At 39.0% G+C, this 144,179-nt stretch overlaps 1 non-coding gene across 1 annotated transcript; it reads left to right on the top strand.

Annotated features, from left to right (window-relative positions):
• The first annotated feature begins 25,991 nt into the window (after positions 1-25,991).
• Positions 25,992-26,098, top strand: LOC122049875. The gene has a single exon (XR_006131125.1). It is a non-coding gene; the product is annotated as a small nucleolar RNA R71 (small nucleolar RNA).
• The last annotated feature ends 118,081 nt before the right edge of the window (positions 26,099-144,179 follow it).

Below are 144,179 nucleotides of genomic sequence, written 5' to 3'. Positions count from 1 at the left end.
TACGACTCGAACCTCTGCCTAGCTGTTGGTTCTTGTCCTGGCCGGCGTTGACTACGCGTGCTAGGAATCCTTACATCCCGAATCCAGTAGCTTCGTGCTTTCATAGCCGAGAGAAACTTCTTGGCCCTTCTCTTTGGTTCCCCGTCAGATTCAAATTGCACCGCTTCAGTTGGAAGATGACTTTTCTTACTGCACTCTATGGTAGCACCGTACTTGATCGAAAGTCCATTCCAAAGATAATGTCATAGTCGGTCATCTCTAGCACTATCGGATCACAAAAGAGCTCTCTGTCTGCTATAATGACCGGCACCCGTGCGTGGATTCCATGATCTCTCCTCAAGGTAGTGCCGTCAAAAACCCACCGAGTACTTGAGGGTATTTCTAACTTTTCGGAGAACATCCTCGGCTATGTATGAATGGGTTGCCCCAAGATCAAACAGAACAGAGTATGCATCGAAAAATGCTAATTTGACTGTGACAACCGCCGAGGCATTGGCTACGCCCTCTCCGTGAGTGAGTAGATCCTCGCATTCGCCACACCGAGGGGCTTCTAATCGCCTGGCCGATAAGTGGACCTTCTAGAGCACCAGATCCGATATAATCGAGCCGGCCGGCATCTTGAATCAACTGCGTGGCCGAGGAAGACCGGTCTTGTTCGGCACCGCTGGCCATGTGCCCTTCTTGTCCACATTCAGCATCCTCGTGTGCCCTTGCGACAAACCCCGGTGGAATTTCCCACAATTAGCACACTTTGGATAACTGGGTCGCTTGCTAGATGGTCCTCCTTTGAGTCACTCCCCGATTTGCGCTTGGAGTTCCCTTTCGAGTTAGAGCTATGGCCTTGCTGTTTTTGAGTGTGAGAGGTTCCTTGGCCTTTGGACTCGAGGAGACTTGCTTCTGCTGCTTTATCTTGTTCGGGTAATGCTCTGTGGTCAAGGCACTGCTCACTAACTCCTCCGTGGTTTGTGGCCTATGTATGCCACCACCCACGTTCACTGCTATCCGGCCTCAGCATCTTGAGCATCAACCGGATCCATTCCTTCTCCGGCCGACTAGCTCGCATGACGAGCCAACCTCAATTTCTTCACGGCTTCCTCAATCGAAAGGTTGCCCGACGAAACTCGTGAACTCGCCGAGTGGCGGTTTGTAACCCGTATGTGAAAGAACTCCTCGAAGAATTCCTCAAGTCAGCCCATGACATCCGGTTCACTGGGCGCTTCGTTCGATTCTTTCCCACCACATGCGTGCGTCTCCGTCAGGCTAAGGAGGCACACTTCACCTTCTCATGTTCCGGCCAGTAGCTCCATCGTGCTCTCCATTGTTTTGAACCAAGCTTGTGCATCCCATGGTTCACTAGTGCCCGAGAAGTTCTCTGGCTGACCCACTGCCACTGGATCGGATAGGCTTCCTTTCTTGGCTCAGCTGCTGGGAGGGCGGGCGTTACAGGTCTAGTGGAACCTCTAAGACTACCAGAGTCGTCAAATTCGGTTCCGGGGTGACTGTGGGGGTATTCTGCCGATTAGCCTTTAAGGTGGCTATTTCCTGTTGCTGTTCAGCTAGCTGCGGCTGTAACTGAGCCACCCATGCTGTAAGGTCTGGAGGAGGCACTGAATTGCCTGCCTCTTGCTGGGGCTCAGTAGCTAGTGCCCTTCTAGCTGGGCGTCCTCGTGCCATTTCCAAAGACATAGAGAACATAACATAACTAATGTAATCACAGTTATATAGCTACTGATATCATGTTAAAAAAAACTATCACATGCTAACAAGCAGTAGGCATATAAACATGAACTGTAATAACAAAACAAGGAGCATAAATAAAGTAGAGGTATTCTTACTTGGAAGCTGCAGGTACAATGCTGATGTGTGTGTAGGAAGTATGGAACTTTGCTCTGATACCACTCTGTAACGACCCGCCTTCTACTAGCTAGGCTGTAAGGCCGATCGCTACAGTTATGCTGTGCTAAATTACTATTGCGGAAAAACTGATCTAATTTGAAATTTTACTGAACTAAATGCTGTAAAGTTTAACTTAGTGTTCTGGGTGTACCTAGGAGTTGTACACATGCTAGGAAAGATAATCTATGCCTCTCTGATGTCCTACTAACTGTCATCAGGCATTTCAATCGATCCATGAATCGATTGGGCTGTCGGATCGATCCAGTGATCGATCCAGCTTGATACTGGAACGGAAACAAAACCCTGGATCGGTCGGCTGACCGATCCATGAGCTGAGATGCTTCTGTATGCGACTGGATCGATCTACCGACCGATCCAGGAGCACACTGATCGGTCGGTAGGACCGATCAGTGGCTCACTGATCGGTCGGTAGGACCGATCAGTGGCTCACTGATCGGTCGGCTGACCGATCAGTGAGCTTCGGTGCTCACTGTTCACATATGGATCGGTCGGCTGACCGATCCTTAAACAGATGCCAACTGCACGGATCAGTCAGCTGACCGATCCAACGGCACAACCTACACTCTGATCGGTCTGTAGACCAATCAGAGTTCTGATTTCAGCCCTGAACTCTGATTTCAGCACTTGGGCGTGCCAAAATTTCACATATGAGTTATACACTACATGAGGAACATTCTAATGACATAAAACTAGTATTCTAACATAATTACTAACAACTTAAACCAATCTTCCATGAGTTAAACAGTCTAACGTTTAAAAGTGCATAAAACACGAAAACTAAAACTAATGAACTGTAAAATGGTATAGTAGGTGCTAAATCCCTAGAGGATCTTTTATTCCAGTTCCTGCCACACACACCATCCTTTGCATTGTCCTCCAGCTCCCTCTGCTAGTCCATCTTTCCTTTACCTTTATCTGCAGTATAAGGAAAAATAGTATCTGTAAGCTTAAAGCTTAGTAAGAAACCATCTACCTCACAAAATATGCAAGCGATGCAATTATGCTTTAGAAATCATGCTATTTGAAAACATGCATTGAACTCATTAAAGCATGGCATACTGAAACATGGTATAAACACTGAAACATGGCATGCATCATAAACTAAGCATATAATCATATCATAGCATCAACTAGAATAAACTATGTTGAAAACTGAACTGAAACTGAACTATAATTGAGCTAACTAGTGCTGTTCTGATGCTATAGTCACATATCTGAATAAACTTTGAAAGCTAATAGATATAAGTGAAAATACATAATCATGCTGTTTGGGCCCAGCAACTGTACTTGCTGTGCGCGCATCCCTAACTAGACCCGGGTTTGCAAGTTCCGAATTTAGTAGGGTTAACTAGGTTATCTAAACCTAGGGACGACTGTGGGAGTCCAACCCATGGATATCTGATCCGGTACAGTGCCACTGAAAATAAAATACCGAAATAGCTAATACTTACTTATTTGGTTGTTTCTAGGTTATCTGAACCTAGAGCTAGGTTATCTAAACCTAGAGGCGACTGTGGGAGCCCACCCATTGGATATCTAATCCATATAAGCTGTAGTAAACTGAAAGTACTGAAGAAATGCTTCTAACGCACCTAACTGAGCCGTTAAAAATGCCGAAGGTGCATTTTCGCTAAACTAGCTATTTTATTGAACACCTAGCGTGCCCGAACTCTCCTCTCTATTAGGGAGACCACTTCTAGGCACCCGACAACGTCTAAAACCCCAACTGAAAAGGGAATACGTGTCCGGCCCATCTAGAAGTGCTCACTAAACCCCTAAATCTACGAGGAGGGTCGAATTCACCCTATGCGTCGATAAAAATCTGCAATATAACTAATCTAATGCGTATAAAATCAAACGGAGCTACTTATACTGCAGGTGAGGGGTTTCTTACCTTGTGCGCTAGATTTCTTACAAATCTAATCGCTAGCAATTCCGGTGGAGACGACTTCTCGACGATTCGCTCGCGTCCACGTGCTCTACCCGCGGAGGGAAACGTCCTTGTGTCGAAATCGTCGCCGGAAAGTGACCTTGGGACCCTAGGGAAAGAACCCTAGGTATGCTGTTGGTTGGCGCTGAGAGAAGAAGAGGAAGGGAGAGGTGTTCGGCGTGAGGGTTTGGAGGGGAGGAGCTTGCCGAACCAAAATTCTAAAATAAACCAAACCAACTTAAGTTCTTAATTTATATTAAGTGGATAACTAGACTCAACTTAAATATAAATATGAATATTTCCCTTCTCTTCCAGCATGGCCCTGCTGGGCTCCCCGGTTACTAAGGCTAACTAAAGGTTTAGCGGACCCAAGAGGTTCCGGGTTCGATTCCCGCTTAAGCCTTTTTATTCTTTTAATTAGTTTTGCTACTTCCGCTACTCGTAAAATTCCGGAAAAATATCTGAAAATTCCAGAAAAATCATAGAATAATTCTAATGAAAGTTTGAGAATTTTCGGGCGTTACAGGCCATGACACAATCACAAAATAATTTAATTAATTGCTTATATGTATGTGATGCATGTTTAATTAAGTAGTTAATTAGTGCCTAGCGATTAGATAAGATCTAAATTGTGCACATGATGCACCCCACGATTAGATTAGATCTAAATCAAGTATTTGATACGCATCATCATTTAGATTAGATCTAAATCTTGTCAACTCTAATGTCTACCGTGCCGTGATACCTACTACTACCTCAATCGCATGTAGTTGTTGAATCTGCCAAAGCAGAGCAACACATACTATCTTGGTAGGATACGGAGGGACAATCTTGATCCCGCCTATCAACGCATGGGTGAGTACAACTCAATTAGATTGAGTATTCCTAGTTAACTCGGTTGAATCGAGTATAACTATAGGCATTCTTCCAACGGTTGGAAAGTTAGGTCAAAATCACATATATATTAACTCTCGGGCGTATTAGCCAAAGCTAACTCGAGTTTTAATATAAATGCGGATTTTGATTCTATAAACAAGAGTTGCATAGAGATGTAATTGGTAATCGTTACCTACCGATCATACTAAGTCTTGGGCGTATTAGCCAAAGCTAACTCAAGGGTTAGTATGATGTGGATCTTGTCCCACATGAATTATAGAATTCAGTGGGAGCATCATTTAGTTAAAGGCCTAATTAAATGATTAAGAATATGATACTTATTTCTGCATTTATTTCTGTTGTAGAATTGCCATGACGTCGAACACGAACACCTTCTCCCTGCGATCTGTCCTTGAGAAGGACAAGCTCAACGGAGCAAACTTCCTGGACTGGTACAGGAACCTGAGAATAGTTCTCACCCAAGAACGTAAACTGTACGTTCTGGAGCAGCCCATTCCGGAGGCTCCTCCTGCCAATGCCCCATGAGCTGACAAAGATGCTTACAAGAAGCATCAAGATGACGCATTAGATGTGTCCTGTCTAATGCTCGCGACCATGAACTCTGAGCTTCAGAAGTAACACGAGTTAATGGGCGCTTATGATATGGTTGAACATCTTCGTCAGCTGTATCAAGGACAAGCGAGGCATGAGAGATTTGAGATCTCAAGGGCACTGTTTCAGTGCAAGATGTCAGACGGGGCTCCCATAGGCCCATATGTACTCAAAATGATTGGGTACATAGAGAACCTACAAAGGTTGGGGTTCCCTCTTGGCCAAGAGCTGGCTACTGACCTGATCTTGCAATCCTTGCCGGATAGCTACAGTCAATTCGTTCTAAACTACAATATGAACGAGATTGACAAGCCACTGCCTGAGCTGCTTAGCATGTTAAGAACTACTGAGCTAAACCTTAAGAAGGCTAAGCCCAACACTATTCTGATGGTTCAGAAACATAAGGGCAAGGGCAAGCCTAAAGGCAAGGGAAAGTCCCAAGCCAAGGGCAAAGGCAAGGCACTGAAGCCCAAAGGAGGGGTCGCCAAGGATGCTACCTTCTTCCACTGCGGTCAGACCGGGCACTGGAAGAGGAACTGCAAGGTATACTTGGAGGATCTTAAGAAGAAGTGAAGTGAGACTTTCACTTCAAGTATATATGTTATAGAAGTCAATCTATCTATTTCTACATCATGGGTATTAGATACTGGATGTGCTTCTCACATTTGTACTGATGTGCAGGCGCTGAGAAATAGCAGGACATTGACAAAGGGCGAGGTGGACCTACGAGTAGGCAATGGAGCACAGGTTGCTGCTGTTGCTGTAGGGACTTACTGTCTATTTCTGCCCTCTGGGCTTGTACTAGAGTTAGTCGATTGTTGTTATGTGCCTGCATTAACTAAGAACATTATATCAGTTTCTTGTTTGGACAAGAAAGGTTTCTCGTTTACTATAAAGATCAAATATTGTTCCGTCTATTTAAATGATATGTTCTATTGTAGTGCACCTCTGATAAACGGACTCTATATTCTAGACCTTGAGAGCCCTATCTATAACGTAAATACCAAGAGGTTCAAGTCAAAAGACATGAACCAAACCTACCTCTGGCACTGTCGCTTAGGTCATATAAATGACAAGTGCTTATCCCAGCTCCATAAGGATGGTTTGTTGGACTCATTTGATTTTGAATCATATGAGATATGCGAGTCATGCCTACGAGGAAAGATAACCAAGACTCCCTTTAGTGGGCACAGCGAGAGCAAGCGATTTGTTAGGACTCATACATAGTGATGTATGTGGCCCTTTCAATGTTGTTGCTAGAGGCGGTTATAGATACTTCATCACATTTCTTATGACTTCAGAGATATGGTTATGTGTACTTGATGACATAAGTCTGAAGCCTTTGAAAAGTTCAAAGAATTCAAGAATGAAGTACAGAACCAGCTTGGCAAGAATATTAAGATACTTCGATCCGATCGAGGTGGAGAATACCTTAGCCATGAGTTTCGTGACTATCTAGCAGAGTGTGGGATCCAATCCCAACTCACTCCTCCTGGAACACCACAGTGGAATGGTGTATCCGAAAGGAGGAATCGTACCCTATTAGATATGGTGCGATCTATGATGAGTCACACAGATCTTCCGACATACCTTTGGAGCTATGCTCTAGACACGGCAGCTTTTATACTCAACCGAGTTCCATCCAAGGCCGTGATAAAGACACCATATAGGATATGGACTGGGAGAGATGCCCAGGTGTCTTTCATGAGGATTTGGGGTTGTGAGGCTTACGTTAGACGTCAAGTCTCAGACAAATTAGGACCCAAATCTAACAAGTGCTACTTTATTGGATATCCCAAGGAAACTAAGGGATATTACTTCTACATTCCCTGTCAGCACAAGGTAGTTGTGGCAAAGACTGGGGTCTTTCTAGAAAGGGACTTTGTTTCTAGAAAGACTAGTGGGAGTGCGTTCGATCTTGAAGAAGTTCAAGATGCGAACAATAGCACTGATGCCTCGATGGAAATTGAACTGGAACCACAAAGTGTTGTGGATGATGTTGTTCCACAAGGAGTTGAGGAACAACAACCAGTTCAAGTAGACATACCTCTTCGCAGGTCTGATAGGGTACGTCATCAGCCTGAGAGATACTCATTTCTCTTGTCTGACCATGATGACATTGTGCGCATAGAGGATGAGCCTGCCACCTATCAAGAAGCTGTGATGAGACCAGATTCTGAGAAATGGCTAGAGGTCATGAGATCCGAAATGGAATCCATGTACACTAACCAAGTATGGACTTTGGTTGATCCACCTGAAGGGGTAAAACCCATTGGGTGTAAGTGGGTCTTTAAGAGAAAGACTGATGATCCGGTGGTAAGAGCCCGGGACCCCCTGACGAGGGGTCAACGTCACGTGAAGGTCAAATGGCCAAGTAGCCCGCCGGAGAAGGGGAGCCGACCGGACTTGGAAGAAATGGATAAGGCCGATCGGCCGACCAAGGGGCATTCGGTAGTAAAAGGCGCCCTGACCGGGTTGGGGTTCCGACGCTCAATGAAACAATGTCTCAGAGCCGGGAGGAAGTCACTCGCCTGGAAGTCTACCCGGCATCTCAGCACAAGCGACAGGCAAGATGTGAGGGGTGTGCCGTCCGGCCAGCGCAGGGGATGAAGGCCGTCCGGACGATGTTCTCCATCCATCCGGCCGGACGTACGTCCCGGCCGGCGGTAAAGGAGAACAGGAACCTCTCCTAATAGCCGTCAAGTCACATGACTAAGCCATACGCCTAGTCTGACAACGGGGTGTCTTGGTGTCCCATCGAAGGCGCGATGGGACTGTTGCAGTATGGCATCAGGTAAGTTTTTTGACAGGACCACACCGAGCCATGGGCTACGGATACACACGTGCCTCGATAAGCGTGTAGGAGCTTTTTCATCGCCCTATATAAGGAACCGTAGACTTCGCCGGAGGTACGCATTCTACAAGCTTGGGAGCTCATTTTTCCACTACTTACCTGACTTGAGCGTCGGAGGGTCATCGCCGGGAACCCCTTCCCGGCCCGACTTCTGTGCAGGATCGCCGGAGCTTCGGAGGCCTGTGCAATCGACTAGGAGAGCGCCGCGTGCCCAGCGTCCCTTGGTTCGGCGATTCGGACAGGATCAACTGACATGGATGGACTTATCTATAATGGTCGCTTGGTAGCTAAAGGTTTCAAGCAGATTCATGGTATTGACTATGATGAAACCTTTTCTCCAGTAGCGATGTTTAAGTCCATTCGGATCATGCTTGCTATTGCAGCCTACCATAAATATGAGATATGGAAGATGGATGTCAAAATCGCGTTTCTGAATGGAAACCTGCTCGAGGATGTGTACATGACACAACCTGAGGGTTTTGAAGATCCACAGCATACTAGCAGAGTATGCAAGCTGCATAGGTCCATTTATGGACTAAAGCAAGCTTCTCGGAGCTGGAATCTTCGATTCGATGATGCAATCAAACAGTTTGGTTTCATCAAGAACGAAGATGAGCCTTGTGTCTACAAGAAGGTTGTAGGGGACTTAGTTGTCTTCCTCATATTGTATGTGGATGACATACTACTCATTGGGAAGGACATCCCTATGCTTCAGTCTGTCAAGACTTGGCTAGGGAGTTGCTTCTCAATGAAGGACTTAGGTGAGGCAACCCGCATTCTAGGGATACAGATCTATAGAGATAGATCTAAGAAATTTCTTGGCCTAAGTCAGAGTACATACATTGACAAGGTACTCCTTCGGTTTGCCATGCAGAACTCCAAGAAGGGATTTCTGCCGATGTCACATGGCGTGAGTCTTTCGAAGACTCAAGGTCCCTCTTCTAGAGAGGAGAGAGACCGCATGGATCAGATCCCTTATGCCTCAGCCATAGGATCGATCATGTACGCCATGCTATGTACTCGACCTGATGTCTCGTATGCTTTGAGCATGACGAGCAGATATCAGTCAGATCCAGGTGAAAGTCACTAGATAGCCAATAAGAATATTCTTAAGTACTTAAGAAGGACTAAAGAATATTTCTTGATATATGGAGGCGATGATGAGCTAGCTGTAAAGGGTTACAGTGATGCTAGCTTCCAGACCGACCAGGATGACTATAGATCGCAGTCGGGGTTCGTATTTTGCATTAATGGTGGTGTCATGAATGGAAGAGTTCAAGGTGATACGAGTCGATTCTACAACGAAGTACATTGCATCGAGGCGAAAGGAGGTAGTTTGGATCCGCAAGTTCATCACTGAACTTGGGGTGGTTCCTAGCATTGCTGACCCCATTGAGCTCTATTGTGACAACAATGGAGCTATAGCACAGGAGAAGGAACCTCGCTCACACCAGCGGACCAAACACATACTACGGCGCTTCCATCTCATTCGAGAGATCATCGAGAGAGGAGATGTGAAGATTTGCAGAGTACCTACAGAGGCTAACATCGCAGATCCCTTGACCAAGGCTTTGGCACAGAGGAAGCATGATGGTCACACTAGGTCATTTGGGCTTAGAGCCTACACTGATTGGCACTAGTACTAGTGGGAGATTGTTAGCTAGAGCCCTAGAGCCAATCATTTGATGATTGTATTATGGACTTATTGTATCATATTTTTATATTAATAAAGGCATTTGTTTGGTTATTATACTTACTTGTATTGGTGCCAAATAAACTAAGTATAATAACGTCCTTGAGTAGAAGGTTCTTACCTATATTAATCGATTGGTTGAATCGATAGTGAGATGATATAGGGAACACTACTCTTAATCATTCCTAGTCGAGTATTAACATTCAGGGACAATGTTAATGCAATAAGACTAGCATGTAAGTCAACTCGATGACTTGATCTCACAAGTCATGGATATAGAGATATCAAGTTGACACATGGGTATACATTAGAGAATGTATACTGAATGACCCGCCATGAGAAAGTATCATGGATCGTTATATGAGTGTCATATACTTTCTCATGTGTCTATTAGTATGACTACTAGTCCTTAGACCTGAAGTCACCATAGATCCCTACATAAGGAGTTATGTACTTTGGTTTCGTCAAACGTCACCCGTAACAAGGTGGATTATAAAGGCGATTACTGGGTATATAACAAATTATGTAGAGGGATGTGAGTGATGTAGATGGGATCTATCCCTCCTATATGACGGGAGAGACATCGGTATTCTTGATAGAGTGAGACCACGAAGTGCATGGTCATGCCCAAATGAGTCAATATAGGATATTGAGCTCATTTGATTTAGTGAGTCTACTTGGAGTTCAAGATTTAGATTGGTTAGAGGATGACACGGTCTATGCCTCACATTGACCAATCTAGATGTCTAGGATAGAAGGACACTTTTCATATATTGTGAGGAGTCACAATTAGTAGTCACAAGGTGATGTTGGATCTCAACATTCTTGTAACTTGGGTAGTAATGATGTGTTGCTAGATACCGCTCATTACTTATGCTCCTAAATGGGTTTAGGGCATTGCCAACGTTACAAGAACCTATAGGGTCACACACTAAGGACAATTAGATGGAGATTAGGTTCATATGATGAACCAAGAGGATTAGATTCATTTGATGAATCAAATTGGATTAAGAGTAATCCTAATTGGGCTAACTTGAGTTCGACCCAAGTTGATTCATGTGTTCAATGAGTCTAATTTAGATTATGACTCATTGAATCAATTTAATTAAATGAATTAGATTCATTATATTAAGTTGGCTTGAATCAAATGGTTGGATTCGATCAACCATGGAAGAGATTTGGTCAAGTTTGACTTGACTTGAGAGGAAGATAAAAGTCAAGTTTGACTTGACTTTATGCCACCTCATTGGTGAGTTGGCATTGATGTGGACCAATGATGTTACTCCACATCATCATGGGTGCCACTTCATGGAAGTTACAAAGTCATTTTCTTTAATAGCTTCACATTAATTGCACTTAATGCAATTTTTTGGGAGTTACACAACTTGAATGTGGCCGGCCACTTTTGAATGGGAATCAAATTGATTTTCCTCATTCAAGTGCATTATTCCTTCTTCTTCCTCTTGGAGCTCTCTTCCTCTCCCTCTCCTCCTCAACTTGGCCGAACCAGACATAGGTGCTAGCACACCTCTTTGTGTGTTTTTCTCCACCTACGAGTCCATGTGGATACTTCTAGAGGAGTATCTATCTTGATACTCTTGAGATCCGGCACCGTTTGGACGAGCGGGAACGCGAAGGGCTTCGCTTCAAAGGTATAACTCGTTTCATGTAGATCTAGGAGTAGATCTAAGTAGAAACTCGTACTCGTAATTTTGTTTTGAAGTCTTTTCTTCGCATGAGATCCGTTGGCTAGGGTGATTCGGGGTTTCCGCGAAGCGAAAAAGCGGTTTTCGCGACGCGAAAAACCCAACAGTTAGATCACAAGACAACCTACCATTTGACATAACTAAAACACAGGTTCGATCGTTGGATATTTCTCGCACCAATAATATCCCCTTTTTTATTATGGCAACATGATTCAAAGTTAAGTAAAATATAACACTAAATAAAGGAATTTAAGTATGAGCATCATGAGCATAATTACAATAATTTGTAAAAAAAAAACTCCCTTATGCTCCCTCTTTCATAAAATTATGTTTAAATTCTTAACTTGTTTAAATTCTTAACTTTTTTCTCCCCATTTGATATAAATCAAAAATAATAATAAGTAGAGAGAAGGTTGTAAAGATAGAAAATTTTTTATTCTTTTAAGCTCCCCCTGAAGGGTAGCACTTAGCAAAATTTATCTTTGAAAATAATTTCTTTGAAAAAAACTTAGCTAAATTAGAGATTCTTTGAAAATACTTAGCTTTTTAACAAAAACTTAGATAAATTTAAGTTTTGAAACTGTCATAGATTTTTCAAAAAAAAACTTAGCTAAATTTTTAGCTTTGAAAATACTTAGATGTTTTCTCACATTTTTTTCCCAACAAAGACTTAGATAAATTTAGTACTTTAGCTTTAAAAATAAAGGTTTTGAAAAAAAAACTTAGCTAGAAGTACTCAACTTAAAAAAGATATTGATGAAAGTTTTAGCTTTAAAAATATTTTGATAAAAACTTAACTTTAAAATATTTTGATAAAAACTTAATTTTTAAAAAATTTTGATAAAACCTTAACTTTTAAAAATATTTTGATAAAACCTTAACTTTTTAAATATTTTGATAAAATTTTAAAATATTTTCTTGTAAAAAAACTTAAAAATACTTTAGCAAATACTTAGTTTTTGTCTTTTCAAAAACATTGAACTTTCTTTTCTAGAATTTTTTTGAACTTTTGAAAAGTTTAACTTTGAAAAACAATGCCTTAAAAAAATAATGTCTTAAATTTCTTTGCACTCCTCCTTAATTAATGCCAAAATAAATTTTCTATTTTTCTAATTTTTCAAGTTAGTTTTCTATTTTCCTGATTTTCCATCTCACCTTTTCTATGTTATCAAACATGTAAAACTTATACGTTTGTGTGAGACGGAGTTAAGTTTATTTTATCAATATTTAAAAATAATAAAATTACGATTTAAAATATAAGTATGAATTTTCATTGAGTTTGAATTTTAAATTTTAAATTATGAGTAAAAATTTTAAAGATTTTGAAAATATATTAAAACTTAATTAAGTTTGAAATTATAATCTTACATATTAAATATGATTTGGAAATTAATTATCATTTAGAAATAATTAAGATTTTGAAAATCTAAGAATTAATAATTTGAAATTTAATTATGATTTGAAAATTAATAATCAAATGATTAGGATTTTTGAAATTCACTATAATTTTAAAATTAATTTTGAGATTAATTATGATTTTGAAATTAATTAAGTAGTATTTTGAAATTAATTATTTTTTTGAGATTAATTATAATTTTGAAATTAATTTCAATTTAAAAATGATTACAACTTAATTATGATTTGAAAATAATTAAAATATTAAAATTAAGATTAACATTTTAAAATTATTTTTTTTAAATTAATTAAGTTAACTTAATTGAATTAATTAATTTGGATTTGGTTAACTATTTTAAACCTAGGTCCATCTCACCCTTTTTTAGATTTTTAATCAGGGAACCTTAATAGTTTTGTGGAATGATTAATTTTAATCTTCAATTTAAATTCCAATCTAAGGATTGATTTACAATTGAGTTAGACTAAGGTTTTACAGTTAGTCAATTAAATATTTATTTCAATGATTGGCTTCGAGGCTGTGGAGAGGCACTAGGCCTTCTTGGGTATGAGATCATCCATCACTTCTGGACAAAGCCTTTCAAAGAAATTGGATATTTAATTTTCTTTCTGAAACCCCTAGGTCTAACTAGTCAAGTGTGAATCAAGCCTAGGTCCTTATATATCCTTGTCTAAGCATGAATAATAAAAAAGCAGTAAATCAAGCATCAAACAATTTTATTTTATGATAAAAATGGTCCTTTTATTGGCTCCCCCTGGATCATAACCTCAATAAGGTCTATCAAGGTAATGAATTTGATCCTTGGGGATTCAATATTGACCAAGTCCAACTTGATTAATCATGTTCGACTTGGGGACCCATACTTGGACTAAATTTCTATTTGGGCATTTTACTAGAGACAAATAAGATCTGAATTTATGTTTAGCCTTAAATCCAAGTACGGATCTATTGTAGATGACTCTTTGTTTTTCAAAAATCAGATCAAGATTCTTGCAACTCAAGGTGAACCGTTCCAACGTGTCTTTAAGTTTTTTTAACTTGAGTTCTCAAATTGGAGTTTCTTCCTCAAGTTGTTGGACTTGGGTTGAACTTTCATTTTGAACTGGCTCAGTCAAAGAACTTAGGTTAGTCTCCTCCTTAAGAATTATTACCTCCTTTTGGAGTGACTTGACTCAGACGTTGGATTTGGTCAATTTCTTTAATAAATATGAAACTAACTTTCTAGATCGTCTACTTGAGTACTGACGAATAGAGAACTTATAGTGGGATTAGGCTCTTTAGAAACGGATACAGATCCATGACTTTGCTCGGACTCAGCTTCCAATTTGCTCTCGATATCAAACTTGGACTCGGACTCAGTTTCAGCGACATACGCTTGACTAGTAGAGCAAGGTAGCTTGCTTGCTTGTGTTCTTCTTCGTCGGACTCTTCTGATGACTCGGACCACGTTGCCTTCAACACCTTCCTTCTTCGTTGCTTTTGTTTTGGACACTTCAGCTTGTAGTGTCCCTTCTGGTTGTAGCTGTAGCATGTAACTCCAGTCTTGACCTTCGTATTCGATTGAGTCACCTTATTCTTTTTTGCACATTTTTCATAATAATTTTAGGAGCTTGGCGGTAATTTCGTCATCTTCTGAGTCTGATTCATCTTTGGACTCGGGTTTGATTCTGGACTTAGCTTTTGATTCCAGCGTTCTGCTCGTACCTGCAATCAAAGCAATACCTTTCTCGGCTGGACGTGCATTAGTCTGTTTGTGCAATTCAAATTCAAAAAATAATTCATCCAATTTAATTAAAGAAAGATCCTTAGATACTTTGTAAGCATCAACCATGGATGCCCACAAAGTGTTCCTCAGAAATGCATTGAGAGCGTACCTGATTACATCACCAATTGACAGCTCTATCGCACTTGAGAATGGGCCGACTCGGTTAAGCTCTTCTTTGATTAGGCTGCATTGAAGAGTGGAGGTTGCTTTGGTGTCGGCTTCAATTTTCTTCATTAACCTAGAGTCCCAGTTCACGCATGATACTGGTTTCCCAACGACGTCTCGTGGAAGCTCGATACCGATTTGGATAATTATCCATATCTTGACTTGCATCTTAAGGTGGTATTCCATCTGGCTCTTCTAGTAGCCCAAGTCCTCGCTGGAGAAAAGATGCGGGCGGGCTGTGCTGTAGCCTTCTTGGTGGGCCATTAAGGATCTAGCACACACAAAAATAAGAAACTTTGTTCTAAGACTTGGTCTTAGATTAGTAGTGTGAGATTAAGAAATTAAATACACAAGCTTGAGTGGTGTGGCACCAGCTTTGAGAAAATTTTGATTGCGATAAAAATAGATCGGAAGGTGGTAATTTTACCGATTCTGATTGACTCTGAAAATTTAAAAATTACCACGAAAAAGAAATGCTTGAATGGTGGTTTCACCGATTCGAAGCGACCCCGATCTGATACCAATTGTAGGATCGAAAGTGCTAGGAGGGGGGTGAATAGCCCTCATGGCTAATTGTTCGTTAGAGTAAAAACACGCAGCAGAAAAATAAAAACAATACTCGAACACCAAGAGTTTTACTTGGTTCGGAGCCTGTGGCGACTCTTACTCCAAGGTCCACACTCGTTAAGTGTTTACTTTAGGAAATCACTATCAATTCAAAATATTACAACTTTAAGTACAGTTAATTAAATGTAGTAAAATATACCAACGACTAAGATCAGTAAACTTGAAGCTTCTGGTCGTTGGAGTCGAGTTACACCTTTTTTGGATCATTCTTTTAGCAGTGAGCAGTAGAAGGATGTCTAAAATTAGGTGTATGTTAGCTGCTGCTCGAACCAGGCTTAAGTAGCCTGTTGAGGGCGCCTCCAACCACATAGAGGGTGCCTCTAAGTCCACCGAAATCGCAGCATCGATAAGCTCTTGGATCTCTGCTGCTTATCCTCCCGAGGGCACCTCCAAGATCCATGGAGGGTGCCCTCGCGCCTTGCTGCGAGGCTATTGACCAAGACACTCGAGGCGCCTCCAAGCTCCATGGAGGGCACCTCGGGACTGTTCATCTGAGGCTTTTCTTGTGCAATTTCCTTCTTGCAAGGCATATTAGTTTACAAATAAAGTATACCCTGTAAAACAAAGTTAGTACAATAAGATAAATAGAAAGTTATTTTGACAGTCTTCGGATTGTCCGGTTCTGACTTCGGATTTCACAAAAATCCTAGGTCAAACCGACGCCTACTATTCCCTCACCAGGGAAAACGTCCTCACCTACTTCTCTCAGGAGAGTTTACCTATTATCAGATTAATCCTCTAAACCAACTAGACTTTTGCTTAGAGTCTGAAGCTTCCGGTCTTCATACTGGATGTCCACTTCATGACTCGTCCAGTCTTCCACCTGGTTCACGACACCAAGATTTTAACCTAGAGTCCCCGACTCTAGGATTTTACCCGAAGCCTTCGACCCGCCAAGACTTTCCGCCTAGGGTTACCGCCCCCTAGGACCTAGCATTACCGCCCCTTAGGACCTAGGGTTACCGCCCCCTAGGGTTTTTCCTTTGCCTAACCGCAGGTAGGACTTTTCTTCACCTAAGGTTACCACCCCCTAGGGTTTTCCACTTGCCTAACCGCAGCTGAGAATTTTACCTAAGTACACTTAAGACTTTCCTGTAAACTCATTCAATCTTATTAGATCACAAGATAACCTAACTTTGAATCCTTTGACATAATCAAAACACAAGTTCAATCGTCGGATGCTTCCGGCACCAACACTCTCTCTACCAGTAACCAAGTATGTCATCAAGTGAAGGAGTAACTTAGAGAGTCTGAGTTTTTAGTAGAGTACCTCCTGTCATAAGGTCTCTCCCGAGTTTATGTCTCTATATTACGTAGGTCACTTGCATAGCATATGATTAGGAAATTAGGTCAAGTGATAGACTCTTTCTTACACAGAATTGTTATCCCTTAAGAGGTTATACTCCATATAGAATGATAGTTACCTTAGATACTTAATGTTAAATAAGTATCCTATAGCTATGCTGAGCTATATCAGAGTATACACTCAAAAGAGGTAACAATCTATACATCTATTCAATGAAAATTCAAGTTCGTGTTTAGAACTAGACACACATCAATGTATCTATTATAGAATTGAGATTTACGCATATAGAAATGCAATCTAGATAGATAAATTGATTCCCATACAAAAAACCTTCTTGCATACATTTCATCAAACAGAACAAGTGCCTACAAGCTTTATCAAACTAAGAATTGACAATTCCATAAAGTTTTATATCATCCACATATTACAATTACTTCCTACATCCTATAACAATAAAGATTTACTCCATAATAGAAAGAGCTACAATCCGAAGACTAAAATTGATAGAAACTTCAAGAACCCAAGAGAAAGGGAAGAAGAAGCTTATTCTTGATGTCGAATGAAGCCTTTGAATGCAGATCTTGGAGTGCCGATGAGGATGGAGTAGTAGAATAACCTCAGATCATCCAGATGGCGTCTCCGGATGCAAGGATTTGACCTAGATGATCTCCTCCCATCTTGGAACCCTCCTCCCTTTTGAAGGGGATGAAGTGCTCATTTTATAGAGGTGAGGCATGGGATGATCGTGCCTTGGGACACGACCCAAAAGCCTTCTTGCTACCTGGCCGTGCCGAATGGCACAACCAGAGCCAAATTAGTTCTAGCTCTGGGCACCTAGTCGTGCCATTTGGCACAACAAGCTTTTTCTAGCTTTTGGTCGTGCCAAATAGCACAACCAAAAGAGAGTCTCTGTTTAGCCCTTCTGGGTCATGCCATTTGGCACGACTTGTTCTTCAAACCTGAGTTTTGGAGGCATGATCGTTCCTCCAAGCACGACCTCAGCCAAACCTGTTCTGGAAAAAGGCATGGGTAGATTTCTGGTTGTGCCATTTGGCATGGCCATACCCATTTATGCTTTGGTTCTTCCTCTTCATCGTGCCATTTGGCATGACCCCTTGTCATTGTTGCTACCTTGGTCATGCCTCCAGGCATGGCCAAGCCCAATTTTCATTTGGAATGACTTGAGCACTCCAATCCATGCTTTTCTCTCCACGGGGTAAACAAGTGCTAGGTCATGGTCTTCTTCATATGATTTTCTTTTTCGTCTTTAGAATCCTTTTCCACTCCAACTACTCTTGAAAGTGAAAACAAACACCGAGCAGACATCTGGACACAAAATAGTAATTATGCTGAAATATGATAGAAATGTTAGAGTGTATACTGAAAGCCTAAGCTTTTGTAAACATTTATTTTGAATAAAGAATCACATTTGGTCAAATTGTCTACATCTAATTGTAGTTGTTCAATTAATTTATATTGTAGATAACATAGTATGTGGTGCCACATACAGAAGATGATGTTATTAGTACCTTATAAATTATAAACAGAAGCTCACGACCAAAATGGAAAGGAACAAACCATTGGAAAGTCATAGTGTAATTAGGAATTAGTTTATCTTAACTATATAATTACACTAGTACACTTAGAGTGTATTGAGTATGACCATTAGAGGTCGTTTCTTTTATACTGACTTTATAAAGGAACAAAGACCTCAGTTATTATGGAAGTGTGTGCTCTTAATCCTAATATAATAACAAGCACATATATTTGATATTTATTTCTTTAATTTATCAATGGGTGAGATTTAGTTCGATAAATCAATAAGCCCGATAAGTTGGGAAATGATATCACTTATAGTGTGTGTTGTTGATCATAGAAGAAAACTGTGTCCTAGTAATCTAGGTTGATAATGTCCCCAAGATGAGCTCATAAGGATTGTCATGTTAAACCCTGCAGGTGGACTTAGTCTGACATGACAATAAGGTTGAGTGGTACTATTCTTGGACTAAGATATTAATTAAATGAGTTGTCAGTAACTCACTTAATTAGTGGACATTCGACATCTTAAACACAGGGAGACTAACACACTCATAATAAGAAGGAGCCCAAAAATGTAATTTAGGATTGGTGCGGTAGTTCAATAATAGTTCTCTAGTGGAATGAATTATTTTTGATAAAATTAAGTTGTGTGTTCGGGGTGAACACGGGATGCTTAATTTTATCGGGAGACCAAAACCAATTCTTCCTCTCGGTCCCTATCGTAGCCTCTTATTTATAGAGTACTATACCCACCTATACCCACCTTCGTACCCATGATATAGGGGTCGGCCAAGCTAGCTTGTGGTTCAAGCTAGGGCCGGCCAAGCCTTGGTTCATGGGTGGCCGACCCTAGCTTGAACCCAAGCTTAGGTGGCCGGCCCCCATTAAATTAAAAAGGATTTTAATTTTAAAATTTTCTTATGTGAAAGATATAATTTATTGGAGAGATTTAAAATTAAAATATCTCTTTTAAAAGGATCTACAAAAGATTAAAGAAAGAGATTAGATCTCTTTCCTTATTTGTAGATTGGAAAGATATTTTATTTTTCTTCTTTATAAATTATTCACATGTAGAAAAATTAAAATTATAGAAATTTCTCTTTATCAACCATGAAGGGATTTTAAAGGGAAATTTTATTTTTTTAAAATTTCTGAAGACAAATAAGGAATTTTAATTGTTGATTGAAATTGCCTTGTTTGCTCCTATTGAGGTGGCCGGCCATGATGAAATTGATAAGGAAATTTTATTTAATTTTTCTTAATTAATTGTTGTCAAGGAAACTTAAGGAAATTTTATTGTAATTAAATTTCCTTATTTACCAAATCTAAGGATTATAAAAGAGGGGGTTGGGGAGCCTTCATGAGACACAACCTCTATTATTCTCTCCCTCTTTTCCTTGGTGTTGTGGCCGACCATCTTCTCTCCCTCTCTTCCTCTTTGTGGTGGCCGAAACTCTACCTTGCTTGGAGCTTTTGTGGTGGCCGGATACTACTTGGAGAAGAAGAAGAAGAAGGAGAGAAAGCTTGCATCCCTTGGAGCTTAGTTGGTGGAAAAAAGTTCTTCATCCTTGGATTTTGGTGCTTGGCCGAAACTTGAAGGAAGAAGAAGAAGGTGCTAGGTGGTTCTCATCTTGGAAGATCGTTGCCCACACAACGTCCGAGGTTAGAAAAGGAATACGGTAGAAGATCAAGAGGTCTTTCTAAAAGGTATAACTAGTATTTTTCCTTTCCGCATCATACTAGTTATTTTTGGAAATAATACCAAATACAAGAGGCTTGCGATTCTAGTATTTCGAAATAGTTTTCGAATTTATGTTTTTTTTGTTTTTCTTATCCTTGTGATTTGATTGTTCTTTTCAGTTGACCTAGAGTTATTTAAGGAAATTAAATATTAGCTTTCCTTAAAAGGCTTTGTCTGGTCGGTGGTGGTTGTTTCCATATCCAAGAATGCCATGTGCCTCGCCACGTCAGTACTGGAAGCCAATTTTGGAAATTAATATTTAATGGAATTAATAACCTAGGTGATTTGGATCGAACGTGTTAAGTTCCGCAGGAGATCCAAGTCTAAACCTAAAAGAACAAATAGATTAAATTTTGGATCAAACGTGTTAAGTTCCGCAGACGATCCAAGTTTAATTTAAAATAACACATGGTAGCTAGGAAACGGTTCAGACCTTTGTACAAAATTTTTGTACAGTGGAACGATTAGATTTTTCGAGTAGCAACCAACAAGAAAGGGGTGTAAAACACATAGATCATAAACATGAAATATAAGTAGATGTGAGTCAAATAGTGCAAAATAACATATATAATCTATGCGCATCACACCCCCATATTTAAACCTTTGCTTGTCCTCAAGCAAACTCTGCAATCTAGATTTATGAGCTAAAAATGTGTATCCCTAGTGATTCTATTTAGTTCTATCAAACTAGTGAAACCAATGAGAATAATCAAGAATGATCTTTAAGAAAGTGTTTGATTGTTATCAAATAAAATTTGGCAGTCTAGAAATATGTATAATAGTAAGTGCATCATAATCCTTGGTGAATCAATTTAACTCTATCAAACAATTTCAATAATGAGCATGATCATAAATGGATTTAACTTTGCCTAAGAATGAGTTCTCCGTACTTAGTGCAAATCGTGGCCTAAATTTCTCAAGTATTAATTCCTTATCCTAGTCAAGTCATCATTGAACCATCTTTTTCTTTTATTCCCAACAGGAAAGACTGCTTGATTCATCTATCTTAAATCTACCTAAGGTCTAAAGAATGTGTTCGATATCAAAAGAAATCTAGTGTTCGTTTCCCCAGTAACCTAACTTGTTTCAAAGGGGCACACAACTAGTTTTCACTCATGACAACAAATTTTTCAATCCCTTATTTCATCTTTTTAATTTTTTTTCTTTAAATTGCACATTTGTAACGATGTAACTAGTGAGATTTCCATTTTTTCCAAATGATCTTTAATGATTCGAGCATCAATCTAGTAACCAAGATGTAGTTAAGAAATCACCATAGGAGTTTAAGTATTCATCAAATCTAATGAATCATGACTATTTTCAGAACCTTCAACTATCAAAAATAAGGCAAAGTGTAGAGAGATCCTCAAGGTAGACTAAAATCAAATCCTTTCAATGAAATACAATTCTCATATCCTGCTATTGAAGATAGAGAAAAGTAGATCACCAAACAGACTAGCACTAATATCCTAACAACATGAATCTAAATGAAACACATGTAAGAAATTTTGCTATCAAACAAATGCTATGCCATTTTAATTCACTAGAGATAGAGAAAAATGAATCACTAAATATATTAGCACTAAAAGGTATAACTCATGCACTCTAGATAGTGATCATGCTAGAAGTTTACTCTTGTACAAGTCAGTAGTAATAGTGTGGATAGTGTGACTCACCTGAGAGAAAACAAAGTACAACTAGATTAAGAAAGCAAAATGCAAAATCAAACTGCAACTATACATAAAAATCCCCAGACTTGGACACTTCATTGTCCTCAATAAAACTAAACCTATGGGGGTGGGCGAGAGAAAGGGTGTGAAAAATGGGTATGTCTACCACTCACTGAAGATTGACCACCCGGAGGAGGTTGGCTCCTCGGTGGAAAGCATGGCCCAGGGAGATATCTAGGGACTTTAGGGAGAGGACCAATATATTCATAATACTGGTATAACGCAACCACTTGCTGACCAGTGATATCCATAGAGTCCATACACTCATTCATCCTCCCTTGGTGAGTGTAGTAGTCTCCCACAAAATATACCCTACTATAAAAACCATCCCTCTTCTAAAATTGGTCTTGTACATTGGAATTAATCATGAGTGAAGTCACAGTGTTCCTCCAACATCTTATGAGAAGTATCTTGCTTCTCATAAAGAGAATCCAATGATGTACAAAACATAGAGAAATCAAAGCTAGAAGGCCCCGTGCTACCGTAAGCAAATGAATGTCTAGCCGGGTCAGAAAATCTGACCAGCGACGGGCCTCTAGGTGAGGGATACTCGTGATGCTCTCTAGGGGATGTGGACGAACTGGGAATTGGATCTTTAATAATCCAATTGTTGGGGTTACAAACTGTTGTACAGTCGGGATTTGATAAAGGGTTAGAAAACTCATCCTTTCTAGGAAAACTGAATCCATTTTCATCCTGACATATCATTTTCATTGCTAAGCATGTATCTATATCTATTTTGATATTTCCATGTATAGCTTCTAGACTTAAGATGTCTAGTTCAAGTTTCCTAGCAATGGTCGTAATGTACCCATCAAACATGATTGTTCCCCAGTTCGCCTTCCCTGCCCTCTACGTAGTTTGTAAAAAGTAGAACCCTCCATCAAATTCAACTTTGTGCATCATGGCCCCAATAGAGTAAAGCTCCACTTTTCTTACCACTCCATCACTCTCACCCCTACCATAGATAGTTTTATTCATAATATGGTGGGTATCGAAAGACGAGGTTCTGCATTTGGGATTAAACTCCAAAAGGAATTAGCATTGTGTTTAGAATCAAACTTGTGAGGCACCCCTGTGGGTAATCTAAAATAATTATTAAATTCATAAAGAGTCAAAAGATAATCATGATTCATTAACCTAAAACTAATTTGTCCATCATGATCATCATCAGAAGTGAAATTAGACTCTAAAGAACTCAAAAATTCTAGAACAAGACGTGGATAGGTCGGTTCACTAGTGTACATCATATCACTCCATTCAAGATTTCCTATCAACCAATCCATATCATCTCTTATTCTAAAGCACCCCATGTTTGTACTATCAATATAACGTGAAAAAACTAATTTACGGCTAAACAAGTTATGAAATCTAGATTTCTTATCATCATTTCTAAGTATAACACCGAATTCATTAGTTTTACCTTCGTCTTGAGCAGGACACTTTCCTTTTCCTTTCACTGGCGTCTTCTCCTTCATGGGTGCGTTGCCTTTCCCTTTACCCTTGTTCGGATCTTGCCCTCCGTTGGATCCACCCAACCTATGAATTCTCTTCATGATGTTAGACATACTTAAATATATCCAAACTGGAAAGATTTATTTGCTACTAAAGAAATTAGATCTAAGTGAGAGAAAGCAAGAAGAAGAGAGAAAAATGGTAGAGATTTAGGTCTTGAGAGAAGAAAAGAAGGATTTATTTAATATCCACTTTTATTGAGAGAAAAAAGGAAATTTTGAGAGTTGGAAAAGTAGATCTCGTGTAAGAAGAAGAGGTTTTGAGATGGGAAAAAGTTTAGAAGAAGAGCTTGGGAGGTATGTTGAGTGGCCGTCGTGCCCTAGGGCATGGCCACGGCTGGGTTTATAACCCAGCCGTGCATCATTGGCACGGCTCATGTCAATTGACACGGGCTATGCCGAATTGACACTGCACTTTTTGCAGATCACCAATGTGGCCGTGCCTTTTGGTATGAGAAGCTCCTTTTATTGCTTTATGCCCATGCCAAATGGGACAGGAAGAGCCAAAATGGCTCTGTTTTATTTTCCAAGCTCGTGCCTTTGGGCACAGCCACTGGTCTAGGCCATGCTCTTTAGCACGACCAGTACCAAATAACCTGAAAAGTAAAAAGACTAAAGTATTAGGCTCCACAAAATAGAAAATAACAAAACAAAATAAGAAAAGAAAAGTCTTGGGGTGCCTACCAAGGAGCACTTGTTTTAGGTCCTAAGCTCGACCATTGACATGGCTCAACTAGGAGCCTTGGCTTTGAAAGGGAGATATTCCCCTCTATGGTCAACTGTGTCATCCCCCTCCATCAACTGAGTTTCTATCGGGACGGTCCATACATCGTGATGAGCATCAGGGCATATGTCCTCCCTCACTAGACTCTACAATTCCGGTGGTCTGGAAGAATGGTGAAACAAACAGGGAGTTTCCCTACCAACATCACATCTTGCTTCCCTGAACTAACTGTTATGTTCAGGGGTTTGAGTCGGATTATACAGAAATCTTTCTTGCTTTTCTTCTCTAAACCTATGATCATCTTCGATAAGCATCAAAGTACTTGGAGAAGAGTTTGAAATTGGATAAGTTAAAAATAAGTTCTTCCTTACCAAATTTTAGTGATAGCTTATGATTCTTCACATCTATATCAGCTCCAACTGTGGCAAGGAAAGGTCTTTCAAGAATTATAGTGATCTTTGGGTCTTCTTCCATATCCAGGATCACAAAATCTGTAGGGATGATAAAAGTCCTTATATCTACTTTCACATCTTCAACTATGCCTAGTGGATATCTGCATGTAGAGTCAGCTAGTTGAAGTGCGATGGTTGTCAACTTCAAATAGCTTAAACCTAGCTTCTTACAAATGGAGAATGACATGAGACTGACACTAGATCCCAAATCACAAAAGACTTTTTCAATAATAGTATCTTTGATTTTGCATGGTATTGAAAAACTACCTAGATCTTGGAGCTTAGGTGGCAATGCATTTAGAAGAAATGCACAAACCTCCTCAGTTAGGGCTACCGTTTCATACTCATCCTTCTTTCTTTTGTTTGAAATTATGTTCCTCATAAATTTGGTGAATTTGGGCATTTGAAGGAGAATGTCCAATAATGGTATATTAATAGAAATCTCTTTGATCTTTTCTAAAAATTTCTCAAGCTCTGCATCTTTCTGTGCTCTGAGCATTCTTTGAGGGAATGAAACTGTTTGAAATTTGGTTGTAGGTGAGAGCTCTCCAACCTCAATGGTAATCTCCTCTTCTATTTCATCACGCTTTGAATGTGGGGAAGAGAAAATGGCTCTTCACTAATGTTAATTCCATCTTCGACTGTAGCAGTCACTCGGGGACTACCCAAGGTTTGTCCTCTTCTTAGCTCAATTGCTTTGCAATGCTCCATGGGGTTCAGTTTAGGTTTACCAGGAAAATTTCCTTGTACTCTTGAGGAAGGATAAGTAGCTATTTGAGCAACTTGATTTTCAAGTATTTTGTTATGTTTGTCCGGGTTGTCCACTCTTACATTTATTTACTTTTCTGAGTTATCCAACCGAATGTTCATTTGCTTGATGTCAAACTTCATTTCATTATGATTAGCTAGTATCTCCTCAAGTAGCTTTTCAAATCAGTTTGGTTGTGGATTTGACTGCTATCCCGATTGTTGCCCAAAGTCTTGATTGTTCTTATATGAGAAGTTGGGATGATTTTTCCACCTGAGTTGTAAGTATTGGAGTAATAGCATCGCATTGTTCTACTTGCATATTGATAGCTCTAAAAGGACAAGAATCTTTAATGTGTTCTCAGGCTCCACATACTTCACAAGCTACAGAGATTGCATTTACAGGGTGTTTATTCATATTCTCAAATTGCTTTGATAACGAATCATGCTTTGCAGTTATTAAGTCAAGGGCATCCACATTATATTTTCTTGGTATTTTAATTGCTCCCGAACTTCTTTCTGAAGACCATTGATGATGGTTCTGAGCCACATCTTAATAATGTCTTTCACCTCATCAAGACCCTTGTTCATTAATCTGTTGTCAGTGACTGAATCCAAGGAAACCTTTGTTTGATAATTAATCCCGTTGTAGAAAGTGTGAATCACAAGCTACTTTTCCAATCCGTGATGTGGGTAGTCTCTTAGCATTCCCTTAAATCTATCCCAAGCTTCATATAGAGATTCAGAGTCTGTTTACTTGAAGCTTGCAATAAGATTTCGGAGATGTGTTGTCTTACTTGGTGGGAAAAATTTATCCAGGAAAGCTTGCTCACATTATGCCCAGGAAGTAATACTGTTTGGAGGCAAGGAATTTAGCCAGGTTTTTGCTCGGTCTCTCAAAGAAAACTTGAATAATAATAATCTGATAGCTTCCGCAGGAACTCCATTAATATGCATTATGCTACATAATTCATTGAAGTTATCAAGATGATGATTAGGATCTTCCATCGGACCCCTGCCATATTGGTGTTGTTGAACCATTGAAATAAAAGTCGACTTTAATTCAAAGTGATTGGCCTCAACTGTAAGTCTAGAGATACTGAATCTTGGCCCTCTTGCATAAGACGTGACATAATCCTTCAAAGGTTTGTTCACCATGATTCTTTGCTCTTGTTCTTGTTGATTCTTTTGGAGATTTAGTCTTTGATGATATGTCCGGTTGATCTCAGGATCAATGGGCAAAAGATTTGCAATATTTCTTCGCATACACAAACAAGAGGAAAATTTGAATTTTTTATTTTTTAATTTTAAAAAAGGAAAATTGTAGAATTAAAATTGTGGAATGAAATGATAACGAATAAAGAATAAAGAAATTAAAGAATTAAAGAACTAAAGAATTAAAGAAATTATAGAATAGTAGAATTGTCTAGACAAACTATAATGCAAACTAACTAAATTTAAAGCTCTCAATTCTCGGTAATGGTGCCAAAATTTTGATGTGTGAAAAACCTGCAACTGCACGAGCATCGTAAAGTAATAAAATTGATAAGTCAATCCCATGAGGAATAAGGATCAAATGCTAATTAGTTTTACACTTCTAATTTAGTTAGACAGAATCGAGAGTGGTTTGATTTGAGATTTTTAACTAAAATATGAAAGAATAGAAGAAAGAATAGTTGAGGAGGCCCTTAATTCAAATAAATGTTCTAGGTCTTGGTTTCATTGTAATGGTGGATGTTGTGCTAAGGATTTGCCCAATCCTAGTTTTCAACTTCTATGTTTGTAGGAAAGCCTAATTTACTACCAACTATCACCCCGTGATGGTGTATCAGAGTACTTTCCTTGCTAGTAACCAAGTATGCCATCAAGTGAAGGAGTAACTTAAAGAGTTCGGATTTTCAGTAGAGTACCTCCTATTATAAGGTCTCCCTTGGGTTTATGTCTCTAAATTACGTAGGTTACTTGCGTAGTTTATGATTAGGGAAAGCTCATTAGGTCAAGTGATAGACTCTTACTTACACAGAATTGTTAACCCTTAAGAGGTTATGATCCATATAGAAGGATAGTTACCTTAGATACTCAATGTTAAACAAGTATCCTAAAGTAATGTCGAGCTATATTGGAGCATACACTCAAAAGAGGTAACAATCTATGCATCTATTCAATGAAAATTCAAGTTTATGTTCAACACACAGCAATGTATCTATTATAGAATTAAGATCTACGCATACAAAAATGTAATCTAGATAGATAAATTTATGCTTAGACAGAAAGCCTTCTTGCATACATTTCATCAAACAGAACAAGTACAAACAAGCTTCATCAAACTAGGAAATTGGAAATTCCATAAAGTTTTACATCATCCACACATTATAATTACTTCCTACATCCTAGAACAATAAAGATCTACTCCATAATAGAAAGAGCTACAATCCAAAGACTAAAATTGATAGAAACACAAGAACCCAAGAGGAAGGGAAGAAGAAGCTTATCCTTGATGTCGAGTGAAGCCTTTGGATGCAGATCTTGGAGTGCCGATGAGGATGAATCAGCAGAATAGCCTCGGATCATCCAGATTATGTCTCTGGATGCAAGGATTTGACCTAGATGATCTCCTCCCGTCTTGGAACCCTCCTCCCTTTTGGAGGGGATGAAGTGCCCCTTTTATAGAGGTGAGGCATGGGGTGGTCGTGCCTTGGGACATGGCCCAAGAACCTTCTGGCTACCTGGTCATGACGAATGGCACGACTAGAGCCAAATTGGTTATGGCTTTGGGCACTTGTCCATGCCATTCGGCACGACCAAAGCTTTCTCTGGCTTCTAGTCGTGCCAAATAGCACGGCCAAAATAGAGTCTTCCCTGTTTGGCCCTTCTGGGTCGTGCCATTTGGCACAGCTTGTTCTTCAAACCTGGGTTTTGGAGGCATGGTCATGCCTCCTGGCACAACCTCAGCAAAACCTGTTCTAGAAAAAAGCATGGGCAGGTCCTAGCCATGCCATTTGGCACGACCATACCCATTTTTGCTCTGGTTCTTCCTCTTGGCCGTGCCATTTGGCACGGTCCCTTATCTTTGCTACTACCTTGGCCAAACCCAATTTGCATCTATAATGACTTGGGCACTCCAATCCTTGCTTTTCTCTCCATAGGGTAAACAAGTGCTAGGTCATGGTCTTCTTCAAATGATCTTCTTTTGTGTCTTTAGAATTCTTTTCCTCTCCAACTGCTCCTGAAAGTAAAAATAAATACCGAGCAGATCTCTAGATGCAAAATGGTAATTATGCTAGACTATGATAGAAAAGGGTGCAATACACATAGATCATAAATATGAAATATAAGTATATGTGCGTCAAATAGTGAAAAATAAAATATATAATCTATGTGCATCATGTGCTCTCTCATCACCTGACGACTCTAAATTCTTTCTTTAACTACTAGAAACTTGATGTTGATGTGCTTGGACTTTGATGAACTATGGTTGTTCTTGGCATAAAATTCTGTGGCTTTATTATCATAATTGATCCTTAATGACCTATCAATGTCGACCATGCCCTGGTCACGCGTGTCGACCGTGCCCTAGCCTTGTGTACCATGGCAACATGTGCCCTGGTCATACATGCCTCGATCGCACTTTACTTGGCCGCAAGTGCCTTGGTCACACCTACCTAGCCGCGCATGTCGGTCGTACCCTGTCGAATGTGTTCTATCATCGACACCAGTATTAAACTGCTTATTATCATACTTTAAATTATAATTAATTCAACTCATCTAATTATCAAATTTATTGGTTCTTTGAGTGTAGAGGCTAGGTCAGCATGACCTCGAAGATGATTCGTTCGGATCCTACATTGGAGGAGTTGAGCATTGGGTAGTCATTAGATCGTGCAACAATGAGGTAACGATTACTACGCTATGGTCATTGGTCTCTCTCCAGTATGTTATTTTAAGTCATTAGGTAATGTGATTGATTTTAACTAATTTTTGTAGCTCTTTATTTTATTTAGGTATACTGCATCAGCTGAGCTCTTATCTCCACCCCGTTGTCATCTTCTGTCTCAGTGCTACTATTCTTTAGAGGTTTAATTTAGTTTAAGTTTAAGTTATTATTCAACTATTTGATTTTAATTATTTAATCCTTATTAAGTTTAAACTATATACAAATTTATTTTTTATTAGGTTACAATGTATATGAATATAGGTTGGATGCACAATAGGTTAGAAAATGGATTTATCACACAAAAATTTTTTCAAGGAGTTGAAGATTTTGTGAACTTTGCTAAAAGTCATCTTGAGTGTATGAATGACGACAAGTTTTGTTGTCTATGTAATCATTGGAAATACAGAAATAAATCTTTCCACGATGCAGATATCTTGAAAATATATCTAGGTAGAAATAGATTTATTCCAAATTACTACAACTGGTATTATCATGGGGAGTCTTATGTGTTTGAGTCAATTGGACATTCTATTACTTGGTCATCTAGACCTGCATTTTTGTAGGAGGAATCATCAGCTAATGATATTACAATACAATCAATGGTTTACAACTTGATAAATGTGGTTGATCATTCAAATATTGATGAAATACCAACGCCTGAAGTCTAGAAACTCTATGATATGTTAAAGTCTAGAGAAAGAGAAGTGTGGGAAGACATTCCTTCTGGTCATTAGTAACTATCAACTACTGCAAGGTTATTAAACATTAAAGCATAACATCATTTCTCAGAATGATGTTATAATGACATTTGTCAATTGATGTCAGTGTTATTCTCCACTGATAACACAATGATTGATATGTTCTACAATACCAAAAATTTGGTTAAGGGTTTAGGTTTGCTTATGGAAAAAATTGATTGTTGTGTAAATAATTGTATGATATTTTGGAATGAAGACAGTGAACTGTTGACTATAGAATGTATAATCACCCTTTTTATAAGCAGTACAATCACATATCAGGGAAGAAGAACAAAAAGTTACCATGGAAAGTTATGTATTATTTCTCATTAACTGCTAAACTACAATGCCTATATGCATTTACCACAACAGCAAGCTACATGAGGTAACATTATGAGCATGTACATAAAGGAGATATAATGTGTCTGTTGGACCCCGTGGTAGTTTTAATGTGATCAACCAAGTTAAGTTAGGTCTTGTAATGTTTTGATCCTTGTGTCTAAGTGTGCAGGAGCTTAGGAACACAAGAAGTCGAGCGAAAGATGCATCTAGCGAGAAGGATGTCACATGAAGGGAGTCGACGGGTTCGGTGCATCCGAGGGACGAGGTGCTGGAGAAGAGTACACTAGTGGACGAGAATGACATGCGCGATGTTCCAAGGGATGAGAAGTCGAAGCGGAAGCTTGCCCAAAGAGAAGGCCGGAAAATGGGTTCGAGTGAGCCCTATTCCGGATAGTCACGATCACCCAGGTGATCGGAGCAGTAGAAGATCAAAAGGTGGTTATAAGTGCTATTGGAGGTGCCTTCAAAGGTAGTTGAAGGCGCCTCCACGCCTTCTGTGGAAGGCACCTTCCATGGCTAGAAAGTGCCTTCAAACGTAGTTGAAGGCGCCTCTGCGCCTTCTGTGGAAGGCACCTTCCATAGCTGGAAGGCGCCTACCAGCCCTATGGAAGGCCCCTTCGACCAGAAAATTAGCCATTGCCAAAGAATAAAACTTTATCCTTTGGTACTTCACTGGAGGCACCTTCCATCCTGTTGGAGGCACCTTCTAGCCCCAGATAAGATTTTCCAGGGGCTATAAAAAGACCCCTGGACCTAGGAAATAAACAACAACTCCTATTATCATTTCCTAGCAACTATTTGAGCAATCAACGAGTGTAAGAGGCTTCTCCATCTTCAATGAAGGATACTTTTTTAGAGCTTTTTCATTTTCTTTGGATTAACAACCACCTAGGTTATAACCAAGTAAATACTAAGCATTTTATTTCAGTTTATATTTGTTTATTTTTTTAATTATACTATTGATACTAATCTAAGTTGAGAGGACAAGAAAGACATTTCTTTTAATAGACAATTCACCTCCTCTTGCCGATTCCGCTGTGCCAACAAGTGACATCAGAGCCCAACCACCTCAGAAGGACTAACCACTGATTGAAGCACCAAAATGATACTGGACCGACAATCTATCCACCAAAGTTTGAGGGAGAATTTGCGTCATGGAAGAAACGCATAGAGGTATTTTTCAAAACTGATTTTGAAATTCTGTTAGTAATTAAATATAGTTTTGTAGCTCCCAAAACCCCCAAGGAGAAGGAAAAGAAGAATATTAATGGACCAAAAAGGAGCAAGCAGACTTTGTAGTCAACGGATGAGCTGAATTCCACCCACTTAGCATGCTGCCACCCTAGAAAGTAAATCGGATCGGATATTACTAATTAGCAAAGGAAATTTTGGAGAAGTTCCTGGAGCTGCAAGAAGGAGCTTCCGAAATAAAGCTTGCGAGACGGGATATGCTCCGGAATCAACTGACGAACCACCAGATGGAAGAAGGAGAGTCAGTAGCACATCTACACGGAAGAATCAAGGAGCTAATCACCGATTAACAAACCTCAGAGCAATTGTAACTAATCGGGATGCACTAAGGTATGCTTTAAATGTGTTCCCAAGAACACCGGAATGAACATCTATAGCAGACTTCTACTATATATCCAAAGATCTCAAGGTGAGTACTTTAGAAAATCTTTTTTCTGTTTTTAAATTACATGAATCTCGATGTACAGGACAAAGGAAGGGATCGAGTTAGAACATTGCCCTAAAGGCAAGAACGGACGATCCAGACTCCGAAGAATTAATCGATGAAACCAAAGCGGCCCTAATGGTAAGAAAATTTAATAAGTTTATTTGAGCTAATAAATTTAAATTACAGATGAAAAAGGATTATCAAAACAAAAGGAAGGTTCGATGCTACAACTGCAACAAAGAAGGGCACATCAAGGATGAATGCCCTAAACTAAAGAAGATGGAGAAAGACAAGGGCAACAGACCAAAGCACAAGAACTTGAAGGCCACATGGGATGAATCATCATCCTCCGAGTTTGAGATTGAGGCCTTCTTTAGATTATCCCTAATGGCAAACCATCAATCAGAAGATGAAAGAAGCTCAGAGATCAACATCGATGAAGGGAGAGAATCATCAGAAGAAAGCTGCGATAAAGGGGGAGCATCAGTTCACAAGGTAAGTGAGGTACACTCTCTTTCACCCGAACAATCTTTTCAGTTTATTAAAGTACTTTCTAAGGATTTAGTAAAACTAGAAAAGGAAAACATTAATATGAAAAGATAATTAGACAAGACATGCCCATTAGATTTGTTTGATAATTTAAAATTAGAAAATGATAAATTAAAAATTCAAATCAAAAGTTTGAACAATAACCATGCATGTTTGAATTTGAATAATTGTCAAAAACTAAAATTTAGAAAGTATGGTAAGCTAAACTGGTATATTAGACATCACCAGGGACAAATTAGGAATATTCCTAAAAATTATGTACCTCCAAAATTTCTGATTAATCTAGTAGGTAAAAACTTATATTGAGTTCCAAGATCATACTTGGACTAAAAATATTTTAATTTTAAAAAGGGTTAAATATCATAAAAGAAATTAAATATTAATTTCTTTAAAAGGCTTTGTCTAATAAAGTGATTTTTGCTCCAATATCCAAGAAGCCTAATGCCTCACCACAGCCTAGAAGTCAATTATTGAAACAAATATTTAATTGATTAACTGTTAAATGATTTACTGTTTTAATCTTTTAACAAGTTAAAAAAATTAAATTAGTCAAATTTTTAGAATTGGAAAAATGTTTTTACCTCTTTTCTTGTCAAATACAAATTATCAATTTATGAAAATTTTAAAACATTGTTAAACATTCTATTTACTACTTTTAAGTACCCCTAAATATTGATTTCAAAAATTTTCTAACTTCTTATGTTATTTTTCTCTATTTTTTTGATGTGATCAAAGGGGGATGAATAAGTACAAGTTTAGGGGGAGTTAGGATTTTTATCAAATTTAAATTTCGTTTGAATTCATTTTCAACATTATATTTAAACATTTATAATGTTATTTTTATAATTTCTTTTATTGCAACTTGTTTGTTTTTTACCCTAACTTGAACTTGGGTTGATGCATATCAAAAAGGGAGATATTGTTGGATCCTGTGGTAGTTTTGATATGATCAACCAAGTTAAGTTAGGTCCTGTTATATTTTGATCCTTGTGTCTAAGTGTGCAGAAGCCTATGAACACAAGAAGTCGAGTGGAAGACGCAGCTAGCGAGAAGGATGTCACGAGAAGGGAGCCAACGAGCTCGGAGCATCCGAGGGATGAGGTGCTACGGAAGAGTACACCGGTGGATGAGAAGGACGTGCATGACATTCCAAGGGATGAGAAACCAGAGCAAAAGCTTGCTCGAGGAGAAGGCTGTAAAATGGGTTACTCTTGTTGGTGCAATCATGCCTTAAAAGTTTCAATGTGCTGACAATTATTTAAGTTTAGGCTAATACTGTTGGGTTTTCGGGCCGCGAAAACCGCTTTTCGCGTCGCGGAAACCCCGAATCACCCAAAGCCGTAGATCCGTGCAAGGAAAAACCGAATGAAATACAAGTACGAGTTTCAAAAACTTTAGATCTACTCCTAGATCTACATGTTAAGAATTTTACCCTTGAAGTGTGCCCTCGCAAATCCTGCTCGTCCAACGGTACGCCGGATCTCGAGAGTGTCAACGTAGACACTCCTCTAATGATATCCACACGAACAAGGAGTGTCTCTCACACTCAAAGGATGGAGAAGAGAGCCCCAAGTGTGCTAGCACTTTCTAGAGCTCTCGGATGGGATTGGAAAGGAAGAAAAGAAGAAGATACAAAAGGAAATCTTATACACTCACTAGTAGTATCATCCTTTGTGCTCTTCACTTTCCTTTATTCTCTTGGAACACAACTCATACACCCTCTCCTCACCATGGAAGTCATGGCAACAGCAAGAGGGAGAGGAGGAAGAAGAAAACATGAAGAAGAATGAAGTGAATGCACCATAATACCACACAACCAAAAAACTCCACCACTAATGTGTGGCCGGCCACATCTTGTAACCTCCCCATTAATGTGGCCGGCCACATTAAAGCCAAGGGGGTAACACCCATGAGGTGGCATGTCTCATGAGGTGGAGGTGATGTGGCAAGGATGAGTCATCCTTATGATGTGGCAATACATCAAGTCAAACTTGATGTTTCAACTTCTACTTGGTCAAGTCAAACTTGACCAATTGTCTTCCTTGTTGAGTTAAATCCAACCTTTGATTCAAGTAAATTTTAATTTAATGAATCTCAATTCATTAATATAAATTGACTCAATGAATCAAATCTAAATTAGACTCATTCAACAATTGAATCTAATTGAGTCTAACTCGATAAGTCTAATTTGAATCCAATTGGTTCATCATATGAACCTAATCCAATTGGTTCATCCTATGAACCTAATCTCCATCCACTTATTCTTTGTGTGTGACCCAATAGGTTCTTGTAACGTTGGCAATGTTTTTAAACTCCTTTAGAAACATAAGCAATGAGTGGCATCTAGCAATACATCATTGCTACCCAAGTTACAAGAAATGTTGAGATCCAACATCACCTTGTGACTACTAATTGTGACTCCTCACAATATATGACATTGTCCTTCTATCCTAGACATCTAGATTAATCAATATGAGGCATAGACCGTGTCATCCTCTAATCAATCTAAATCTTGAACTCCAAGTATACTCACTCGATCAAATGAGCTCAACATCTCATGTTGACTCATTTGGGCATGGCCATGCACTTCGTGGTCTAACTTTATCAAGAATACCGATGTCGCTCCCGTCATATGGGAGGGATAGATCTCATCTACATCACTCACATCCCTCTGCATAATTCGTTATATACCCAGTAATCGCCTTTATAGTCCACCCAGTTACGGGTGACGTTTGACGAAACCAAAGTACATAACTCCTTATGTAGGGATCCATGGTGACTTCAGATCTAAGGACTAATAGTCATACTAATAGCCACATGAGAAAGTATATGACACTCATATAACGATCCATGATACTTTCTCATGGCGGGTCATTCAGTATACATTCTCCAATGCATACCCATGTGTCAACTTGATATCTCCATATCCATGACTTGTGAGATCAAGTCATCGAGTTAACCTACATGCTAGTCTTATTGCATTAACATTGTCCCTGAATGTTAATACTCGACTAGGAATGATTTAGAGTAGTGTTCCCTATATCATCTCACTATCGGTTCAACTAACCGATTGATATAGGTGAGAACCATCTACTCAAGGACATTATTATACTTAGTTTATTTGGCACCAATACAAGTAAGTATAATAACCAAAATCCAAATGCCTTTATTTATATAGAATATGATACAATAAGTCCAAAATACAATCATAAAATGATTGGCTCTAGGGCTCTAGCTAACAATCTCCCACTAGCACTAGTGTCAATCAGTGTAGGCTCTAAGACCAAATGACCTAGTGTGACCATCATGTTTCCTCTGTGCCAAAGCCTTGGTCAAGGGATCTGCGATGTTAGCCTCTGTAGGTACTCTGCAAATCTTCACATCTCATCTCTCGATGATCTCTCGAATGAGATGGAAGCGCCGTAGTATGTGTTTGGTCCGCTGGTGTGAGCGAGGTTCCTTCGCCTGTGCTATAGCTCCATTGTTGTCACAATAGAGCTCAATGGGGTCAGCAATGCTAGGAACCACCCCAAGTTCAGTGATGAACTTGCGGATCCAAACTGCCTCCTTTGCTGCCTCTGATGCAGCAATGTACTCGGCTTCTGTTGTAAAATCAGCTACTGTATCCTGCTTCGAACTCTTCCAGCTGACAGCACCACCATTAATGCAAAATATGAACCCCGACTGCGATCTATAGTCATCCTGATCGGTCTGGAAGCTAGCATCACTGTAACCCTTTATAGCTAGCTCATCATTGCCTCCATATATCAAGAAATATTTTTTAGTCCTTCTTAAGTACTTAAGAATATTCTTGACCGCTATCCAGTGACTTTCACCTGGATCTGACTGGTATCTGCTCGTCATGCTCAAAGCATACGAGACATCAGGTCGAGTACATAGCATGGTGTACATGATCGATCCTATGGCTGAGGCATAAGGGATCTGATCCATGCGGTCTCTCTCCTCTCTAGAAGAGGGACCTTGAGTCTTCGAAAGACTCACGCCATGTGACATCGGCAGAAATCCCTTCTTGGAGTTCTGCATGGCAAACCGAAGGAGTACCTTGTCAATGTATGTACTCTGACTTAGGCCAAGCAATCTCTTAGATCTATCTCTATAGATCTGTATCCCTAGAATGCGGGATGCCTCACCTAAGTCCTTCATTGAGAAGCAACTCCCTAGCCAGGTCTTGACAGACTGAAGCATAGGGATGTCCTTCCCAATGAGTAGTATGTCATCCACATACAATATGAGGAAGACAACTATATCTCCTACAACCTTCTTGTAGACACAAGGTTCATCTTCATTCTTGATGAAACCAAACTGTTTGATTGCATCATCGAATCGAAGATTCCAACTCCGAGAAGCTTGCTTTAGTCCATAAATGGACCTATGCAGCTTGCATACTCTACTAGTATGCTGTGGATCTACAAAACCCTCAGGTTGTGTCATGTACACATCCTCGAGCAGATTTCCATTCAGAAACGTGGTTTTGACATCCATCTTCCATATCTCATAGTCATGGTAGGCTGCAATAGCAAGCATGATCCGAATGAACTTAAACATCGCTACTGGAGAAAAGGTCTCATCATAGTCAATACCATGAATCTTCTTGAAACCTTTAGCTACCAAGCGACCCTTATAAATAAGTCCATCCATGTCAGTCTTTCTCTTAAAGACCCACTTGCACCCTATGGGTTTTACCCCTTCAGGTGGATCAACCAAAGTCCAAACTTGGTTGGTGTACATGGATTCCATCTCGGATCTCATGGCCTCTAGCCATTTCTCGGAATCTGGTCTCATCACAGCTTCCTGATAGGTGGTAGGCTCATCCTCTATGAGCACAACGTCATCATGGTCAGACAAGAGAAATGAGTATCTCTCAGGCTGACGACGTACCCTATCAGACCTGCGAAGAGGAATGTCTACTTGAACTGGTTGTTGTTCCTCAACTCCTTGTGGAACATCATCCACAACACTTTGTGGTTCCAGTTCAATTTCCATTGAGGCATCAGTGCTATTGTTCGCATCTTGAACTTCTTCAAGATCAAACGCGCTCCCACTAGTCTTTCTACAAACAAAGTTCATTTCTAGAAAGACCCCAGTCTTTGCCACAACTACCTTGTGCTGACTGGGAATGTAGAAGTAATATCCCTTAGTTTCCTTGGGATATCCAATGAAATAGCACTTGTCGGATTTGAGTCCTAATTTGTCTGAGACTTGACGTCGTACATAAGCCTCACAGCCCCAAATCCTCATGAAAGACACCTGGGCATCTCTCCCAGTCCATATCCTATATGGTGTCTTTATCACGGCCTTGGATGGAACTTGATTGAGAATGAAAGCTGCCGTGTCTAGAACATAGCCCCAAAGGTATGTCGGAAGATCTGTGTGACTCATCATAGATCGTACCATATCTAATAGGGTACGATTCCTCCTTTCGGATACACCATTCCACTGTGGTGTTCCAGGAGGAGTGAGTTGGGATAGAATCCCACACTCAGCTAAATAGTCACGAAACTCATGGCTTAAGTATTCACCACCTCGATCTGATCGAAGTATTTTAATACTCTTGCCAAGCTGGTTCTGTACTTCATTCTTGAATTCTTTGAACTTTTCAAAGGATTCGGACTTATGTGTCATCAAGTACACATAACCATATCTACTGAAGTCATCAGTAAATGTGATGAAGTATCTATAATCGCCTCTAGCAGCGACATTGAAAGGGCCACATACATCACTATGTATGAGTCCTAACAAATCAGTCGCTCTCTCTGTGCCCACTAAAGGAGTCTTGGTCATCTTGCCTCGTAGGCATGACTCGCATATCTCATATGATTCAAAATCAAATGAGTCCGACAAACCATCCTTATGGAGTTGGGATAAGCGCTTGTCACCTAAGCGACAGTGCCGAGATAGGTGTGGTTCATATCGTTCGATTTGAACCTCTTGGTACTAACGTTATAGATAGAGCTCTCAAGGTCTAGAATATAGAGTCTTTTTCAGAGGTGCACTATAATAGAACATATCGTTTAAATAGACAGAACAACATTTGTTCTTTATTATAACGAGAATCCTTTCTTGTCCAAACAAGAAACGATAATAATGTTCTTAGTTAATGCAGCACATAACAACAATCGTCTAACTCTAGTATAAGCCCGGAGGCGAGATAGAAAATAAGTCCCTACAACGACAACCCGTGCTCCATTGCCTACTCGTAGGTCTATCTCGCCCTTTGTCAATGCTCTGCTATTTCTCAGTGCTTGTACATTAGTACAAATGTGCGAAGCACATCCGGTATCTAATACCCACGACGAAGAAATAGAGAGGTTGACTTCTATAACATTTATACCTGAAGTAGAAATCTTATTTCTCTTCTTGTTAAGATCTTCCAGGTATCCTGTGAAGTTCCTCTTCCAGTGCCCTGCTTGTCCTTGATATAGTTGAAGAAGATGTTCAACCATATCGTAAGCACACATCAACTCATGTTGCTTCTGAAGCTCAGAGTTCATGGTTGCGAGCATTAGACAGGACACATCTAATGCGTCATCTTGATGCTTCTTATAAGCATCCCGGTCAGCTCGCGTGGCAGTGGCAGGAGGAACCTCCGGAATGGGCTTCTCCAGAACGTACAGTTTACGTTCCTGAGTGAGAACTATTCTCAGGTTCCTGTACTAGTCCAGGAAATTTGCTCCGTTGAGCTTTTCCTTCTTAAGGACAGAACGCAGGGAGAAAGAGTTCGTATTCGACGTCATGGTTATCTACAACAGACAATTTGCAGAAATAAATATCATATTCTTTTAAAATCATTTAATTAGGCCTTTAATTAAATGATGCTCCCACTGAATTCTATAATTCTTGTGGGACAAGATCCACATCATACTAACCCTTGAGTTAGCTTTGGCTAATACGCCCAAGGCTTAGTATGATCGGTAGGTAACGATTACCAATTACATCTCTATGCAACTCTTGTTTATAAAATCATTATCTGCATTTATATTAAAACTCGAGTTAGCTTTGGCTATCGAGAGTTAATATAGATGTGATTTTGACCTATCTTTTCCAACCGTTGGAAGAATGCCTATAGTTGACTCGATCTAACCGAGCAACTAGGAATACTCAATCTAATTGAGTTTGTATTTACCCATGCGTTGATAGGAGGGACCAAGATTGTCCCTCCGTACCCTACCAAGATAATATGTATTGCTCTGCTTTGGCAGATTCAACAATACATGTGATCGAGGTAGTGATAGGTATCACGGCACGGTTAGGCATTTAGAGTTGGTTCGATCGAGATCTAATCTAATCGAAAAGGATGCATCTTGTGCACGACTTAGATCTAATCTAATCGCAAGGGTGCATCATGTGCACGACTTAGATCTAATCTAATCGTAAGGCACTAATTAATTAATTACTTATTAAACATGCATCATATACATAAGCAATTAACTAATTAATCTATTTGTGATTTAGTCATGGCCCCACTATGATCTTCTCAAGCCAATGAGAAGATCGAATGGTCAACCTAGGGTCAACAGCTTCTCCAAGCTCCTCCCTTTGACCACCTTGTGTTGCTCGTGCCCGCCTCGGAACTCCGTCTCGTGTGGACCCTCCACCGCTCCAATTTGTACATTACAATTTGAAACTTGAGTTACATTCGAGTCTAAATCTAATTTACAACCAGAATATATGAGAAAGGCACGACGCGCAGGTCGCGGAAAAATAAAAACATACAGCGCAAACACATAACGGCACGCAGGCCGTATTATGAATTACAACACAATCCAATCATATTGGGTTTTTGGGTCATGACTATCATAAAATTAATATATAATTAAAAATTATATATTTTCATAATTTTATATAATTTTAAAAATAATTTTTTACAATTTTTACGAGTAAAATTTCCCGGCGGTCCCGTTTAGCGGTTTCGGGCGCAATCGCGGAACGGATCCCCTTGCGGGGCCAGGGGCAACGCCCCTACCCGCGATCTAACCATCGCGAGGGTTCCTTTGCGATCCAACAGCGCCTAAACTCGCTGTCCCAAAACGATTTGGGTCGAGACATTGCCGTTTCGGAAAAATCTTCCCGGCAGGTTCGTTTTTAGCGATTTCGGGTGCAATCGCGGAGCAAATACCCTTGCGGGGTTAGGGGCAGTACCCCTACCCACGATCTAACCATCGTGAGTTGCTCCTTTGCGATCTAATGGCATCCAAGCCCGCTGTCCCAAATGGATTTGGGGCAAAACGAAGCCGTTTAAGGAAAAACTTCCCGGTAGCCGAAGCCTACAAGTGCCGAGATACTTGTGCTTCGCTTCTACGGAAAAATTACCCATAAAAACATAAAAAACTAAATTTTACAGAAAATCACAGAAGGTTTAGTTTTCATAAAATCAAAAATTAAACTCGTACAAGGCTTCGAAAATCGCTTTTCGCGTCGCGGAAACCCCGAATCACCCAAAGACGTAGATCCGTGCAAGGAAAAACCGAATGAAATACAAGTACAAGTTTCAAAAACTTTAGATCTACTCCTAGATCTACATGTTAAGAATTTTACCCTTGAAGCGTGCCCTCGCAAATCCCGCTCGTCCAACGGTACGCCGGATCTCAAGAGTGTCAACGTAGACACTCCTCTAATGATATCCACACGAACAAGGAGTGTCTCTCACACTCAAAGGATGGAGAAGAGAGCCCCAAGTGTGCTAGCACTTTCTAGAGCTCTCGGATGGGATTGGAAAGGAAGAAAAGAAGAAGATACAAAAGGAAATCTTATACACTCACTAGTAGTATCATCCTTTGTGCTCTTCACTTTCCTTTATTCTCTTGGAACACAACTCATACACCCTCTCCTCACCATGGAAGTCACGGCAACAGCAAGAGGGAGAGGAGGAAGAAGAAAACATGAAGAAGAATGAAGTGAATGCACCATAATACCACACAACCAAAAAACTCCACCACTAATGTGTGGCCGGCCACATCTTGTAACCTCCCCATTAATGTGGCCGGCCACATTAAAGCCAAGGGGAGGGTGTAACCCCCATGAGGTGGCATGTCTCATGAGGTGGAGGTGATGTGGCAAGGATGAGTCATCCTTATGATGTGGCAATACATCAAGTCAAACTTGATGTTTCAACTTCTACTTGGTCAAGTCAAACTTGACCAATTGTCTTCTTTGTTGAGTTAAATCCAACCTTTGATTCAAGTAAATTTTAATTTAATGAATCTCAATTCATTAATATAAATTGACTCAATGAATCAAATCTAAATTAGACTCATTCAACAATTGAATTTAATTGAGTCTAACTCGATAAGTCTAATTTGAATCCAATTGGTTCATCATATGAACCTAATCCAATTGGTTCATCCTATGAACCTAATCTCCATCCACTTGTTCTTTGTGTGTGACCCAATAGGTTCTTGTAACGTTGGCAATGTTTTTAAACTCCTTTAGAAACATAAGCAATGAGCGGCATCTAGCAATACATCATTGCTACCCAAATTACAAGAAATGTTGAGATCCAACATCACCTTGTGACTACTAATTGTGACTCCTCACAATATATGACATTGTCCTTCTATCCTAGACATCTAGATTGATCAATATGAAGCATAGACCGTGTCATCCTCTAATCAATCTAAATCTTGAACTCCAAGTAGACTCACTCGATCAAATGAGCTCAACATCTCATGTTGACTCATTTGGGCATGGCCATGCACTTCGTGGTCTAACTCTATCAAGAATACCGATGTCGCTCCCGTCATATGGGAGGGATAGATTCTATCTACATCACTCACATCCCTCTGCATAATTCGTTATATACCCAGTAATCGCCTTTATAGTCCACCCAGTTACGGGTGACGTTTGACGAAACCAAAGTACATAACTCCTTATGTAGGGATCCATGGTGACTTCAGGTCTAAGGACTAATAGTCATACTAATAGCCACATGAGAAAGTATATGACACTCATATAACGATCCATGATACTTTTTCATGGCGGGTCATTCAGTATACATTCTCCAATGCATACCCATGTGTCAACTTGATATCTCCATATCCATGACTTGTGAGATCAAGTCATCGAGTTAACCTACATGCTAGTCTTATTGCATTAACATTGTCCCTGAATGTTAATACTCGACTAGGAATGATTTAGAGTAGTGTTCCCTATATCATCTCACTATCGGTTCAACTAATCGATTGATATAGGTGAGAACCATCTACTCAAGGACATTATTATACTTAGTTTATTTGGCACCAATACAAGTAAGTATAATAATCAAAATCCAAATGCCTTTATTTATATAGAATATGATACAATAAGTCCAAAATACAATCATCAAATGATTGGCTCTAGGGCTCTAGCTAACAAATACGTTGAATCTAACATGTATTGTGAGTTTACAGGAGAAGTTCTTGCAGGTCAGAAGACCGGATGTAAGGCAATAGAAGTCTAAGAAGGTCAAGGACCAGATTCTTAGCAAAAGAAGTCCTAGCAGGTCAGAAGACCAGATGTAAGGCAATAGAAGTCCAAGAAGGTCAAGGACCAGATTCTTGGCAAGAGAAGCCCTTGCAGGTCAGAAGGCTGGATGCAAGGCAAGAAAGTCCAAGGGAACAGGCGTTCATCTGACATGAGGTATTTATTAAAAGAAATGTGTATTAATCCACTTGCTATTAATTGGGAAACCAGCAACCGATTGGTAAATTGATTGAGACGCACGTCTGTGAAAAAAAGCGTTCCTGGATCGATCAGCCAATCGATTGACTAAGCTTCTGCGCGAAGCATAGAACACTCCTGGATCGATCAGCTGATCGATTGGAGTAAACTAATCGATCGGCCAATCGATTGATGAAGCTTTTGTGCAAAGTATAGAATGCTCCTGGATCGATCAGCTGATCGATTGGAGTAAACTAATCGATTGGCCAATCGATTGATAAAATTTCTGCACAAAGCACAGAATACTCCTAGATCGATCAGCCGATCGATTGGAGGTATCCAATCGATCAGCTAATCGATTCACAAAGTTTCTGCGTTGGAGCATAGTGCGTCTAAATTGATCTATTGATCAATTGATGAATTCAATTGATTGAGAATACTATCCCAATCGATTGAGGTTCGAACCAAATGATCTACACCGTTGATCTTGACGTGATAGCACTCAATGGATACTTTTGAATCAATTGGAGATGAACCTAATCGATTCACAGTGGCGATCATGTGAGAAACGACTATATTTGAAGACGTTTAAAAAGCTGGAAAAGAAGCAACGAAATTCTCTCTGCAGAAACACATTGTTCTATTGCTCTCAAGTTCTCAAGATCTCTCAAGTGCTCAAGATCTCTTGAATGCTCAAGTTCAAGCTCTCCTTCTTTCCATATTTTTAAGTTGCACTCTACAAAGAAGAAGCTATTCCAAGTTTGTAATCATCCTCTTCTTCTTCCTTGTAGTGGCTGTGAGCTTTTTCCTTTGGAGAGAGAGAGCTGTAAATCTTGTAAGGTTTCTCCACCTTCAGTGTAATTCCAAGAAGGAGAATTTCTATAGTGGAAGAGTGACGGTGGCGTGGATCCTTGGACTAGTCACCTCCTTGAGGAGGTTGATATCAAGTAAATACAAGAGTTAGCATTGCTTTCAAGTTTCCACCGCGCAGAATCAAGTCAACGAAGAAATTGAAGTGAGCCATTCACCCCCCTAGCTCAACTAGTCCTAACAAGTGGTATCAGAGCCCGGATTGCTTTGGAGGATTCACTGCCAAGAAAGCATAAGTTAAGAGCTACAAGATGTCATTGAAAGAGAGACATAGTACTTCACGACCACTGTTCTATGAAGGCAAAAACTTTTCTTTCTAGAAGAGCTGCATGGAGCACTATCTCATGACTAAAATTGATATGTGATTCTCAATCATGGAGGGATTCACAGTGCCAACCGAGGATGGAAAAAATGCTTGAATCATCAAGGTGGACTGTTGAACAAACACTACAAGAAAAACCCTCATAGACATCGCTGGAACAACAACGGTTTTAAGCAAAAACCGATGTCTTTGAGTATTTTACACCGATTTTTTCAAAAACCGGTGTCTATGAGCGTAGATTTTCGCTCATAGACATCGGTTTTTTAGCCGATGTCTATGAGCGCCTTTTTTTCGTTAATAGACATCGATTTTAACGACGGATTTTAAAACCGGTGTTAATGAACCAAAATAAAAAAATTTAATTTTCACATCGATACTTAACCAAAATTTACAACACTTCACTCTTCCTCCAAACCTAAACCTATATTGTGCCGTCCACTATATACCGTCCACTATATACCCAGCGGCCTGCGGGAAACCCTTGTACAATCTTCTCGATCTTTCTCAATCTGTTCCTGTCTGCCATGGGCGACGGCGTAAAGGGAACGATCACCCCCCTCAGATCCCTTTTCTCCCACGAGGAGGCGCGGAAGGCCGCACAGCAGGTGGAGGGAGCTGTCGTCCAACGCCGTAGTGAGCTCCGGCGTCTCCAGGGCTTCGTCTCCAAGAATTCCGCCCTTATATCCCTTGTTCGCTCCCTTCCGGATGAGCTCTCTCACGAAATCATGGCAAGAGAAATTCGCTTACCTTTCCTTCTTTTCCTACTATCTAAACCCCCCTCTCTCCCTGCTAAAATTCCAACTCCTATCATTGTCTCCCTTGTAAAATCTGATAGGTTCCTTTTGGAGGTGCGACTTTCTTCTCTGGCCGCCTTATCCATACCAACGAGTTTCTGGTATAAAAATTTCTCATTTCGTTGAGAATACCGTTTGTTTCTAGCACGATTGAATCTTTTTGGCACAGGGAATGATTTCATGGACTTAGGTATTGTTAGGAGATGGATATTATGCAGAGAGGACTGGTAATGAATGAGCTGTGTTGATACCAGCAAAATCATTCTCGAGATTGTTTATAAATCTTATAATTAGCTTCAATCTGAGATCAAAAATTAATGTTGAATTTTTTTTAATTAAAAAAATGGCTTTAGCAACCTTTTTTATCTACCTTAACTAGATTCAAGCTGGTAGTTCTCTTTAAGCTAAATCGCAGCTATATAAAATTTTGATATCTTTTAATATTTCAATGTGTAAATAAATAAATATCTATCAATAAAATATCTTAGTTTATCTGCTTCGTTATAGGCTTTATGTTGGTGAGTAGCTACAAGAGGGGTCATGTGCATGCATTTTATAATGCCCTTGTCACATGGACCAACAACGGCTATAGGTGATATCGATGGAATTATTTTGGTAGAAAGTGGATCTCATTCCATGTATTAGGGTCAGAATCCATTTGGATTCTGATAACCCATAATCCAACTCATGTGTAATTGTTAGTCTATCTTCCAACTCATGTGTAATTGTTAGTCTATCTTTAAGAACTAGTGAGGCCTTGTTAATTGGCAGGATGTAGCATCAAATTTATCTCAACAGTTAGTATACTTTGTAACCTTGACCATTTAACTGAAAACTTTTGCCATTCCTTTCACACATCAAATAATATTGGATGCACAATCTTTGTTAGTATCAAAGAAAGGTTTGTGAATTTAGCCAAAAAATGTTACACGTCTTCTTTAGTACTAGGGTTGTGCCTATAGTTGATCAGCGTCTTCTGTTTTTGCAACATACTATGCCCTTTGTATATTGTTGCTCCCTGCTTTACTGAATTCTTTATCAAACCTTCACTTTCCTTGATGGTTGCTTGCCTCCTAATTGAAGGGGAAGCACTGACAAAATTGTTATTTAAGCTATTGTTTGTAGAACGACTAGAGCTTGTGTTTGGTCTTGAGAAAAGTGAATTTTCCTATCTTGCTACAGGCTGAATTTGTAATTTCCTATACTGCAGAGATGATATTGTTTTTTTTTTCAGTAAATTCTTTGTGGAAGAGTGACATTATATGTTCTTGTATTTATCATATCCCACTATAACTTACCCTTTGCCTTTGTTTTTCTTCCTCGTTTTCCTGCCTCAATAGAATGTACTTTCAAGCATTGCCAATAGAGGGACCTGCATGATTTCAATGATGAATGATAGTGGATGAAATATTGCATATGCCTTAATTTTTGTTATATTATGAGATATGAGTGATGTTCTATTTGAAGGAATGTAATATCTCCTGCCATGAGTTTCATGTTTCTGTCTATTACTCTATGTACCTTACTCAATGTTTCTCACTCTCAGTCCTCTAAAAAAAATTCTAAAACAAATATTTGTCATCATTAATTTATCTTTCCTTGATGACACTTGGTAGTTAAATTGACACACCATTGAATACATTCTTCTTTCTTTCATTAGCCTATAGTGGTTCATAGCACTTCAAATAACAATCAAAGCCTATCTCCCAACTATTTGTGGTCATCTACATGGATTTTAGCTTGTCAGTTAGCTCAAAATAAGATTATATCATTAGTAATTTCTTGGTCATTTTTCCTCTATTTATTATGTTAATTTTCTATATCCTCTATCTACCTTAGCTTTCACACATTTAATTCTATTTGATTGTACTCATCTGACTAAAATCTTTTGGTCATCCTTGAACATATTTGTGCTACCTTTATGTGTGTTTCTGACATTCTATTATCTGTTGGGATTATGTTACACTTATTTATTTGCTAAGAATAACATGCTTTGTTTTATTTCTAATAGCAACCTTACACACATCTAAATACTCCATCTTTATTATATTTTTTTTGTTCTTTATTATCTGCTTAACATTTTGGGCCATAAAGCATGACTAGTCATTCTGTTATCTTATATTTATTTATTTGGTAATTTCAGTGAGCATATGATGAATGCATACAAGTCCAGAAACACTTTTCTATTTAACCATATCAATCAGTATTCTATGGATGAGAATTTATTTTCCTCAATCTATCAGGTTGAGTAATATAGATCTGAAATTTCTAAGTTTGTCTCACCAATTCAAATTTCAAATTTACTTCTGCAGCATGTATAATTCTTTTGTTTTTGTTCTTTGCTGTAGTTAAGTAGACCAAATGATACTTTTGTTTGACAGATTAGAACAGTGGATGTTTTAACTCAGAAAACTAGGCATTTGAAGGTGAAAAGTTGTGAGATTAGGGAAATGAAAGGCGCAAGAAGAATGAAGCAGTATAGCAAGTTGAACAGAATAGCCTCAGCTTGATTTTTGACTCACGATGTTCTACCTTGATGTGTACAGTATCTATTAGCTTTTGATGTAAAAAGAATGTTTGTGTATTTTATGGATAATGTTGTAAGAAAAATATTTATGTAATTTGTGAATATTTGTGTATTTTATGGATACTGTTGAATGAATAATATTTGTGTAATTTGTGAATATTTGTGTATTTTCTTGGATACTGTCAGTTTTTCACTGTTTCGAAAATCGAATTTGTATCGTTAGAAAATACTGATATTACATCGGTTTTCTACTGCTGCAAAATCGGTGTCATTAACTAATATTACATCGGTCATATATCGCTGTCAAAATTGGTGTTATTAACATATAATATTACATCGGTTTTACACCCGATGTCGATAAGTGATACTACACCGGTTATAACCCGATGTCTAAAATGACTGACCTTTTACATCGCCTTCATAGACATCGGTCGAAAATGTAATAGACAGCGGTGGAAAACCGATGTCTATGAGGGTTTTTGTTGTAGTGAAAAGATGAAGGCTCAAGCAAATGCTAAGGTGATTGTGACTCTTTAGTGTGGGTTGAGCTCAGAGCAAGTTAACAAGGTTGGACCTTTCAAGAGTGCCAAGGATTTATGGGATAAGCTCATTGAACTAAATGAAGGCAACAAGGATTCAAGAATTGCAAATAGAGATCTCTTAATAAATCTGTAGGACCGTTGCGGCCGGCTAGGAGGGTTTGTTGGATATCCTGTAAAATCAAAAAATAAAACAACCCTTCCTCGAACTCTTTAAGCTAACACTTGTATATATAAAGTAAGTCAATTAATTAAAAGCATAAAAAAAAAGCAAGACACAAGGATTTACTTGGCTACAACCGATGAGGTTGTTAATCCAAGAAAGATTAAGCTCACTAAAAACTCCTTCAGGCAGAGAAGCCTTGTACAACGTTGAAGCGCAGAAAACAGAAGCTCAATTCTAGACTAAAGCTTACAAGCGTTGGAATTACAATTCAGAGTTCGTTGAAAAGCTTCTGGACCAAGGCTATATTTATAGCCTTGGTCGGGGCGCCTGGAAGGGTTCCGAGCGCTCGGGGGGGATAAACTTTATCCCCCAACGATCAGATCGAGTCAAAACTCGATCTTGGTCAAAAGGCTAGTCCGGGCGCCCGGAAGGGTTCCGGGCACCCCGGAGGGCTCCTGGCGCCCCGGTCAGCTCCGGGCGCCCCGGACCCCGAAAGTCAACTCTAGTTGACTTTTTCGTCCGGGACCTCTGCTCCATTTCAGTCCCGCCTCGGTCCGGGTCTTCCGCTCCAGATCTGCTTACTTAGGTGATCTCTGCCATCTGTAATAGGGCTCACCCGAACCCAACTTCCGGTCTCCTCGAGCAGCCTTCCGCTCGGGCTTTTCGTCCCTCGGAATCACCGCGTGTTCCCTCTCGTCCACCAGCGTACTCATCCACAGTCTTCGTCCCTCGGTCGCACCCCATGCCGACCTTCTCGCTAGCTGCGTCTCTTGCTCCCCGAGCAATCTTCCGCTCCGGCTTTCATCCCTCGGAACCACCGCACGCTTCCTTCTCGTCCACCGGGGTACTCTTCCGCAGCACCTCGTCCCTCGGACGCACCGCGTACCATCCTTCTCGCTAGCTGTGTCTTCCGCTCGAGTACCTGTGTTCCTAAGCTCCTACACACTTAGACACAATGCTAGAAACACACAGGACCTAACTTAACTTGTTGATCATACCAAAACGACCTTGGGGTTCCAAAAATCTCCCTCTTTTTGATGTGATCAACCCAAGTTAAGCTAGGGTCAAGAATAGATATGAAATAAAACAATTTATTACAATAATATGCAACAAGATAGAAAAAATTAAATTTCAAATAAAATTTTAATTTTCAATTTCTACCTCCCCTAGACTTATACTTTTTCTTCTCCCCCTTTGATCACATAAAAAATTGGAGTGTCAAGAAAAAATCTAAGGGTTAAAGACTTAGAAAATTTTGAAAATTTTATCTTTAAAAAAAAATTTAGAATATTTTTTCTAAGTCACAAATATCACAGAACACTTCTAAGTTTTTATAAAGATTTTTTTTGAAGATAAAAAGAAATTTAAGTAGAAATTTCTAACTCCCAAAAAAACTTTTGACTTAGGAGTTATTTTATTTTATTTTAATAACAAAAAATCGTTCTCAAGTTATTGTTGTTTCTTTAACATGATCATGATATATAAATTTTCATTTTAGTTTATCATAATTTCTTAAATCATAATTTTTCAGATTTAAGGTAAATAATATTAAACATGCAGAAAATTCTTTTGACAAAATATTTAGTAAAAGATCTTTTAAACATGTTTCAAGTTTGCAAGATTCGTTTGACAAAGTATTTTGTAATTTACAAAAATATTTTAACATCATTAATTTTAATTTTCAAAATCTGTCGATAATAGATTTTCTAATCTGAAAATCTCTTTCGATAATATCTCTAATTTGCAAAATTCGTTCAAAAAAATATTTCGTAATTTGCAAAATTTATTAGATAGAAATTTTTCTAATCCGAAAAATCTTTCGATAATATCTCTAATTTACAAAATTCGTTCGAAAAAATATTTCGTAATTTACAAAATTCTTTTGATGATTTAATTTTTAATTTACAAGAATCTTCAAGCAACATTTCGATTGAATCATTCAATTGATCAGAGGTTCGAGTCCATACCTGACTTACCTTTTCGGTAGTTGATTCTCCCCCTGTCAAGTTGCTTTCTTCCGAAGTCTCTCCCCCTTCATCGTTGCTCATCTGGCATGAGCTTTCTGTGGCTTCGGGATGGCATTCGACTATTGAGGTTGTTGCAGCACTTGTCTCAGTTTCGGACTCTTCAGATGATGGATCGGTGTTGGATTCAGCCTCGTCTTGTCCTTCGTAGAGTTTTAAGAACTTTTCAAACAGTTCTTTCGCACTTTTGTATTCTCCGACTCTATCGAAATCTTCATTCGGTATTGCGTTTAGAATGTGAAACTCTGCCTGAGCGTTTGCCATAGACTCATCGCGTTGCTTCTCGTTCCAGAGGTATATCTCGAGTTTTTCGCCGTTTGCTTTCTTTGGTGCTTCATAACTAGATTTCATTATTAAAGAAATACCAACATCAGAGTTAAGATATACCTTCATTTTTTTTCTTCCAAGAATCAAGCTCCCCCTCGAATGCTGGTGGGTAGACGCTAGCTTCGGCCATCGTTTTGTTGCTTCATTCTGCGGTTAGTCCTCCTGAAGTGTCTCGGCTCTGATACCACTTGTAGGACCGTTGCGGCCGGCTAGGAGGGTTTGTTGGATATCCTGTAAAATCAAAAAAGAAAATAACCCTTCCTCGAACTCTTTAAGCTAACACTTGTATATATAAAGTAAGCCGATAAATTAAAAGCATAAAGAAAAAGCGAGGCATGAGGATTTACTTGGTTACAACCGATGTGGTTGTTAATCCAATGAAGATTAAGCTCACTAAAAACTCTTTCAGGTGGAAAAGCCTCGTACAACGTTGAAGCGCAGAAAATAGAAGCTCAATTCTAGACTAAAGCTTACAAGCGTTGGAATTACAATTCAAAGTTCGTTGAAAAGATTCTGGACCAAGGCTATATTTATAGCCTTGGTCGGGGTTCCTGGAAGGGTTCCGGGTGCCCTGGGGGGGGCGGGATAAACTTTATCCTCCAACGATCAGATCGAGTCAAAACTTGATCCTGGTCAAAAGGCTGGTCCGGGCGCTCAGAAGGGTTCCGGACGCCCTGGTCAGCTCCGGGCGCCCCAGACTCCGAAAGTCAACTCTGGTTGACTTTTTCGTCTGGGATCTCTACTCCGTTTCAGTCCCGCCTCGATCCGAGTCTTCTTCTCTAGATCCGCTTACTTGGATGATCTCTGCCATCCGGAATAGAGCTCACCCGAACCCAACTTCTTGTTTTCTCGAGTAGCCTTCTGCTCCAGCTTCTCGTCCCTCGGAATCGCCGCGTGTTTTCTTCTCGTCCACAAGCGTACTTATCCATAGTCTTCATCCCTCGGTCGCATCCCATGCCAACCTTCTCGCTAGCTGTGTCTCTTGCTCCCTGAGCAATCTTCCGCTCCAGCTTTCGTCCCTCGGAACCACCACACGCTTCCTTCTCATCCACCGGGGTACTCTTCCGCAGCACCTCGTCCCTCGGACGCACCGCGTGCCGTCCTTCTCGCTAGCTGCGTCTTCCGCTCGAGTACCTGTGTTCCTAAGCTCTTGCACATTTAGACACAAGGTTAGAAACACACAGGACCTAACTTAACTTGTTGATCACTCCAAAACAACCTTAGGGTTTCAACAAAATCAACTTTAGAATTTCACAATGAAGGGTGGAGAAACGGTAAGTTCACTACATGGGAGATTCAAGGAACTCCTAAATGTTCTTCATTCAGTTGGAGAAAGTATGGAGAACTGGGATCTCATAAGGTATGCACTAAAATCCTTCCCAAGAAATTCATTATGGCCATCCATGGCGGATGCCTATAAGGTTTCAAGGGATTTTTCAATAGTAAAATTAGATGAATTATTTTGTGAACTTGAATTAGATGAGAAAGCTAACACAAGCCACAAAGAGAAAGGTATAGCCTTGGCTGCATGTGAAAAGAGCAAAAATAAGCATAAGGAAAAGAACAAGGAGAAGAAGGAGTCATCTTCAGAATCTAAGCAAGTCAGTGATAGAGATAGTGATGAAGAGCTATCATCAAGTGAAATGGTAAATTTTGTTAGAAGAATGATGAGACGTTCAAGGAAGTTTGCAAGAAGGATGTCAAGAAGATCTTCAATGATGACAAGAGAAAAGGTAAATCTCTTGTGGATTCAAAGACTAAGACTGATATAATTTACTATGAATGCAAGAAAAAGGGGCACTACAAAATAGAGTGTCCAAAATTGAAGAAGTAAGAAGAAGATATCAAGAAAAAGAAGAAGTCTTTGAAAGCCACATGGGGTGACTCATCTTCAAGATCATCAGAAGAAGATGAAAGGAAGAGCTCAAAGCACATGACACTCATGTCCTTAAGCCTTATAGAAGATAGTGAAGATGAAGATAGTCATGGGGAGGATGTGGAATCTTCAAGTGAGTCATCATCTAGTGATGATGAGGTAATTTCTCCCAAGCTTGATAAGATGTATGCCACCATTGTATGCTTAACTAATGCACTAGCTAAATCAAAAGGCAAGGTTAAAAAGTTGCAAAATGAATTGAAATCACTTAAGAATGAAATTGTGTCATGTGAAACTTGCATGTTTCATGAAAATGACATGGATGAATTTGATGATCTTAAAAAGGAAAATGCATCTTTGAAATTACAAGTTGATGATCTTAGAGGTGTTTTAGAAACGTTTACTTCAAGCTCTAAATATTTGGACATGATTCTAGGAGCTCAAAGGGATGTGTACAACAAAGTAGGATCAGGGTTTAAATCACAACATAAGGAAATCAAATTCATGTTTCTAATTAGTAAAAATCATGCTTCAAGGGTTAAGTTTGTTCAAGCTTGGGTACCCAAACAATTTGTTGTTGATGCTACCAGACCCAAAGTTTGGGTACCAAAACATTTGGTTTATCATGTTTAAACAGGCATGCGCCAAGGGGGAGCATCCAACAACATGGTTCGTAGATAGTAGATGCTCTAGGCACATAATGGGAGACTCTTCAAAATTCTCATCATTTAGACACAAAAATAAAAGTACCGTTTCTTTTGGTAATAGTGGTGAATTAAAAGTTATGAGAATAAGAGATATTAGAATTTCTAAAAAATTTATGATAAAAAATGTGTTATTAGTGAAAGGCATGGTCATTAATCTTTTAAATGTTAGTCAACTATGTGATTCGAGTTATGGAGTTGAATTTAACTCATCTCAATGCCTAATCAAGTATAGTAAACTAAACACCATTATCCTCATATGCCATAGAAGAGAAAATATTTATCAAGTTGAGTTATTTGGTACTACTAATGTGTTTGCTAAGTGTCTCATGTCTAAAGAAGAGGAGACTTGGCTTTGGCACCGGAGACTTGCTCACATCAACATGAGGAATGTCAAAAGACTTTCAAAGAAAGAGTTGGTGCATGGATTGCCAAAGTTGAAGTTTCAAAAAAAAAAAAAAATGTGTGATGCAGGTCAAATGAGTAAGCAAACCAAAGCTACCCATAAAGGTAAAAATGCTATAAGTACCTCAAATTCTTTGGAGCTCATTCACATGGGTTTGTTTGATAGTGTTAGACCCCGTCGGGCCAGTTAGAAGGGGGTTGAATAGCATGCAAATAATAAAAAGAAACCCTTCTCGACTTTTCAAAAGAACACTTGTATAAATTGTAAAAGCAATTAATTAAAACAAAAAAGAAGAGACACAAGATGTTTACTTGGTTACAACCGGGGAGGTTGTTAATCCATGGAAAGTGTCACACTAGTATCTCCTTCAGGTGGAGAAGCCTCTTACAGCAATGACGTACAAGAAATAGAAGCTCAACTCTAAAAGAAAGCGTACAAGTGTTGGAATGCTAATGCTTGGAATAATTTGAAAAGCTTCTGGACCAAGGCTATATTTATAGCCTTGGTCGGGGGGCCTGAAAGGGTTCCAGGCACCTGGAAGGGGATAAACTTTTATCCCCTTCGTAACGGATCACGGTCAAACGCGATCCGATCAAAAGTTAACTTCCGGGTGCCCAGACCTCAAAGTCAACCCCGTTGAGTTTTTCGGTCCGGGCCCTCTGCTCTGGTTCATCTCGCCTCAGTCTGGGTCTTCCGCTCCGGCTCCACTCACTTGGGTGATCTCTGCCATCCGGAATAGGGCTCACCCGAACCCAACTTCCGGCTTTCTCGAGCAGGATTCCGCTCCGGCTTCTCGTCCCTCGGAATCGTTGTGTGCTTCCTTCTCGTCTGCCAGTGTACTCATCCGCAGCTCTTCGTCCCTCGGTCGCACCCCGTGCCGACCTTCTCGCTAGCTGCATCTCTTGCTCCTCGAGCAGTCTTCCGCTCCGGCTTCTCATCCCTTGGAACCACCGCACGCTTCCTTCTCGTCTACCGATGTACTCTTCTACAGCGCCTCGACCCTCAGATGCACTCTCCTGTGCCGTCCTTCTCGCTAGCTGCGTCTTCCGCTCGACTCCCTGTGCTCCTAAGCTCTTGCACACATAGACACAAAGTTAAAACACCATAGGACCTAACTTAACTTGTTGATCACACCAAAATAACCTTGGGGTTCCAACAATCTCTCCCTTTTTAATGTGAGCAACCCAAGTTAAGCTAGGGTAAATAGACATAAAAATAAAATAACTAATATTGCAATAGAGTGCAAAAAGATAGAAAATTTTGGTCTACCTCCCCCTAGACTTATATTTTTCCTTCTCCCCCTTTGATCACATAAAAAATTGGGGTTCTAAGAAAACTCTAAGGGTAATAATTTTAAAATTTTGAAAAATTATTTTAATTTTACTTAAAATTTTGCAATAATTTTCAACAAAGTTTCTAAGTTTCTTAAAAAAATTCTAAGTTAAAAAAAATTCTAAGTGAGATAATTTGCATAAGAAATATTTTTGAAAAAAAAAATTCTAACTTAAATCTTTGAGAATTTTCTAAGTAAAACTTTAGGTAAGAAAATTTTTGAGTAAAAATAAATTTAAGTAACAATTTTTAATTTTCAGAAGAAATTTTAACTTAGGCAAAAATAATTTTTGACAATTTTTCTAAGTAAAAATTTTACGTAACAAAAATTTTTTTAAGTATAAAAAGTATTTTTGAAAAATTTCCTAAAGAAAAATGTTTGTAAAACTTTTTAAGACATTATTAAATTTCAATCTTAATGCTTTATCAGAAAGTTAATTAAATATTTTATTTCAATATTTTGGCTTCTAGGTAGTGGCGAGACACTAGGCCTTTTTGGTTATTGGAGCAACAACTACTTTCTTAGACAAAGCATCATAAAGAAATTTAATGTCTAATTTTCTTGCTGAAAGCTCTAAATCTAATTAATAGGTCAAGTTAAACAGGACTTTGGAACCCAATATAGGTTCCAACCTACTGGATTTACTAAAAATTTCTTAGGGACATACCTTTTTGAAATATTCCTAATTTGTCCCTTGTGGTATCTAAAATAACAATTTAGATTATTAATTTTTCTAACATTTATATTAGATAAGCATGCACGGTTTTTCAAGTTATTTACTTGTATTTTAAAATTATTATTTTCTAATTTTAATTTGTCTAACTCTTCTAAGGGGCAAGATTTAGCTAGTATTACTTTTAATTTTTTAATTTCTTTTTCTAATTTTCAGCAATCCTTAGTTAACAGTTTAATAAACTTCAATAGTTTATCGGGAGGAAGAGATCATACCTGACTTACCTTGTCGATCTCGTTGTCCGTATCTCCCCCTGAACTGCTGCTATCTTTCGACGTAGCTCCCCCTTCATCGATGCCCTCGATGCTCATTTTAGAAGAGCTTGACTCGTAGTCATTGTCTTTATAATTTGCCATTAGTGTAAGTCCGGAGAAGGCCTCGACTTCTGATTCGGATGACGTATCGTCCCACGTCGCCTTTAAGACCTTGCATTTTTGGACAGACTTCTTACCTTTATCCTTGTCCTTATTCCTCAGCTTGGGGTAGTTGTCCTTGATGTGTTCTTCTTCGTTACAGTGGTAACAGCGGATCGTCCTTTTCTTTCTACCCTGCGGATGGTTAGTATTTTTAGATTTACAAAGTTTCTTGAAACGTCTTACCATCATAACCATTTCCTCATCGTCGAGAGAGGACTCTGACTTAGGTTCGTCACTCGATGCTTTGAAGGAGACGTTGTGCTTGGGCTCCTTTGTACCTGCACATCTTGATTCATGCACTTCAAATGTCGAGAATAATTCTTCTAAAGTAATTTTTTCTAAATCTTTAGAAATATAAAAGGCATCTACTAGTGATGCCCATTTCATATTTCTAGGAAAAGAATTTAGTGCGTACCTTAGTGAATCTCGGTTACTTACCTTTTCTCCGAGATTTAAAAGTTCGGTGATAAGCTCTTTAACTCTCGAGTGTAGATGTGCAGTTGTTTTGTCTTCTCCAAGTCACAGGTTGGTGAGCTGGTTGCGAAGTAGATCCCATCTTGCGAGCTTGGCTTCAGACGTCCCTTCATGTAGCTCAAGGAACTTCTCCCAAAGTTCCTTCACGGAGTCATAGTTACCGATTCGGTTGACTTCTTGTGGCAGAAGAATGTTCAGCAAATGGTACTCTGCTTTACCATTTGCCACGTAGTCAGCCTGCTCCTTTTTCGTCCATTGATATTTTTCTTTGCCCTCCGGTGCTACAAAACCAAATTCCATTATAAGAAGTAATTCAAAGTCGGTTTTGAAAAATACCCGCATTCGCTTTTTCCAGGTAGTGAATTCCCCTTCGAACTTCAGCGGGTATATGCTCGGTCCGGCCATCGTCTTTGATTTGATCGGCAGTTAGTCCTCCTGAACAGTTCTGGCTCTGATACCACTTGTTGGACCACGTCGAGCCGGCTAGAAGGGGAGGGTTGAATAACCTACAAATAATAAAAAGAAACCCTTCTCGACTTTTCAAAAGAACACTTGCATAAATTGTAAAAGTAATAAATTAAAACATAAAAGAAGAGGCACAAGATGTTACTTAGTTACAACCGGGGAGATTGTTAATCCAAGAAAAGTGTCACACTAGTATCTCCTTCAGGCGGAGAAGCCTCTTACAACAATGACGTACATGAAATAGAAGCTCAACTCCAAAAGAAAGCGTACAAGTGTTGGAATGCTAATGTTTGGAATGATTTGAAAAGCTTCTGGACCAAGGCTGTATTTACAGCCTTGGTTGGGGTGCCTGGAAGGGGATAAAGTTTTATCCCCTTCACAACGAATTGCGGTTAAACATGATCCGGTCAAAAGTCAACTTTCGGGCGCCCGGAATGGATCTGGGCGCCCGAACCTCAAAGTCAACCCCATTGACTTTTTTGGTCCGGGCTCTCTGCTCCGATTTAGCTCGCCTCAGTCCGGATCTTCTGCTCCGGCTCTGCTCGCTTAGGTGATCTCTGCCATCCGGAATAGAGTTCACTCGAACCCAAGTTCCGGCCTTCTAGAGCAGGCTTCCAGTCTGGCTTCTCGTCCCTCAGAATCGTCGCGTGCTTCCTTCTCGTCCGCTAGCGTAATCATCCGCAGCTCTTTGTCCCTCGGTCGCACCCCATGCTAACCTTCTCGCTAGCTATGTCTCTTGCTCCTCGAGTAGTCCTCTACTCCGACTTCTCGTCCCTCAGAACCACCGCACACTTCCTTCTCGCCCGCCGGTGTACTCTTCCGTAGCGCCTCGTCCCTCAGACGCACTCTCCCGTGCCATCCATCTCGCTAGCTGCATCTTTCGCTCGACTCCCTGTGCTCTTAAGCTCCTGCACACTTAGACACAAGGTTAAAATACCACATGACCTAACTTAACTTGTTGATCACACCAAAACATCCTTGGGGTTCCAACAGATAGTAGTAGATATATTTCTTTAAATGGTAGTAGATATTGCTTTGTGACTGTGGATAATTACACTAGATATACATGGGTATTCTTCTTGAAACATAAGGATCAAACTCTAGATACCTTGATTGCTTTTTTGTAAAAGGGTAGAAAATAAGAAAAATCATAAGATAAACAAAAAAAAGAAGTGGTCATGGCGGTGAATTTGAAAATGATAGGTTCACAAGTTTTTGTATGGGAAAAAGATATAAACATGAATTTTTCACCCTTAGGACTCCTCAATAAAATGAAGTTGTTGAGAGGAAAAATAGGGTTTTGCAAGAGGCCACTAGGAGCATGTTAAATGAATATTCACTTCATAGTTTCCTATGGGCCAAAGCAATTAATACGGCTTGTTATGTACAAAATCGAACTTTAATACATAGGTTTATAAAAAAAATACTTCATGAGTTGTGGTTTGGTAAACCACCTACAATTAAGCATCTTAGAGCATTTGGATGTAAGGTTTATATTCTAAACACCAAAGATCATTTGGGAAAATTCTCCGCTAAGGTGGATGAGGGGATTCTTGTAGGTTGCTTAAGTCATAGCAAGGTGTATCGAATTTACAACAAAAGATCTAAATTAGTTGAAAAATCATTAAATGTTGTATTTGAAGAAAATCCTCCTTCAAACCCTATAAGAACAAATGTTGAAGAATTACAATTTAAGTTAGAGAAATTAACATTAAACGAAGGAAGTGATCAAGGGGGAGAAAACCAAGAGAGTGCTGGTGAGAAAATTGAAACTTTGCCACTTGAACTCGAAATTGTAACAAATCAAGAATCAAGACCTACTAGGATTCATGTAAATCATCCCTTAGATCAAATAGTAGGAGACATCACTCAAGGAGTGAGAACTCGATCTTACTTTAGAAATGAAGAAAGTCAAGTAGCCTTAATCTCTCAAATAGAACCAAAAACCATTGATGATGCCTTGCTTGATCCGGATTGGATTTTAGCAATGCAAGATGAACTATCTCAATTTGAGAGAAGTCAAGTTTGGGATTTAGTTTCTAGGCCTACCAGTAAATCAATTAATGATACAAAATGAGTCTTTAGAAATAAACTTGATGATAAGGGGATGGTTGTGAGAAACAAAGCTAGATTAGTTGCTAGATGTTTCAATCAAGTATAAGGGTTAGATTATGATGAAACTTATGCACTTATAGCAAGATTGGAGTCTATTAGGATGATGTTGGCCTTTACCGCTCACAAGGGGTTCAAGTTGTACCAAATGGATGTAAAATCAGTATTTTTAAATTGTGTTATAAAAGAAGAGGTGTATGTTGAGCAACCGCCGGGGTTTGGAAATTCGGAGTGTCCAAACCATGTATATAAACTTAAAAAGGCCTAATATGGGTTAAAACAAGTTCCCCGGGCTTGGTATGAATGATTGTCGACATTTCTAGTATCAAAAGGGGTTCATAGAGAGAAAATTGATCCCACATTATTTTTGAAAAATAGTGGTAATGATATGTTTGTGGCTCAAGTATATGTAGATGACATTATTTGCGGTTCCACAAATAAAGATTTTTTAAATGAGTTCATTAATCACATGGAAAATGAGTTTGAAATGAGTTTGGTTGGTGAGTTAATATTTTTCTTAGGTTTACATATTAAGCAAACCAGAGAGGGAATTTACATTCATCAATATAAATATGCCAAAGAGATATTTAAGAAATTTGGAATGGAAAATGCAAAAGGTATATCTACTCCCATGGCCACTAGTACTAAATTAGATAAAGATCTTGAGGGGAAAGATGTTGACTCTAAGGTATATCGTAGTGCTATAGGAAGTCTTCTTTATCTCACGGCTAGTAGACCTGATATACTTTTTGCCGTAGGTATATGTGCAAGGTTTCAATCTTGTTCCAAGGAATCACATTTGGGTGTCGTTAAGCGAATTCTCCGATATCTCAAGGGAATTCAAAATGTTGGCCTTTGGTATCCTTGAACCGAAACTTTTGAACTAATGGGATATACCGATTCTGATTATGCTGGATGTAAATTGGATCATAAAAGTACTAGTGGTGGTTGTCAATGTCTAGGATCCTCTCTAGGAAGTTGGTCAAGTAGGAAACAACATTGTGTAGCTCTCTCCACAACCGAAGCAGAATATATTGCTATGGGAGAGTGCGTGTCACAATTATTATGGATGACCCATACTCTAGAGGACTATAAACTTACCTATAACAATGTTCAAGTTCTTTGTGATAATGTGAGTACAATCAACTTGACAAAAAATCTCATCCATCATTCAAGAAAAAAACACATAGAGGTTAAGCATCATTTTATCCTTGATCATATAACTCGAGGTGACATTGTTCTAAATTATATTGAGTCAAAATCAAACTTAGCCAATATCTTCACTAAACCTCTTCCCAAAGTTGAATTTAGTTTTCTTAGAAGAGAATTGAGAATGTGTTGTATTGATTAAATCACATCCTCCATGATCACTTCAAAGGTAAAGTTCTTGAAGTTCTCTTAACCTTTATTTTACCTCTCACAAAAACATAGGACTGTTCTCTTGATAATGTTTAGATGGGGGTGAGAGGTCAAGAACAATTTTCTTGGTTATAATGCTTGTCATGATGCATTATTTTGGTCAAGAAAATTGGATTTCATATGAAACATTCATTTTCCCAATCATAGGGAAAGCAATTATACAAATCATGTGCATTTAGCCCAAAGATTATGATTGAAATTTTTATTTTGAAATACATATCAAACTCATTTTTGAAAATCCCTGTTGAAGTTTGTGTTTGGATAAGAGTTACTATTGTATAGTTGGATATGAACTTACAAAAATTATTGAAGGTTTAAACTATTTCCAATTACGTGTCAATCTTCAAAAACAAGGACCATTTTTGTCAAAACTTATTTTCCCTAATAATAGAAGACATATGTAGTGTCTACCCAACATTTCATGATTTTTGGATTAGTTTATAATTATTTATGCATTTATGAAACTTGGCTTTGAAAATAATTAGAACTGCAACGTTACCAGAAATCACAATCGATTAGTCAATCGATTGGGAAGCTCGCATCTCACCCATAGAGCGTCGTTGAATCGATCACTGGATCGATTCAGCAAGTATCAATCGATCTGTCGATCGATTGAGATGTCTGTCTGAATTGCACAGAGGCTTCGTGAATCGATCGATCAATCAATTCACTTGCTCTTAATCGATCGTGCAATCGATTGGGGAATTCGAAATCCAACTTAAAGCACTGTTGACCTAAGTCTCCTCTCATTTCACACTTTCTCTTCCTCGACTCATCCCGTGCTCTAATTTGGGTGATTTCCCCGGTGATTCTCCCAACTTCATCAGCCATCTTCTTCGACGGTCTTCTCCAGCACCAAATGCTCTCCTCTGCCTCTCCCACTTCTCTTCTCCTCTCGGTGAACGGGGCTCGCGGTCCACTATCTTCTTCTTCTCCTCGTCGCAACTCACACACCTAGATGTAGAATCCGAATCTTGTAAGGAACTAGGGCCCTAAATACGCGAAAGCGCAGCAGAAAACATCTAGTTCCTTTCCAGAAGATCCATGCGAAAGGAAACAATATACTAAGTACTAATTTTCTACATGAGAAAGTTATACCTTTGTTTCTTGTCCTTCGCAATCCCGACAGCAAAATTTTTTTAGATGCGGATCTTAGCGCGATCAAGTGGTCGCACCTCTATGATATCCACACTAACAAGTCTCGTTTGTCTCACAAACTCACAGAGTGGAGAATGAAACAACCAAAGGTTGTGCTAGCAACCCTTCTTGGAAGTTTCGGCCAAGTGGAAGAGAGGAGGAAGAAGAGCAAGAACACCAAAAATTCATCATGAAAATGAATCTAAAAACTCCCTTTTATATATTCATGAAATTGCCTCATGCCCTAATGTCAATTGCCTTGATTAACATTAATATTTATCTTCATCCAATGAATCTAATGCATCCAATGCATGCAATGCATGAGCAATTCAAATTGTTCACTATTCATCCAATGCATCCAATGCATGAGTAATTCAAGTTGTACACTCCTCTTTCTTCATGAAATCATATAATGAGTCCAACTCATTAATCATCAAATAATTCATGAAATCATATAATGAGTCCAACTCATTAATCATCAATCCAATTGATTCAATGAGTCTAATTTGAATTGGACTCGATCCAATAGTTAGATTTAATTGAGTTTTACTCAATGAGTCCAATTTGAATTAGACTTAATCTAATGATTCATCATATGAATCCATCTCCATTGACTTGTTCTTTGTGTGTGACCTAATAGGTTCTCGTAACATTGGTAATGTATCTAAATCAACATTTAAATACATAAGCAATGAGTGACATCTAGCAAGACATCATTGCTACCCAAGTGACGAGAATGTCGAGATCTGACTTAACCTTTCCGTGGCTATTATCTTGTATAACTCAATCCTTTTATCCTCGATATCTAGATTGATCAATGAGGTATAGACTGTGTCATCCCTTATCAATCATTATGTTTCTTGATCTCTAAGTAGACACACTCAATTAAATAAGCTCAATATCGCATATTGACTTATTTAAGCATGATCATGCATTCTTGTGTCCTACTAATCAAGGGACTCATAGATATCACTTCTGTCATAATGAAGGGATAGATCTCATCTACATCACTCACATCCCTCCGCATAACTTATAGCATACCCAGTGATCGACTTTATGATCCACCCTGTTACGGGTGACGTTTGTCGAACCAAAGTATACAACTCTTTATGTAGAGAACCGTAGTGACTTCAGGTGTAAGGACTATTCATGCTAATAGTCACATGAGAATATTTATGACACTCATATAACGATCTATGAAACATTATCATGGTAGGTCATTCAGTATATATTCTCTAATATATACTCATGTGTCAACCTGATATCTCATATCCATGACTTGTGAGATTAAGTCATTCGTTGACCTACATGCTAGTCTCAACACATTAATATTGTCCTTACATATTAATGCTTGACTAGGAATAGTTAAGAATAGTGTTCTATGTATATCTACAATATCTCACTATCAATTCAACCAATTGATATGTTGTAGATTAGAACCTCCTACTCTAGGACATTATTATACTTATTCATTTAGCACTAAATTAAAGTAAATATAATAATCAACTTTGCCTTTATTAATAATAAATATGATATAAAAGGAGTCCTTTATAATCATCTCATAATTGGTACTTTGGCTAATGCTAACAAATCCTAAGTAACTCCTACACTTTTCTTTTACTTTCTCTCTAGACTTTGCTTCTATAATCTGAGTGTTGCTAATCTTGCTATGTTTTTAGCGCATTTCATTCATGCGTCATATGCACGACATTGCATTCTTTGCATTGTGTTGCCTATGGCCTTGCGCATTTCATTTCATTCCTCATCGTTTAGGAAGAAACAAAAGGTCAGTGAGTCGGGTGAGGGTTCGTCTCGGCTGCAGTCCCGCCCTCAACCTCCCACTAATCAACATTTTCTGAATGCTACCTTGCGGCAAGGTTTTAATTGAAACACCTTCAAACTGATCCCTCCTCGGTCCATCGATCATAAATTTTATCATGATTCCTGCTTTGAAGTGTTCTCTTTAATCGAACATTACCAGCTTTCATCCATTGTCTATTGTGAAAGAAGTGTTAATGCTGGGCGTGTATCTGAGTTCTATAATAACTTGCATACATCCGATGGAGTTCTTTACCGTACTCGTGTCTCCAAGTGCAGCTTGGATTTTTCTTATCAGATCCTTCAATAGTTTTTGGGGTGTCGACTGTCAACGAATGAGTTCATGTTTTACCCTATCTTACCTGATCTCTTGCCTCCACCATTCGAGCATATCACCATTGATTCCATGCATCAGAGTCTCTTTGGTCGTCCCCGTCCAGATGGTCCAAATGTGCATATTACCACCTTCTCCTCCCTTGAATTATCTGCCAGGGACAACATATTATTCAAATAGTTATTAACTGTCTTTTGCCTATTGTCTCCCGTGTCTTAGCCCTCATCAGACCCTCTCACATGTTTTTGTTGTACGTCATACGACATCTCCTTGATGTCAACGTTGCTTTGAACATCTTTCACTGCATTATCCATTTCACTCAGCCAATGCAACAGACAGTCCATATGCCTTTTGGCAACATCATTACCGACTAGTTAGAGTTCATGCACATTGATGTATCTCGAGGGAAGCTAGAACGTATGACCATCTTGTATTCCCGAATCTCTACACAGTCCTTCACTAAGATCGGTATTAAGGCTAGGTCGGATGGCGTATGATGGATTCATCGGTGTGCCCTTGGTGAGGGACCGCGAGATCGACCTCGGGGGGCAGGATAGGCACCAGCTCCGGAGGCTGCTGATCCTGAGGTAGATGTTGAAGCACCTGCTTCTCCTGGTCCCATTGTAGTTACTCAGATTCAGACACTTAAGGAGACCGTGAACACTCACTTTCAGGAGCTATCCATGGATATTGCTAAGTTGCGCACGGAGGTTGCCACTTTGTGGATGAGCATTGATTCTTTGACTGAGCTAGTGCGATCTTAGATATCAGGTCACTCTCCTCAGCCTCCCCCTCCAGCAGGTGATGTGTCACCTATTTTTGATGCTTCCAGAAGTCTTGCTACTCCTGTTGATGCTACTGATCCTCTTGAGGGCAACATGATTGAGTTTTCTATTTCATTATGAGTTATAGTTTCCCCTTCCTGTATGGATAATTTTTTGTTTGGCTTATAGTCTATGCTGTGCATCTTAGACACTATTTCATGAGTTGTATCTATGATATGTCATCTTGTTGGACATATGTTTTGTGGCGCTAGTGTTTTTAGTTCTGTTATCATAGTGTTTGGTTTGCATGATACGTGGGGGGCATACCGTATTGTCTTTTGGTTTAGGGGGAGTACCCCTCAAGTACATTGTGTTTGCTTAATGCACCCATTGAGGGGAAGTGTTTCTAGTTTCTTTTTGATATTTGGCAAAGGGGGAGATATAAGTTGAAGTTTATGCTTAATTAAGATGAAATTCATGCTTAGTTATATATATATTGTTAAGATAAAATTCATGCTTAGTTATATATGTGTTGTTATTACTGCTTATGCTTAATTTAGAAGAATTTCATGCGTAGCTCATGACAATATGTGGTTTTCTATTACTATTTACCATTTCATTATTATTATTATTGTGTGTTAGAAATTAGCTTAAACTTAAATAGATTATCAAACATCAAAAAGGGGGAGATTGTTGGTGCAATCATACCCTGGAAGTTTCAATGTGTTGATAATTATTTAAGTTTAGGTTAATACGTTGAATCTAACATGTATTGTGAGTTTCCAGGAGAAGTCCTTGCAGGTTAGAAGACTGGATGTAAGGCAAGAGAAGTCTAAGAAGGTCAAAGACCATATTCTTGGCAAAAGAAGTCCTAGCAGGTCAGAAGACTGGATTTAAGGCAAGAGAAGTCCAAGAAGGTCAAGGACTGGATTCTTGGCAAGAGAAGCTCTTGCAGGTCAGAAGGCTGGATGCAAGGCAAGAAAGTTCAAGGGAATAGGCGTTCATCTGACATGAGGTATTTATTAAAAGAAATGTGTATTAGTCCACTTGCTATTAATTAGGAAACCGACAATCGATTGGTAAACCGATTGAGACGCACGGTTGTGAAACAGAGCGTTCCTGGATCGATCAGTCGATCGATTGGAGGAAACCAATCAATCGGCCGATCGATTGACCAAGCTTCTATGCGAAACATAGAACACTCCTGGATCGATCAACTGATCCATTGGAGTAAACCAATCGATCAGCTGATCGATTGATGAAGCTTCTGTACGAAGCACAAAATGCTCCTGGATCGATCAGCCGATCGATTGGAGTAAACCAATTGATCGGTCGATCGATTGACGAAGTATTTTGATGGTGCGAACTATAGAGGTTTTCAACAACTGTGTGGAATGATGCAAAATATTTTGATATTTCTGGCAAGACATACAAGTTCTTACCAATTTGTTAGCGTCTTCATGTAGAGTAGGCCAAAAATATCCCGCTAATAAGATTTTACGGGCCAAGGATCTCCCTCCTAGATGACTACCATATGAACCTTGATGAACCTCCTGTAAAATAAATTGTATATCTTCTGTACCAATACACTTGAGCAATGGTCTAGAAAAAGCTGTTTTATATAACTGCTCTCCTACCATAGTGTACTGAGCAGCTCTCTTCTTAAATACCCTTGCCTGTTCTGTATTACTTGGAAGAATACCTTGCTGTAAATACAATATGATTTGAGCCCTCCAGTCACCTTGAATTTCTGCTTCAGCCTGTCTTTCAATATAGGATATTAACAGATATTGTTCTACAGGCCGATCTAAACTCCATGGCACTATAGCAGAGGCCAGCTTAGCCAATTCATCTGCTACCTGATTCTCAGATCGAGGAACCTTTTGTATATTCACTTCTTGAAACTGAGATTTCAACTTATCAAATGCCTCAGCATATAACCGGAGTCTGTCATTATTAATTTCAAAATTACCTGATAATTGTTGGGCTGCCAATTGAGAATCAGAATAGATAAGGACTCCAGCTGCCCCTATATGCCGAGCGGCTTGCAATCCTGCTATCAAGGCTTCATATTCTACTTCATTGTTAGTAGCTCTATAATTTAATCTGATAGAGAGTTGAAGTCTATCTTCCCTTGGAGATATAAGAAGAACACCAATTCCGCTACCTTGTCTAGTTGAGGAGCCATCTACATAAACTTTCTAAATGTTTTCTTCTTCAAGGCCTTGAACTTCTATAATGAAGTCTGCAAAAGCTTGTGCTTTGATGGCCGAGCGAGGTTGATATTGAATGTCATATTCTCCAAGTTCAGTTGCCCATTTGATCAGCTGACCTGATGCCTCTAGGTTGAGTAACATCTGTCCAAGAGTACTGTTGGTTAATACAATAATCTCATGCGCTAAGAAATATGGGTGCAACCTTCGAGCAGTCAAGACTAGTGCATAAGCCAATTTATCTAGTGTAGTCTATCTACACTCAACTCCCTTTAATAAATGGCTAGAAAAATATACAAGTTGTTGCTCTTTTCCTTCTTGTCTAACTAATACAGAGCCTACAGCATTTTCATTAGCAGACAAATATACCCAAAGAGTCTCTCCTACTATAGGCTTAGCTAATACAGGGAGAGTAGACAAATAATCTTTCAACTCTTGGAAAGCCTTATCATATTCCTCATTCCACTGAAATTTATTGGATTTTCTGAGTATTTTAAAGAAATGAAAACTACGATCGACCGATCTGGAAATAAACCTAGACAGGGCTGTAATCCGGTCGGTCAATCTTTGAGCTTCTCTCATGTTATGCGGTGACTCCATGTTCTGAAGTGCCTTGACCTTGCTCGGGTTGGCCTCTATTCCCCGTTCGGACACCATATATCCCAAGAATTTCCCTCCTTTCGCGCCGAATAAATATTTGCTCGGATTTAACTTGAGCCCATATTGTCTCAATGTCTTGCAAGTCTCCTCTACATCCCTGAATAGATCAGCAGCTTGAAGAGACTTAATTAAGATATCATCAACATATACTTCCATATTTCTACCAATCTGCTTCTGGAAGACCTTATTCATAAGCCTTTGATAAGTTGCTCCTGCATTTTTCAGTCCGAAGGGCATAACATTATAACAATAAGTACCTTCAGATGTTATAAAACTAACCTTTTCTTGATCTTCTTTAGCTAAGGGAACCTGATGATAGCCTTGATAAGTGTCTAGCATAGAGATGTACTCATATCCAGCAGTGGAGTCCACCAATTGATCGATCCTGGGTAATGGATAATAATCTTTTGGGCAAGCCTTGTTGAGATCCCGGAAATCAATGCACACTCTCCATTTGTTTCCCGGCTTAGAGACTAACACCACATTAGCTAACCAGCTATGGAATTGTACTTCCCCGATATAACCAGCCTCCATAAGTTTAGTTATTTCTTCTTTGATGATTTGATTCTGTTCTGCGCTAAAATTCCTCTTTCTTTGCATGACCGGGCGGGCATCTGGGAAGACATGTAAAGCATGCTCCATGACTGTAGGAGAAATGCCTGAGACTTCTTTGGGCATCCAGGTAAACACATCATTATTTTTCTTCAGGCATTGTACCAGTTCATCTTTTAGAGTGGGATCAAGATCAGCCGCAATATATGTAGTAGCTTCAGGTCGACCGGTCTGGATCTGAACTTCTTCCTTTTCTTCATAAACCAAAACAGGTTGCTTCTCATGAATGGCGTTAACTTCCATTCTTTGAATCTTTCGGGAAGTGTTAGCTTTAGCCCGAATTATCTCTACATAACATTTTCGGGTTGTCTTCTGATCACCTCACACCTCCCCAACTTGGTCTTCCACAGGAAATTTAATTTTCTGACAAAAAGTAGAAACGACTGCCCTAAACTTGTTTAAGGCAGGTCGACCCAGTATCACATTGTAAGAGGATGGAGCGTCTACTACCATGAAATAAGATCTCCTTGTTCTCATCAGAGACTACTCTCCCAAATATTTGGCCAACTTTATTTAACCTAATGGTTGTACTTCATTGCCTGTGAATCCATATAGAGGAGTGACTATCTGCTGAAGTTCACTTGGGTCAATTTGTAGTTGGTCGAAAGCCTTTTTGAATATAATATTGACAGAACTTCCCGTATCTATGAAGGTACGAGAAATGGTGTAGTTGGCTATCACAGCTTTTATAATTAGGGCGTCGTCATAGGGTATTTCTACCCCCTCGAGATCTCTAGGCCCAACACTTATCTCGGGACCGACCGCTCGTTCCCTGCTGCACCCCACAGCATGAATCTCCAGTCTTCGAGCATGCTCCTTTCTGGCCCTGTTAGAATCCCCATCAGTGGGTCCACCTGCAATCATATTGATGTTGCCCCGAGCGGCATTACTCCTGTTTTCTTCCTGCCGAGTTGTCATAATTTCAGAAGGTGCTTTTTCTGATACTTGGATTGTACCGGCCGGGACTAGCAATGCTGTTGGTGCAGCGGAGGGCGGCAAGAGGGGGGTGAATTACTGAAATCAAAAATAAAAACTACCCTCCTCGGATTTTAACTCAGAATTTAAATCAGCAATAATAATAGCAACTAAATTAACGAAACAGAAAAAGAAACAGGAACAGAAAATAGACTCAGGGATTTAACCTGGTTACAACCAAGGAGGTTGTTAATCCAGGACAGTAGAAAAGAGCGCACTAAGAAAATTCTCCTTCTCTGAAGGCGGAGAAGTCTTTTACACTTTTGAAGCTCACTAGTTGCTTAGGAATTGCTTACAGATTGATTGCTTGAGTTGTTGTTTCATTCCTAGCTCCAGGGGCCTTTATATAGCTCCTGGAAAGTCTATCCCGAGGGTCCAAGGCGCCTCCAGCTCGGTCAGCGGATAAAACTTTATCCGCAACGCAAACGGTCAAATCTGACCTGTTGAAGGCGCCTTCAACAGGGTTGAAGGCGCCTTCATGATGGAGGCGCCTCAAAGCCTGCTGGAGGTGCCTCCAAGCTGGCAGCACACTTTTCAGCCTGGTTTCTTAAGCTTCCGACGCTCCGTTCTTTTGGGTGATTGCGGCCATCCGGAATAGGGCTCACCCGAACCCAATTCCCGGCCTTTTCCTCGAGCAACCTTCCGTCCCGGCTTAACGTCCCTCGAACGCCGTGCACGCTCTTCACGCCCACCGGAGTGTTAGAGTGTATACTAAAAGCCTAGCTTTTGGTATGAACATTTATTTAGAAATAAGAATCACATTGGTCAAATGTCTACATTTATGATAAATGTAGTTGCTCAATTAATTTATATTGTAGATAACATGGTGTGTGGTGTCACACACAGAAGATCATGTTATCGGTTCCTTATAAATTATAAACAGTGGCTCACGACCATGATGGAAAGGAACAAACCATTGGAAGGTCGTAGTGTAATTAGGTGTTAGTTTATCTTAACTATATAATTACACTAGTACACTTAGAGTTTATTGAGTAGGACCATTTGAGGTCGTTTCTTTCATACTGACTTTATAAAGAAACAAAGACCTCGGTTATTATGGAAGTGTGTGCTCTTAATCCTAATATAATAAAAATCACATATATTTGATATTTATTTCTTTAATTTATCAATGGGTGAGATTTAGTTCGATGAATCAATAAGCTCGATAAGTTGGGAAATGATATCACTTATAGTGTGTGTTGTTGATTATAGAAGGAAACTGTGTCCTAGTAATCTAGGTTGAGAATGTCCCCAAGAGGAGCTCATAAGGATTGTCATGTTAAACCCTGCAGGTGGACTTAGTCCGACATGACGATGAAGTTGAGTGGTACTACTCTTGAAGCTATATATTAATTAAGTGAGTTGTCAGTAACTTACTTAATTAGTGGACATTTGTTATCTTAAATACAGGGAGACTAACACACTCATAATAAGAGGAGCCCAAAATGTAATTTGGGATTGGTGCGGTAGTTCAATAATAGTTCTCTAGTGGAATGAATTATTATTGATAAAATTAAGTTGTGTGTTCGGGGCGAGCACGGGATGCTTAATTTTATCGGGAGACCAAAACCAATTCCTCCTCTCGGTCCCTATCGTAGCCTCTTAATTATAGAGTACTATACCCACCTATACCCACCTTCTTACCCATCCTATAGGGGTCGGCCAAGCTAGTTTGGAGACCAAGCTAGGGCCGGCCATGGGTATGTTCATGGGTGAATTCATGTGGCCGTCCCTATTAAAATAAAAAGGAATTTTAGTTTTAAAATTTTTCTTATGTGGATAATATAATTTAAAAGAGAGTTTAAAATTTTAAATCCTTCCTTTTATAAGATTCTACAAAAGATTAAGAGAAGAGTTAAAATCTCTTTCCTTATTTGTAGATTAAAAGGTTGATTTTAATTTTGGTAAAAACTTTCCTTTTAATTATATTCATGATTTAAAAGAAAGTTTAAAAATTAAAAATTCTCTTTTATTAGTTTCTACAAAAGATTAAGAAAAGATTTAATATCTTTCCTTATTTGTAAATTGAAAGGAGATTTTAATTTTTAGAGATAACTTTCCTTTTTGGAAATTATCCACATGTTTAAAAGAAAGATTTTAATTTATAAAATTTCTTTTTATTAACCAATCATGAAGGGATTAAAATTATTGGAGAAATTTTTATAAATTTCTAGAAACAAATTAGGAAGTTTTAATTTTTGTTTTAATTAAAACTCTCCTTGTTTTGGGGAGAAGAGTGGCCGACCATTATAATTTGAAAAGAGAAAATTATTTTAATTAAATAAATTTTCCTTTTCAATGGCAAAAGAATTAAGGAAGTTTTTATTAAATTTTCCTTATTTGCCAAGACCAAGGATTATAAAAGAGGGGGTAGAGGAGGCTTCAAGGCTAACGACTCTATTCTATTTTTCCTCTCTTTTCTCCTTGTGGTGTGGCCCTTTCTTTCCTCTCCTCTCCTTTGTGTGGCCGAAACCTTCTCATGGTGGAGATAGCTTTGGTGGCCGGATCTAAGAAGGAGAAGAAGGAGAGAAAAGAAGCCTCTTTTCTAGCATCCCTTGGAGCATGGTGGTGGTGGCCGAACCTCTTCATCCTAGGAGAAGTTTTGATGGCCGAAACTTGTAAGGAAGAAGAAGGTACTTGGTGGTTCTCATCTCGGAAGATCGTTGCCCACACAACGTCCGAGGTTAGAAGAGAAATACGGTAGAAGATCAAGAGGTCTTTCTAAAAGGTATAACTAGTAATTTTTGTTTCCGCATCATACTAATTATTTTTGAAAATAATACTAAATACAAGAGGCATGCGATTCTAGAGTTTCGAATTTGTTTTCGATATAGTGTTCTTTTGTTTTTCTTTCCCTTGTGATTTGATTGTTCTTTTCGGTTAACCTAAAGTTATTTTAGGAAATTAAATATTAGCTTTCCATAAAAGGTTTTGTCTAGTCGGTGGTGGTTGCTCCCATATCCAAGAAGGCCATGTGTCTCGCCACGTCAGTACTGGGAACCAATTATGGAAATTAATATTTAATGGAATTAATAACTTAAGGTGATTTGGGTCGAACGTGTTAAGTTTCGCAGGAGACCCAAGTCAAAACCTAAAAGAACGAATAGATTAAGTTTTGGATCAAACGTGTTAAGTTCCGCAGGCGATCCAAAATTTAATTTAAAAGAACACATGGTAGCTAGGAAAAGGTTCAAACCTTTGTACAAAATTTTTGTACAGTGGAACCTCTAGGTTTTTCGAGTAGCAACCAACAATTGGCATCAGAGCTAGGGTTTTGTCTCTGTGTATTTGGTATTAGTTTAATTATGCACATGTCATACATAATTTAGGCAGGTTAATAGTAGGATGTGCTAACTTTGTGGATGCAGGATCCAACTATTATGGCTTATAGTTATTATGTGTATGATTGGACCCTTGGACATGTCAAGGGCATTTTATTGTGTGTGCATGATTATATTATAAAATACAGCAGGAGCTGTATTTAGTTTTATTAGGATTTTATTTTTGATCTAGTTACATGTACATTCCTTTTATGGAATATAGGATCGATGGATGTAAATTTTATTTTATGTTCGATCTAGTTTACATGTACATTCCTTCGAGGAATATAGGATCAAAATGTAAAATTCTATTTATGTCGTGGATCGAATCTTGCAAAGCGTGGAACTTTCTAAGGACCAGAGGCGCAGCGGAACTAGGAGCAAGATGGATGCGACAGCTAAACCCGGTGGCAGTGGCCAAATATGGCAGCAGCTTGGGATGACAACACACGGAGGACAACAAGAGATAAAAGCCATAATAGTTGAAAATTAGATTTTCTATTTATTGCTTTTATATTGTGCTGTGTGTGCATGTTAGTTTACATATTTAGTAGGCTAGCATAGTTAAAATTCCTCATTTATAAATAACTATGGGAGAGGGATTTTAAGTAAATCCCATGGTCTCCATTACTGGTTTGTAAGTGATGCAAACAAGCTTGCGCTGGCTCGAGTGCCTTCCTCCATAACGGATGAGCTTGTTTGTGGATCACTAGAACAGACTTCCATTTTTGGATGACTATAGGAAGTTAATTAAGAGCGTGTGATCTTCCCCAATGGAAGGGGCATAATCTTATTAATGGACTTAGTGTCAAGTAATGGTATACACTTAGACACATCTAATAGTATCCTCCCCATCGGAGTCACTGCTATTATTTGTGTGACCAAATGATACCAACTATTAATTTTATTGTCAAAAAGTTAGGTTGACAAGATAATAAAATTAATGGGTTAAAACCCTCCTTTTACAAATGTTGAATTTGTATACATCCACACTAACGTGGCATGCAAAATTCACGGTGTTTGAGGTATTGGTGAATTTAAATAATATTGTTTGAGGAATCAATATTTTTTTAAATTCAAAAGTTTTTGACCAAATATTTGATCAAAGATAGATTAACTATTAATTTTATTCGTCATAAAGTAAAGTTGACGAGATAATAAAATTAATGAATAAAATCTCCTCTTCGATTTTGTATACGTCCACACTATCGTGGCATACAAAATTCATGGGGATTTTTAAGGAGTTGATCTTGACCAAGTATTTTTTGATTCTTAGGATTTAAAATGTTTATCAATCCCCTAGTAGTCATACTATAAGAAAGACTTAGTAATCCCAATTGTAATGATTGGAAATAGGACTTGGACATTAAGGTAGACTGTCTTCTTAGAACTAAGAACAATATAGGTGTATTTAATTCATTAGTTGAAACATGTTTAGTGGTGTTATCTACCAGAACCTGGAGTGTAGATACAGATGCCATTAATCATGTCCGCAATTCATTGCAGGGTTCCAGGAAACCCAGCAACTAAATGAAAATTAAAACATCATCCACATGGGCACTATTGTAAAAATGGTAGCTGTTGCAGTGGGAGATGTTTATCTTTTGATAAGAACAAAACATGGATTTTTGAGTAATTGTCTTTACGCACCAAGTTTAGAAAGAACTAGTTTTCAGTTTCTAAACTATTCAAAGAACTTGATATTCTGCCTCTTTTAATAACAAAGTTGTTATTAAGAAAAAGAGGGAAGTTATCTGTTCTGGTACGTTGGTTGGCAATTTATAAATCCAATAACTCTCACTATGCAACAAATGGAAATTAGTAACACATCTTCTAACTTTAAGAGAAAGTAACTTTCGAAAATGAACCAATTATATCTTTAGCTTCTAAGGCTAGGTTATATTAACTTGAGTAGGATTCATTGGTAGCTGATGAACTTTTGGGTTCATTAGTAGTGGAAATCTTTCCAACCTACGAGTCTTACTTGGAAGGAAAAATAACCAAGAAGCTTTTAAGTCTAAGGGGTATGGAGTCAAAGATATATTGGAATTAGTTCATTCTGATTTGTGTGATCCTATGAGCATCCAGGCAAGAGGTTGTTTCAAATATTTCATCTATTTTATAGACAACTATTTGAGATATGGATATATTTACTTGATGTGCCGCAAGTCTAAGTGCTTTGATTAGTTCAAAGAGTACGAGGCTGATGTGGAGAAACGACAAAGTAAAAGTCACTATGGTGAGAACATAGTGGCAAGTACCTCTTGGGAGAATTTAGGAGTCACTTATCAGAAGTAGGGATTCAATCCCAACTAACTGCACCTGGTACACCCCAACAGAATGGTGAAGAAAAAGGAAGGTATAGGACTCTTATGGAAATAAGTAGATTGATGAGTTATTTAGAATATTACCAAAATTATTTTTAGGATATACTCTGGAGACGGAAGTGAATATAGTACCTTCCAAAGTCAGAACTCTCTACTCATATAGAATTGCTGAATAGGCGTAAGCCTATTTCGAAGCATATTCGGATTCGGGTAATCCAGCACATATGCAGAAGAGAGACAATGATAAGTTGGAAAGGAATTCACTTGTTTGTGGGTTATCCTAGTGAAATGAAAGTAGGTTTATAGTCTTAAAAATCAGAAGGTCATTGTTAGCATCAATGACCGATTTTTAGAAAAGGACTATGTAATAAACCATGTGCCCATAAGAAAATTTGTTCTTAAGGAAATATTAAAAGGCATGTCTAATCTAGTACCAACTGTACAAGATGAGATATCACAAGGAAACTGCAACACATATCACAAATGATACACAATTGCAGAAAGTGCCTTATCGTAGTGGGAGGGTTGTTAAGCAACCTAAAAAGATTCATGTTTTGGGAGAGTTTTTGGACTCGATCCCTGGAGGACATGAACCTGATCTCCGGACATATGACGAAACACTCCAAGATAAAGATGCAATATCTTGGCAAAGAGTAATGAATAATAGAATTAGAATATATGTATTCTAATAAAATCTGGAAGCTTGTAGAACCACCAAATGGTGTAAAAGCCTTTGGGTATAAAAAGGTCTATAATAGGAAAAGAGGGATAGACAGGAAGGTAGAAACTTTCAAAGCAAGGCTAGATGAAAAAGGAAACTTTTTCACTGGTAGCCATGCTTAAGTCTATCCGGATTCTTTTATCTATTTGGTAAGTGGATGTCAAGACAGCATTCCTTAATGGAAGTCTTGAAGAAAGTATCCATATAAAGCAACCAGAAGGGTTCATTGCAAAGGGCTAAGAGCATCTTGTGTGCAAGCTCAATCAATCTATGGACTGATACAAAGCTTCAAGGTCTTGGAACATCCAGTTTATCAAAGTAATCCAGACCTTTGGGTTCATTTAGTAACTGGATAAGTCTTGTGTATACAAAAGGTGTGATGGAAGCGTGGTGGTATTTCTTGTACTATACGTAGATAACATTTTTGATAGTTGGAAACAATATCAAAATGTTGTCAGAAGTAAGGGTATGGTTGTCCAAACAATTCGATATAAAGGACTTGGAAGAATGTATATATTCTTGAGATCAAAGTAATAAGGGATCGCAAGAAAAGAATATTTTACTTATTCCAAGCTTCATACATCAGAAAAATCCTTGCTCGTTTTAAGCATGCAAAACTCCAAGAAAGGTTTCTTACTTTTTAGGATGGAGTAACTTTATCTAAAGATATGTCTCTGTAGACATCAAAGGAGATAAAGGAAATAAAGGCAGTTCTTTATGCTTCGGCTATCGGAAGCCTAATGTATGCTATGCACGAGATCAGAAATCTGTTTTACCAAGGGCATAGTTAGCAGATATCAAAGTAACCCTAGACAAGGACATTGGACTGCAGTAAAGCATATATTAAAGTACCTTAGAGGCGCTAGAGATTATATGCTAGCTTACAAGGCAGTTAATTTGGTCCCTGTGGGTTACACGGATTTTGACTTCCAATCGGATAGGGACAATAATAAGTCGACCTCGGGGTTTTGTGTTTACTTTAGGAGGAAAAGTCATAACTATGGAAGAGTGATAAGCATAGGTGTTTTTCCTGGACTCCACCATAGAAGCTGAGTATATGGCAAGCCTCTGAGGTAGCCATAAAAGCTGAATGACTTAATTACCTCAAGATAGACTTAGATATGATTTCTAGTTTGTCCAAAGATTATTACAATTTATTGTAATAATAATGGTGCAGTAACAAACTCGAAGAAACCATGAGTCTATAAGGCAAGAAAACACAATAGAGCGCAAGTACTACCCAATACAAGAAATTGTATAACGAGGAGAAGTTGTTGCCGCCTAGATTGCATCAGATGATAACCTAAGGTCCTTAAGGCAAGAGCTTTTTGAAAGGCTTGGGAATCAGATGTATGGCAGCAGATATGGCAGCTTAGTCTTTTAGTATAAGTGGGAGATTGTTAGAGTGTATACTAAAAGCCTAGCTTTTGGTATGAACATTTATCTAGAAATAAGAATCACATTGGTCAAATGTCTACATTTATGATAAATGTAGTTGCTCAATTAATTTATATTGTAGATAACATGGTGTGTGGTGTCACACACAGAAGATCATGTTATCGGTTCCTTATAAATTATAAACAGTGGCTCACGACCATGATGGAAAGAAACAAACTATTGGAAGGTCGTAGTGTAATTAGGTGTTAGTCCGACATGACGATGAAGTTGAGTGGTACTACTCTTGGAGCTAGATATTAATTAAGTGAGTTGTCAGTAACTTACTTAATTAGTGGACATTTGTTATCTTAAATACAGGGAGACTAACACACTCATAATAAGAAGGAGCCCAAAATGTAATTTGGGATTGGTGCGGTAGTTCAATAATAGTTCTCTAGTGGAATGAATTATTATTGATAAAATTAAGTTGTGTGTTTGGGGCGAGCACGGGATGCTTAATTTTATCGGGAGACCAAAACCAATTCCTCCTCTCGGTCCCTATCGTAGCCTCTTAATTATAGAGTACTATACTCACCTATACCCACCTTCTTACCCATCCTATAGGGGCCGGCCAAGCTAGCTTGGAGACCAAGCTAGGGCCGGCCATGGGTATGTTCATGGGTGAATTCATGTGGCCGTCCCTATTAAAATAAAAAGGAATTTTAATTTTAAATTTTTCTTATGTGGATAATATAATTTAAAAGAGAGTTTAAAAATTTAAATCCTTCCTTTTATAAGATTCTACAAAAGATTAAGAGAAGAGTTAAAATCTCTTTCCTTATTTGTAGATTAAAAGGTTGATTTTAATTTTGGTAAAAACTTTCCTTTTAATTATATTCATGATTTAAAAGAAAGTTTAAAAATTAAAAAATTCTCTTTTATTAGTTTCTACAAAAGATTAAGAAAAGATTTAATATCTTTCCTTATTTGTAGATTGAAAGGAGATTTTAATTTTTAGAGATAACTTTCCTTTTTGGAAATTATCCACATGTTTAAAAGAAAGATTTTAATTTATAAAATTTCTTTTTATTAACCAATCATGAAGGGATTAAAATTATTGGAGAAATTTTTATAAATTTCTAGAAACAAATTAGGAAATTTTAATTTTTGTTTTAATTAAAACTCTCCTTGTTTTGGGGAGAAGAGTGGCCGGCCATTATAATTTGAAAAGAGAAAATTATTTTAATTAAATAAATTTTCCTTTTCAATGGCAAAAGAATTAAGGAAGTTTTTATTAAATTTTCCTTATTTGTCAAGACCAAGGATTATAAAATAGGGGGTAGAGGAGGCTTCAAGGCTAACAACTCTATTCTATTTTTCCTCTCTTTTCTCCTTGGGTGTGGCCGGCCCTTTCTTTCCTCTCCTCTCCTTTGTGTGGCCGAAACCTTCTCATGGTGGAGATAGCTTTGGTGGCCGGATCTAAGAAGGAGAAGAAGGAGAGAAAAGAAGCCTCTTTTCTAGCATCCCTTGGAGCATGGTGGTGGTGGCCGAACCTCTTCATCCTAGGAGAAGTTTTGATGGCCGAAACTTGTAAGGAAGAAGAAGGTGCTTGGTGGTTCTCATCTCGGAAGATCGTTGCCCACACAACGTCCGAGGTTAGAAGAGAAATACGGTAGAAGATCAAGAGGTCTTTCTAAAAGGTATAACTAGTAATTTTTGTTTCCGCATCATACTAGTTATTTTTGGAAATAATATTAAATACAAGAGGCATGCGATTCTAGAGTTTCGAATTTGTTTTCGATATAGTGTTCTTTTGTTTTTCTTTCCCTTGTGATTTGATTGTTCTTTTCGGTTAACCTAAAGTTATTTTAGGAAATTAAATATTAGCTTTCCATAAAAGGTTTTGTCTAGTCGGTGGTGGTTGCTCCCATATCCAAGAAGGCCATGTGCCTCGCCACGTCAGTACTGGGAACCAATTATGGAAATTAATATTTAATGGAATTAATAACTTAAGGTGATTTGGGTCGAACGTGTTAAGTTCCGCAGGAGACCCAAGTCAAAACCTAAAAGAACGGATAGATTAAGTTTTGGATCAAACGTGTTAAGTTCCGCAGGCGATCCAAAATTTAATTTAAAAGAACACATGGTAGCTAGGAAAAGGTTCAAACCTTTGTACAAAATTTTTGTACAGTGGAACCTCTAGGTTTTCCGAGTAGCAACCAAAACGGAGTACTCTTCCGCAGCTCTCTCATCCTTCGGACGCACCGAGCCCGTCGGCTCCCTTCCCGTGCCGTCCTTCTCGCTAGCTGCGTCTTCCGCTCGACTTCCTGTGTTCCTAAGCTCCTGCACACTCAGACACATGGATCAAACATAGCAGGACCTAACCAACTAGGTTGATCACATCAAAACTACCACGGGGTCCAACAAATGCATCCTGTCGAGGCTCGACCGGGCGATATTCTAATTTGAGTGGGCTCTTCTGCCTGGGGTACTGCTGTCGATAATAGTTTTGCCTCTGATATCGCTCCCTATTAGCTCGTTTATTTCTTAGAACAAAATAGTCTTCAGTATGATGACTGCTAGTTTTATGATAAGTGCACCATCTCCTCGGTGCCTCTGGCTGTATCTCCACGTGTTGTACGGCTTGTGGACGATATTCTAGTTGTCGATGAGGTGGATGAGTTGCTCTGGGTCCCCTGGGTGGAGGGACAGGGGTCGGATATTTCTCCTTAATCTAGATAGGAGAAGAGGTAACACCCTCCTTCCTTCGAGCAGCTTGAGCTTCTTCCACATTAATGAATTCGGTGGCACGCTCAATCAATGAATCAAAATTAGCAGGAGGATTTCTTACTAAATCTTTAAAGAAATTGTTATCATTTAAACCCTGAGAGAAAGCGCTTACTAATATTTCAGTGGTAGCATTAGGTACATCAATAGCTACCTGATTGAACCTTTTGATGTATGCTCGGATGGATTCTTTGGATGCTTGCTTAATTGAAAATAGACTCCAAGGAGTCTTATGATACCTCTTGTTGCTGGAAAAATAGTGTAGAAAAACTTTCTTGAAGTCTTTGAATTTTCGAATAGACTTCTCTGATAGTCTCTTGAACCAACGTTGTGCGGCTCCTCCGAGGGTAGTAAGAAACATCCGACACTTCACCCCATCAGAGAATTGTTGTAATAATGCTACATTTTTTAATTTCAACAAATGATCTTCTGGATCTGTTGTTCTGGTGTACTCACCGATCTGAAGATTTTGATATTGCTTAGGGAGTGGATCATCCAGTACACTCTGAGAGAATGGGGAGATGACTTTCTCTGGTGAGCTATCGCTAGTTATCATCTTGATCTTACGCTTTTCTCTATCTGGTGCTTCGCCAGAGGATTCTTGGAACACGGGCCTCCTACCCCCTTGCTCCATGGGAGTGCGAAGGAAGGCTCGTGGACACCTTGTCGGAGAGACAGCAGCTGGAGGAAAATACGCATGTTCCTCCTCTTCCGGTTCCTTTCCTTTTCGATGCTCAGTAGTTGAAACTGCTGGATTATGAGCTGTTGGTAGAGTGGCTCCAGTGTGGGCTTGAAGTTGTTGTTGCTATTGTTGTAAGGCTTTCTGTATGTGAGAATTGACGAGGAAATCCAAATCCTCATGACTGATAGTGAGTAGGTTTGATTTTCAGGCCTCTTCCATCCTGTAGTCTCAAATTCAGGTGAATTTCCCACAGACGGCGCCAAATTTGATCTTGTCTGAGAAGCTAGGCAAGACGGAGATCCGGAAGAAGAAACCCACTGTTGATGGAGAAAAAAGCCTGGAAAACCTTGATCCGAGAAACCCAAAGCGGATCGGGGAAAATAGGGTTGCCGAATGCCTTCCTTGTGCAAAGATCCGTTGACAAGAGAGAAACCCAATCAAAGAGACACACAAATTTGGAGCCTCCCAGATTTCCTGCGCACAAGAGACCAACCAACACTATCGTCAGTGACCTAAGACCAGGGTGGGAATCCCTGGCTAGGCCCTCTGACGCTCAAGTCAGTGATCTCTATCGGTGTGGAAGAAGGAGGAAGAAGAAGATGAGCAGTAGCTGGAAATTAGGATTCTAAATGTGCGCAATGATGTGAACTTACCTTGCCAAAGGAGAGGATTCCCCCTTTTATACCACTTCATATAACCTTCATAGTCATGAAGTGGACCCCGGCTTGTTAGAGTTTGTTATGAGATGATGTAAGCCGTGTACTTGTGGTGAATGACTTTTTAAGGAATCTTTCTTGTACCCCAGATGTACCTTCTTTGTTGTTTAGCACCTGCGAAACAATCTAAAAACACATTTTCCACCAAAATATATAATTCCTGTCATATAGTTACATATTGCAGATATCTTCATTAATTATCGTTTCACCCCTCCTGCTGCAGATGACTCAATGTACCAATATTCCTTATATTGATCGAAGTTAATCATGATTAGGTTTAGTTAATGAGGCAACCTTCTATGTTACTGATCCTAACTAGCCCTAGGTTATATTTTATCAAGTATCTTTCCCAGGTATTGATGAATCGGCCGGTCTCGGCTTTCCTTCTGGGAAGCATATTTTGGTCGATGCGAAACTATCTTCTTTGGAGGTATAGCCCGGCCGATATTAGCCTACCTCCTTTAAGGTATATGCCTCTTGATATGAATCTTCCTCTTGGGAAGTATATTTCGGTCGATACAAACCTACCCTCTTTGGAGGTTTATCCCGGCCGATATTGGCCTACCTCTTTTGAGGTATATGCCACTTGATATGAATCTTCCTCCTGGGAAGTATATTTCGGTCGATGCAAACCTATTTTCTTTGGAGGTATAGCCCGACCGATATTAGCCTACCTCCTTTGAGGTATATGCCTCTTGATATGAATCTTCCTCTTGGGAAGTATATTTCGGTCGATACAAACCTACCCTCTTTAGAGGTGTATCCCGGCCGATATTGGCCTACCTCCTTTGAGGTATATGCCACTTGATATGAATCTTCCTCCTGGGAAGTATATTTCGATCGATGCGAACCTACCTCCTTTAGAGGTATATCCCGGCCGATATTGGCCTACCTTCTTTGACGTATATGCCACTTGATATGAATCTTCCTCTTGGGAAGTATTTTTCGGTCGATACAAACCTACCCTCTTTGGTGGAATATCCTGGCCGATATTGGCCTACCTCCTTTGAGGTATATGCCACTTGATATGAATCTTCCTCCTGAGAAGTATTTTTCGGTCGATATAAACCTACTCTCTTTGGAGGTATATCCCGGCCGATATTGGCCTACCTCCTTTGAGGTATATGCCACTTGATATGAATCTTCCTCCTGGGAAGTATATTTCGGTCGATAAAAACCTACCCTCTTTGGAGGTATATCCCGGCCGATATTGGCCTACCTCCTTTGAGGTATATGCCAATTGATATGAATCTTCCTCCTAGGAAGTATATTTCGGTTAATACGAACCTACCTCCTTTGGAGGTATAGCCGGGCCGATATTGGCCTACCTCCTTTGAGGTATATCCCGGCCGGTATTGGTCTTCTTTCCTAAAAGTATGTCTCGATCGATATTGGCCTACCTCCTTTGAGGATATCCCGGCCAATATTAACCTATCTTCTTCGTTTGATCCTCTCCCTTCCTTTCCTTATAGGAGACCCATGAAACCTAACCCATATCACTAGCCTTTCCTTCAAGTCTAGTCGAAGGAGGTGTAGACGACTGACTAGACACAAGTCTGCTTTTGTCTTTTCCTACTCGTGACTTTACCCTAGATATTGAAATGACCTCACAGATTTTGTGTACAACTGTCTAACGAAACCAAGTATAGTGATCCCGTGAGCCTCATCACAGTGATTCCTTGAGTCTTTTGATCCTTTAAATAGGGTTACAACCTTTTCTTCGTTCACCACTCATCTTAGTTCTTTTCCTTACTTGCTAACTTTCATTGCTAAGGTTATGGTCTTGGGTCCTCCTCTTTGGAGGCGACTTTTGTCGGACAAGGTGAGATCTATATATGAGTTTATTGGGATTTTTGCTCCGGCTAACTCTAGGGTTCAAGGGATTGTCTTAAGAGATGAAGCTTCACAGTCCAGACTTTTCATCCAAAGATGCCGATGCTCTGAAGGACTCAAGAAACTTCAGAGAGATTTTCACTACTCATGAGGGGGCAACTAAATAACCCATGGATGTTGTGTGAGGGGCACAACACATGTTACCCTTGGGCTATGCTTGGTTGCTCTAGTTGCAGAACTCTAGGGCTTGAGAGGGGAAGTGGCTTTTACATTTACTTTTCCATCATGGTCTGAATAGATCTTTCTCCTTCCTCTTGCCCTTGAGTCTTTCCGCTTTGTTGCTTTCTTCGTCCCAGGCAAAATATCGCCACTTATGAGCCTTGACAAGCCTCGGCGAAGTAAGATATTTCCATCTCTGCTCCATGGTAAGTTTGAATCCAGTGGGATTGAAATTTCCTAAGCGTTTCAAGAGCTTATGTTTGTAATTTTTGTTATCTATCTGAGGTATACTGTTCTGAGGGGAAATGTAATGTTGTGTACTTGATCAGATTCTAAGTGTAAAAACAAGCTTTTGTATTAAATTGGGTAATTCTATTGAATCCTTCTATAATTGATAAGAATAAATGTGATGTTGTACTCATTACCCCTTCGTGTGTCCTATGTGTCATTTATCATGGCTGGGGCTATATTAACTGTTGGAATACTTCTGTATTATAGCTAATGTTATACAAACCAATATTGTCTCGTTGATCATCAACAATATTATTTAAATTAGTATTATACTTATCTAGCATAACCAAAGTTATGCCAGCCAGTATAAAATTATTTTGATTAATGCTAGTCTGTATTTTATAAGGATATTGATTTAAACTCTATTATTATCCTAAATCTCTATCTTTAAATGCTTTTGTCCTTAGCTTGGGCTTAGTCAAAATTCATCCCTTTTTACTTTATTATGTCCAGTTAATTACGTCTCCTTTCAAAGCTTCCTAGCTGGTGATTGGCTCTTCTTCGGGTGAGAGAACGTTAGAAGCGTACCACGAGGTGTTACCAACCCCAGCGTGATCCGATCTGTCGCATCCAGTATAAATGTTTTTTTATGATGATATGACACATACTTTCTCTGGCCGCCACGTCACATAAGACTTTGCCTTTTTCCTGTAATCCTCAGCGTCTGCTGAGATAAAAGTGTTTTGATCTGACGACTGTTGTGTGTTTTCCAAACCCTAAAACCTTCGTCTTCTTTTCAACTTTGTCCTTTCTTCTCTTTTCCTTAGTATTCTCTTCTCGCTGCAGTCTTCGACCAAACCCCGTGCTCACCGTTTCTCGACGATCTTCTTTCTCATCTTCAGTAAGTAATCTATTGTTTCACTAGCCTATACTTTTGTCCATGGCTGAGGAAGCAATTGCTCCTTGGTATGTCCATATGTCTTCTTCCTTTGATAAAAATGCGAGGCTAGCCATCCGTCGTCAGTATGAAATTCCACGAGAATATGGCATCATAATCCCAAAACCGGATGACCGTCCTCATCGTCCCCCTGCTAATTGTATAACCTTTTTCAGGGATCAGTTGATAGGAGATTTAAGGTTTCCCATTCCTCCTTTCTTGATTGAAATAAGCCAATATTTTGATATTCCTCTGCAACAATTTACCCCCAACGCATTTCGTTATCTATGCGGTATTTACATGCTGTTTCGTTTGAGGGATATTCCTCCTACTCCTCAAAAAATTTTCATGTTTTCTTATCCCAAATGTTCGGAACCGGGTATTTTCTTGTTTCATTCACAGACTAAAATGGTTCTTTTTGAGGATACTCCCTCGTCTCTCAAAGCTTGGAAATCTCGTTTTTTCTTCCTAAAGTTTCCAGGACCCATTCCTTGGTCACATGCCTGGAAATCCTTCTTGCCCCCCTTGCCCGACGTTTAGGAGTTTCATCTTCATCCTTCTTTTCATGTTTATTGTGAGAAGTTGCTAGGCCATCGACTTTCTATTCCTAAGTGGTTGAGAGTCGATCTTCTGTACCTATTTGGCTTAAGCTCCGTCAAACCTGATACTCAAGTTCCTTTAGGTAACACCTTGTTTCTTTCTTCTTGCTTTTAACTAACTAAACTATTTTTATTTTCTATGTAGTGGAGAGCTTTTATGATGCCTTGATTGATGAAGAACTACGTCTGGAAGAGGACGCAATTCGTGCCAAGGAAGCCGAACTTCTGGCTGCTATTATTCCTCCCCCTTCAATTGAAGAGCCGGTTCCTTTAGCGGAGGCACCCAGTTCTTTGGGGGTTCTTGAAGCTCTTGAGGGCCCTTCTGCAGAGATCCTTGCTATCTCTTCACCCGCTGTTACTTCACCGGTGGCTACTGCTGTTTCTTCATCTACCCCTCTTCCCATCATTGAACTCACGTCTTCTGGTAGCCCCAATAAATCAATAGATGAACTTGTCACCGGCAAACGCCCGGGGCGTAAACTTACTAGAATTCCTCCATCCAAAAGGAGGCTGGTCCTTTCAGCTGATGAACAAGTTTCAGAAGGTTTTGTTCCTGCTGACCCTCCTTCTGATGAACCTACGTTGGCTGAACTCTACCCTTCTCTCAATTTTCCTGCCTCACCCTTCTCTCATGCCAGTGCTTCTGGTGATGTCTCTTTCACTTTCCCCCTATCTATTCCAACTTCTGGGTCTTTATCCTCTTCACCTTCTTCTTATTTAGTCTTTGCTCCTCCTTCTATCCCTACTTCCTCCTTCTCTGCTGGTTCTTCTACTATTCTGGTCCTTCCCATATTGCTAGGAGGTTCCTTCGCCAGTGCTTGGGATGAAGTTCGTCCCATTTTGAAGAACTTAATACTCCTGAAGCAATTGATCATTTTTCCCGTAAGGAGAATCAGGTATGTCTGCTAATGTCTACTCTCTATTTCTTAGCGATTATCTCATAGTCTTTTATTATATTTCTAGCGATGGATAGAAAACATGGGTTTGTCTCAACTGATGCACAATTTATACAACGAGAACAAGAAATTGAGATCTGAGAATGATCAGTTGAGACAATAAGTTTCTGAGTTATCTTCTACCGCATTTTCTGCTGCTGCCAAGAAGCAACTTGAAGATCAGCTTGAAAGTCTTCAAGCACAATTCAAATCGGCTACGGATCTCAACCAAGAGTTAGCTTCCAAAATTGGCAAACTCAAGGTTGATTATGAAGCAGAGTTGGCTGAAAAACTCAAAGCCCTGCAGCTGAAGGAAGATGAAATAACTTCATTGAACACCTCCCTTGATTCAGTTAAAGCCGAGGTTTCTATCAAAGAGGATGAACTGAAGACTTCTCAAACGGCTTTGGTGGTCTATAAAGCGAACGAAGATACTCGTTACGAGGAACGGGCTACTGCCATGATTGAATCTCCTGAATTCAATCGGCCGATTGTGAAGTCTATCTTATCAGCCTTTACTGCGGGAGCTCAAGGGGCGATTCAGTAATTACGAGAGGAGAGCTACTTATCTCGTGACCCTCCTCCTAATTTCTTGAATCGTCGCAGACTTATTGAGAATAAGCCCCCTGATCTATACCCTCAGCTGACTTTAGTTTGACTTAAATTCTAGTTCTTGTAAAAAAAGTGAAACCAAAACTCTGTGATGACGATCTGACAGACTTATGTGATGCTAACTACCCCCTTTTCATTGTAAATTTCACTCTTTCTCACAACAGTCATCTGTTTTCGTTTAAATATGTCAAATGTTGCTTGGCAGGTCATCATATAACCACAATTAACATATTATTATGTTTTAGATTGTTTCCTCATGACCGGACGATATATATCAAGGTTGATAAGTACCGTCCGATATTTTAAGGATCCCTTATGTCTCGTCCGATCTGGTGCAATTTTATTATGATACTCTCAATATCGGTCGATTTATTCTACTTGATTGATTTATACCTATATTTTCATATGTTATTTTATGTATTAATCAAGTCTCATATGGTTTTATCATAGTGTATATCATTTAACTTACTGTGATAAGCTTTTGACCGACATATTTGAGTGGTCTTTGTCTCGACCGATCTATCAGAACTGCCCGATTCATCTCTATGGACCTCATCCTGTAGCCTCTAACCAAGTCCTGTTTGCTAATTAATACGTTGCGCTCAATTTTTTCCTTATTTTATTACACTAATACCCTGAACTTATAATTGCTGGACTAATTTTTCCTTATATCCGTCAAGCTTTCTTAAGAATTGTTTCTAGGGAAACTTTACACATTTTTCGAGGAAGATTACTTAACTTTACCTCTTTCTTTTGATTTTATCTTTTACTATTATCACTCATTTATGACGATTGAAATTCTAAATACCTTTTATTTTCTCCTTTTCTTCTGCTGTTTCTGTTTGGGGGTTTTAGCACAGGGCCGAAAGAAAAACAAGGGTTTTATAAGGTTTTCTTCCGCTTTCCCCCATCTTTCTTCATCTTCCTGGGTTCCTCTTTTTTTGTCTTTCTATGGAAACTTCCCCTCCTGCATGGTTTCTCTCATGCGCTTCCGACCTTATAGATACAGAAGAAGTAGATTTAAAGGTGACCTATGGTTTTCCTTCTTATATAACACGTCCCGCTCCTCATGAGGGTCCACACCTTCCTCCTTTAGGATGTATATCTATCTTCCGAGATCAAGTCCTACAAGATTTTCGATTTCCTCTTTACCCTTTTTTCTGTAATGTTAGCCTCTATTTTAATATTTCACTCAACCAGTTTGTCCCTCAATCCTTTTCTATTCTTATGGGTTTTATTGGGGTATCCAAACTGTTAGATTTTCCCTTGTCTCCTCATCTTTTTCATCACTTCTTCATTCCTCATCGAGTAGATGTGGGTGTTTTCAAATTCCAATCTCGTCCTAAGGCTATTCTGTTCAACCGAATTCCTCCTCAAGGGGAATGGTATTACAAATTTTTCTATATGCGTCTTCCTTCTCCTCCTCCGTTTCCCATCCAATGGATACATGATTTGCCTCCACTTCCTAGTACCCATAATCTTCTTAACGACCCCCTCATGGCTTCTACCTTACCTAAACTGAGAGGAGCGAAATTCAGCTTGCCACATCTAATTGTGGAGGGTTTAATGTTCCCTTTCGGGATAAGCAATATTGACACCCCTTTGGATGGATCTTTTGGTATGGGTAAACATTTTGGTCCATATTTACTGATTAATATATCTCTTTTATAATGGCGTTTAATTCCTGTATTTCATCTGATGTTCTTCTTCCAGCTTTTATGTACAAGCATCCTGCTATGAATAAATCCTTTGTCAATAATCTTGGAGAAGAATGGTTGCGCGCCCGCCGATCCGATCCTAATTCCTCCACCTTGGGTTTGCTATCTGAAGAAGAACAATGGGCAGGGGTTGTCGCAGCCATGGAAGAGGAAGAACAAGAGCCTTTTATTGCCTTAGTTAAAAAGCCAAATCTTACTGAGGCTTCTCCCTTTAGTAATTTCTTTGGTACTTTTGTGCAAACTCCTCTTGTCCCGGCGCCCATTTCTCTCGAGAGAGGTAAGGCACCAAAAACTCCTACCCATATTGTCTCTAATCCTTCTCTTAGGATGATGAGACCCGGTCTACTTATCCCTTCTTCTTCTATTATTTCAGCTCCCACTGCTTCTGCTTCTGAGATGGTCGTTATCCCTTCTGTGTCCTCTGCATCTTTGGCATTGGCCTTGCCTCCCTTGGCTTCTAGGCCTCGAGCAAAACGGGCACCTTGCCAGAGATCTTCTCCAAGTGTCAGTCCTTCAGCTATCAGTGTTTCCATAACTGAATCAGCCTCTCCTGCATTGTTACCCTCCATTCCATCTAGTTCTTCCTCTGCTTCTCTTGTTTCTACTATTTCTTTTCCTTCCATTGCATCTTCTTCTTCTTTGCCTCCTTCTTCGTCCATTCCCCGACCTTTATTTAAGTAGGTTGTGGGTCTACCCTCTCAATTGGGCCAATCCTCTGATCCACCTAGCTATGGTTCCCTGCAACTGCAAGGCCTATTAGCCGAATCTTGGCGACAAGGTCAAGAACAACTAAGAGGCCTTAGCCTGCCACATCGAGCTGACCGCCACGGTCGTCAGGCAGTAGCTGTAAGTATTTCTAGTTATATGTTGTCACCCTTGTATCCTCATTTTTAACTGCATCATCCTTTTGTTTAGTTCCTTGCCTCAAGTTTGCATATCGACCAGCTACTTGTGGCTAAGGACCAGGAGAACAACAAATTGAAGACTCAACTGGAGACATTGAAGGCTACCTTACCTTCTCCTAATAACGACTTGGCTCAGTTGCAAGAGAAAGTGGCCTTACAAAATCAACAGTTGGGGACCTTGAAACAAGAATTGGAGGAGTGCCAGCAATTATTGAAAGATAAAGAGCTGGCAAGAAGAACTTTGGAATTACAAGTGGATCGACTACATTCTGGTCTTCGACTGGAAATTGGTTTAAAAGAGAAAGCTCTCTCAGATGCTTCTCATAAAAGTCTTATTTTAGAGAAAGTAGAGAAGCTTTATAATGCCTGTCTTTCTGACCACGCTCAAGACCTAGCCTCTCATGATTTCACTATCATACAAGAACAAGAACAAAGGAAAGCTCAAGATGCTGAATTGTCACTGCTCCAGAAGGAATTGGAACAACTTAAATCAGAAAAGGATGCTTTAAAAGACCAAAACACAAAACTGCAGGCTGATTTTCAAAGTTATAAGGAGCAGGAGAAGAGTCGATGGGAGAGTGACGTCAGGCTTATTTAAAGTCTTCAGCATTTGCCCAAGAATTTGTCCGCGGGATAGTGGGTGCTTTAAATCATTCTGTATCGGGAGTTCTTCAACAATTAAGAGAGGGTGGCTATTTACCCAAGGAACCTCCCCTTTCTTTCATAAATCGTTGCAGGCTTAACGAAGAACTACCCGCAGATCTAAAAGGTCCTTTTCCAAATGTCTAAAGAGATTGTTCATAAAAGACTTGTAAATGAAAAACTAGTAATGAAAAGAAATGTAACCAAAGCCTGGTAATTAAGTGATTGCGATGTATAAGAAATATTTGATACTTACCTATTTTTCTATTGTGCTGGTTTGAAAATGCTTCTTTTGAAATGCTTCCAAACATTAAGTATAAGCTTTATTCTAGAATTCCTTGCTCATCTTTTGAAGTTAAGCTTTGTCTTGATGAATCCTTCTGCAGATAACATCCAGTGTGCTCCATATTTCTAAAAGAATAAATAATCCTGAGTGATCTTAGATAAGAAACTATATAAAACTCCTGAGTTTTAAGCTGAGTATAATACTCTGGATGATTTTTAAATAAAGACTTCCATATGAATGGGCTTCCAGATGAATAATGTGTCATATACATAGAACCCCCTTGAAGCTTGGCTTCATGCCAATGTAATCCCGGTTGATTAGGCTTTGAATTCATGAGATTTCCTAATTAATTATGTTCTATGATGGTTTAAAGTCTCCTGTTCCTCCCATGAAGACCCGTCTGAGTTACTTCATGAGCTTTCCCGATCGACTATGTTCTGTGATGGTTTAAGGTCTCCGGTTCCTCCTATGAAGGCTCGTCCGAGTTGCTTCATGAGATTTCCCGATCGACCATGTTCTGTGATGGTTTAAAGTCTCCGGTTCCTCCCATGAAGACCCGTCCGAGTTACTTCATGAAATTTTCCGATCGACTATGTTCTGTGATGGTTTAAAGTCTCTGGTTCCTCCCATGAAGACCCGTCCAAGTTACTTCATGAGATTTCCCGATCGACTATGTTCTGTGATGGTTTAAGGTCTCTGGTTCTTCCCATTAAGGCTCGTCCGTGTTACTTCATGAGATTTTTCGATCGACAATGTTCTGTGATGGTTTACAGTCTCTGGTTCCTCCCATGAAGACCCGTCCGAGTTACTTCATGAAATTTTCTGATCGACTATGTTCTGTGATGGTTTAAAGTCTCCGGTTCCTCCCATGAAGACCGGTCCGAGTTACTTCATGAAATTTCCCGATCGACTATGTTCTGTGATGGTTTAAAGTCTCCGGTTCCTCCCATGAAGACCCATCCGAGTTACTTCATGAAATTTCCCTATCGACTATGTTCTGTGATGGTTTAAAGTCTCCGGTTCCTCCCATGAAGACCCGTCCGAGTTACTTCATGAGATTTCCCGATCGACTATGTTCTATGATGGTTTAAGGTCTCCGGTTCCTCCCATGAAGGCTCGTCCGAGTTACTTCATGAGATTTCCCGATCGACCATGTTCTGTGATGGTTTAAAGTCTCTGGTTCCTCCCATGAAGACCCGTCCGAGTTACTTCATGAAATTTCCCGATCGACTATGTTCTGTGATGGTTTAAAGTCTCCGGCTCCTCCCATGAAGACCCGTCTGAGTTACTTCATGAGATTTCCCGATCGACTATGTTCTGTGATGGTTTAAGGTATCCGGTTCCTCCCATGAAGGCTCGTCCGAGTTACTTCATGAGATTTCCCGATCGACCATGTTTTATTGTAAAATTATGATTGCACTAACCTTATGATAATTAAAATTTCTGGATTCTTCAAAAAAAAAGGGGAGGTCAAATAAATCTTTAAGATTCCCCACTGCTGATTGCCTGAACATAGATTATAAAAGTTCTGCCAATACTGGTCAATCTGTATGAGCCACATTTGTTTTTGTGGCGGTATTCGCTTTGCATTGCATTTATTGAAAGAAATAGAGTACATAAACTGTAAGAATACTTGTCTTCTTTTCATTGAAAACTTACTTCAGATAATCATGGTTTGTTCCCTTTGACATATTTTTTTTTAAGTAGCATGATCTTTGCTAAATCCGGTAAGGTTGTAAATGATTTGCACTCCAAGGACGTTCCAGAATTCTTCCTTCAGCATCTTGGAGATAGTATGAGCCTGATGCGAGCTTTTCCACCACTTTGTAGGATCCACCCCATTGCGGTGCCAACTTACTAACATCCCCGACAGGTTTAATACGTTTCCATACTAAATCTCCTATTTGGAAAAATCTGGGTATGACCCTTTTGTTATAATTTTGTCTTATTCTTTGTCGATATGATACGAGACGAGCAGCAGCTTTATCTCTTATTTCCTCTATCAAGTCCAGCTCCATGAGTCGTCGACCTTCATTGTCTGCATCATATAATTGCCTTCTATCGGATTCTACTCCCACCTCGATGGGAATTATTGCTTCTCCTCCGTAAACTAATTGGAAGGGAGTGATTCCTGTAGCTTTTTGAGGTGTAGTGCGGAATGCCCAAAGAACACTGGGTAATTCATCTACCCAGCTACCTCTGACATGATCCAGTTTGGTTTTTAAACCTCTTATAATTTCTCTATTGGTCACTTCCACTTGACCATTGCTTTGCGGATAAGCTACAGAGGTGAAGGCTTGAGTAATACCATAACTTTCGCACCAAGCTAGAATTCTATCCCCTTGAAATTGCCTTCCATTGTCAGAGACTAATTTGTGAGGAATTCCAAACCTACATAAGATATTTTTCCATAGAAATTTAATAACCGTATCTTCAGTAATCCGGGCGAGTGGTTCTGCTTCTACCCATTTGGAAAAATAATCTACTGCTACCAATAAAAATCTTCTTTGTGCAGCTGCCATAGGAAATGGACCTACTATGTCCATACCCCACTAATTAAACGGACATGAGACTATAGGTGTTTTCAACAACTGTGTGGGATGATGCGAAATATTTTGATATTTCTGGCAAGACATACAAGTTCTTACCAATTTGTTAGCGTCTTCATGTAGAGTAGGCCAAAAATATCTCGCTAATAAGATTTTACGGGACAAGGATCTCCCTCCTAGATGACTACCACATGAACCTTGATAAACCTCCTGTAAAATAAATTGTATATCTTCTATACCAATACACTTGAGCAATGGTCTAGAAAAAGCTCTTTTATATAACTGCTCTCCTACCATAGTGTACTGAGCAGCTCTCTTCTTAAATACCCTTGCCTGTTCTGTATTACTTGAAAGAATATCTTGCTGTAAATACAATATGATTTGAGCCCTCCAGTCACCTTGAATTTCTGCTTCAGCCTGTCTTTCGACATAGGATATTAACAGAGTTTGTTCTACAGGCCGATCTAAACTTCATGGCACTATAGCAGAGGCCAGCTTAGCCAATTCATCTGCTACCTGATTCTCAGATTGAGGAACCTTTTGTATATTCACTTCTTGAAACTGAGATTTCAACTTATCAAATGCCTCAGCATATAACCGGAGTCTGTCATTATTAATTTCAAAATTACCTGATAATTGTTGGGCTGCCAATTGAGAATCAGAATAGATAAGGACTCGAGCTGCCCCTATATGCCGAGCGGCTTACAATCCTGCTATCAAGGCTTCATATTCTGCTTCATTGTTAGTAGCTCTATAATTCAATCTGATAGAGAGTTGAAGTCTGTCTTCCCTTGGAGATATAAGAAGAAGACCAATTCCGCTACCTTGTCTAGTTGAGGAGCCATCTACATAAACTTTCCAAATGTTTTCTTCTTCAGGACCTTGACCTTCTATAATGAAGTCAGCTAAAGCTTGTGCTTTGATGGCCGAGCGAGGTTGATATTGAATGTCATATTCTCCAAGTTCAGTTGTCCATTTGATCAGCCGACCTGATGCCTCTAGGTTGAGTAACACCCATCCAAGAGTACTGTTGGTTAATACAATAATCTCATGCGCTAAGAAATATGGGTGCAACCTTCGAGCAGTCAAGACTAGTGCATAAGCCAATTTCTCTAGTGTAGTATATCTAAACTCAGCTCCCTTTAATAAATGGCTAGAAAAATATACAGGTTGTTGCTCTTTTCCTTCTTGTCTGACTAATACAGAGCCTACAGCATTTTCATTAGCAGACGAATATACCCAAAGAGTCTCTCCTACTATTGGCTTAGCTAATACAGGGAGAGTAGACAAATAATCTTTCAACTCTTGGAAAGCCTTATCACATTCCTCATTCCACTGAAATTTATTGGATTTTCTGAGTATTTTAAAGAAATGAAAACTACGATCGGCCGATTTGGAAATAAACCTAGACAGGGCTGTAATCCGGCCGGTCAATCTTTGAGCTTCTCTCATGTTACGCGGTGACTCCATGTTCTGAAGTGCCTTGACCTTGCTCGGGTTGGCCTCTATTCCCTGTTCGGACACCATATATCCTAGGAATTTCCCTCCTTTCGCACCGAATAAACATTTGCTCGGATTTAACTTGAGCCCATATTGTCTCAATGTCTTGCAAGTCTCCTCTACATCCCTGCACAGATCAGCAGCTTGAAGAGACTTAATTAAGATATCATCAACATATACTTTCATATTTCTACCAATCTGCTTCTGGAATACCTTATTCATAAGCCTTTGAAAAGTTGCTCCTACATTTTTCAGTCCGAAGGGCATAACATTATAACAATAAGTACCTTTAGATGTTATAAAACTAACCTTTTCTTGATCTTCTTTAGCTAAGGGAACCTGATGATAGCCTTGATAAGCGTCTAGCATAGAGATGTACTCGCATCCAGCAGTGGAGTCGACCAATTGATCGATTCTGGGTAATGGATAATAATCTTTTGGGCAAGCCTTGTTGAGATCCCGGAAATCAATGCACACTCGTCATTTGTTTCCCGGTTTAGAGACTAACACCACATTAGCTAACCAGCTAGGGAATTGTAATTCCCGGATATAACCAGCCTCCATAAGTTTAGTTATTTCTTCTTTGATGATTTGATTCTGTTCCGCGCTAAAATTCCTCTTTCTTTGCATGACCAGGCGGGCATCTGGGAAGACATGTAAAGCATGCTCCATGACTGTAGGAGAAACGCCCGAGACTTCTTTGGGCGTCCAGGCAAACACATCATTATTCTTCTTCAGGCATTATACCAGTTCATCTTTTAGAGTGGGATCAAGATCAGCCGCAATATATGTAGTAGCTTCAGGTCGACTGGTCTGGATCTGAACTTCTTCCTTTTCTTCATAAACCAAAACAGGCTGCTTTTCTTGAATGGTGTTAACTTCCATTCTTTGAATCTTTCGGCCAGTGTTAGCTTCAGCCCGAATTATCTCTACATAACATTTTTGGGCTGTCTTCTGATCACCTCGCACCTCCCCAACTTGGTCATCCACAGGAAATTTAATTTTCTGACAAAAAGTAGAAACGACTGCCCTAAACTTGTTTAAGGCAGGTCGACCCAATATCACATTGTAAGAGGATGGAGCGTCTACTACCATGAAATAAGATCTCCTTGTTCTCATCAGAGGCTCCTCTCCCAAAGATATGACCAACTTTATTTGACCTAATGGTTGTACTTCATTGCCTGTGAATCCATATAGAGGAGTGACTATCTGCTGAAGTTCACTTGGGTCAATTTGTAGTTGGTCGAAAGCCTTTTTGAATATAATATTGACAGAACTTCCCATATCTATGAAGGTACGAGAAATGGTGTAGTTGGCTATCACAGCTTTTATAATTAGGGCGTTGTCATGGGGTATTTCTACCCCCTCGAGATCTCTAGGCCCAAAACTTATCTCGGGACCGACCGCTCGTTCCCTGCTACACCCCACAGCATGAATCTCCAGTCTTCGAACATGTGCCTTTCTGGCCCTGTTAGAATCCCCATCAGTGGGTCCACCTGCAATCATATTGATGTTGCCCCTAGCGACATTACTCCTATTTTCTTCCGGTCGAGTTGTCATAATTTCAGAAGGTGCTTTTTCTGACACTTGGCTTGTACCGGCCGGGACTGGCAATGCATCCTGTCGAGGCTCGACCGGGCGATATTCTAATTTGAGTGGGCTCTGCTGCCTGGGGTACTGCTGTCGATAATAGTTTTGCCTCTGATATCGCTCCTTATTAGCTCGTTTATTTCTTAGAACAAAACAGTCTTCAGTATGATGACTGCTAGTTTTATGATAAGTGCACCATCTCCTCGGTGCCTCTGGCTGTATCTCCACGTGTTGTACGGCTTGTGGACGATATTCTGGTTGTCTATGAGGTGGATGAGTTGCTCTGGGTCCCCTGGGTGGAGGGACAGGGGTCGGAGCTTTCTCCTTAATCTGGATAGGAGAAGAGGTAACACCCTCCTTCCTTCGAGCAGCTTGAGCTTCTTCCACATTAATGAATTCGGTGGCACGCTCAATCAATGAATCAAAATTAGTAGGAGGATTTCTTACTAAATCTTTAAAGAAATCGTTATCATTTAAACCCTGAGAGAAAGCGCTTACTAATATTTCAGTGGTAGCATTAGGTACATCAATAGCTACCTGATTGAACCTTTTGATGTATGCTCGGATGGATTCTTTGGATGCTTGCTTAATTGAAAATAGACTCCAAGGAGTCTTATGATACCTCTTGTTGCTGGAAAAATGGTGTAGAAAAACTTTCTTGAAGTCTTTGAATTTTCGAATAGACTTCTCTGGCAGTCTCTTGAACCAACGCTGTGCGGCTCCTCCGAGGGTAGTAAGAAACATCCGACACTTCACCCCATTGATGTGCGTAGATTATATACTCTTTTATGCATGTTTTTACGCACATTTACATACTTTGAGCATGCTTGATCTATCCATTTTTATACTTCCAGCTTTCCTTTTAGCATATTTACTCTTTTGGTTCGGAGATCTGCTTTTTGTGCATTTTCTGTACACAGGAGTCGATTTGGTGAAGAATCTACATCTTTGGGCATGCATTGGAGGAAACGAAGGGAGAAAGCACCGGGTCGTGTACCTCACACGGCCATGCACTGGGATGGAGCTCGGGCCGTGTGGAGTTTGGCACCAACAGAAGAGGAAGATGACATGGCCGTGTGAACCTCGCAAGGCTGTGTCAAGATTTGAAGCCAACCAGAGCAGAAGCCTTACATGGCCGTGTGGATCTACACGGCCGTGTGAGATTTCCAGAGACCAAGCAGGCTGTGGCCGTGTGCACCACACGGCCGTGTAGCATTTCCATAGAGAAGAAGGGTCACGGCCGTGTGAGTCACACTGCAGTGTGCGAGAGGGAGGCGGACATGGCTGTGAATCTCACACGTGTCACGGGCCGTGTGCGCCCGATTCCTCCTCTATTTAAACCCTTCTTCATGAATTGAAAGGATCTCTCCCCTTTGGGAGAAGGCAAGATTTAGTGGTTTCCTCCCATTCTTGGGAGGATTTCTGGGCGATTCAAGGGGAGTTCTTGGCGATTCCGGCTCCGGAGCGAGGATTGGATCCGAAGACGAAGCTTCTTCGTAGATAAGTTTTCTCTTTCCCCCTTTTCTTGGTTTCTTGGATTGGGGATTTAAGGAATGCTTGTATTCTCTATTCTTTCGGGTTTCTTCCTCGATTCATGGAGTAGATCTTGTATTCTAGGATTAAGGGAGTATTTGTATGATGGATTGATGTAATCTCTTATGGATTTGCCATTTTCTTGTTTCAATGACATTATCTTGCTTGTATCAATTAGATCTTGAATGATTGATGGTGGTTTGTGCTTAATTCTCATTCTTGATTGATTGTTTGGATTTCTTATGGACTTGGTAAGGATAAACTCTCACTCGATCATCCGAGGGATCCACGTGACAGGTGCAAGCCCGTGTAAGGACGTTTGAGAGATAATCTTGAAGAGGAAATAGGAATATTCAAGAGAGTAGGATGGATTCTATTATTAGCTTCTTGTATCTTTATAGATTAATAAGTTGTGGGCTTCTATGTTGATATCCGAGGAAGGCATAGTAATAGGTGCGCTTCTGTGTAAGGACAACGTAGGTTCATGTCTAATTAATCCTATTTAGATACATTTCTCAGTCCTTAGCCGGTTGTCTATTGCAAGAGGGAACCGGCAACTTTCTACATGTTTGGCAATTGAGGAATAAGAATTGGTGAACCATTTACATTCAAGAAATCTTACAAAGAAACCGAAACTCCTAGAATCTCCCTTTATCATAACCCAAAACACTAAACTCTTGTTTGATGATCTCTAATATTAGATTTGTTTACCTTTACTTTGCTTTTGAAACGATTGGATAGTTGTTTAGCTAATTCGCATTGAGACATTTCTAGTGCTTATTCCAGTCCCTGTGGATACGATAATCTTTTATATTACTTGCGACATTTCCGTACACTTGCGGAGCGTAACACCCATCAGAGAATTATTGTAATAATGCTACATTTTCGAATCTCAACAAATGATCTTCTGGATTTGTTGTTCCGGTGTACTCACCGATCTGAAGATTTTGATACTGCTTAGGGAGCGGATCATCCAGTACACTCTGTGAGAAAGGGGAGATGACTTTCTCTGGTGAGCTATGTCTAGTTATCATCTTGATCTTACGCTTTTCTCTATATGGTGCTTCGCCAGAGGATTCTTGGAACACGGGCCACCTACCCCCTTGCTCCATGGGAGTGCGAAGGAAGGCTCATGGACACCTTTTCGGAGAGACAGCAGCCGAAGGAAAATACGAATGTTCCTCCTCTTCCGGTTCCTTTCCTTTTCGATGCTCAGTAGTTGAAATTGCTGGATTATGAGCTGTTGGTACAATGGCTCCAGTGTAGGCTTGAAGTTGTTGTTGCTGTTGTTGTAAGGCTTTCTGTACGTGAGAATTGATGAGGAAATCCAAATCCTCACGACTAATAGTGAGTAGGTTTGATTTTCCGGCCTCTTCCATCCTGTAGTCTCAGATTTAGGTGAATTCCCCACAGACGACGCCAAATTTGATCCTGTCTGAGAAGCTAGGCAAGACGGAGATTCGGAAGAAGAAACCCACTGTTGATGGATAAAAAAGCCTGGAAAACCTCGATCCGAGAAACCCAAAGCGGATCGGGGAAAATAGGGTTACTGAATGCCTTCCTTGTTCAAAGATCCGATGACGAGAGAGAAACCCAATCAAAGAGACACACAAATTTGGAGCCTCCAAGATTTCCTGCGCACAAGAGACCAACCAACACTATCCTCAGTGACCTAAGAACGGGGTGGGAATCCCTGGCTAGGCCCTCCGACGCTCAAGTCAGTGATCTCTATAGGTGTGGAAGAAGGAGGAAGAAGAAGATGAGCAGTAGCTGGAAATTAGGGTTCTGAATGTGCACAATGATGTGAACTTACCTTGCCAGCGGAGAGGATTCCCCCTTTTATACCACTTCATATAACCTCCGTAGTCATGAAGTGGACCCCGGCTTGTTAGAGTTTGTTATGAGATGACGTAAGCCGTGTACTTGTGGTGAATGACTTTTTAAGAAATCTTTCTTGTACCCCAGATGTACCTTCTTTGTCGTTTAGCACCTGCGAAACAATCTAAAAACACATTTCCCGCCAAAATATATAATTCCTGTCATATAGTTACATATTGCAGATATCTTCATTAATTATCGTTTCACCCCTCCTGCTGCAGATGACTCAATGTACCAATATTCCTTATATTGATCGAAGTTAATCATGATTAGGTTTAGTTAATGAGGCAACCTTCTATGTTACTGATCCTAACTAGCCCTAGGCTATATTTTATCAAGTATCTTTCCTAGGTATTGATCAATCGGCCGGTCTCGGCTTTCCTTCTAGGAAGAATATTTCGGTTAATGCGAACCTATCTTCTTTGGAGGTATAGCCCGGCCGATATTAGCCTACCTCCTTTGAGGTATATGCCTCTTGATATGAATCTTCCTCTTGGGAAGTATATTTCGGTCAATACAAACCTACCCTCTTTGGAAGTGTATCCCGGCCGATATTGGCCTACCTCCTTTGAGGTATATGCCATTTGATATGAATCTTCCTCCTGGGAAGTATATTTCGATCGATGCGAACCTATCTTCTTTGGAGGTATAGCCTGATCGATATTAGCCTACCTCCTCTTGATATGAATCTTCCTCTTGGGAAGTATATTTCGGTCGATACAAACCTACCCTCTTTGGAGGTGTATCCCGGCCGATATTGGCCTACCTCCTTTGAGGTATATGCCACTTGATATGAATCTTCCTCCTGGGAAGTATATTTCGATCGATGTGAACCTACCTCCTTTAGAGGTATATCCCGGCCGATATTGGCCTACCTCCTTTGAGGTATATGCCACTTGATATGAATCTTCCTCTTGGGAAGTATTTTTCGGTCGATACAAACCTACCCTCTTTGGAGGTATATCCCGGCCGATATTGACCTACCTCCTTTGAGGTATATGCCACTTGATATGAATCTTCCTCCTGGGAAGTATTTTTCGGTCGATACAAACCTACCCTCTTTGGAGGTATATCCCGGCCGATATTGGCCTACCTCCTTTGATATATATGTCACTTGATATGAATCTTCCTCCTGGGAAGTATATTTCGGTCGATAAAAACCTACCCTCTTTGGAGGTATATCCCGGCCGATATTGGTCTACCTCCTTTGAGGTATATGCCAATTGATATGAATATTCCTCCTGGAAAGTATATTTCGGTCAATGTGAACCTACCTCCTTTGGAGGTATAGCCCAGCCGATATTAGCCTACCTCCTTTGAGGTATATCCCGGCCGGTATTGGTCTTCTTTCCTAAAAGTATGTCTTGATCGATATTGGCCTACCTCCTTTGAGGATATCCCAGCCAATATTAACCTATCTTCTTCGTTTGATCCTCTCCCTTCCTTTCCTTATAGGGGACCCATGAAACCTAACCCATATCAATGACTTATAGTTTCCCCTTCCTGTATGGATAGTATTTTGTTTGGCTTATAGTCTATGCTGTGCATCTTAGACACTATTTCATGAGTTGTATCTATGATATGTCATCTTGTTGGACATATGTTTTGTAGCGCTAGTGGTTTTAGTTCTGTTATCATAGTGTTTGGTTTGCATGATACGTGGGGGGCATACCGTATTGTCTTTTGGTTTAGGGGGAGTACCCCTCAAGTGCATTGTGTTTGCTTAATGCACCCATTGAGGGGAAGTGTTTCTAGTTTCTTTTTGATATTTGGCAAAGGGGGGGATATAAGTTGAAGTTTATGCTTAATTAAGATGAAATTCATGCTTAGTTATATATATACTGTTAAGATAAAATTCATGCTTAGTTATATATGTGTTGTTATTACTGCTTATACTTAATTTAGAAGAATTTCATGCGTAGCTCATGACAATATGTGGTTTTCTATTATTATTTACCATTTCATTATTATTATTATGATGTGTTAGAAATTAGCTTAAACTTAAATAGATTATCAAACATCAAAAAGGGGGAGATTGTTGGTGCAATCATGTCCTGGAAGTTTCAATGTGTTGACAATTATTTAAGTTTAGGTTAATACGTTGAATCTAACATGTATTGTGAATTTCCAGGAGAAGTCCTTGCAGGTTAGAAGACTGGCTGTAAGGCAAGAGATTTCTAAGAAGGTCAAGGACCATATTCTTGGCAAAAGAAGTCCTAGCAGGTCAGAAGACCGGATGTAAGGCAAGAGAAGTCCAAGAAGGTCAAGGACCGGATTCTTGGCAAGAGAAGCTCTTGCAGGTCAGAAGGCTGGATGCAAGGCAAGAAAGTTCAAGGGAATAGGCGTTCATCTGACATGAGGTATTTATTAAAAGAAATGTGTATTAGTCCACTTGCTATTAATTAGGAAACCAACAATCGATTGGAAAACTGATTGAGACGCACGGTTGTGAAACAGAGCATTCCTGGATCGATTAGTCGATCGATTGGAGGAAACCAATCGATCGGCCGATCGATTGACCAAGGTTCTATGCGAAACACAGAACACTCCTGGATCGATCAGCCGATCCATTGGAGTAAACCAATCGATCGGCTGATCGATTGATGAAGCTTCTGTACGAAGCACAAAATGCTCCTGGATCGATCAGCCGATCGATTGGAGTAAACCAATTGATCGGTCGATCGATTGACGAAGCTTTTGTGCGAAGCACAGAACGCTCTTAGATCGATCAGCCGATCGATTGGAGGTATCCAATCGATTCATAAAGTCCTGTGTTTCTGCACTGGAGCACAGCGCGTCTGAATCAATCTATTGATCGATTGATGAATTCTATCGATTGAGAATACTATCCCAATCAATTGAGGTTCAAACCAAATGATCTACACTGCTGATCTTGACGTAATGGCGCTCAATGGATACTTTTGAATTGATTGGAGATGAACCCAATCAATTCAAGGCGATGATCATATGAGAAATAGCTATATTTGAAGACGTTTAAAATGCTAGAAAAGAAGCAACAAAATTCTCTCCACAGAAACACACTGTTCTATTGCTCTCAAGTGCTCAAGATCTCTCAAGTGCTCAAGTTCAAGCTCTCCTTCTTGCTTTATTTTCAAGTTGTACTCTACAAAGAAGAAGCTATTCCAAGTTTGTAATCATCCTCTTCATCTTCCTTGTAGTGGTTGTAAGATTTTTCCTTTGGAGAGAGAGAGCTGTAAATCTTGTAAGGTTTCTCCACCTTCAGTGTAATTCTGAGAAGGAGAAGTTCTATAGTGGAAGAGTGTTGGTGGTGTAGATCCTTAGACTAGTTACCTCCTTGAGGAGGTGGATACCAAGTAAATACAAGAGTTAGCATTGCTTTCAAGTTTTCTCCACGCAAAATCAAGTCAACGAAGAAATCGAAGTGAGTCATCCATCCCCCCTAGCTCAACCGGTCCTAACACGGGTGAACCCTATTCTGGATGGTCGTAATCACCCAGGTGATCGGAGTAGTTGAATATCAAAAGGTGACTGTAAGTGCTGCTGCAGACGCCTTCAAAGGCAGTTGAAGGTGCCTTCCATGGTTGGAAGGCGCCTGCTATGAATAGTAGGAAGGCGCCTTCCAGCCCTATGAAAGACGCCTCCAACCAGAAAATTAGCTATTACCAAAGGATAAAACTTTATCCTTTGGTGCTTCGCTGGAGGCACCTTCCATCCTGTTGGAGACGCCTTCCAGCCCCAGATAAGATTTTTCAAGAACTATAAAAAAAACCCTGGACCTAGAAAATAAACAATAACTCCTGTAATCATTTCCTAGCAACTATCTGAGTAATCAACGAATATAAGAGGTTTCTCTGCCTTCAACGAAGGAGACTTTTTTAGAGCTTTTTTATTTACCTTGATTAATAACCACTTAGGTTATAACAAAGTAAATCCTGAGCCTTTTCTTTCAGTTTATAGTTGTTTATTTTTTTAATTATACTTTTGCTACTAATCTGAGTTGATAGGATGAGAAAGGTATTTCTTTTAACAGACAATTCACCTCCTCTTGCTGGTCCCGCTACGCTAACATTGTCATCCCTATAACTCATCTACATAGAAATATCTTGATACAACATTCATTAGTTAGAGCCCTAAAGCCAATCATGTGATGATTGTTGTATGGACTCGTTGTATCATATTCTTGTATATATATAAAGGCATTTTTATGGTTATTATACTTTCTTATATTGGTGCAAAATAACTAAGTATAATAGCATCCTTGAGTAGAAGATTCTTATCTATATCAATCTATTGGTTGAATCGATAGTGAGATGATATAGAGAACACTACTCTTAATCATTCCTAGTCAAGTATTAACATTCAGGGACAATGTTAATGCGACAAGACTAGCATGTAGGTCAACTCGATGACTTGATCTCACAAGTCATGGATATGGAGATATCAAGTTGACACATGGGTAAGCATTGGAGAATGTATACTGAATGACCAGCTATGAGAAAGTATCATGGATCGTTATATGAGTGTCATATACTTTCTCATGTGGCTATTAGTATGACTATTAGTCCTTGGACTTGATGTCACCATGGTTCCCTACATAAGGAGTTGCATACTTTGGCTTCATCAAACGTCACGCGTAACTGGGTGGACTATAAAGGCGATTACTGGGTATGTAACAAATTTATTAGTTAGAGCCCTAGAGCCAATCATTTGATGATTGTATTATGGACTTGTTGTATCATATTCTTATATAAATAAATGCATTTGTTTTTGGTTATTATACTTACTTGTATTGGTGCCAAATAAACTAAGTATAATAGTGTCCTTGAGTAGAAGGTTCTCACCTATATCAATCGGTTAGTTGAACCGATAGTGAGATGATATAAGGAACACTACTCTTAATCATTCATAGTCGAGTATTAACATTCAGGGATAATGTTAATGCAATAAGACTAGCATGTAGGTCAACTCGATGACTTGATCTCACAAGTAATGGATATAGAGATATCAAGTTAACACATGGGTATGCATTGGAGAATGTATATTGAATGACCCGCCATGAGAAAGTATCATGGATCGTTATATGAGTGTCATATACTTTCTCATGTGGCTATTATTATGACTACTAGTCCTTGGACCTGAAGTCACCATGGATCCCTACATAAGGAGTTATGTACTTTGGTTTCGTCAAACATCACTCGTAACTGGGTGGACTATAAAGGCAATTACTGGGTATGTAACGAATTATGCAGAGGAATGTGAGTAATGTAGATGGGATCTATCCCTCCTATATGACGGGAGCGACATTGATATTCTTGATAGAGTGAGACCACGAAGTGCATGGTCATGCCCAAATGAGTCAATATGAGATATTGAGCTCATTTGATTTAGTGAGTCTACTTGGAGATCAAGATTTATATTGGTCAGAGGATGACACGTTCTATGCCTCACATTGATCAATCTAGATGTCTAGGATAGAAGGGCACTTGTCATATATTGTGAGGAGTCACAATTAGTAGTCACAAGGTGATGTTGGATCTCAACATTCTTGTAACTTGGGTAGTAATGATGTGTTGCTAGATACCGCTCAGTACTTATGCTCCTAAATGGGTTTAGGGGCATTGCCAACGTTACAAGAACCTATAGGGTCACACACTAAGGACAATTAGATGGAGACTAGGTTCATATGATGAACCAAGAGGATTAGATTCATGTGATGAATCAAATTGGATTAAGAGTAATCCTAATTGGGCTAATTGAGTTGGACTCAAGTTGATTCATGTGTTCAATGAGTCTAATTTAGATTATCACTCATTGAATCAATTTAATTAAATGAATTAGATTCATTATATTAAATTGGCTTGAATTAAATGGTTGGATTAGATCAAGCATGAGAGAGATTAAGTCAAGTTTGACTTGACTTGAGAGGAAGAGGAAGAGTCAAGTTTGACTTGACTTTATGCCACATCATTTGTGACTTGGCATTAAGTGGCCAATGATGATGTGCCACATCATCATAGTTAACACATGTGTGTGCCACCTAATGGAGGTTATAAATTCTCTTTGCTTTAATGTGGCGGCCACATTAATGAGAGGAGTTACACTTTGTTGTGGCCGGCGACTAAGGGGAATGAATGGGATTCATTTTCATTCAAGGAATTTTTTGATCCATCTTCTTCCTTGCTCTCTCTTCTTGCTCTCCCTCTCCTCATCTTGCTGAGACCTTCTTGGAGTGCTAGCACACTCTAAGGTTCTCCCTTCATCGATTTGTTCATGTGGATACGCATAGAGAGTTGTCTACCTTGACAACTTGATATCCGACATCTCCTTGGACAAACGGGATTAGCAAAGGGCACGCTACGAGGGTAAAACTCTTTAACATATAGTTCTAGTGTAGATCTATAGGTTGGTAAACTCTACTCATAGTTTTTTGAAAGTTTTATTCTTCGTACGGATCCGGTGGCGGGGTTTCGGGGTTTCCGCGACGCGAAAAAGCAGTTTTCGCGGCCCGAAAAACCCAACAGTGGTATCAAAGCCACGTGCGAAGTCTTGTACGAGTTTGTTTTGTATTTTTATGAAAAATAGAAGATCTGTAATATTCTGTAAATTTTCTAATTTTATAATTTTTATGGGTAATTTTCTCATAGAAGCGAAGCACAAGTGTTTCGACACTTGTAGGCTTCGACTTCCGAGAAGATTTTTCCGAAACGGGAAGGTTTCGCCCCAAATCGTTTTGGGATAGTGGGCTAAGGCACTGTAGGATCGCTAAGGAATACTCGTAATGGTTAGATCGCGGGTAGGGGCGCTGCCCCTGGCCCCGCAAGGGGATTCGTTCCGCTGTTGCGCCCGAAAACCGCTAAACGGGACCGTCGGGAAATTTTACTCGTAAAAATTGTAAAAATTAGTATTAAAATTACAGAAAATTATGGAAATTACATAATTTAGAATTATGTATAATTTGTTATGGTCATGGTCCAAAAAGACCCAATTTGATTGGATTTTTGTTGTAATTCATATTACGCCCTGCGCACCGTCATTTGTGTTGTGTGTGCTGTATATTTGATACGCGACCTGCGCGTCATGCCTTTCTCCATTTATTCTTGTTGTAAAATTAGTTTAGACTCGAATGTAACTCGAGTTTCAAAATTATAATGTACAAAATTAGAGCGGTGGAAGGTCCACTCGAGACGGAGTTACGAGGAGGGCGTGAGCAACACAAGGTGGTCAAAGGGAGGAGCTTGAGAAGTTGTTGACCCTAGGTTGACCATCCGATCTTCTCATTGGCTTGAGAAGATCGTAGTAGGGCCATGACTAATCACAAATAATTTAATTAATTGCTTGTGTGTATGTGATGCATGATTAGTAATTAATTAGTGTCTAACGATTAGATTAGATCTAAATCGTGTACAAGATGCACCCTCTCGATTAGATTAGATCTCAATCGCATCAACTCTAATGCCTACCGTGCCGTGATACCTATCACTACCTCGATCACATGTGTTGTTGAATCTGCCAAAGTAGAGCAACACATATTATCTTGGTAGGGTACGGAGGGATAATCTTAGTCCCGCTTATCAACACATGGGCGAGTACAAACTGAATTAGATTGAGTATTCCTAGTTAACTCGGTTGGATCGAGTACAACTATAGGCATTCTTCCAATGGTTGGAAAGATAGGACATAAATCACATTTATATTAATTCTTGGGCGTATTAGCCAAAGCTAACTCAAGTTTTAATATAACTGCGGATAATGATCCTATAACCAAGAATTGCATAGAGATGTAATTGGTAAATCGTTACCTACCGATCATACTAAATCTTGGGTGTATTATCCAAAGCTAACTCAAGGGTTAGTATGATGTGGATCTTGTCCCACATGAATTATAGAATTCAGTGGGAGCATCATTTAGTTAAAGACCTAATTAAATGATTTAAAAGAATATGATATTTATTTTTTGCATTTTTCTGTTGTAGATAACCATGACGTCGAATACGAACTCTTTCTTCCTGCGTTCTGTCCTTGAGAAGGACAAGCTCAATGGAGCAAATTTCCTGGACTGGTACAGGAACTTGAGAATAGTTCTCACCCAGGAACGTAAACTGTACGTTCTAGAGCAACCCATTCCGGAGGCTCCTCCTACCAATGCACCGCGAGCTGACAAAGATGCTTATAAGAAGCATCAAGATGACGCATTAGATGTGTCATGTATAATGCTCGCGACCATGAACTCTGAGCTTCAGAAGCAACACGAGTTGATGGGCGCTTACGATATGGTTGAACATCTTTGTCAACTGTATCAAGGACAAGCGAGGCATGAGAGATTTGAGATCTCAAGGCTACTATTTCAGTGCAAGATGTCAGATGGGGCTCCCGTATGCCCATATGTACTCAAAATGATTGGGTACATAGAAAACCTACAGAGGTTGGGATTCCCGCTTGGCCAAGAGCTGGCCACTGACCTGATCTTGTAATCCTTACCGGATAGCTATAGTTAATTCGTTCTAAACTACAATATGAACAAAATTGACAAGTCACTGCCCGAGCTGCTTAGCATGTTAAGAACTGCTGAGCTGAACCTTAAGAAGGCTAAGCCCCACTCTGTTCTGATGGTTTAGAAACATAAGGGCAAGGGCAACCCCAAAGGCAAAGGAAAGTCCCAAGCCAAGGGCAAAGGCAAGGCACTGAAGCCTAAAGGAGGGGTCGCCAAGGATGCTACCTGCTTCCACTATGGTCAGACCGGGCACTGGAAGAGGAACTGCAAGGTGTACCTGGAAGATCTTAAGAAGAAGTGAAGTGAGACTTCCACTTCAGGTATATATGTTATAGAAGTTAATCTATCTATTTCTTCATCATGGGTATTAGATACCGGATGTGCTTCTCACATTTGCACTAATGTGCAGGAATTGAGAAATAACAGGACATTGACAAAGGGCGAGATGGACCTACGCGTAGGCAATGGAGCACGAGTTGTTGCTGTTGCTATAGGGACTTATTTTCTATCACTGCCCTCTGGGCTTGTATTAGAATTAGATGAAAGTTGTTATGTGCCTGCTTTAACTAAGAACATAATTTTAGTTTCTTGTTTGGATAAGAAAGGTTTCTCTTTTATAATAAAGGACAAATGTTGTTCTATTTATTTAAAAGATATGTTCTATTGTAGTGCACCTCTGATGAACGGACTCTACATTCTAGACCATGAAAGCCCTATCTATAACATAAATATCAAGAGGTTCAAGTCAAATGACATAAACCAAACCTATCTCTGGCACTGTCGCTTAGGTCATATAAATGACTAGCGCTCCATAAGGATGGTTTGCTGGACTCATTTGATTTTGAATCTTATGAGACGTCCGAGTCATGCCTACTAGGCAAGATGACCAAGACTCCTTTTAGTGGGCACAGCGAAAGATCGACTGATTTGTTAGGACTTATACATAATGATGTATGTGGCCCTTTCAATGTCACTGCTAGAGGCGGTTATAGGTACTTCATCACATTTACTGATAACTTCAGTAGATATGGTTATGTGTACTTGATGACACATAAATCTGAATCCTTTGAAAATTTCAAAGAATTCAAGAATGAAGTACAAAACCAGCTTGGCAAGAGTATTAAGATACTTCGATCAGATCGAGGTGGAGAATACCTTAGCCATGAGTTTCGTGACTATCTAGCTGAGTGTGAGATTTTATCCCAACTCACTCCTCCTAGAACACCACAGTGGAATGGTGTATCCGAAAGGAGGAATCGTACCCTATTAAATATGGTACGATCTATGATGAGTCACACAGATCTTCCTACATATCTTTGGGGTTATGCTCTAGACACGGCAACTTTTATACTCAACCAAGTTCCATCCAAGGTCGTGATAAAGACACCATATAGGATATGGACTAGGAGAGATGCCCAAGTGTCTTTCATGAGGATTTGGGGTTGTGAGGCTTACGTACGACGTCAAGTCTCAGACAAATTAGGACCCAAATCCGACAAGTGCTACTTTATTGGATATCTCAAGGAAACTAAGAGATATTACTTCTACATTCCCAGTCACCACAAGATAGTTGTGGCAAAGACTAGGGTCTTTCTAGAAAGGGTCTTTGTTTCTAGAAAAACTAGTGGGAGTACGTTCGATCTTGAAGAAGTTCAAGATGCGGACCGTAGCACTGAGGCCTTGATGGAAGTTGAACTGGAACCACAAAGTGTTGTGGATGATGTTGTTCCACAAGGAGTTGAGGAACAACAACCAGTTCAAGTAGACATATCTCTTCGCAGGTCTGATAGGGTACGTCGTCAGCCTGAGAGATACTCATTTCTCCTGTCTGACCATGATGACGTTGTGCTCATAGAGGATGAGCCTACCACCTATCAGGAAGCTGTGATGAGACCAGATTCCGAGAAATGGCTAGAGGTCATGAGATCCAAGATGGAATCCATGTACACCAACCAAGTATGGACTTTGGTTGATCCACCTGAAGGGGTAAAACTCATTGGGTGTAAGTGGGTCTTTAAGAGAAAGACTGACATGGATGGACTTATTTAAAAGGGTCGCTTGGTAGCTAAAGATTTCAAGCAAATTCATGGTATTGACTATGATGAAACCTTTTCTCCAGTAGCGATGTTTAAGTCCATTCGGATCATGCTTGCTATCGCAGCTTACCATGACTATGAGATATGGCAGATGGATGTCAAAACCACGTTTCTGAATGGAAACCTGCTCGAGGATGTGTACATGACACAACCTGAGGGTTTTGTTGATCCACAGTATACTAGCAAAGTATGCAAGCTGCATAGGTCCATTTATGGACTAAAGCAAGCTTCTAGGAGCTGGAATCTTCGATTCGATGATGCAATCAAACAGTTTAGTTTCATCAAAAATGATGATGAACCTTGTGTCTACAAGAAGGTTGTAGGGGACATAGTTGTCTTCCTCATATTGTATGTGGATGACATACTACTCATTGGGAAAGACATTCCTTTGCTTCAGTCTGTCAAGACCTGGCTAGGGAGTTGTTTCTCAATGAAGGACTTAGGTGAAGCATCTCGCATTCTTGGCATATAGATCTATAGAGATAGATCTAAGAGATTGCTTGGCCTAAGTCAGAGTACATATATTGACAAGGTACTCCTTCGGTTTGCCATGCAGAACTCCAAGGGATTTCTGCCGATGTCACATGGCGTGAGTCTTTCAAAGACTCAAGATCCCTCTTCTAGAGAGGAGAGAGACCGCATGGATCAGATCCCTTATGTCTCAGCCATAGGATCTATCATGTACGTCATGCTATGTACTCGACCTGATATCTCGTATGCTTTGAGCATGACGAGCAGATACCAGTCAGATCCAAGTGAAAGTCACTGGATAGCGGTCAAAAATATTCTTAAGTACTTAAGAAAGACTAAAGAATATTTTTTGATATATGGAGGCAATGATGAGCTAGCTGTAAAGGGTTACAGTGATGTCAACTTCCAGACCGATCAACATGATTATCGATCGTAGTTAGGGTTCGTATTTTGCATAAATGGTGGTGCTGTGAGCTGGAAGAGTTCGAAGCAGGACACAGTAACTGATTCTACAACAGAGGCCGAGTACATTGCTACATCAGAGGCAGCAAAGGAGGCAGTTTGGATCCGCAAGTTCATCACTGAACTTGGGGTGGTTCCCAGTATCGCTGACCCTATTGAGCTCTATTGTGACAACAATGGAGCTATAGCATAGGCGAAGGAACGTCGCTCACACCAGCGGACCAAACACATACTATAGCGCTTCCATCTCATTCGAAAGATTATCGAGAGAGAAGATGTGAAGATTTGTAGAGTACCTACAGAGACTAACATCACAGATCCCTTGACCAAGGCTTTGGCACAGAGGAAGCATGATGGTCACACTAGGTCATTGGGGCTTAGAGCCTACCCTGATTGGCACTAGTGCTAGTGGAAGATTGTTAGTTAGAGCCCTTGAGCCAATCATTTGATGATTGTATCATGGACTTATTATATCATATTCTTATATAAATAAATGCATTTGTTTTTGGTTATTATACTTACTTGTATTGGTGCCAAATAAACTAAGTATAATAGCGTCCTTGAGTAGAAGGTTCTCACCTATATCAATCGATTAGTTGAACCGATAGTGAGATGATATAGGGAACACTACTCTTAATCATTCCTAGTTGAGTATTAACATTCAGGGACAATGTTAATGCAATAAGACTAGCATGTAGGTCAACTCGATGACTTAATCTCACAAGTCATGGATATAGAGATATCAAGTTGACACATGGGTATGCATTGGAGAATGTATACTGAATGACCCGCCATGAGAAAGTATCATGGATCGTTATATGAGTGGCATATACTTTCTCATGTGGCTATTAGTATGACTACTAGTCCTTAGACCTGAAGTCACCATGGATCCCTACATAAGGAGTTATGTACTTTGGTTTCGTCAAACATCACCCGTAACTGGGTGGACTATAAAGGCGATTACTGGGTATGTAACGAATTATGCAAAGGGATGTGAGTGATGTAGATGGGATCTATCCCTCCTATATGATGGGAGCGACATCGATATTCTTGATAGAGTGAGACCACGAAGTGCATGGCCATGCCCAAATGAGTCAATATGAGATATTGAGCTCATTTGATTTAGTGAGTCTACTTGGAGATCAAGATTTAGATTGGTCAGAGGATGACATAGTCTATGCCTCACATTGATCAATCTAGATGTCTAGGATAGAAGGACACTTGTCATATATTGTGAGGAGTCACAAGGTGATGTTGGATCTCAACATTCTTGTAACTTGGGTAGTAATGATGTGTTGCTAGATACTGCTCATTACTTATGCTCCTAAATGGGTTTAGGGGCATTGCCAACGTTACAAGAACCTATAGAGTCACACACTAAGGACAATTAGATGGAGATTAGGTTCATATGATGAACTAAGAGGATTAGATTCATGTGATGAATCAAATTGGATTAAGAGTAATCCTAATTGGGCTAATTGAGTTGGACTCAAGTTGATTCATGTGTTCAATGAGTCTAATTTAGATTATGACTTATTGAATAAATTTTATTAAATGAATTAGATTCATTATATTAAATTGGCTTGAATTAAATGGTTGGATTAGATCAACCATGAGAGAGATTAAGTCAAGTTTGACTTGACTTGAGAGGAAGAGGTAGAGTCAAGTTTGACTTGACTTTATGCCACATCATTTGTGACTTGGCATTAAGTGGCCAATGATGATGTGTCACATCATCATAGTTAACACATGTGTGTGCCACCTAATGGTGGTTACAAATTCCCTTTTCTTTAATGTGGTCGGCCACATTAATGATAGGAGTTACACTTTGTTGTGGCCGGCCACTAAGGGGAATGAATGGGATTCATTTTCATTCAAGGAATTTTTTGATCCATCTTCTTCCTTGCTCTCTCTTCTTGCTCTCCCTCTCCTCATCCTGCCGAGACCTTCTTGGAGTGCTAGCATACTCTAAGGTTCTCCCTCCATCGATTTGTTCGTGTGGATACGCATAGAGAGTTGTCTACCTTGACAACTTGAGATCCGACATCTCCTTAGACAAACGGGATTCGCGAAGGGAACGCTACGAGGGTAAAATTCTTTAACATATAGTTCTAGTGTAGATCTATAGGTTGGTAAACTCGTACTCGTAGTTTTTCGAAAGTTTTATTCTTCGCACAGATCCGGTGGCGGGGTTTCGGGGTTTTCGCGACGCGAAAAAGCAGTTTTCGCGGCCTGAAAAACCCAACAAAATTATGCGGAGGGATGTGAGTGATGTAGATGGGATATATCCCTCCTATATAACGGAAGTGACATCGTTATTCTTAATAAAGTGAGACCACTAAGTGCATGGTCATGCCCAAATGAGTCAATATGAGATATTGAGCTCATTTGATTATAGTGAGTCTACTTGGAGTTCAAGATTTATATTGATCAGAGGATGACACCATCTATGCCTCAAATTGATCAACCTAGATGTCAAGGATAGAAGGACACTTGTCATATATTGTGAAGAGTCACAATTAGCAATCACAAGGTGATGTTGGATCTCAACATTCTTATAACTTGGGTAGTAATGATGTGTTGCTAGATACCGCTCATTACTTATGCTTCTAAATGGGTTTAGGAGCATTGCCAACGTTACAAGAACCTATAGGGTCACACACAAAGGACAATTAGATGGAGATTAGGTTCATATGATGAACCAAGAGGATTAGGTTCATGTGATGAACCAAATTGGATTAAGAGTAATCCAAATTAAATTAATTGAGTTGAACTCGATTTGATTCATGTGTTCAATGAATTTAATTTAGATTATGTTTCATTGAATCAATTTAATCATTGAATAGAGATTCATTATATTAAATTGATTTGAGTCAAATGGTTAGATTTGATCAACCATGGGAGAGTAGTGGTCAAGTTTGATTTGACTTGAGAGGGAAGATGAAAGGTCAAGTTTGACTTGACCATTGCCACCTCATTTGTGAGTTGGCATTAGGTGGGCCAATGATGATGTTCCACATCATCAAGGTTGGCTTATGTGTGTGCCACATCATGAGGGAGGTCAAGAGTTGTGACTCTTGATATCCCATGGAGGTTTAAAACCTCTCCTTGAAGTGGCCGACCACTTTAACTCATTGTGTGAGTTTCATTTTGGTTTTGTAACTCCATCTTCTTCCTCCTTGCTTTCTTCTTCTCCCTCTCCTCCACCTTGGCTGAAACCTCCTTGAGTGCTAGCACACTTAAGAGGTTTTTCTCCACCTAATCGTTCCTGTGGATACACATAGAGGAGTGTTCACTTGACACCCTTGAGATCCGACACCTTTTGGACGAGCGGGATAAGCGAAGGGCTTCGCTACAAAGGTATATCTTTCTTCCATGTAGATCTAAGGTAGATCTAGGATTAGAGAAACTTGTACACGAAATTACGAAATTTTTCTTCGCACGGATCCGGTGGCATGGGACTTCAAGGTTTCCACAACGCAAAAAGCGATTTTTACGGCTCGAAAGTCCCAACAGTGGTATCAGAGCCACGTGCGAAGCGTGTACGAGTTTCATTTTTGTTTTTATGAAAAACATTCAGATCTGTAAGTTTCTGTATATTTATAATTTTATAGATTTTATGGGTATTTTTCTCGTATAGGCGAAGCAACAAGTGTTTGGACACTTGTAGGCTTCGACTACCGAGAAAATTTTTCCGAAACGGCAAGGTTTCGCCCAAATCGTTTTGGGACAGTGGCTTAAGGCACTGTAAGATTGTCTTAGGACACTCGTGATATTAATTTCTCGAGAAGGGGCGTTACCCCTAACCCCGCAAGGGGCATTGTCTCGCGATCGCGCCCGAAAATCGCTAAGCGGGACCGCCAGAAAATTTTGACTCATAAATTTGTAAAAATAGTGGTAAAAATTACAGAAATTTATGAAAAATACATAATTTAGAATTATGTATGTTTTTGTGATGGCCATGACCCAAAACCCCAATTAGATTGGTTACATGTGTTGTAATTCATATTATGGTCTGCGCCCCATTTTGTGTAATGCGCGTGTTGTATTTGCTATGCAACCTGCATGTCGTGCCTTTCTCTATTTTAATATTCCTATTGTAAAATAGTTTTAGACTCGAATGTAACTCGAGTTTCAAATTTGTAATGTACAAAAATTGGAGCGGTGGAAGGTCCACTCGAGGAGGAGTTACGAGGAGGATGCGAGCAACACATGGCGATCAAAGGGAGGAGCTTGGAGAAGTTGTTCACCCTAGGTTGACCATACGATGTTCTCATTGGCTTGAGAAGATCGTAGTAGGGCCATGACTAATCACAATTTAATTAATTGCTTATGTGTGTGTATGTGATGTATGCTAGAGTAGAGTAATTAATTAATGCCTTAACGATTAGATTAGATCTAAATCGCGTATATGATGCACCACGATTAGATTAGATCTAAATCGCGTATATGATACACATTAACGATTAGATTAGATCTAAATCGTGTCAACTCGAAATGCCTACCATGTCGTGATACCCATCACTACCTCGATCACATGTTGTTGTTGAATCTGCCAAAGCAGAGCAACGCATATTATCTTGGTAGGGTGCGGAGGGATAATCTTGGACCCACCTATCAACGCCTGGGTGAGTACAAACTCAATCAGATTGAGTATAACTAGTTAACTCAATTGGATTGGGTATAACTATAGGCATTTTCCAATGGTTGGAAGATAGGACAAAATCACATTTATATTAACTCTTGGGCGTATTAGCCAAAGCTAACTCAAGTTTTAATATAAATGTGGATCTTGATCCTATAAACAAGAGTTGCATAGAGATGTAATTGGAAATTAGTTACCTACCGATCATACTAAGTCTTGGGTGATTTAGCCAAAGCTAACTCAAGGCGTAGTATGATGTGGATCTTGTCTCACAAGAATTATAGCTAGTTGGTTAGAATCTAGTAAGTGTGGTTTGACCACATCCATGACTTGATTCTACAAAAGTTCTATAATTCAGTGGGAGCATCATTTAGTTAAAGGCCTAATTAAATGATTAGTGGAATATGATATTTATTTTCTGCATTTTTATGTTGTAGATTGTCATGTCGTCAAACACGAGCACCTTCTCCCTACGTTCTGTCCTTGATAAGGACAAACTCAATGGAGCTAACTTCTTAGACTGGTACAGGAACCTGAGAATTGTTCTCACTCAGGAAAGGAAATTGTACGTCCTGGAGATGCCCATTCCCGAGGCACCTCCTACCACTACCACGCGAGCTGACCGTGATGCTTATAAGAAGCATCAAGATGACGCATTAGATATGTCCTGTCTCATGCTCGTGACCATGAACTCTGAGCTTCAGAAGAAACACAAGTTGATGGGGGCTTATGATATGGTTGAACATCTTCATCAACTATATCAAGGATAAGCTAGGCACGAGAGATTCGAGATCTCTAAGGCACTGTTTCAGTGCAAGATGCAAGACGGGACTCCCGTACGTCCATATGTACTTAAGATGATTGGGTACATAGAAAACCTACAGAGGTTGGGATTCCCACTTGCCCAAGAGCTGGCCACTGACTTGATCTTGCAATATTTGTCGGATAGTTACAATCAATTTGATTTAAATTACAACATGAACAAAATTGATAAATCCCTGCCCGAGCTGCTAAGCATGTTAAGAACTGCTGAGCTCAGCCTTAAGAAGGTTAAGCCCAACTCCATTTTGATGGTGCAAAGGTACAAAGGCACAAAGGCAAGGGAAAGCCTAAAGGTAAGGGAAAGTCCTAAGCCAAGGGCAAAGGCAAGGCACTGAAACCCAAAGGAGGGGTTGCCAAGGATGCTACCTGCTTCCATTGCGGTCAGACCGGGCACTGGAAGAGGAACTACAAAGTGTACCTAGAAGATCTTAAGAAAAAGAGAAGTGAGACTTCTACTTCAGGTATATATGTTATAGAAGTCAATCTATCTATTTCTTCATCATGGGTATTGGATACTGGATCTGCTTCTCACATTTGTACCAATGTGCAGGCGCTGAGAAATAGCAGAGCATTAACAAAGGGTGAGGTGTACCTACGAGTAGGCAATGGAGCATGGGTTGTTGCTGTTGCTGTAGGAACTTACTGTCTATCTCTGCCCTCTGGGCTTGTACTAGAACTAGATGAATGTTGTTATGTGTCTGCTCTCACTAAGAACATAATTTCAGTTTCTTGTTTAGACAAGAAAGGGTTTTCATTTATAATAAAGAACAAATGTTGTTCAGTTTATTTAAATGATATGTTCTATTGTAGTGCACCTCTGAAGAACGGACTCTACATTCTAGACTTAGAGAACCTCATCTATAACATAAATACCAAAAGGTTCAAATCAAATGAAATGAACCAAACCTATCTCTGGCACTGTCGCTTAGGTCATATAAATGACAAACGCTTATCCCAGCTCCATAAAGATGGTTTGCTGGACTCATTTGATTTTGAATCATATGAGACATGCGTTTCATGCCTACTATGCAAGATGACCAAGACTCCCTTTAGTGGACACAGTGAAAGAGTGACTGACTTGTTAAGACTTATACATAGTGATGTATGTGGTCCTTTCAATGTCGCTGCCAGAGGTGATTATAGGTACTTCATTACCTTTACTGATGACTTCAGTAGATATGGTTATATGTATTTGATGATACATAAGTCAGAATCCTTTGAAAAGTTTAAAGAATTCAAGAATGAAGTACAAAACCAGCTTGGCAAGAGTATTAAGATACTTTGATCAGATCGAGGTGGTGAATACCTTAGCCATGAGCTTCATGACTATCTAGCTGAGTGTGGGATTCTATCCCAACTCACTCCTCCTGGAACACCACAGTGGAATGGTATATCCGAAAGGAGGAATCGTAGCTTATTAGATATAGTACGGTCTATGATGAGTCACACAGATCTTCCTATATCTCTTTGGGGCTATGCTCTGGACACAACAACCTTCATACTCAACCGTGTTCCATCCAAGGCTGTGATAAAGACACCATATAGGATATGGACTGGGAGAGATGCCCAGGTGTCTTTTATGAGGATTTGGGGTTGTGAGGCTTACGTTCGATGTCAAGTCTCGGAAAAACTGGGACCAAATCCGATAAGTGATATTTTATTGGATATCCCAAGGAAACGAAGGGATATTACTTCTACATTTCTAGTCAACACAAAGTAGTTGTGGCTAAGACTGATTTTTCTAGAAAGGGACTTTATTTTAGAAAAACTAGTGGGAGTACGTTCAATCTTGAAGAAGTTCAGGATATGGACCATAGCACTAAAGCCTTGAAAGAAGTTGAACTGGAATCACAAAGTGTTGTGGATGATGAGATTATTCCACAAGGAGTTGAGGAACAACAACCAGTTCAAGTAGACATACCTCTTCGCAGGTCTGATAGGGTACGTCGTCAGCCTGAGAGATACTCATTTCTCTTGTCTGGCCATGATGATGCTATGCTCATTGAGAATGAGCCTACCTCTTATCAGGAAGCTGTGATGAGACCAGATTCTGAGAAATGGCTAGAGGCCATGAGATCCGAAATGGAATCCATGTACACCAACCAAGTATGGACTTTGGTTGATCCACATGAGGGGGTAAAACTCATTGGGTGTAAGTGGGTCTTTAAGAGAAAGACTGACATGGATGGACTTATTTATAAAGGTCGTTTGGTAGCAAAAGATTTCAAGCAAATTCATGGTATTGACTATGATGAAACTTTTTCTCCAGTAGTGATGTTTAAGTCCATTCAAATCATACTTGCTATTGCAGCATACCACGATTATGAGATCTGGCAGATGGATGTTAAAACCACATTTTTGAATGGAAACCTGCTTGAGGATGTGTACATGACACAACCTGAGGGTTTTGTAGATCCACAGCATACTGGCAGAGTATGCAAGCTGCATAAGTCCATTTATGGAATAAAACAAGCTTCTTGGAGATGGAATCTTTGATTTGATGATGCGATCAAACAATTCGGTTTCATCAAGAATGAAGATGAACCCTGTGTCTACAAGAAGGTTGTAGGGAACACAATTGTCTTCCTTGTATTGTATGTGGATGACATACTACTCATTGGGAACAACATCCCTTTGCTGCAGTCTGAAAAGACTTGGTTAGGAAAATGTTTCTCAATGAAGGACTTAGGTAAAGAAGCTTGTATTCAAGGCATACAGATATATAGAGATTGATCTTCATACAGATTTAGATTTTCAGTTCTGAGTACCATCATTGTTTCAACTTTGGTTCTGCATTGATCAATTGGAACTGTTAGAAATCCAGAACCTGTCCAACAGCAACCTCCACCTCAATCTCTTTAACTTCATGGTTTGGATAGGTCTTGGAGAGAGAAGAACACCATTGGTTTTTGAAAAATCTACAACCTTCACTTAGTTTCTCACTGATTTGAGAATCACATGGAAAAATTGGCACACCATTGGCACATTGATTCCAATTCAATTTATGGTTCCAGTAAATGAGTTTCAATTCCAGATTCTGCCCTCACTGCAATTCCTACTTGATAATAATGGTTCCATTTCAACTTCCTTTGAACCTTCCATTGACTAGCAAAGGAAACTTGGCACACACTTGCACTGAAACTCATTTTTCCAATCTTATTGTTGTTGTAAAGTCCTACTTCTGCACACTTCAGCATCTCTTCCTTCCTTCTTTACTGTTTTTATAACTTTGTAAGAGATGTAACTGCTCAACTTGATGCCATTTCTTCAACTTGTTGTAGCTTATGCCCGTAGTGGCACATCAAATTGCAACTTCCAGAAATTCAGCACACACCTCAGTAGCACAGCTGAGAAGCATTTACAATCATCCCAAGATGTTGAGTGTATCACCATAGTATCAAGTTCAAAAATTCCAAACTATTGAAACTTGCTCTTTCCAAGAATAGACTCAAAGAACAATTAAATTTAGCATTCAATGCAAAGAACCATCCAAACCTTCAACATCTTCAAATGTATACTAATTCTCCCCCACACTTAAACCTTTACCCATCTTGCAAAATCAAACTCATCAAAAATTCAACCAAAACTCTAAATACAATAGAGCAAGCAAAGGTAATAAAAGGATAAAATGCAAGAGGAAAATGTTTAAAGAAAATTGTGAGGAAAGGAATTGGAAAGTATGAAGTGATCAATAGTTAGAATGCTAGATAAAAAATTTCGAGAAAATTGTAGGAAAGAAATTGGGAAGTATGTAGGGGAACAAAATTGACAAAATCCTCAATTTCCATGCACACAAATGCTATTGTGACTTTGAAAAGAAACTAAGCAAGTTCTAGAACTTAATTTGCTATGAGTGCAAGCCACACAAAGTTAAAATAGTGTTTAGGTTTAAAGTGGACCTCACTAGGTATTTTTATTGCAATCAAACTCAATTGATCAAATTGGAATCCTCTACCAAATTAACTAATACCATGTAAGAAAAGCATCCAATCATGTCAAATGACCTAAAATTGATGATCAAATTTAAGAAGTTTTTACCATCTTAAAAATATCACTAAACAATTCATGGAGACTTTTATTCAAATGACATGCTTTGTATACCAAACTAAATGCAATGTATGAAAATAAAATACAAATGCAAAGTATTAAACTAAAGACACGTATAAAGAATTTATTAAAGAAAAACTAAACACAAAGCATGAATTTAAATGCAAGAGTAAGCAAAATTGGAACTAACTCCCCTTTAATTCCCGTTGGTTGAAGAAGGTTTAGAAGTAGTAGCCACCCCGGAAGTGGAGTAATCATGGTTCCACTTAAATTCTTTTTATTAATCCTTTTTCCCTTCAAAGCTTTTTCCGGAGGTCGTAGACGGTTCAGTTTTAATACCTACTCCGGAAGCTTATGTTCTCCTACAACATCAATAAAACAAAACACCTCCCACACACATGTGGGGCAAAAAGAAAATAGGAGAATATCAGTATGGTTTAAAAATATTTCAAGAAATGAATCACAACTAATAAAATCAACAAATGGTACCTCTATAAAATTCTCTGAAAAATCACACAAAATACTCACCTTGTCATCTAGAAAGGTACCTGGAGTGGTGTTTATTACCTATTTCTCATCAAATAAATGCTCAAACTCTAGTTCTGGTGAATGTTCAACTTCATGTAGTGATTCTTGGGTGCTTGGCTCCATAGCACAAGTCCCTACACTTACATCCTCTATTCTTGGTGATTCTTGAGGTAATGCTTCCAGTAAGCATTCCCCTATACTTAAATCATCTTCTGCAACAATACCTGCATCATTCACATCATCTAAAGCAACAACATCAGTAGAATCAGAAATTTTAACAACTACATCATCATCACAAATAAAATTAGAAAATTGTTGTGAAGAAATAGAAGTAGTGTCAGGCCTGACAAGAGCTCCACAATCCATCTCTTCACTAGCGTTCTGTGCTTGTAACTGATTAATGAATGATGCAATCTGATCTAATTGACTCTGAATATTCTGTATCCTTGCAATTTGTTGCTCTTGATGCTCTCTCATTTGTTGCATAACTTCATTACATTTTCACATTGATTCTTCAATTTGTTCTTGTGCATCCTCATACCTATTCCGCTACTCCAAAGGTAGGTAGGACTGATAGAACTGAGTCTGAGGCTAATAAAAATAATTCTCCATCCCATCTCCAAAATACTGATGATATGGATCCATGGTCACATGAATTTCCTATTCTTACACTGAAACACTAGCAAATAAAATCAGAAGACTCTGGAACAAATAAAATCAACACATGGATATATAATCATGAAAGCAATCAAACAACAATCCTAAAATTACTACAATGTGTATAAATTCCCCTGCAACGGCGCCAAAATTTGATATACCGAATCTGTCACATCCGCTAATCAAATTCTACAAATGTATTTTTCCACTGAACCCCTTAATTTCACAATAACGTTGTAGTAACGAGCCCAGGATCGATCTCTCGTGGAACAAACGATAGGATGTAATCTTAGGATCGTATTTTATTCCTATTTTTGGGGTTTTAGTATGTAAATGGGGGAGTTTAAGCTTGAATCTAAATCTACAAAAGTAAAGCACAACGGATAATAAATTAATCTAAAACAAGAGTGAAATCTAAACAAATGAAATCTACTTGTGTGCTAACAATCAAACCATAATGCATTGTCACCCTACATTATAATTTAATCATCACCACACTTAAACTACATATGAAATTACAAGACAGAAATAAATATAATCTAAAGCATGATTTAAACCCTAATTTGAAACCTACAACTTATCAATTAAACAAGCTTCAAAGAAGAATTAAACTAAGCTTCAATTAAGTAAAGAAATGCTAAACTACTTGCTAAAACATAACAACCACTAAAATAAATCTGTTCTAAGCTGTTGAACAGTAAGAAAAAGAACTATAATGAAATAAAAACCAATCCTCTCACAATCAACTCACAAACTTCATACTCTTGCCGTCACACAAGAGTACCAAAATCGAAACCACCCAATTTCGGACCTCAGTGGAGATTCTAAGCTGCAAATCAATTCGAGGAATGCTCACAAGTGCCGACGGACCACCCCCGACACGCTGGAAACAACCCGAACCCAAGAAAATGCCGAAAATACTGGAAATCTGCTACCGGAGTTCTCTGAATCTGGATGGAAGTCGTGGATTGCAGATGGGCATCGGATGAAGCTCAATAACGCCGGCGGACCACCTCCTAGCGTCTTTGATGGAAATCGGAGCGCAGATTTGGAAGACCACCTCCAAATCTGGCGAAAACAGAGAAGTCACCGTGAGCAGATTTTCCGCCGGAGAGAACACTCACCGGTGCTCCAGATGATCGGGATGAGCTGATAAGAAGTCTTCCACCAAGGTAGAAGCTCGGGAGGATGATCGGAGAAGGAATGGTGGTCGGAATCCACTGGAAATCTCGCGGGACGCGGCGCTGTGCGCGGAGGAGTCAACAAAGAAGCTGGGTACTGTAGCTTCTCATTTAAATCAGATCTGGATCTGGAATGGGCGGTTGAGATGATTCTAGGCTAAATCAACGGTGAAAAGTCATCCAAAATCTGATCTGAAGGTACTGATGTTGATCTAGGGTCTGGATCTATCCTCCCATAGGTCGGATCGATCAGATCATCACTGGATGGCCCAGATCGGCCCAGTCTTCATTGAACGGCCCAGATTAATTCGGCTTGATCAATGGCTAGATGAACTCAGATCTGGATCAAAACTTTTGGGTCTTCATCAATGGCTTAGATCTGCTCCTCATTAGGTTGGATGGGCCAGATTCTCAACGGATGGTACAGATCTCTCCTATTCTTGATAAATGGCGCATAATGCTTCAAAGCTTGATCTTCTTGTTTGAACTCCGATTTGAGCCCAATTTCGGTCCAAATAGATCAAAATCCAAGATCCTTTGATGCCTACAAAATAAGAATCAAATATTAGCATCAAATAATATAAAAATAAAGTAATTTACAATTAAGTCCAAAAATACACACAATGCACAAAATGTGATGTAACCATGATTTTAACATATGAAATCAACATCAAACCATGCATATATGAATCAAAATAATGCAGTAAAATCATGGTTATCAAATCTCCCACACTTAGTCTTGAACGTCTCGTGCAAGTAAAGAAAACTAAAAATCATCTCTATAGAAAATTCCCTAGCAATATCTAAAAGATAGTAAAAAGAATTTAACTAAGACCATCTAAAGATCACAAACAATCATGAATACAATTCAAACAATAATCAGTAGGTATGGTAGTTTCAATCCAATTGAAAAATTAAGCAAGTTGCAATCTCACAAGGGATTTACCTATTCTATCTCTCACACTCAAACATGTGTATAAGTGGAGCTCACTCAATGCAACTCACAACATTGCACTACATAATCTTGCTTATTTTCTAATTCTCCACCACTATAAACATAGCATACATGAATCAAAAGGATTTTATCATCAAAAATTTAAAATGGAGCAATAAGAACAATTTAAGTGAATGAAGTGGCAAAGGAAAATGCTTAAATGAAGAAAATGAGAGAATGAGAGTATGGGAGGAATATACTTGATGAGTTGACCAATTTGATGTATAAAGAGTTGTATACCATTTGTTTTAATCAATTCAAAGTATCAAGATAACCTCCCCTTCAATTTGATAGCAAACCGAAAATCTTGATACTCTTCCTTCACACTTGATACTCTTGATTTGCCAACAAAAATTTTCCTTTACACTGTTTTCCACTTCAATTTCAGCAATTTGAAACAAAAACAAACTCACATTAGCTAATGGAAAATAGCTCCCTCCCCCACACTTAAATTGTTGGTCGTCCCGGACAATGCAACAATTCATAGAAACAAACAAAATAATCAAAGATGCAAGGTTCTGCTGTAGTCTGTGAATGAATTCAGATTACTGTAATCTGCCGTTACAAATTCCAACATCAAGCAGTAAAAGTCAAAGAAAATCAAAATTCCCGCTCCAAGAAGTACCAATTTAGACTCTAGCACTTGCAATAAGCAGAGCAGAACCTTCTGTCCTGTTAGCAGCAGGATTCTAGCTCAAAATTCAGCAACTCAGAATATAACCAGATATCAGAGCTGAAAACAGAATTGAGGTTGATTCTGAAATCAGATTCATCATCTAATATAGTATTGTTCAGAATATATTCCTGCTAGAATTAACATAAACATATGGCACAAAGTTGTTTTGAAACAAAATTGCTTTCAACAGCAGAAACTAAGAGAAGTAATTCCAACTTGTGTAATGGAGAATTCAGTTTAACAAAGACTTCCATCTGATTTCATTAGTTTCTGAAATCAGACTTCATTTCCTTTGCATTTCCAATTTCAGCATACTCTGATTTCATGCTAGCTTCCCAGAAGTAAACATAGCAACTAGTATTGAATTGATAGCAGAATCAATTGAAGGTATAGCTATCAATGGTACACATCAATTGAAGGTCTTGATCTCCTGTCCAGCTGTGCTATTAGCAGCAATAATTCAATTTAGATTAAGCAGTATTAAGAGAATACAAGTATCAAATAGTATTGAAACTTCAGTATTAAGCAGTAGACAAAATCTTGGTATTAAGTTGCTGAATTCTTCTTCATTTCCTAGCTTCTGCATCCACTTTGTTCACCAAAATTCTAGCCCAAACAGTCACCAACGTAAACCCCATCACAGCATCAGCAAGAAAAATGCACAAGAAGAATGTAGTGTGGTGTTGCATCTTCCTCTTGCTACTGCTTCATTTCATGTTATACCTCTAGCTTTTAACTATTTCCCACTGCTCATATCTAATACTGCACATCTGAACATAATCTTCCAATTCCAGTTTTTATTCTTAACTTGGAAAGAAGTTTCTCCATTTCATTGGCTTCCTTCTTTTGTTTCAACTTTTCACTACCACCTTCTATTCCAACAGTACAAGATCAAAATCGAAAATAGAACTGAGGCTGGATCTGAACCTTAGTTTCAGAATTTTGAATTCAAGGAAATCTTGGCTGGCTTCATGAAAAGTTACTTGGAAGTGGACACCTTTTAGCACTGCACTAATAGCAATTGAATTCACCCTTATTCCTGATCAGAAGTTGGGTTGAAAAGTTGACAACATTGCACTACAGCCCTTATCAATTCCCGAAATCAGCTTTGTGTATGGCTGTTGTCACTGCCCTCCTTGCTTATGAATGAACTCAAGCTCTGGAAATTTGTAAGCACTGTAAAAGTCAAAGGTAAAGTTATAACAATAGGTCTGGGAGCAAAAGAGACCCACAATATGGAGATTGATACAAAATTGGCACTTAGCACAGATTTTCTAGCTTTCCTTGAACTTTTCATTGCCTAGAGAATTTCGGTTGCAGCAATTCAGTAGTAGAATAAAATTCAGCAACTTCCTGCTTATAGATTCAGTTTACAGATATCAGATTGCTACTGTAGGAAATTAAAAATCAGATTCTTGCTGTTTTCAGGTGGCAACATCCAGCTTGCTTAATGTAATCAAATTACTTCCCCACAGAGCAGTGCTTTCAACTGCTTCTTTGATGGATAAACAGGTCAGAAATACCAAGTTGATACATCATAAGCAGCCTCAACTACTGCTCACAGCAGTGTCCAGGTTTGCCCTTCCTTTTATTCCTCATTTCAACTCCACTGGACATCTCTTAACTCTTGCAATTCTTGAGGCTGAAGTCACTAAAATTTCATTCTTCAAACTGAACAGAAGTCAGTAGTTGCATCTAGTTAGCTAACTTTCTTAAACTCCTCACTTCTGAATTATCCAGGTTCACCATAGTAGCATTTTTACACTGTAATTCAAACAGACAGTAGTAAATCTTTGTGCCACTAAACTCAGCTAATAGATTCTAGCAACTTCCCAAAACTCCTTACAACTTCATTTCTGAAAATTGCTTACTAGAGAAATTGTCACAATTTGATTTCTGCTTAACTCCATTCAATGTACAGAGTTACAGAATTCAGCAACCAATCAAATATTATTTCCTTGTCTTTCCCCTTGAATTGAATGCTGCTCCCTATTATTAGTACACCATTTGATACCAAACAGTTCCTAACTTCCCAGCAGTGATCAAGTCTCATTTGAATTCTTAATCTGATTTCACTAATTTCTTACATCAAGCTTCAACCTTCATCTCTATAAAGCATAACAGTTTACATGTAATCAGTAATAGATTGATCTTCATACAGATTTAGATTTTCAGATCTTAGTACCATCATTGTTTCAACTTTGGTTCTGCATTGATCAATTGGAACTATTAGAAATCCAGAACCTGTCCAATAGCAACCTCCACCTCAATCTCTTTAACTTCATGGTTTGGATAGGTCTTGGAGAGAGAAGAACACCATTGGTTTTTGAAAAATCTACAACCTTCACTTAGTTTCTCACTGATTTGAGAATCACACGGAAAAATTGGCACACCATTGGCACATTGATTCCAATTCAATTTCTGGTTCCACATTGATCAAGTCTCATTTGAATTCTTAATCTGATTTCACTAATTTCTTACATCAAGCTTCAACCTTCATCTCTATAAAGCATAACAGTTTACATGTAATCAGTAATAGATTGATCTTCATACAGATTTAGATTTTCAGTTCTGAGTACCATCATTGTTTCAACTTTGGTTCTGCATTGATCAATTGGAACTATTAGAAATCCAGAACCTGTCCAACAGCAACCTCCACCTCAATCTCTTTAACTTCATGGTTTGGATAGGTCTTGGAGAGAGAAGAACACCATTGGTTTTTGAAAAATCTACAACCTTCACTTAGTTTCTCACTGATTTAAGAATCACATGGAAAAATTGGCACACCATTGGCACATTGATTCCAATTCAATTTCTAGTTCCAGTAAATGAGTTTCAATTCCAGATTCTGCCCTAACTGCAATTCCTACTTGATAATAATGGTTTCATATCAGCTTCCTTTGAACCTTCCATTGACTAGCAAAGGAAACTTGGCACACACTTGCACTGAAACTCATTTTTCTAATCTTATTGTTGCTATAAAGTCCTACTTCTGCACACTTCAGCATCTCTTCCTTCCTTCTTTACTGTTTTTATAACTTTGTAAGAGATGTAACTGCTCAACTTGATGTCATTTCTTCAACTTGTTGTAGCTTATGTCCGTAGTGGCACATCAAATTGCAACTTCCAGAAATTCAGCACACACCTCAGTAGCACAGCTGAGAAGCATTTACAATCATCCCAAGATGTTGAGTGTATCACCATAGTATCAAGTTCAAAAATTCCAAACTATTGAAACTTGCTCTTTCCAAGAATAGATTCAAAGAACAATTAAATTTAGCATTCAATGCAAAGAACGATCCAAACCTTCAACATCTTCAAATGTATACTAATTCTCCCCCCACACTTAAACCTTTACCCATCTTGTAAAATCAAACTCATCAAGAATTCAACCAAAACTCTAAATACAATAGAGCAAGCAAAGGTAATAAAAGGAAAAAATGCATGAGGAAAATGTTTAAAGAAAATTGTGAGGAAAGGAATTGGAAAGTATGAAGTGATCAATAGTTAGAATGCTAGATAAAAAATTTCAAGAAAATTGTAGGAAAGAAATTGGGAAGTATGTAGGGGAACAAAATTGACAAAATTCTCAATTTCCATGCACACAAATGCTATTGTGACTTTGAAAAGAAACTAAGCAAGTTCTAGAGCTTAATTTGCTATGAGTGCAAGCCACACAAAGTTAAAATAGTGTTTAGGTTTAAAGTGGACCTCACTAGGTATTTTTATTGCAATCAAACTCAATTGATCAAATTGAAATCCTCTACCAAATTAACCAATACCATGTAAGAAATGTTAGAGTGTATACTGAAAGCCCAAGCTTTTATAAATATTTATTTTGAATAAAGAATCACATTTGGTCAAATTGTCTACATCTAGTTGTAGTTGTTCAATTAATTTATATTATAGATAACATAGTATGTGGTGTCACATACAGAAGATGATGCTATCAGTACCTTATAAATTATAAACAGAAGCTCACGACCAAAATGGAAAGGAACAAACCATTGGAAAGTCGTAGTGTAATTAGGAATTAGTTTATCTTAACTATATAATTACACTAGTACACTTAGAGTGTATTGAGTAGGACCATTAGAGGTCGTTTCTTTTATATTGACTTTATAAAGGAACAAAGACCTCAGTTATTATGGAAATGTGTGCTCTTAATCCTAATATAATAACAAGCACATATATTTGATATTTATTTCTTTAATTTATCAATGGGTGAGATTTAGTTCGATAAATCAATAAGCCCAATAAGTTGGGAAATGATATCACTTATAGTGTGTGTTGTTGATTATAGAAGGAAACTGTGTCCTAGTAATCTAGGTTGATAATGTCCCCGAGATGAGCTCATAAGGATTGTCATGTTAAACCCTGCAGGTGGACTTAGTATGACATGATGATAAGGTTGAGTGGTACTATTCTTGGACTAAGATATTAATTAAATGAGTTGTCAGTAACTCACTTAATTAGTGGACATTCGACATCTTAAACACAGGGAGACTAACACACTCATAATAAGAAGGAGCCCAAAAATGTAATTTGGGATTGGTGCGGTAGTTCAATAATAGTTCTCTAGTAGAATGAATTATTATTGATAAAATTAAGTTGTGTGTTCGGGGCGAACACGGGATGCTTAATTTTATCGGGAGACTAAAACCAATTCCTCCTCTCGGTCCCTATCGTAGCCTCTTATTTATAGAGTACTATACCCACCTGTACCCACCTTCGTACCCATGATATAGGGGCCGGCCAAGCTAGCTTGTGGTTCAAGCTAGGACCGTCCAAGCCTTGGTTCATGGGTGGCCAGCCCTAGCTTGAACCCAAGCTTAGGTGGCCGGCCCCCATTAAATTAAAAAGGATTTTAATTTTAAATTTTTCTTATGTAAAAGATATAATTTATTGGAGAGATTTAAAATTAAAATATCTCTTTTAAAAGGATCTACAAAAGATTAAAGAAAGAGATTAGATCTCTTTCCTAATTTGTAGATTGGAAAGATATTTATTTTTCTTCTTTATAAATTATTCACATGTAGAAAAATTAAAATTATAGAAATTTCTTTTTATCAACCATGAAGGGATTTTAAAGGGAAATTTTATTTTTTAAAAATTTCCGAAGACAAATAAGGAATTTTAATTGTTGATTGAAATCGCCTTGTTTGCTCCTATTGAGGTGGCCGACCATGATGAAATTGATAAGGAAATTTTATCTAATTTTTATTAATTAATTGTTGTCAAGGAAACTTAAGAAAATTTTATTGTAATTAAATTTCCTTATTTACGAAAGCTAAGGATTATAAAAGAGGGGGTTGGGGAGCCTTCATGAGACACAACCTCTATTATTCTCTCCCTCTTTTCCTTGGTGTTGTGGCCGGCCATCTTCTCTCCCTCTCTTCCTCTTTGTGGTGGCCGAACCTCTACCTTGCTTGGAGCTTTTGTGGTGGTCGGATACTACTTGGAGAAGAAGAATAAGAAGGAGAGAAAGCTTGCATCCCTTGGAGCTTAGTTGGTGGAAAAAAGTTCTTCACCCTTGGATTTTGGTGCTTGGTCGAAACTTGAAGGAAGAAGAAGAAGGTGCTAGGTGGTTCTTATCTTGGAAGATCGTTGCTCACACAACGTCCGAGGTTAGAAGAGGAATACGGTAGAAGATCAAGAGGTCTTTCTAAAAGGTATAACTAGTATTTTTTCTTTCCGCATCATACTAGTTATTTTTTGAAATAATACCAAATACAAGAGGCTTGCGATTCTAGTATTTCGAAATAGTTTTCGAATTTGTGTTTTTTTTTGTTTTTCTTATCCTTGTGATTTTATTGTTCTTTTCGGTTGACCTAGAGTTATTTAATGAAATTAAATATTAGCTTTCCTTAAAAGACTTTGTCTAGTCGGTGGTGGTTGTTCTCATATCCAAGAAGGTCATGTGCCTCGCCACGTCAGTACTGGAAGCCAATTTTGGAAATTATTATTTAATGGAATTAATAACCTAGGTGATTTGGATCGAACGTGTTAAGTTCCACAGGAGATCCAAGTCTAAACCTAAAAGAACAAATAGATTAAATTTTGGATCAAACATGTTAAGTTCCGCAGGCGATCCAAGTTTAATTTAAAAGAACACATGGTAGCTAGGAAACGGTTCAGACCTTTGTACAAAATTTTTGTACAGTGGAACCATTAGGTTTTCCGAGTAGCAACCAACAAGAAAAGCATCCAATCATGTCAAATGACCTAAAATTGATGATCAAATTTAAGAAGTTTTTACCATCTTAAAAATATCACTAAACAATTCATGGAGACTTTTATTCAAATGACATGTTTTGTATACCAAACTAAATGCAATGTATGAAAATAAAATGCAAATGCAAAGTATTAAACTAAAGACACATATAAAGAATTTATTAAAGAAAAACTAAACACAAAGCATGAATTTAAATGCAAGAGTAAGCAAAATTGGAACTAACTCTCCTTTCATTCCCGGTGGTTGAAGAAGGTTTAGAAGTAGTAGCCACCCCGGAAATGGAGTAATCATGGTTCCACTTAAATTCTTTTTATTAATCCTTTTTCCCTTCAAAGCTTTTTCCGGAGGTCGTAGACGGTTCAGTTTTAATACCCACTCCGGAAGCTTATGTTCTCCTACAACATCAATAAAACAAAACACCTCCCACACACATATGGGGCAAAAAGAAAATAGGAGAATATCAGTGTGGTTTAAAGATATTTCAAGAAATGAATCACAACTAATAAAATCAACAAATGGTACCTCTATAAAATTCTCTGAAAAATCACACAAAATACTCACCTTGTCATCTAGAAAGGTACCTGGAGTGGTGTTTATTACCTCTTTCTCATCAAATAAATGCTCAAACTCTAGTTCTGGTGAATGTTCAACTTCATGTAGTGATTCTTGGGTGCTTGGCTCCATAGCACAAGTCCCTACACTTACATCCTCTATTCTTGGTGATTCTTGAGGTAATGCTTCCTGAGGTAATGCTTCCAGTAAGCATTCCCCTACACTTAAATCATCTTCTGCAACAATACCTGCATCATTCACATCATCTAAAGCAACAACATCAGTAGAATCAGAAATTTTAACAACTACATCATCATCACAAATAAAACTAGAAAATTGTTGTAAAGAAATAGAAGTAGTGTCAGGCCTGACAAGAGCTCCACAATCCATCTCTTCACTAGCGTTCTGTGCTTGTAACTGATTAATGGATGATGCAATCTGATCTAATTGACTCTGAATATTCTGTATCCTTGCAATTTGTTGCTTTTGATGCTCTCTCATTTGTTGCATAACTCCATTGCATTTCAACATTGATTCTTCAATTTGTTCTTGTGCATCCTCATACCTATTCCGCTGCTCCATAGGTAGGTAGAACTGATAGAACTGAGTCTGAGGCTGATAAAAATAATTCTCCATCCCATCTCCAAAATACTGATGATATGGATCCATGGTCACATGAATTTCCTGTTCTTACACTGAAACACTAGCAAATAAAATCAGAAGACTCAGGAACAAATAAAATCAACACATGGATATATAATCATGAAAGCAATCAAACAAAAATCCTAAAATTACTACAATGTGTATAAATTCCCCGGCAACGGCGCCAAAATTTGATATAGCGAATCTGTCACATCCGCTAATTAAATTGTACAAATGTATTTTTCCACTAAACCCCTTAATTTCACAATAACGTTGTAGTAACGAGCCCAGGATCGATCTCTCGAGGAACAAACGATAGGATGTAATCCTAGGATCGTATTTTATTCCTATTTTTGGGGTTTTAGTATGTAAATGGGGGAGTTTAAGCTTGAATCTAAATCTACAAAAGTAAAGCACAACGGATAAGAAATTAATCTAAAACAAGAGTGAAATCTAAATAAATGAAATCTACTTGTGTGCCAACAATCAAACCATAATGCATTGTCACCCTACATTATAATTAATCATCACCACACTTAAACTACATATGAAATTACAAGACAGAAATAAATATAATCTAAAGCATGATTTAAACCCTAATTTGAAACCTACAACTTATCAATTAAACAAGCTTCAAAGAAGACTTAAACTAAGCTTCAATTTAGTAAAGAAATGCTAAACTACTTGCTAAAACATAACAACCACTAAAATAAATCTGTTCTAAGCTATTGAACAGTAAGAAAAAGAACTATAATGAAATAAAAACCAATCCTCTCACAATCAACTCACAAACTTCATACTCTTGTCGTCACACAAGAGTACCAAAATCGAAACCACCCAATTTCGGACCTCAGTGGAGATTCTAAGCTGCAAATCAATTCGAGGAATGCTCACAAGTGCCGACGGACCACCCCCGACACGCTGGAAACAACCCGAACCCAAGAAAATGCCGAAAATGCTGGAAATCTGCTACCGGAGCTCTCTGAATCTGGATGGAAGTCGTGGATTGCAGATGGGCATCGGATGAAGCTCAATAACGTCGGCGGACCACCTCCTAGCGTCATTGATGGAAATCGGAGCACAGATTTGGAAGACCACCTCCAAATCTGGCGAAAATAGAGAAGTCACCATGAGCAGATTTTTCGCCGGAGAGAACACTCGCCGGTGCTCCAGATGATCGGGATGAGCTGATAAGAAGTCTTCCACCAAGGTAGAAGCTCGGGAGGATGATCGGAGAAGGAATGGTGGTCGGAATCCACTGGAAATCTCGCGGGACGCGGCGCTGTGCGCGGAGGAGTCGACGAAGAAGCTGGGTACTGTAGCTTCTCATTTAAATCAGATCTGGATCTGGAATGGACGGTTGAGATGATTCCGGGCTAAATCAACGGTGAAAAGTCATACAAAATCTGATCCTAAGGTACTGATGTTGATCTAGGGTCTGGATCTACCCTCCCGTAGGTCGGATCGATCAGATCATCACTGGATGGCCCAGATCAGCCCAGTCTTCATTGAACGGCCCAGATTAATTCGGCTTGATCAATGGCTAGATGAACTCAGATCTGGATCAAAACTTTTGGGTCTTCATCAATGGCTTAGATCTTATCCTCATTAGGTTGGATGGGCCAGATTCTCAACGAATGGTACAGATCTCTCCTATTCTTGATAAATGACGCATAATGCTTCAAAGCTTGATCTTCTTGTTTGAACTCCGATTTGAGCCCAATTTCGGTCCAAATAGATCCAAATCCAAGATCCTTTGATGCCTACAAAATAAGAATTAAATATTAGTATCAAATAATATAAAAATAAAGTAATTTGCAATTAAGTCCAAAAATACACACAATGCACAAAATGTGATGTAACCATGATTTTAACCTATGAAATCAACATCAAACCATGCATATATGAATCAAAATAATGCAGTAAAATTATGGTTATCAGTGAGCTGGATGAGTTCGAAGCAGGACACAGTCACTGATTCTACAATAGAGGTCTAGTATATTGCTGCATCAGAAGCAGCAAAGGAGGCAGTTTGGATCCGCAAGTTCATTATTAAGCTTGGGGTGGTTCCTAGCATAGCAGATCCCATAGAGCTCTATTGTGACAACAATGGAGAAATTGCGCAGGTTAAGGAACCTCGCTCACACCAGCAAACCAAACAAATACTACGACGCTTCCATCTCATTCGAGAGATCATCGATAGTGGAGATGTGAAGATTTGTAGAGTACCCACTGAGGCTAACATCGCAGATCCCTTGACCAAGGCTTTGGCACGGAGAAAGCATGATGGTCACACTAGGTCATTGGGGCTTAGAGCCTACACAGATTGACACTAGTGCTAGTGGGAGATTGTTAGTTAGAGCCCTAGAGCCAATCATGTGATGATTGTTGTATGGACTCGTTGTATCATATTCTTGTATATATATAAAGGCATTTTTATGGTTATTATACTTACTTGTATTGGTTCCAAATAACTAAGTATAATAGCGTCCTTGAGTAGAAGGTTCTTATCTATATCAATCGATTAGTTGAATCGATAGTGAGATGATATAGAGAACACTACTCTTAATCATTCCTTGTCAAGTATTAACATTCAGGGACAATGTTAATGCTACAAGACTAGCATGCAGGTCAACTCGATGACTTGATCTTACAAGTCATGGATATGGAGATATCAAGTTGACACATGGGTATGCATTGAAGAATGTATACTGAATGACCTGCCATGAGAAAGTATCATGGATAGTTATGTGAGTGTCATATACTTTCTCATGTGGCTATTAGTATGACTATTAGTCCTTGGACCTGAACTCACCATGGTTCCCTACATAAGGAGTTGCATACTTTGGCTTCGTCAAACGTCAACCATAACTGGGTGGACTATAAAGGCGATTACTGGGTATGTAACAAATTATGCGGAGGGATGTGAGTGACGTAGATGGGATATATCCCTCCTATATAACGGGAGTGACATCGTTATTCTTGATAGAGTGAGACCACTAAGTGCATGGTCATGCCCAAATGAGTCAATATGAGATATTGAGCTCATTTGATTATAGTGAGTCTACTTGGAGTTCAAGATTTAGATTGATCAGAGGATGACACCATCTATGCCTCAAATTGATTAACCTAGATGTCAAGGATAGAAGGACACTTGTCATATATTGTGAAGAGTCACAATTAGCAGTCACAAGGTGATGTTAGATCTCAACATTCTTGTAACTTGGGTAGTAATGACGTGTTGCTAGATACCGCTCATTACTTATGCTTCTAAATGGGTTTAGGAGCATTGCTAACGTTACAAGAACCTATAGGGTCACACACAAAGGGCAATTAGATGGAGATTAGGTTCATATGATGAACCAAGAGGATTAGGTTCATGTGATGAATCAAATTGGATTAAGAGTAATCCAAATTAAATTAATTGAGTTGAACTCGATTTGATTGATGTGTTCAATGGATCTAATTTAGATTATGTTTCATTGAATCAATTTAATCAATGAATAGAGATTCATTATATTAAATTGATTTGAATAAAATGGTTAGATTTAATCAACCATGGGAGAGAAGTGGTCAAGTTTGACTTGACTTGAGAGGGAAGATGAAAGGTTAAGTTTGACTTGATCATTGCCACCTCATTTGTGAGTTGGCATTAGGTGGGCCAATGATGATGTTCCACATCATCAAGGTTGGCTTATGTGTGTGTCACATCATGAGGGAGATCAAGAGTTGTGACTCTTGATATCCCGTGGTGGTTTAAAACCTCTCCTTGAAGTGGCCGGCCACTTTAACTCATTGTGTGAGTTTCATTTTGGTTTTGTAACTCCATCTTCTTCCTCTTTGCTTTCTTCTTCTCCCTCTCCTCCACCTTGGCCGAAACCTCCTTGAGTTCTAGCACACTTAAGAGGTTTTTCTCCACCTAATCATTCGTGTGGATACACATAGAGGGGTGTTCACTTGACACCCTTGAGATCCGACACCTTTTGGACAAGCGGGATAAGCGAAGAGCTTCGCTACAAAGGTATATCTTTCTTCCATGTGGATCTAAGGTAGATCTAGGATTAGAGAAACTTGTACACGAAATTATGAAATTTTTCTTCACACGGATCCTGTGGCATGGGACTTCGGGGTTTCCGCAATGCAAAAAGTGGTTTTTGCGGCTCGAAAGTCCCAACAACATTTCCCACCTTTGCAATAGACCCACGTAAAGTAAGATTGAGATTTTCAGTAGATGACTTTCAGCCATTTAGTAAATCTGGACAGCAATATTCATCTTAGTCAGTCAGATTAACAATATATAACTTATTGACATGGATGTGCATAAAAGATAAATTTATGTTCCTTACTGTGCTTATTCGAGGTTCAAAGAATATGAAAGAGAAGATAGATATTTTTTTGCAAAAGCTGAATGAATTATGAAATGTAGGATCGGAGACTTATGATATTGCAAATAAAATTAATTTTACCCTACATGCTGCTTTATTATGGATGATCAGTGATTGCTAGCATACTCAATGTTGTCAGGATGGAGCACTGTTGGTAAATTAGCATATCCACATTGCATGATAAGGTATGATGTAATTTCATTACCTTGCAGTAGGAAGGTATCTTGGTTTGATAATCATCATAAATTTTTACCAGTTGTGTACCCATTGAGACGAAATAAGAAATATTTTATCAAGAATAAAAGGGTCAAAAAACTTCCTCCATCAATTAAGTCAGGCGAAGAAATCATTAAGGAAATAAACAACTATGGATTTTTACAAGTAACTCAAACTAGTTCTGATTAATTAAATAAATATATTATTAGGCTATGCAAGTATGGTTGAAGGAAAAGAAATATATTTTGGGAGTTATCATATTGCAAGTATCTGCTCATTCGATATAATTTAGATGTGATGCATGTGGAGAAATTTTTTTTGAAAATATTTTCAATATTATGATGAATGTTATAAGCAAAACTAAAGACACAACAAAATCATGTGAGAAATTAAAACATTTAGTTAACAAATCTGAGTTACATTAGAATGAAACAACCGATAAATTTCCAAAAGTTTGTTTTACGTTAGACAAATAATGTAAGGTCCCACGAGCAGTAATTAAGAAATTAATTCACCAAAATTTTCTAAATTTTTAGGAATTTTTGGGATTTAAAATGAACTTCTACACATGTTTAAGGGGATAGAATAGTTAACTGTGAGGGAAGTCTAAGATAACACCCAATTAAGTTAGGAGTTGATAAATCTAATTACCCTAAGTTAAAGTCATTAACCTAGGTATAAATCACAAATTCTCGCCGATTCTTCAGGGTGCCTTCCCAAAATCACCACACTCCTTTCTCCCTCTCCACCTCTCGAACTTCAACCAAACTCTCTGTGAGGCTCTGAGACCCGACTAGGAGCCACCTCACGCGGGCAATTCTCCTATGAGAATGGCGCGATCGGACGCAAAATCTTGCAACCATCTTCCCGACAGCACTGCCATTTTACGAGGGCTTCAGAGGTGGCATAAGGAAGGGAAAAGCAATGGAAAGGAAAGTTCATTTCCCTATGATAGTGTGAGATCTGTGAGGTAAGGGATAGGAACCTAGGAGATGTTGATATGCTTATCTATGAGGCCTGATTGATTGAATGGATTGCGATTCAATTTTTTGTGATGTTCATGTTGTGTCCCTTGGCCGGCTAGAGGGGGGTGAATAGCCCCTGTAAAAAGTAATACAAAACCTTCCTCAACTTATGACTTAAAGAAACACTTGCATAATAATAAAATAGATAATGAACTAAAAAGAAAGAGGCACAGGAGTTTACTTGGTTACAACCGGGGAGGTTATTAATCTAAGGAAGTTGATTGGACTAAATTCTCCTTCAGGCGGAGAAGCCTCTTTACAACAGTGTAAGCACTAAAAGAAAGAAGCTAAACTAACAATGGAAGCGCACAAGTCTTGTAACTTAAATTACTTGATTGATATAAAGCTTCTGGACCAAGGCTGTATTAATAGCCTTGGTCGGGGCGTCTAGAAGGGTTCCAGGTGCCTGGAGAGGGATAGAAATCTATCCCCGACGCAACGGTCAAGGTCCATGTCGATGTTGATAAGTTTTCGATTCCAGGCACCCGGACCCTCAAATTTAACCTCGTTGACTTTTTCGGTCCGGGCCTTCCGCTCCGGCTCTGCTCGCCTCGGTTCAGGTCTTTCACTCTGGCTTCGCTCGCTTGGGTGATTTCGGTCATCTGGAATAGGGCTCACCCGAACCCAGTTTCCTGCCTTCTCCTCGAGCAGGCTTCCGCTCCGGCTTCTCGTCCCTCGAACGTCACACACGCTCTTCTCATCCACCGGTGTACTCTTCAACAGCCCTTTCGTCTCTCAGATGCACCGAGCCTATCGTCTCCTTTCCCGTGTCATCCTTCTCACTAGTTGCGTCTTCTGCTTGACTTCCTGTACTCCTAAGCTCCTGCACACTTAGACACAGGGATCAAAACTAAACAAGATCTAACCTAACTTGGTTGATCACATCAAAACAACCACGGGGTCCAACAATCTCTCCCTTTTTGATGTGCATCAACCCAAGTTCAAGTTAGGGTAAAAACAAACAAGTAGTAATAAAAAAATTTACAAATAAAACATTTTAAGTATAAAGTTTGCAATAAAATAAATTGCAACACGAAATATGAAATAAATTTATCAAAAATTCAGATTTATAGAGTTAGCAAAAATCTAGAATTTTTAGAATTTTGATAAAATCTAAACTCTCCCTAATCCCCCTAAACTTGTGTACTTATTCCTCCCCCTTTGATCACATCAAAAAATAAGGTAAACAAAAATCAGAATTTTTTGAAATTAAGTTTTAAGAAATTTAAAACAATTTCTAAAATTTCTAATAGTTGACAAACATTTAAAGCATTCATCTTAACAAATTTCACAAGCTTATCAGTTTGTCAATTAAATATTTAATTCAATAATCGGCTTCTAGGCTGTGGTGAAACACTAGGCCTTCTTGGTTATTAGATCATCAACCACTTCTAGACAATGTCTTTTAAAGAATTTCAATATTTAATTTGTCTGAAATTCTTAAATTAAAAATTTAATCTAGGTAAGACTTTAGAACCCAATATAGTTTCCTTCCTACTGGATTAATCAAAAATTTAGAAGAAATATAATTTTTTGAAATTTTTCTAATTTGGCCTTGATGTTTTCTAATGTACCAGTTTAACTTTCCATAAATTCTAAGTTTTGATTTTTGAAAGTTAGTTGGTTTCAAGCATGCATCCTTTTTCAAATTATCAATTTTCATTTTCAAGTTATCATTTTCAACCTTTAAATTGTTTAATTGTTCTTTTAAATCATTGTTTTCTTTTTTCTAGTTTTGCTAAATCTTTGGTAAGAATTTTAATAAATTGAAAGGACTGCTTGGGAGATAGAGCATGTACCTTACTTACCTCAATTTCTGATGCTCCCCCTTCATCGCAGCTTTCTTCTTCTGATCCTCCCCCTTCATCTATGCTCATCTCTGAGATGGATTCATCTTCATCTTGATGGATTGCTGTTAGGGCAAGTCCAGCGTAGGCTTCGACTTTAGATTCGGAGGGCGATGAGTCATCCCACATGGCTTTGAGATTATGTTTGGGCCGAGCTGGCTTTTTATTCTTTTCATTGTCTTTGTTCTTCAGTTTCGGGCAGTCATCTTTGATATGCCCTTCTTCATTACAATTATAGCATCGGATGGTCCTTCTATTTCTAAGATTCTTTCTTGTCTGCAATATAAATTTATTAGATTTAATAAATTTATTAAACTTTCTTACCATGAGAGTCGCTTCGACTTCATCGATGGATGCTTCGGAGTCTTGATCTTCTGTCTTTTATTTTAGGGCAACATTGAGATTTTTCTTTTCTATTTCTTTTGGATCTGTAATTCAAGATTCGTGAAGTTCAAAAATAGAAAACAAATTTTCTAGCTTACTTACCTCAAGATCCTTAGAGATGTAGTATGCATCTACTAAGGATGCCCATTCTGAAGTTCTCGGGAAGACGTTGAGTGCATACTAGATTAAATCTCAGTTTGTTACTGATTCTCTGAGATTATTTAACTGAGTAATCAGTTCCTTGATTCATACTTGGAGTTGCACTACCTTTTCTCCATTATTCATCCTCAGGTTCGTTAGCTGGATTCGGAGAATGTCTCGCCTTGCTAACTTTGCTTCTAAGGTACCTTCATGAAGTTCTAGAAACTTCTCCCAGAGATCTTTGGCGGAGTCGTAAGTGCCGATTCTATTGACCTCTTGGGGCGGAAGGACGCTGAGCAGATGGAACTCTACTTTCCCGTTCACCACGAAGTTCGTTTGCTCCTTCTTTATCCATTGATATTCTTCTTTCTTGGCTCCGTACTGATCCAAAGGTGATACAAAACCATATTTCATTATTAACATAATGTCAAAATCTGTTTTAAAGAATACCTCCATTTGGTGTTTCCATTGTGCGAAGTCTCCATCAAATTTTGGGAGTTGAATGCTTGCACCAGCCATCATTTTGATCTTAATGCTTTAGTCGGCAATTAGTCCTTCTGAGATGGTTGGGCTCTCATACCACTGCTGTGTCCCTTGGCAGGCTATAGGGGGGTGAATAGTCCCTACAAAAAGTAATACAAAACCTTCTTTGACTTATGACTTAAAGAAACACTTGCATAATAATAAAATAGATAATGAACTAAAAAGAAAGAGGCATAGGAGTTTATTTGGTTACAACCGGGGAGGTTGTTAATTCAAGGAAGTTGATTGGACTAAATTCTCCTTCAGGCGGAGAAGGCTCTTTACAACAGTGTAAGTATAGAAAGAAAGAAGCTAAACTAATAATGAAAATGCACAAGTATTGTAACTTAAATTGCTTGATTGATATAAAGCTTCTGGACCAAGGCTGTATTTATAGCCTTGGTCGGGGTGCCTGGAAAGGTTCTAGGAACCTGGAGGGGATAGAAATCTATTGTAACGTCCCGCCCCTCCTGCTAAGGCGACGGGGGTTACTTGTGCACATACATGCTTAATACAGCGGAAGTCTTACTTAGAGAATTTAAAAAAAACTTTTCTTACTTTAACATTACCATAGACATAAAAGAACCACATAGCAAACCCATCATAATTTTTAAGTCTCAATACCCAAACACATACTTAATGTCATGGAGTCATAAAATAAAAATATCAACATGGCATATTTCTTATTAAACAAAAGCAGGTCTTTTCCTTTAGCCAGTCCACTACCACACACATCCTTCTAGCCCCTCCTGCTGCTCCCCTAGTACATCCATTCCTTGCCTTTATCTGTGGTGCAAGAAAGTAAGATGTGAGCACTCATGGCTCAGTAAGTTCCTTTCCTACTCACAAAAACCGTAAAGCATATTAAAATCACAAGTCAAGAGGCACAAAGACAAATTTATCATATCAAACAGCATATCATGGCATATCGTAACATAACATAAAGTAACATGGCATAATATAACGTGATCATCAAATGTATCCTGACATAGCATAACATCATCATAAATATCATGGCATAATCATAGACTATAGCAAGGTAAATTCCTAAACATACATCATGCAACATATGCAACATGTCTTTTGAAAACTTATAATATACATACTTAAACATAATCTCAACATGATTAGGGCCCCGACTTGTACCACATACATAAATGCGCGCATCCTATGTAGCTCCAAGGTAGCAAGTCTTGAACCCTACAAGGCATACATACTAGGCCCGTTTCTTAGTCCATCGACCTAGGGGCACTTAGGAGTCCATCCCTAACGAGGCCCGTTTCTTAGTCCATCGACCCCGGGGCGCTTATGGAGCCCACCCTTGGTACAAGCCATACATAAAGTAAAATAGCATGTCATACATATCATAGTTCTTATCCTTTCATGCATATCATGTTTCTTAACAGTTAACATATCATAAATCATGCATATTTGGGCACACAGCACATGCATGAATCATAGCGTACATCATGAACATATCACTTATCATATCATAAAGCATGCATATTTGGGCACACAGCACATGCATGGATCATAAGCTTGCATAATGAACATGTCATTTTATCATATCATAAAGCATGCATAATTGGGCACATAGCACATACATGGATCATAAGCATACATAAAAGAGCATATCACTTATCATAAGAAGACATAACCATTCATGGAATCATTAAATAACATTTCTTGATTCATTACATAGCATGTGAGGTACATCTAGGTTACTAAACCCATATGGACGAAAGTCATGAGTAGGGCATGATCTCTAGACAACATACAACATAAAAATCTCATGATATCTTCACATACTAGCATAAGAAAGGTCATAAGCATGTTAACCTAAATTTTTAAGCCCTCCTAGGTTTCTAATTCTTTCATGGCCGAAACCTTCATGAAGAGCAATCAAGTTCTAAGCAACATGCAAACATGTAAACCCTAAACACATATCATATCATATTTCATAAGGAACAACTTAAGAAGGTTTAGTTTGGGTTCTAAGTTCCTTAAGCTTCTAACCTTATCATGGCCGAACCCTAGCATGTCTCATTCTAGGTTACAAGTAGCATGAAAGTGTTGAACCTTAAGCCAATATCTTATACATTTTCATGAGGAACATCATAAGCACATTTGTTTTAAAATTCCAACTTCCTAAACCCATTAACTCAAGGTGGCCGAAACATATCAATCATGGAACTAGGATTTTAGTGGCATAAGAGCATGAAAACCACAACTACATTTCATAGCATACATCACAAGAACATCATAAGCATATACAAGTTGGGTTCTAAATTTCTCTAGGCCTTTAAACTAGTAGTGGCCGAAACATATCAAGCATGAAACTAAGTTTCTAGGGGCACAAGAGCATGGAAACCACAACTACATTTCATAGCATTTATCACAAGAACATCATGAGCATATCTAAGTTGGGTTCTAAGTTTTCCTAGGCCTTTAACCCAAGGGTGGCCGAAACATGTGAGCTTGGTTTTGTTTTTCATATGGCCTAAAAGCATGGAAACCCTACACAATTTTCATGGCAACATTACAAGGAACAACATGGGTAAACTTAGTTTAAAATCTAAGCATCCTAGCTTTAAAACTTAGTGTGGCCGAAAGTTACATGTAACCAATCTTCTATGTAAAAAGCAGCCTTAAGAACATCAACTAGTTTCATATCATTTTATCAAGAAGGTCATGAGCCTCCTAGACTTGGTTTAAACTTTCCTATACTTCAAATCTCATCATAACCGAATCTTCATAAGCATGTAATAGGGTTCATAATCAACATACAATCATGGCATAACATTATAGCTTCATATCTTGTCTTAGGAAAAAATCTTAGCATGCTTAGTTTTTAGGTTTAAAACTCTCCTAGGCCTTTAGTTCTTCCATGGCCGAACATTCATGAGCATGGAATTGGAGTTTCAAACAACATACAAGTAAGAGAAGAAGTTAACAACATCATTATCATAGGGTACATAACACAAGAATAAGGAAACATGCTTAGTTTGAGTCTTAAGCTTACCTAGTCCTCTTGTTCATGCTTGGCCGAGAGTCTAGGGTTCATGGATCTAAGTTTTCATTGTTCATTCTAGCATGGAAACCTTAGATTAACCTCTTATATAAGATACATGTCACAAAAATAAATAATAAGCATATCTAGTTACAATTTTCTTAAACACTTCCTCTTGTCTTGGCCGAAATTCTCATAAAGCAAACCTTAGGTTTTTAAGCGATCTTTCTTCATGGAAACCCATATAAACTATTGTACCACAGGTGAGGGGAAGCTTACCTAGTGTTCCCTTGTTAATCCTTAAAGAAATGGTACCCTTGGTGAAGAGGAAGGAGGCTAGCACTCCTTTTGATTTCTCTTGCTTGGAAGGGTGCACCTTGAAGGCTCTTTCTTGTAATTTAGTTTCCTCTTAGGGAGAAACCTAAACTTGGCTTGTGGAGATGAGGGAGGAGGGCTTCTAGTTTCAGCAATGGTGAGGGAGAAGGAAGAAAAATGAAATCCTTTCCTTTCTTTCCTTTTTATGCTAGGTGGGTGGAAGATACAAAGATGAACTTTGCTTCCCTTTTTCCTTAATTCATGCATGTATTTTTCTAATGAGAATATGTCCTCATTCCTTTCCCTTAATTCTTCTCTTCATTATTCTCTTAAACTCCACGAAAATAGAGAAGGAAAAGGAAGAAAGACAACTTGTCTTTTGCTTACTCCTTTTCTTAACCAAGAGGTAAACAAGAGGAATAAACCTACTTGATTTTCTCTTGTTCCCTCACTTAATCACATCCTCACTTTTAACTACAATTCCCATCATTTTCCATTCATATGTTATTCATTATCCTAGTGGTTATCATACATAACTTTATTTCTATCCTTTGTGAGAGGTTCAAGGTTCAAACCTTCACCTCTTCTTTTTATTTCTCTTATTTCTTTTTCTTTTGATTCTTCTTTTATGCTCTAAAGCAAATAACACTCATATACTTATCTTATAATTTTGTGGGTGTTACATCTATCCCCGACGCAATGGTCAATGTCCACGTCGATGTTGATAA

The sequence above is a fragment of the Zingiber officinale genome, chromosome 2B (genome assembly GCF_018446385.1).
Source record: "Zingiber officinale cultivar Zhangliang chromosome 2B, Zo_v1.1, whole genome shotgun sequence".
Lineage (NCBI taxonomy): Eukaryota > Viridiplantae > Streptophyta > Magnoliopsida > Zingiberales > Zingiberaceae > Zingiber > Zingiber officinale.
This window is presented reverse-complemented; position numbering and strand designations above follow the sequence as displayed.